This window comes from Prinia subflava, chromosome 2, assembly GCF_021018805.1.
Source record: "Prinia subflava isolate CZ2003 ecotype Zambia chromosome 2, Cam_Psub_1.2, whole genome shotgun sequence".
In the NCBI taxonomy this organism is placed as follows: Eukaryota; Metazoa; Chordata; class Aves; order Passeriformes; family Cisticolidae; genus Prinia; species Prinia subflava.
Genome location: NC_086248.1, coordinates 82,135,015 through 82,279,193, shown reverse-complemented (window position 1 = coordinate 82,279,193; position 144,179 = coordinate 82,135,015). Strand labels below are relative to the sequence as shown.

The 144,179-nt window shown below is 37.7% G+C and overlaps 1 protein-coding gene across 2 annotated transcripts; it reads left to right on the top strand.

Moving 5' to 3' along the window:
* Positions 1–54,856: 54,856 nt before the first annotated feature.
* On the top strand, positions 54,857–142,611 carry LRPPRC (leucine rich pentatricopeptide repeat containing). 2 transcript variants are annotated; one of them, XM_063390797.1, is made up of 38 exons: positions 54,857–55,617; positions 65,764–65,966; positions 68,185–68,307; positions 69,019–69,140; positions 69,231–69,289; positions 69,865–69,951; positions 70,442–70,568; positions 71,588–71,732; positions 72,524–72,666; positions 72,938–73,043; positions 73,124–73,231; positions 79,417–79,535; positions 80,133–80,226; positions 83,394–83,463; positions 86,504–86,531; positions 88,791–88,848; positions 89,991–90,097; positions 90,310–90,387; positions 90,717–90,770; positions 91,477–91,590; positions 92,798–92,928; positions 94,359–94,444; positions 96,088–96,292; positions 103,890–104,014; positions 104,647–104,753; positions 117,169–117,237; positions 117,488–117,578; positions 119,846–119,988; positions 120,098–120,179; positions 124,091–124,211; positions 127,880–127,968; positions 131,182–131,386; positions 133,365–133,504; positions 133,667–133,782; positions 136,572–136,646; positions 138,165–138,249; positions 140,675–140,817; positions 142,119–142,611. In XM_063390797.1, the coding sequence occupies exons 1-38, from the start codon at positions 54,905–54,907 to the stop codon at positions 142,173–142,175; spliced, it is 4,728 nt and encodes a 1,575-aa protein (XP_063246867.1). In that variant the 5' UTR covers positions 54,857–54,904; the 3' UTR covers positions 142,176–142,611. The 2 variants fall into 2 exon arrangements, with proteins under 2 accessions (XP_063246867.1, XP_063246866.1); XM_063390796.1 differs by having other exon boundaries at positions 65,761–65,966.
* Positions 142,612–144,179: the final 1,568 nt, after the last annotated feature.

Sequence of the window (144,179 nt, the reverse complement as noted above, 5' to 3'; positions counted from 1 at the left end):
ATCTGAAAAAACGTTTGCAAGTGGCTGAGCTAGCTTTTATTGGGTAGGAAAGTGGGAGGCAGTGAGGAGGCAGCAGTAGAAATTGCGGATTTTCCATGCTTTGGAAAAAAATCACATCAAATGTTCGTGTAAAAGCTGTTGGGTGACACAGTGCATAGTGCTGAGACAACATTGTTCTGCTTTCTAAACTGATTGACGAGCAGATTTGACATCTAGCAATGCCAGACATGGAACATGGTGAGCAACTCGGAAGCAAAAAAACCCCAATGGGGGCAGGGAAAGACAGAGTACTAGCTGCTTCAGATGGTCAGGATAAGGCTCTGACTCAGTCAGACACATCTCTGTTCCTCTCCCAGTGAGAGTCTGACAGGGAATGGCTCTGTGGTGTAAGCACCAGCCTTCCTTAGAGGTTACTAACGGTGCAAGCCTGCTAATGAAAGACCAGCATGTGCTGCAATTTTTGCTTGGAAAGTGAAGGGGCACGGGAAAGAAGAGGAAGAGGGGGCTTGTGGCAATCTGTGGGGCTTGTGGCAATGATCACATCAGCACAATGAGATGCACAGGGTGGCAGAATTGCTTGCAGGACTGTCCTGCACTGCGCTGCTGGAGTTGAGTAACCCTGAGACTTCCCCTGAGTGTGTTAATGCAAAGGTTCTCCCACTGAGGGCTTGGAAGCCAGGAGAGGGTGGGCAGCCATGGAGAAGAGCTGGGGACAAGGACTCTTAAGGAACTGCTGCCAAAAGACAGTGCAGTTGAAACCAATGCATGTAAAACTGCTTAATTATACAGTGCTTAATTATATATATTATACCTAAATGTAGAGAACAATGAGTAGGAGTAGCCCATATGAGTTGGTTGCCTGCAAAGTAAAAAATTCCCTAGGTACTGTAGTCGGGTAAGAGAATTTCATCTTAGATGTTTGTTTCTTTTTTTTTCTTTTTTTGGAAACCTGAAAAGCTTCTCTGGTGAATCTGCACAGCCATCAACTTGCTGAGGGTAATGCTACTAACTATGCTGCTGAGAGAAGTCCTCCCAAAAGACTAAAACCTGTGGGCTTTCTTTCTTTTCACATTACTGATTCATCACTTGCTCTCCTCCCTCAAGACTTAGAGTACGTCACGACCTGACTGGAGGAGCTGCCTGTCATACTTGCAGTTAATCAATGACCTACTTTATTATTGCAGTTAAAGCACAGGCTCAATGAGACACTTTCTGCATCGAGTGAAGATCTGATCAATAATGGACACGAAGGACATGGCAGGGAACAGCATTGTGGGAGAGTGAATAATTTTTACCAAATGTCATTTCATCGTACCTCGTCTTGCTAGTCCTGTCTATTTTAGGTGCAACAGGATGTCGTCATTCTTGTTATTCTAGCAAATACGGATTGTGGAAATATACTGAACACTGAACTAGGAGAATTTCAAACATATTAGCACATCAGAAGGAAACACAATAAATTTTATTTTCCTTCCATAACATTTAATTGTGTGCATCTTCTTTGAGATAATGGCAAGGACAATACAATTCAGCTGGCCTCAGAAACCTAAGAGGAAGAGTGAATTGAAAAAAAAAACTTTTTACTGGACTAACAAAGGGCAACCCTTTATATAAAGCTGTTTTGTAAAGCTGCTACCACTTTTGGAAACAGACCTATTCCTTTGTGTCTTCTGTACCACAAACTTGTAAGTTCGTTACAGAAGATACCACTTGTTACTTTTTAAGTGACTCTACAAAACTGCCAAGAATAGAAGAGAAATTAAGTCGGTTCTCTTTGTCTCATGTATCACCATAGGGATTACCATTATGTATCTATTATTTATACTATTCCTAGCATGTATGTATAAATATAAGAGAGAGATGGATGGATGGATGGATGGATGGATGGATGGATGGATGGATGGATGGATGGATGGATGGATGGATGGATGGATGGATGGATGGATGGATGGATGGATGGATGGATGGATAGAGAGAGAGAGATAGGGTGACATGCTTCTGAAACTTTATTTAGCCAGTAGACTCAGTGGAGTCTCACCAAAGACCACAACCACCCCTGCACAGGCACAGCTGAAGAATAATTTGACAGTCTCTGTTGTCACTGTCAGGACAAGGGTTGAAAATATCTTGAGTTTGAAATCTGGATGTTTCATAACTGAATAATGTCTTGGGTCTCAATTCATCTTACCTGGATTTAGGCAAATGTCTGAATTGATCCAAAGGGGAAGCAGTAACCCTCAAGTCTGCATAGGATTGGTCACAAGAGATGGACTGAGTCAGTGCAACTAAGAAGATGCACCACCTAAAATCATCTCTCTTTCTCCTAATATCCATATCTGGGCAGGGTAACATGCAGTCCTGTCACAGGTGACAGAAAAATACAGGTAATACCTAGAAAACAATGCATCAGAAGTTTTGTATATTAAGACAAATTCCAATACCTTGGGCTAAGATCCTAAATGAGCATCTCAGTTTCAAGTTCTTGCCAACAATGGGGCATTTTCAAAATAATATTTCACAAAGAATGTATTGGTATATAAGAAGGGTATGGTTTTAAAATGCCACGTTTTAAGTGATAACAGGAAAACATAAGAGTACAGTAGTGGAGTGGTTAAAAGGGGTTGCTAGTATGTTACAAGGATGACTGAGATTGTTCCAAAAGAGTGGTTCCTCCCAAAACTCTAAGCATGAAGTTGGGCTGAGGAGTTAAAACCAGAATAACTAGATGTTAGCTACATGGCTTCTGGTGGGACAGAAGTTGATGTATTTTAACTGTTGTAGCTCAAAGGGCTCCAAAGATCAGACAGGCCAAGGATGCTGATTATAATTCAATTTATAAGATAAGGCTATGCTGAAAGAAAGCCTATTTATTTAGTTGCAAACTGAATAATTAGATATGGAAATTAGTAGCCATGGGTCACATAACACCATCCTTTTGAGAATAACCTCATTGAAAGAGCTGATCTAAACTGAAAACCACAAGGAACTGCTCGACAGAACATAACACATTTAAGAAGCAAAATTATGTTGAAATGACCACATTCTGGGGAAATTAAAATCTCCTCCCACACTCTCTTTGTTCAGACTCTCATAAAATAAATCTCCCTAATTTTTGCTGGACATTTAAGATAGTTGAACTTCCACATTGCTAACCCTTCTTCTGTTGCTGCTGCACAGAGCACATCTACTGATGGTCTGCTTCATTCACCCTAAGTACACAAAGACTTGCAGGAATATACGGTTCCTTCCAGAGAAAGCAAACTTATTAGTTGGTTCCTTAGTTAAGAGCAACCTAGTGGCCCCTTTTGCCCCCATTTTCACCTATCTTCAAACAACTGTCCTGTTCTGTGAATGAGGTGTTTTGCACTGAAATCATGCAACTACCAAAAAGGGATGTCTTGTTTCCTGTTCCTATTTCCTGCCTCAGTATGACACAGACCCTGCAACCCCCAAGCACCTCTGAAGCCTTTCAGTCTGGTGCTGGTGTCCCTGAGTCTCAGCCTCCTCCCTCTTGCTTTCTAAATGATTCCCACCCCTACAAGCAAGAGATGGACATATGCCTGAAAAGTCCTGTATTAGCCAAATACCAAACCTTTACATTTCTAACAGCCCCTAATGTGCTGAATATCCTCAGCACTCACTGGAAATTGAAGTCCCTCTGCATTTCTACATCCAGCACCTATGAGCACCACAGGGAACCCAGATCCATGCCTCAGTGTACCCATGGGGAGGAGGGAGGAATGGAACTGTTTTCTGCACTGCTGGTGGCTGGGGAGGGCATTGCTGAGCTTCCTCAGAGCCAGATTGCTTTCCCTGTACCAAAAGCCTCCATGGCCAGCTCAGAATAGGGATTATGCAGCAGTGGAGAAAATGTTCCATCAGAGTGAGGAGTATGAAATGCTGCTGGGACTGAGGTTCACATGCTCAGGTATCTCACAGCACTTGCCAGTGCTTTTCTGAACCACGGCAGGCAGAATCTCACACCAGATACATAGCCACAACTGACCTAGCTCAAGCTAAAAACCTGTCAAAAATTTAGGAAAGACATCACCTTTTCTTGGTGCTTATCTCAGATTCTGCATGAGCCAAGGGCTGAATCTCCACCCTGAGGATTCACTTCCATTTTCCATAGCAGTGATGTTAATCCAAATGGTTACTTGGATTCACACAAAGCTGCTGAGTTACTCTGTTGTAATGTTAAGCAAAAAGATCTGCTGGAAATGCACCAGTAAAAATTACAACAAAGGACAATTAAGTTCTTTTTTCTCTTATTCACACAAAGAACAAATTAAAAGGTGAGTTGCTGATTGAGGCACCACTCCAGCTGGGATGAGAATAATTTGGGGTTGGTAGCTGTAACAGCTTCTAAACGAAAATCATTTGCTGTCAGTAGTGCAGCTGTAACTGATTTTCATCTGCACTTTTATTAAAGCAATTACAAAACAACGTAGTCTCTGGCATGTGGAAGTGTCCAAAGCTGCAACAGGAATTAAAAATGTAATAAGGTAAGGTACCTAGGGTATGGATAAAATGTCCCAGGATTAGAAATGTTAAGGGCTTGTCTTAGGGATGACTGGCTGTGTGTAACAGTGGGCACAGTGGCCTGCCACAAAGCCCTCCCTGCACTCGAGTCACTTCAGAGCCTGGGAGCCAGCTCTGCCTCATGCCCACGTCTTCCCAGCACTGCCAACACTTTTACAGAAGTGCCAGAAATAGGACTGCTGCAGCCATTTCCCAGTGATGTATCTCACCAAAAAGAGTAGGGTTGTGATAAGGGAAATCTTTTGCTGTTGACAGGATTTAGTGATTCAAAACTAGAGCTAACATTTGAGCTGAGACTCCCAGTGTCTCAGAAACGCTGAAAAATCTGATTACAGCTGAGGTGAAATGGGAAAAGATTTTCAATAGCCTTGCAGATGTCAGGAATGTTTTGTTGATCAGAAAGAGCTATTTCAAGCCATCCACAATTCCATAAAGGATAGTAACTTATAAGGAGGAAGAATAGGTGATAAGGAAGGCATAAATGAGTTGTCACTCAGGAAGTTTCTGTTGTGAGTAAACATTTCTGGAGGGATCTTTGCTTCTAATAAACTGAAGATCTTGGAATATCCTTCCACTATTTCATAAAATGTGCATTCACTTATTTATAGTGTAACAGAAGCACAGAATGGTTTGGGTTGGAAGGGACCTTAAAGATCACCTTTTACCAATGCCCCTGTCATGGGCAGGGACACCTATTAGACCAGGCTGCTCAGAGTTCCATCCAGCTTTAAACACTTCCAGGTATGGGGCATCCACAGCCTCTCTGTGCAGGATGTCTCAGTGCCTCACCACCCTCACAGTAAAAATTTCTTCCTAAAGATAGAATATCTAATCTAAACCTTCCCTCTGTCAGTTTAAAGCCATTCCCTCTTGTCCTATGATCACCTGCCTGTGTAAAAAGCCCCTCTCTGCATCTCTTGTAGCCCCCTTTAAGTGCTTTAAGGTCTTCGTGGAGCCTTCTCTCCTCCAGGCTGAACAAACCCAGGTATCTCAGCCTGTCTTCATAGAAGAGGTGCTCCAATATTGAGAAATATTGCTGTGCTGTAGAGTACTTATTTGTACAAGCATCCTACTTGCACTGTGTAAAGTCTTCAGCTAAACACATTGGTTTTTGCAGAGCGTTTAAAATACTTCAATGTTAGTGAGTCTGAAATTAAGACCATTAGGTGTCAGTTATATCCTGTGCTCTTTCTCTACATATTTTAGTCGTGTAATATCCATGTAAAAGAATAAAAGCAACTGGCATTGCTTTCCTTAAGACAAGTAAGTCCTCTTTCCAGCAGCTCTCAATCTGGCCCTGCAGCTTTGGCTGTCTGCCAGACAAGTTAGTGCTGGTATCATGTAGGCTAATGTAACTCCTGAATCACTCAACTATATTTAGATGCTTGTCTCAGAATTGCCTCCAAACATTTAAATAGACCTCACAAAGATGCTTTTCAGGTTTTGTGGGGTTTTGTTTTTCAAATCAGGAACATGTTTTAATTTGGCTTTTTAAATTTCTTCAGTAAAATATAATTAATATTCATAGTTATTCAAAAACTTAATTCTAAATAATGTTTTCCTAGCATGGTGTGCACCCAGCAATGTAGATGTTCAAGTTCCTGGGTACAGAAGCAACATGCAGAGCCACTGGTTCTGGCAGTCCCCAGCAGAAACACGCACAGCAAAAACTGTGCAACTCAGCATTGTATAACCCCAAACACAATGGCTGTGGAGGTATTGTCTCTTTTGGGCACATGTCCAGAGCTACTCATTAGGAAAGGGACTTCAGACTGGAGGGAAATCAAAGGCACCCCTGTTATCTTCTCTCTATCCTTCCCTCCCTGAAGGTGCAGGATGTGTGGGAAGTAGGAAGAGCCCAGCAAAGCAGGTTTGCAGTCAGGTCTCACCACCCTTTTCGGTGACCCCACACTTGGTGTTTGGGCTGCCTTTCTGAGTAGTTGATGGTATGGTTTGTTATGATGAGCTATAACTGTAGGCAAGTCAGCCGTGATGAGTGGATCCCTGGCAGAAATGTGTCACTTCACTTTTAGGTGGCAGTCAGGTCCAGTGACACATCTGTGACAAGCAGAGATTGAAACTTGATTGGCACAACCCACTCACTGCTGGGAAACTGTAGGTTCACAGAAAGTCCAAAAGACTCACACAAAACATCAGGGAAAGGATATGAATCCAAGGCATTTCTTAGTCTCTGGGAAGGAAATCCCATTTCTGAGCTGAACCCCACACAAGTGATTTTTCTTTAAAGGATATTGAAAGAAAGCTGTCCAAGAGAGGCTAAGCTCATGGATGTTTTGCAGTTCATTATACGCTGTAAATATTGGTATCTGATTGTCACTGTATAGAGACTCCTCTGCTGCAGAGCTTCAGAAACTGAAAGCAAAGGCTACAACTGGTGTGTTTGAGAAACACCACAGAGAAGAATTGGGTAAGCAACCAGTCGAACAAGATTTATGAGAATACATATGAATGCTTCAGTTGTAAACAGCTGAGACAAACAACCCCACAGCTTAATTAGTGACAGGGATGTGCAGTCCTTGCCACCACACTGAAGCAAATGATCTGTTTGTGTGAGAAGCAGAAAGTTTGGAGTGAGTCGGAGACAGTGTTGACCTCCTCACACTCCATACATCACTCGGGGTGGTAACAGCTGACTCCACTCATGTTTTGTCTTCTTACAATGGATGCTTAATATTCACTCAGTAACTATGGCAGCTAAGTTTGGTTTATTCTATATAATTAACGAGTTTGTTCCAGAAATACATACTGTAGCATCCTTTAAATTTTTCTCTGAAGCATCTGATATTGGCCAGGGTCAGATACTAGGTTATTTTGGACCAGCTTGGAAATTCTTCCTTGTTTTATTAAACAAAGTCATTTTTCTTGCATATGGCAAATAGCCACATTTGAAGCTTAGAAAACAGTATGTTAGCAGCATCTACTCCAAAAGAATCTGAACAAGCTGGAACATATAATGCTACATATACATACAGATGTGTATGTACATAAATATATAACTATGTATATAAATATATATATATATCTCAATATGTACAGATATATATCTACAGGAAACACTGTCTAATATACTGCATGACATCCCTAAGGAAAAGCATAGCAATTGACTAGTGTTGAACTCACCCCACAGCAGCAGAAGTAAGGGAGATTTTGACAAACTGCTACAAAAACAGGGTTCCCTTTGGTAGCTCCCATGCACAGCATCTGCCCTGCATCAGGCCTCAGCTGAGAGTGTGCAGCACTCCACAGAGCAGCACTCCTAAGTGAGTGCCTTGGAGCTGAGAAGGACTGAATTTGCACCAGAAGACTGAAGTGTTCACTGATAGCCAGAAGACACAGAAAGTTTGCAATGAAAGGCATCCAGTGGAAGACACAGCTAGAGAAGCAAGGAATTGCTGAGCCCGAAAGGACAAAACTAAGCCCAGAGCTGTCTGAGAAACAGATATCTCACATCTGGTGATGTCCAACAGTGCAGCACCTGGGCTTTCTGGGTAGTGACAAGGTCTCAGTGACGTGGCATGTTCAGGGAAGGGGAGGTGAAATGGGTTTTTCAGGATAAAGCATTGGGATTGACAGTGACCAGAGCATTCAGACACCTTGTGTGAAAACAGCCAGAACTCCAAAGACAATCACAGTCATTGGCTGACTCTGTTTAGCTCTATTAATTCCTTAATTACATATTTCACTATCTTCCTCCTTTCAGGAATGAAGGGCATTTGCTATAGTTGAATGTAAACTTGCACCTAATTTTGAAAACAGATTTTACCAAAAAGCGTTAATTTCAGTTGGGATCTGAATTTTACTTCTGATCACTTCAGCATTTAAAAGTATTTATTTGCAAGAAAGTCCTTCACAATTGGGAATGTTTACCTGTGCATCTAAATTTAAAACCAAAGCTGATCTGAACCCGTAGTCTATGTATACACCACACAATTACACTTGCAGAGAGATGTACACTTTCATTTCCCCATGTGGCCTGTGCCCAAGACTACAGCAAAATGTTTTCCACATGCCAGAACTGAATTGTCAGCTTTAACAGTAATTTCACCGGCAAAATCATCACATTGGCCAATGTCATTCATGGTTACTTTCTACTTTGACATTCAATCTCAGATTGAAGTTGATTACCTCTAGCTTTGTTCACAAAGAGAGAAAAAAAAAACCCCAACACTCTTAGGTAATGCTGCAATCTGAATGCTCGCTGAAGTGCAGTCATTTTTTGTTCTCCCTGTAAAGTCCACCTCTTTCAGTACCATAAATATCCTTATAGCATGGTTTGAGATTATCTGTATCAGCCAAAGCCAATATTGAAATTAGCCTTTATTCAGTCAGTGTCAGGGGGCATCCAATTCTAATTTTAATACTCTTCCTCTTTATGCCACAGAGACAGCCAAAGGAGTTGAAAGAATGACCTAAAAATTCTTGTTTAAGAGGTGAGAAGGATTCCTGCTGAGCAGGAACTGGAGGGACAACTGTAGGTGTTGTTTGGTGACCTTTCACAAAGTCAGCAGTAGAAGGCATAGAATTGCACTGCTGATGATTGGAGACAGGCATATTACTCTAATTAAGCTGCACTGCTGGCAGTAACCCCAAGTTAAGAGGGCATAAAGTTGTAATTCCTGCAAAGCAAGGTAGAAATGAAACAAAAAATCCTTTATGATATACTTACCCTTTAAGAACAATTGCAATTAACTGAAGATGAGAGCAAGAGACCAGACATATTCTTTACATTTGAGTACATTTTCTCACACTATTTTTTCTACTGAACTTCATTCTCCTCTACTCATAAGCCAGGAAACAGTGTTCTCCTCATAGATCTTTCTCAGTATCAGTTTCCAGGTAGTGGCTCAGCCTATGAGCTATTATTCCACTCTGCACTGCCATTTGCTGTCCTTTTCTTGTAGATTAGTCAAAACACCTGCCCTAGCTGTTTGAATAACCCGACATTGGAAGACAGTGCTGTGTATACAGTATCAAGTACACCCTTTGGAGAGCACATTGAGAATGAACAACTCACTATCTCACTTGCAGAACATGATGCACAGGCCAGTTATTGTTGGTGAAGAGATCTCACTATTTTTCTTTTCAATGGCAAAGGGTTTTAAGGGAAGATTGAAAGAGATGAATGGTCCTTATAATCTGCAAAGTAGTGGCCTGTTCTCAGCAGAAGTGTGATATAAAAAGAAGTGCAAGTCACAAGTGGAAGAAGATGACAAAAGAAATAGGCAGCAGAAAATGCATGGAACATATCAGGACTGACTCATACAGCTTTCAAGTCTGTGTATTTCTTTGGAGGACAACTAGAAATCAACTTGCCTTATGGACAATTGGTGCACATAGCCTTGCTTTTTGGTTTTCTGCCACTCTGTAGGCATAAATTTCCTCCCTCATATGCAAGCCCCATAGAACAAGCTGGGAATGTGAGGGGAAGGAAAATGGTATTTTGTTACTTCCCTGATCTGCAGGAAGTTGGAATCAACCACTCCATCCTTGCGCTTCTCTATCCTTTAACCATATCGATGTCAGTGTTCTCCTCACCTTTGCAGTATTTCTTTGCTACTGAGAATGGAGTCCCTAGAGCACCCAGAGCTGACTAGATCCCATGTGCCAGAAACAGGGAAATTATAATCCTCTATTTTATAGCCTTTCAGGGACAACTTCTCATGAACTACATGCTGGAAAACTGGACAATTCAGATGCCTCTAAGATATCACATGGAGAGAGCGTGGGTGGAGTTTGGGACTTAGGTAGCCAAAAACAAAAACAGCTTTCAGGAGAGCGCTTAGACTAAACTTTTTAAAGCCTGGAAACTTTGACATCTGCAGAATGCAATGCTTAGTTATTCGGCCTCTGTTTACATCTCCTTCAGATCAAGCCATCTGCTCCACTTCAGCTGTTGTGTTTTGATGCCAACCTCTCTGTAAGCAGACTAGCATTGATTAGATTCCATCCAGTAGTGGAACTGCTTCTCTGAGAAAGCCTAGCTTAGTAGTGCCTGTCTTACTTCAGCTTGGACATGAGAATATTGCTTTCTCATCGGAATCAAACTGACATATCATACATCTACTAGTTGCCCACATCCATTCTTGCAAGTCCATTCATCCGCCAGAAATTCCTACAATGTTACTTCATGTTGCACTGCTGCAGAGTATGAAAGTAGAGGCATTCTGTACATGACTGGGTATGACAGATTTAGCAGTTGTTCACTTTCTTGCACCCTTCACTGGCAGCTATTATATTCTAAGCAAAAGGAACTGTTCAATATATTAAAAGTGGGTCATTTTTAGAGGCTGAGTTTGCTGAGATGCAAAGATTTACTTACACCTTCTTTTTTCTCTGCTTTTTTACTTTTTCTTCCTTTGCTTTTTCACTTTTTGTTATCCTTAAATCGAGGAATAATTTTAGGTAATATTTACCAAATGCATGGATAGTAGAGAAACCATTCAGTAAGCTACTAAATCATAGGCATGCAATGAAGTCTGAGGAGTGGGAAGAGAAAGGATAGAAAACCCAAAAAACCCTGAGACAAGTATAATAGGTATAGATCAGTGGGAGTGAAAATTTTGTCATTCTAAGACAGTAATGATGCCTTCAGAAAGTAATTTTTTAAGCTGAGGTTCTGAGTTTCTTACTGCATACCTAGAAACTGTTATTCTTTCATACAGTCAGAAATATTCTGCAATTGTTTCCCTGTCTGCCAGAGCAGAAGGAACAGCAAGTACTGGAAGACTAGAAGTGTGTCTAGCTTTATTTTCACATTTTATCTGCCTTCCTCCCTTACCCTTCATCCTCCATTTCATACTTTTTCCAACAATCATACTTTGTAGAAGGGGCTGTGCTTTCTAAGGACAGCATTTAGGACACTGTGAGCACACTAGTAACATCAGCAATCAATAATAATTCTACCACTGAATGGTCACTCAGCAAAATATATCCTGCAGCTCAGCCATAGTAGACCTAGGATCTTAATTCTGAAAATATTTTCACAAAGTTGTCTTAACATAAATCAGTCAGAAGGTCCATGTTGTGAAGTGCAGCATACACATATGGGCTTTTGGGATTAAGGCCCAGAAAGTAATGGAAATTCTTCATAGAAGGAGAAAGACAAAAGGATTTATTTGGGTGATTTCCTTCACAAAAAAACTCCAGGAATTATAATGTGTATTTTACGTTGTGATTGGAGTCTGGGCTTTTGTTATAAATTAAATGCAGTTCAAAATGCACTTCTCCATCTTCCAAAAGCTTGTTAGATGTACCAATCAAACTTCCTGTTCAACATACAATGGACAGTATCCACTTGTTCCCAAGTAACCACCACATTCTGAAAATACCATTTTTTATTATGTGGAGAGTGAAACCCATGGTATTAATTTGGGTATTTGTAGTAGTGCTCAGTGGTTCTCAGTGAGTAGAGAACTCAGACCTTCATCATCCTGGGTGGTAATCCCTTCTTATGGATTCCCTCAGGGATCGTTGTTCAAGGAGAGGTCCCACATGCTGTCTTTGTTCTGGCTTCCCTCAACTGTTCTGTCACAGCTCATGCTAAATTATTATTTTTCAGCATGACACCATTTGCAGAAATATCCAATGTTGTCTAAGGAACCTTTATGTAAATTGGACTTTTCAAGCTCAGGGTATGCTAGGCAAAATTTGCCCCTGTTCACCTGCAGTGAAGAGTTTTGGCCATCTCTTGTTGCAATGTCACATGCAGACATAAAGCTCCTTTCACAGCAATTTGAGATCTCTGCAATTGCACCTATGGGAAGGCAACATTTTTGAGGGAGAGGTGATACACCTTATCAAATCAAGGAGACCAGGTTTTGGTCCCACAGGGTCTGATCCCAGAAGTCTCATATGGATATAACAAATTTTGTGCTAAGCATAGGCTAAGCTATATCAGTGCCACGTAACAGGGAGGGCACAGACAAATTTGTACATTTCTTGCAGATTGCTACAGCTTAAAAAACAATTTTAAAAATCTAATCATCTTTTTATGCATAAACCCCCAGATTTCACCTACTTGGAGGAGACATTTAGGAGTTACAAAACCCAAGATGTGTTGAACTGAATATGTGCCTATGATACTACCCATCTTTCAGTGTAAAACCTTTTTCCTAGTTCTGTATTACTCAGATTGTTTCACATCATTCATAGGTACACAGATGAGGTTTTGCTATGATGAATCAGCTACTCAAGGCAGAGTATAGTTTTGGCATAGCACAGCCAGATTCTTTGGTCCTGCAATGAGGATAATTTCATTTAAACTCCTACAACACTTGAATGAAATATAACAAGATTCTTGCCTGTGGTTTATAAAATGATTGCGAATGCAAATGATATTATCTGTTTCTTCCTACAGTTCATTGATATTCTCAGTTTTTTTCTACAGTTCATTGATATAGATCAGCAAGGTGTTCCTTGATGTTTTCTCCCAAACTATATAGAGACTGTCTGGAGAACTCCCTACAAAAAAATATTCCATTAAAACATTGTCAAGAAAAACTGCCTTCTCAGAGAGAAGGATTTTGAGGACAACCGTGGAAAGTCAGAAAAGGAAACAGCAGGAAAGACACCTATTTTCTGCAGACTGCCTCTGCTGATCATAGTCCAGAATTTCTTTGCAATGAAGCTTCCAGTCTGGGAGACTGAGTGGATTTGGAGAGGTCAGGACAGCAAGGGGAAGGTTTGAGGTGTATTTCTTGCCATGTTTATGATCAGAGGAGAAGTAATGACATTGGTTCAGGCCTTTTACCTCTAGATGCTGTATGATCTCTGACTTCTACACTTTGAAGAGACTCTAGTAGGGTGATGGAAAGGCAAGTTTTCCTCCTTAAGACTGGGGATAGATAGAAGTGTGCAGGGACTCCCTCTATTTGCAACTTCTGGAAAAATAAATCCTTCTCATTCTCACCCTTACTTTGTACTGACCTTCTCAATTCACATGTTAAGGCAGAGATCCAGAGCCTCCACCAACAGGAAAAGAGGCCTGTAAATCTCATGTACCCAGATCTGTGTAGCAGATTTCAGCGTGGTTCATGGTTTCTCAGGCAGATCAAAAAGTATAATTCTGGCTATTTTTAAAAAATATTCCCTGACTACAAGTCTATTGACAGAGCCTACAAAAAATTTTGCCTTTAAATGTCTGTGCTTACACATAAAGGAGGCATTTTGCCAAAATGAAAATGAAAATCATTGGCCAAATTAGCATTGTGTGATCTTAGCTTTACAATGACCCTAATGCTGTATAAACAAGATTACATAAGGGTTCAGAGGTATGTGAAGCAGTTCAGTAGTGCCATCTTGAGGGGAGCTCCTTGATGTTATATATAATTACAGATCTGAGATCATCAGCATTTGCCTGTGTTTTATTAGTTGGAAATAAGTCAATAAACTACCCCAGAAGGATGAGGTACAGTAGATTCAGAAATGCATTAAAACATGCCCTTATTAGCAGAAGAGAAGTCAAAGCCAGGACTAATGCATTTCTATTGCTGCAGAAAATTATAGTCTGGGAAATAGAATTGAAATGTTTTCCACATTTAGCTGTTTATTGCAAAGCCACTTAGTAATATGAATAAAGCCCTGCAAAACATTTACATTAATTTAGACCATAAATACCTTTGTGTCAGAAGGGAAGCAGTGGAAGAAAAGAGTTGATGCCAGAGTCTCACAGAATTCTGGTTTTTGTTTTTGTTTTGTTTTTAATCTTTATTTTCATCTGGAATGCAGATGAGGACCTGTTTATTCTAGTCCGACTTTCAGCAGAATTATAACCATACATCGGAAATCAGATTGATTAATTTATGAAGTGGCAAATGGTCAGAATTATAAAAGAGGATGCTTACAATTATGATCTGCTTTGTTTTCCATCCCTTCCTATCCTCCCCATCACATTGGTCTGGAAGTGCCATGCACCATCTGGTAGCATAAAATCAGTAAATGTCAAAAGTGGTTTTCATTTTTCAGATCTGTCAGCTGATGACAAGTACAGCAGTTTAGAGATCATGAAGATTTTTCTTTTACTTGGGAGGGCTCTGTTCTTATCCATAACTATTTTGCATTTCTTGACCAAAGTCAGAAATAGTATTAAATGATGGAATTTCTTCCCTCTCCCCCCATTTCCTTCTTTTAGCAAGAGCAGATTTCCACCACAAAAACAGTGCACCGCCTTTAAGAGCTTAGATGCTGCTGACTTGTTTGTGACTTGACATGCACAATCACCAGAGCTGGCATATGATTTATTGATTATCTATGAAAGGACAGACAGCTGTGAACTTTGATGCTTCTGTAAATATCACCATCACTCCAGTGTGAATGTGTGCAGTGTGTGATCTTACAGCCACACACAGTTCCTCTGGGACCTCTGTATGGAACTAAACACAGAAATTCAAGTCACCTCTTCACAAGACCCAAACACATTCATTTATTGCTGAGTTTACGAGGATCAAGGGTACTTAATACCTTTAGAAAGCTCTGACAAGTCCAAGACTGTCGTTGGAGGAAGCAGGAAGGCAGAAGGAAAGAAGACTGCTTCCCTTCAAGGAAAAATTAAAAGGAGAACTGAACATCCCCTTGAATGTAAGTGTACATGACTTCAGAACAATCTGATTTCCTGGTATATTAGTGTGACATTCATTTCACAAAAGAGGCTCTTTGAATAAAGAATAAAACCTGTGGTAAATGCCATCACATTGGACTGATAAGAAACCCTGCTGTGACATTTTGGAATCTTGTAATTCTTCAGCTGGCAGAGTACTCTGTCCCTGAATGATACCAAATGCAAGGATGTTTCACCCACGTTCTGGTGTTAAGTATGTAAAATGCTGACATTGAATAGTGTGGCCAGCAGGACCAGGGTAATGGTTGTCCCTCTGTACTCGGCACTAGTGAGGCCAAACCTCAAATTCTGTGTTTGTACTGGGCCTCCCCAGTACAAGAAACACACAGAGGTGCTGGAGTGAGACCAGAGAAGGGTGATGGAGCTGCTGAAGGGTTTGGAGCACAAGTCCTGTGAGGAGTGGCTGAAGAAGCTGGAGTTGTTTAGCCTGGAGAAAAGGAGGCTCAGGGGTGACTTTGTCATTCTCTCCTGAAAGGAGGCTGTGGGAGTCACTCTATTCTGCCAGGCAACCAGAGACGGGACAAGAGTCTCAAGACACAGTCTTAAGCTGTGCCAGGGGAGGTTCAGGTCACACATCAGGAGGAATTTCTTCACAGAAAGGGTCACCAAGCTTTGGAATGGACTGCCCAAGGCATGCAATGGTGGAGTCACCATCTCTGGAGGTGTTCAAGAAATGACTGCACATGGTACTTAGACTGCTATGGTCCAGTTGAGTGATAAGTCAAAGGTTGGACTCAACGATCTTAGAGGGCTTTTCCAATTGAAATCATTCTCTAATTCTGCAAGTAAATTATTAATCAGCTGAAAAATAACAAAGACAGAGAAAACAATTGTTCATAAATCTCCTTCAATAAATTCCTGAAAAAGTGCTGAAGAATACTTTTGCATGTATCCTTTTGAAGTGCAATTTGTTTGAAAGATATGCAGAAAATACATGTTTTTCCTTAAATGGGAACTATATATTGACTGTATAGACCCAGGGTATCAGTACATGCCTTCCTTCTTTTTTTTTTTTTTTTTTTTGGCTTCTTTCTCATGTCTTACATCCTTTTTGCTCCTCACCCTGACTTGTACTCTTAGGAATAAAATCAAATTCATAGCCTCTGAACTACAGCCATTTATGAAGGTGAGGGCCTGTCTTCTGGCTTAAATTATTTTATACCTTATTGTTAGTCATTCTAGTGTCTGAAATTAATTTTTCATATCAATATTACTAAAACAGTGTGAAACTGAAATTTAGGTGAAAGAAATAAAAATGCTAGTGCTTATTAGAAGTAGACAAAATTTTCATGGAGAAATATTTTCCCCATTTCCTGAATTTATTTATAAACCTAGTTTTCCTTACTCACTGTGAAAGGGACAGTGAAAAAGATCTAGGGCTATGTTTCCTTGGTATGTGATGCTCACATAGACGCAACCAGTAATTTTGAAATAAATTGGTCATAGCATTTTTGCTAGGTTTGAAGTAATACTTGACTCTTCTTTTTTTTCTGTGGAATTAAAAATAATTTCCATCAATACAAGATGAAGATAATTACCCAAATTATGGTGTAATGTTACTTTTTCACCTAGTCCTCACTATGACTAAAACTCTATCTAATCCTGCCCTGGGAAGAAGGTTTAAATATATACATACACACATATACATGAAAGGAGGAAACTTAAGGGAAGGCTGTCTTGAAAATATGCAAAAATTTACATTTTTTTACTTATACTTTCCATCAAAATTACCACAAAAGCCCAAAGTTTGGAAGGTGGAGAATGCACTGAATGCAAGAAAAACACTTTTAAGAAAAATACACAGTAGAAAGAAAGAGCTTTTCTTCCCTTAAGTGTTTTTATGGATATTCCTCACTGCACTTCCCATTACATGCTATCCATACAGACTGCTACAACATTGATATCGACAAAGTATTTATATCATCTTAGTTTCCTTCAGAATTTTCTTTCTGTTCTGTTCCCAAGTAACTGATTTGTAATTTGGCAGTTTCATTTAACTGTATTTCTTAACATCACCAGACAACTTAGTAAGTGAAATGCTTTTTCTAAAGTATAAAACACAAAGTCCCAGTTGCAAGGAGTTCCCTTGATGCTTCTTTTGCCATTTATTTTTAATTTGTAATGACCACCCTCAAAGGAATGGGGTGAAGGATGAACGTGCCAATGTGTTTCCCTGACCTCCAGTCCAACTGCCTGAAAACTGAGAACCATCTGCTTCACAGTGTTAGTTGCTCCTCTCAGAGCACTGTTTCCTAAAAGCAAATTCTGTGTTCACAGGTTTGCTGTTTCAAGCACAGTCTGTGTGTTATTCCATCAGTCAAATACAAATCTGAACAAAAATTAGGCTTGCACTCTATTCCTGGGAAAATCATTCTGCAGTAGTGAATAAATGTAGGGAAAGCTTTTCTCAGTGGATCTGTCCTACTGAATGGAAGGTCTGCACTCTTCTACAGGTTTCCTGTAGAACTTGAGGCATGGCCCTTGAAAAATCTCAGCCTTCTTTCAATTTTTATTTTTAACTATCAGGACTTTTCAACCTCCCAAAAATACCAACCCACAACAGATTGTCATTTCATCTTACTCATATATTTATGCTTCCATCAGAAATTCATATATGTGGTGGTGATAGCTATTTTGTTGGTACTTAAGCATGACTTCCTCTTGCAGTGAAAAAGCTATTTCCACTAGAAATGATCCTGTTCCAGCAAATTTACTGTGCCAGTATGGTGCTTTGCGGCCATTCAGAAAAGTTGCTGAACAATGGGAGAAGGAAGGGAGAAAACTCAAGAACAAGAAAATACCGAGAGCGTATTTTAAAAGTACAGCACGATAAAACTCAGTTTTTCATGGTGAAATACAAAGATTTTGAATAACTCAGAAAATTCCTTAGGATTTTGTTTATATCTGACTATATTTGCAAGAGATAAAGTTCAAGCTTTCTTTTACCAAACGGCAAGATACAAACAGGCATCGTGGTTCACTGCAGGGAACAGTCTACGAGGCTGTACATAATTCTGAACAATAAAATTACACACATGTTTAAATGAAGACTTAATTAGACATAATGTTTTAACTGTCTCCATGAAATACTGTATTTGATTTGCGATTGCATTTTAACATCAGTTATTTCTGACTCTACATACATTAAAGCTTTATTCATTCATGACTGGTTGCAAACAATAATCTGATAAACATCAGCTTTAACCCCTTGCATGACAGCCTAAGAAAATAAGACCCCGATCTTGACTAAGGTCTTAGTAAGCTATAATAAGACAAAATGATACAAGTTTCTCCTGTAATTTCTGTCAGAGGTCATCAATCTGTATTCAACAAAACCATTATTGATATTTGATGCTGATGAGTTCTAGTTCACTGGCTGAAAAAACCATATGACACATTAAGCCCATTCTTTTTCTTATGTGAGACCCATAATTAATAGGACCAAATTATTCTCCACAGATAATTAATTCTCATATAATTCCCCAGGGTGACTGACATTTCATGTAAATACTTCTTTGGATAGGAGGATGCAAAGAAAAAGGGCTTAACTGCTGAACACAGAGAGCTGCAACAACACACGTTTCCCTATTGTGTCCTCCCCCACTCCCTTTGCAAATGGCTGGAGAAACAGTCTGTAATTTAAAAAGGGGATTGACAATGCTGAAAGAACCAGAAGGACCAAAAGCCAAGATTACAGCAGTTTTGAAAGCATATCACAGAGTGCAATTTCTGTGTAACCCTCCTGTGGTGATAACATCTCAACACAGTCTTTTGCTGTTTCTAAGCAAGATGGTGGAGCCAACTTTGTACAGTACAGCAGTGCTATCAAAGTGTGCAATCCTGTTCTGTCTTCCTCTTCTTTGGAGGAAGCTCTTTCCTGAGTTGACTCAGGACCCCATCCGCCAAACCCGTAGAAAGTTTCAAAACCCACTTAAAATCCATAATCCATAATAATCAGGTAAAACAGCCCAATGCAGGAGCAAAGGAGCTCCAGAGGTTGCCAGAAACACGGCCAATGTGATGAGAAGAGGACAAGGGCTTTCCCTACTGGCAGCCATGACCCGGCTGCAGAGCTCACCTCCTGTGAGCTCTGTCCACAAAGCTGAACACTCACAGAACACCCTGACAACCTCATTTCCCAGCCAAAGAGAAAGAAAAGGAGGGCAAGGAGGACAAAAAGCACTCACATGTTTTCTTGTCCCATCTATCTTCAGAAGCAGATTGCAGCACTTTGCACATCCTCACAGAGCAGGCAGCTTGCAATTAGGCAGCTGCTTTTTCCACACAACAGCTTGAAGTTGGAATTCTAAAAACTTCAGGAACATACTCTGTGAGGAAATTTGTATTGGCTACTCTCGCAGTGGGAGAGAAAGATACTTTGCCTGGTCTCCTACTTACCTGGGGACAGCCAACTTGCAGACTCACATTTCTTTAACCACAGGACCTGCAACGAAGCCAGCACATAAAAGCTGAGTATCCAAACCCATTTTGTCTGATGGAACAATGCTGACTGATGACATCAGGCAGTTTGTGTGCCTGCATGTCTATCTCTATTTCTTATTACTTTTTAAATCACTTCCAGTGACATTTGGACTAGGGACAGAGGTCTCAGGGATGTAAAGTTCCTCTGGCTATCAAGAAGAGACAGTGTAGGTATTGACCAAAGGAAGGGCTGGAGCTAACTGACTGTTTGGGTGAGGCCATGTGAAAGCTCAACCTCAACACACAAGTGTAAAATTAAGGGTTCTTTGGTTCCACTGACTCCCACAGAATCATCATGAGTATAAGACTTGATAGAGGCTGACTATATAAGGCTGACTGCAATATCAGTCATCTTTTCAGCTCTGGAGACCAAGTAGTTTAGTTCCCTGATCATGGGAAAACAGGAAAACAAAGTAATACATGATAATATTTTGCATGTTTGCAGACATATTCTTTCTTGTCCCATAAGATACACAAAGAAAATGCTTCACAGATAAAATACAAAAGCTTTATCTCAATAGCGTATTTGTAGGGATCCCAGGATTCATGCAACATTATAGCAAAATCCATGTGTAAATCACAGCTTTTCTGATAATTCTACTTGCTATTTAACATGAAGATTTTTGGGGAAGAATGATAGATTTAGCACCATGATACTCAATACAGGGCTTTTCAGTTTTAACAGGTTTTACAGTAAGTTTTACTTTCTACCTTTTGGAAACTATTTAAATAACAATGTGAAGGTATGGGAATAAAAATATAAAAATACAACAGATCTGTTAGGTCACCAAATCCATCTATGTGCCAGACCAGAACAGTTCTCTGTGACAAATTCACCCAGCTGAGTTTAGCAGGCTTCGTCAACCAGCACTTTCCTTTAGATTATAATTTTTTCAGACCGTATGTTGTGTGCTCCATTTCATTAATTCAACCATATTTTTTCCTCTTCCTTTTAAATAAAGATTGCAGCACTCACATGTCAAGCTGAAGAAGACATTATTCTAACAGTAACATCTAACATCTGTTTTTGGCAGGCACTATGGGCAGTTGGCAGCAGCTCTGCGGTTCCCTCCTTATGTAAATGATCATGTGCTGGTGGCTGTCTAAGATAACATTGCTGGAAGACAAAGGAAGAAAAAGTCCTTTTCCCTTTACTTAATGCTTACTGGTAGCTAGAATATAAGGAGTTTTGCATGTTGAGCAGACAGCCTCATTTTCACTGTATGTGGGCCAGATCTGGCTTCAGGGGAACTGAAGAGAGCCCTGTGCAAGCAGGAACATTCACTAAAATATTTATCAAAGGAAAATTATTTTTAGGGTCTTATTTATGCACAGAGCTATTTACTGTAAAAAAAGGAATGCTAGGGAACACTGCCTGACACAGAAGCAGCTAAGAAATGATGATGTGCACCCTCCAGTCCACACAGCAGATATAAAAACCTTTCCAAGACTGGAATACATTTGTAAAAGGTAGGTTCATTGGGTGCAAGTGATTGTTCAGACCTTTTGAATATGCTTTTAAAAGACAGTAAATACAAAGTCCCACTTACTGGGAAAATCTGGCCTTTGCTGGGCATCACACAGAAAGTATGTTATGTGTAAGTCTCCTTCCCATTCTATGCATTGACCAATGTATGCAAGAAACCCAGGACAACTGGGGAAATTCTGCTCTATGTTGTACAAGAACACAATCCAGAGGGTCCTTTCTCCTTATCTGTATAGATCACTGACACACAGCTTGTGAAATCTCGGCGTTTTTAGCTCTTGCAGAGATACACTTCTCAAAGATATCACTTCTCTGAGGTGTTCTGGAGTTTCCCAAATTGCACCTACTCTCAGACTTTGCGACAATACTGCCCAGCCTTCATTCAAATACTAATAGTGGATCCAGTGAGAGCATGAGCAGATCTATGGGACTATCATGCCTGAATGGTGAAGTTGTCGATGAGACCTTCAGCTCCAAACAGCAGGTGTTGGCCTGAGAACAGTTTCATATGAATTGGCCCAAGGTGTTCTGAGGTGATACTTCCATGGTCCTGCCTTGCCCTCTGTCTTGCTGCATCCTACCACCTTGTATTTCTGTACCTGTACTGGTGGCTTTTCTAAACTGTGGCAGGTAGCTTACATGGCCAAACACTGATTCTACAAGTAACAAGGGCTCGCAAGTCAGAGCACAGCTCCATGCTAACATATTGCCATTTTAGCAGCTCACACTCGTCTCACAGCTGCATTTGTGCCCTGCTGATGCTGTTCACAAGTACTGAGGAGGTTCAGACTCTGCATAAATTAGGTCTGCACTGTCAGCTACAGGTGGTTTTACCCAGCTCTCAGAATACAGCTTTACCATCACAAAAAGTCCTCAGAGCTGTTAGAACCACGGCTATGGGTAGCCATGTTTAAGTGCTGCCATGCAGTTCAGCCAATCGTTTTAAACAAAATTAATTAACCTTGGTGTTTGGCATCTGAGTGACACAGAAATCACTATGAGAAGCCAGTTGTGATGCTGTGCGGCAGTAAGAGTTCCAAGAGCAAGAATTAACCATGGAATTTGAAGTAGTGGATGAAGATCAGTCTAGATTACGGCCTTCCTATGATGCTGCTCCTGGTAAAAAGCAAATCAAGATATTTCACAATTTGGCAAAGTTCATGCTTCACCATGTTAATACATGGAAATTTTTAGAAAGATAAATTTCATGTAGCTTTAGAGTTGAGGTCTGGGTTCTGTTTTGACCCAGTTCTAATCTTCAGGCTGATTTTCAACCCCAAGTACTCTACACAGGAGGACACAGTGTTTCTTTGGTTAAGTGGTCAAATTTAAGAGATATAGCTGCTGAGTATGCCCTGTTTCCTCAACCTGCACTGGTATGATAAGAATGCCCAGTGACTTGCAGCACTGGGCTTCAGCTTTCTGCAACAATTAGTTTGGCTCAGTAGTAAAATGCTGCTAATTTCTCCATTTTCTTCAGGGACATTAGGAAGCTGCTGCTGTGTGTGCATTGGAGAAGCCTAGACATTTCACTGGCAGCTTCTTCTGCATGTTTACACCGATTTTTCTATCTAAATGCCACCCTAAACTATGCAGGACAATGGTGGGGACATGCTATGCATACTGCTGTGAGAAAAGAGAAAAGAATGAACAGAAGCTGAACACTCAGGAAGCTGAATGGTGTGTGAAAACGAGAATGTGACCAAGTGACTTACCACTCCAATTGCCTTTCACCAAAATATGTGTTGTCAATTCCAGTGAGGTAGGGATGGTTAACATTACAAGAAGTCTAATCATGGATTTGTCCAATATTGTCTTTCCCAAGAAGTAACCTCAGATGCCTAAAAAGCATGGGTTTAGTAACAAAGACTTGAGGTTAGACTACCTCACCTTTATAAAATGATTTATATTCCAGATTTTAGGTATCCCTGCCACAGTGATTTTATTCTCAGGGAGCAAGTAACTTCTCAGTACTTGCAAAACGATGCCTACAAATTTGACCGAAGACTGCACTTTGCAGTGACTAAAATGACAGTACTAAAAGAATTTTATACATTTTATTGTATTTGAGATTTATACTGAATGTAAAACAATAACAATCACAAGCATGCCTCACAGGAAAATAAAACTCTACTTGGAAAAGTCATCACGAAAATAATCTCTTGCTCTCCAAGCTAATTCATGTCCTCTGAAAGCACAAAACCCAAAAACTTTAGATTTTTTAGTAAAGAGGTAAATTCCAGGCTGCACTAAAAATGATAACCCAAACATTTGTGTGCTTTATATTCAATTTAACAGGTCCAGAGGATCTATGAGAGTCTCACCAGAACTAGTCTAAAATCCATTAAATCTGTAACTTTTATTCATTCATAATTTTAAAACTATGAATTCTCCCTTCTGTGGAACTTTGCGCTTCTTCAGAAATTGAATTCTCCATTCATTATTTCAGCAGAGAAATTCCCACCAGCTCTAATTCACATCCAGAAATAACAAACTAGTTCTGAGTCTCTAAAATAGGAAGCCTTCTGAGTAATTTCTCATTAAATGTATTTGCATTTCTATCTTCAACTGGAATACCAGAGGAAAAAGCCTCAGGGACATTTGATCTGTCCTGGCTTGTTCCAAGAGAAGAGAAGATGTATATGAGCCTACAGCTTGCATATAAAATAGTCTGTAGACATTAAAGATGTTTAGAAAACGTGCTAAATTTCTGAAAAACTGAAATATAGAGACTCTGAGCATTGACCAGATATAGATATTTGGCAACAATCTAAAACAATTCCTTTGATATTAATCGAGTTTCTATTTATTATGCTACAAGTAACATCAGAACTTGGCCTAATTTCTGAAGTTGCTTCCAGTACTCACTGCAGAGGGAAAAATCTGTCATTAGAGTTCTGTTAAGTGAGTTCAATATCATTACATCACAACCTTAATAGCATGTCTCAATAATTTTCAAGATAGTGAACAACATGGGCACAAAAAAGAAACCTGAGCTTTCTTATGTAACTCTTCTACTGCCATTTTTCTTTTGTCATAAGGAGCTTCTTTTCCTCGGTGCACTACAAAAGAAACCTCTTTAGACAGCTTTTTGCTGACTTCTTCTTTTATCTGTAAATGCTTTCACTGACTAGTTCACATATCTATTTTTTTTCTCCAAGCAAAATAGTCTTCTATAGCCTCAATGAACCTGACAGTGAAAAGCACTAAAGTTGGACTACACAGGGTCATATCACAGCTTACTGAGAAACGTGGGGCCACCAAAAGGAGATGACTGCAGGCAGCAAGGGGGCCAGGATAGCTCCTGCTTCAGTCCTGCCTCAAGGTAGCATCTCATGAGTACCCACTTTCCATTTCAGTAATCCATCTTTGTATAATATACTTATTGTTTATGGCCAGCAAGTAAGGCAGGCAGCCCTCATCCCATTACTATTTTAGCTCCAGGGTGAGGCTTATTTTTCTTATCTACAAAGAGGCTATTAAGGAGTGGAATATATACACATAGTTCTCCTTAGGTTTATTGTGTTCAGCCTACTACCCTGTCAATCATGCCATTTTTGTTTTGTTATCACTTTTCTTAGTTTAGTGCCATAACCTCAGGCTCTGATCTCATCAGATCTCACAAACTAAATAGGGTCAGGCCAGGTCAGTATTCAGACAGGAACTTCCAAGTAAACTCAAATGTTTGCAGGAAGGAGGACTTTTCCACCCATGCTATATTTTTCAGCCTCAGTCAGTACCTGACATTACTGAACCAACACCAATGTTGACAGACTTCATGTCTGAAATGAAACTCATCTTGAGCACACTCTAAAACAACAACGTTTATTTCAGTGGGATCTTTCATTTTTCAGCTGCCCTACAAGTCTGTGGTTGCCTTCACTGCCTGTCTGCAGATCTTTCTGCCAATACTGTATTTTCCCTTCATTATAATGGTCACTGAGAGCTCCTAGCTCAGGCTTCCTTCTTCTCTAGGCCTACCACAACTCAGAATGCCACAGGGTCAGGTTCCAATAATTGACGACTGCCTCCCTCGCAGGACATTGGCATTTCACTGTATTGAGGAAACTTGTGCAACTCAGTGGGTTCTCCATAATGTTGTGGACAAGTCAGTTGCCATTTTGATGATTGAATTGAAACCTAAAGCCATTGTTGATAACTTGGAAAACATATACTAACTTTATCCACAAAAGTTATTACTGTCATGGGAGTCATGGGAATATTGAATAAAATATATTTAAATATGGATCATAAAGCCTGTGCTTCTGATACCATAATCTTATGCTAGTTATAGACATTACCCTCAGCTTGCCTTTTCAGAGGATAAATAGATGCATGAGAGGTGTATTTTTATATTTGAAATGTTGTTTTCACTATAGTTATAGGGCAAGAGGCAACATGATCTCATAACCACGATGGTAAAATGAGAATTGGGATATTTGGGTAATAACATCAAGATTTTGCCACAGTCGTCACTTTTATCTTGACCATATCACCATTTGAGACCGTGATTTCCATGTTTCAGAGCTTCAGTTACTCACAAATAGATAGTCATAAAGTTGGGGAAACAGACTCAGGGGCACATCAGTCTCATCCAACATCTTCACAACCTTCCTTTGGTTACCTTGAGACCATCACAAGACAAGATAGGTAGTGGCATAATCTGCCCATGGTTTTTATGTCACTCAGTGCCCCATCTACAAAATGAGGCTAAATATAACAGAAACATATACCTAGGAAAATTCTTCACATACCTTAAATAATCAATTCTATGTAAAGACATCATACATCCCTCACAGATAGATGTGATGTGTCCATGTGCTTATTAGCATCTTACTCTTTGGAAAGCGGTACTGACTTAAACTAAGAGAGTAGAGCCAAATTTGGAGAAAAGTCTTCTTAAATAGGTCTGAATTTGGATCACATGGGTTAAACAATTTGCCAGAGACTGCAAATAACTTTTAGAAAAGAAGCAGGAATGCATTAATTTCTTCTAAAGTTTGTTGTTTGTTTAATTTAGATTCTTTTTCTGGAGTACACAGTACAACCATGATGTTAAAATATTACATAAATTTAGAAATGTATGGAGTTATAAACAATGAATTGTGAGCCTATCATTTGAAAACAAAGGGGAAAAATAAACAAAGTACAAAAAGCTTTGCAAAATTTTTGCATTGACTCTATGCACCATGTGCCTTAAAGAAGTTGCCTGTGATTTGTTTCCTTATTTCACGTTTTCTCAGTATATAAATCCTCCTAGAGAGCTTATTGCTTGTTTACATCAAATTTTGACCCAGTAATGAAACTTCACAAAATGCCACAAACAGAAATAGTATCCAAAGGCGTGAAAAGAATGGCTCCATTGGAATTTCTATTTACTTTAAACAGTAAACATGTCAACATTCATCTGAAGTTACCAGTTTTTATCCATTAATAACCACTGACTGTTAAAATGTGTCCCAGATTCTGTTGGCTTCTGCACTACAAACATGCTGCCTTCTTTGTCAAGAACCACTTTTAGATAAGGGCATGTGGCAGATTACTGTTTCTACTGTTCCTTCCTCGCCATTATGAATCTCAGCATGTTGTCCTCATGCTTTACAGAATTTCACAAGATCCTCTATGTGATGCAAAATTTTCACTTTACATGGACTAAAGTACCCCACGACAATTCCCAAGGGACAAACCCTCATCAACTGACAACACTTAAATGTGAGATACAGAATGGAGAAAACTAATACAGCTCCCATCTTATTTTCACAGCTGGAGTCTTATGAATTTTTGACCCCAGCATGTTAGACATTAACAGGACTGATTTTTGATTCAGCATTTAAGCTTCACTTTGACTTTTTATTCCCACTGCCAGATGATTACTATCTCTGATCCCACGATGAAAGTTTACCAGTCACAAATCCCTATAATGTGTAACCTTTATACTGCCTTGATTTACATTAATCTGATCTACAAACAAATGGACACATCTGTTTCATTCTGACAAAGTTGATTTATGTTGACATGTTGACTTTTGTACTTTCCAATGCTGCATTCCCTTTATTAGGTTTCTGGCATTGTGTCAGCTAGACAGAACTGGCTTTCCTGCATTTTTTATCCAGCTGGGAGATATTCCAGTGCTTGTAAAAATTAGGATGCTGAACTCCTAAAATCAATGTATTTGTTACTCGTGTGGACAGTTAAATAAGGTTCTTTTTCACTTCCTGAGATTTCTATGCTTTGATTTCCTTCCCACTTCGGTTGATGTAAATCATTAACAATGCAGCTAAAATTATGTAAATTACAGTGGTGGAAAGGCAGAAATTTAGATGTAATTGATGCCTAATTATTTTAAAACATTTAGAGCTAACTTTGGTACCAAGAGGTACCAGAGTGCAAAAAATATCTCTGCACTGCATTTGCCAGGTCAGGACTCCCATCATCTGACAGAAAGCTGTGCTTTGTGTCCTGCTTCCAGCCCTTCAGCAAAAAGCAACATCTGAACCCAAGCTCTCACTGAGGAGATCATCCTCTGATAACAATCCCAGCTGAGTAGAGAAGGTCCATAACAGAACAGCAGAAATCTGTACTTGGACATCAGCAATGCAGCATCAGGACTGTGTGTCCAGGCCACCTACAATGGAAAAGGAGGGGCCAGAAATACCATATAGATACATGCATTTTCATATAAAACTGAGGTAAAGAACAGCTGAGAATACTTTAGTGGAACAAGGGCTTCAGGAAACCTTCTATTCCCAGTAGCTAAGTGAAATGCCTTTTTTCACAGTTCAGTGATAGAAAGAAGTACAGAGAAACTCAGGTGTCTGCACACTGTACTGATGGCATCAAAAGAAATATTTTCATTCTTAAGAACTTCTAAGAACTATACATGGAAAAGGCAGTATTTGTTTTTCAGGTATAACCAAACCAGATTTTAAAGGAGATTTTGTAATATCAGGGAAAGCCCTGTCTCAAGAGATCACAGAATCATAGAACAGTTTGGGTTGGAAAAGACCTTGAAGATCATGGAGTCCAACAGTTAACTCAGCACTGCCAAGCATCACTAAACCATGTCCCTCAGCACCACATTTACATATATTTTAAGTATGTCCAGGGAGTGCTTGACAATCCTTTCCACAAAGAAATCTTTCCTAATATCCAATCTAAACCCTCCCCTGGCACAGCTTGAGACCATTTCCTCTCATACCCTCACCTGGCAACACCCTCCTTGCAGGTAGTTGAAGAGAGCTATAGGGTCTCTCCTGAGCCTCCTTTTCTCCAGACTAAACTCCCCCAGCTCCCTCAGCTGCTCCTCATAAGACTTGTGTCCCAGACCCTCCACCAGTTCTGTTGCGCTTTTCTGAACCCTCTCCACCTCAATGCCTTTCTTGTAATGAGAGGCCCAAAACTGAACATTTGAGGTGCAGCCTCACCAATGCTGAGTACAGATGAATGGTCAATCACTCTCCTGAACCTTCTGGACCACACTATTGCTGATCCAAGCCAGGATGCCATTGGCCTTCTTGGCCACCTGGACACACTGGTTCATGTTCAACTGGCTGTTGACCAGCACGCCCAGGTCCTTTTCCATCAGCAGCTTTCCAAACACTGCCCCCAGGCTGCAGTGTTTCAAGGGGTTGTGACACTGGCAGGACCTGGCACTGAGCTCTGCTGAACCTCTTAGCATTGTCCTCAGCCCATCCATCCAGCCTGTTCTGGGTGCCCCAGCAGATCAACACTCCCACCCAGCTTGGTGTTGTCTCCAAAGTGACTGAGGTGGCACTTGATTACCTGGCCCAGATTGTTGAAAATATCAAACAGGACCTACCCCTACTCTGAGTCTTGGGTACCCCACTTGTGCTCAGCTGCCAGCTGGATGTAATTCCATTCACCCCACTCTCCGGTATGGCCATCCAGCCGGTTTTTCACCCAGCAAAGCGTGCACTTGTCCAAGCCATGAGCAGTCACTTTCTCCAGGAGGATGCTGTGAGGAATGGCTTTAATGGTGTCTAGACAGACAACATCCACAGCCTTTTCCTCATCCACTAAGCAGGTCACCTTGCCATAGACCAAGTTAGTCAGGCAGGACCTGCCTTTCATAAACTCATGTTGGCTAAATCCAGTTCCCTAGTTGTCCTGCACATGCTGGGTGATGGCACACAAGATGATCTGATCCATGACCTTTTCCAGCACTGAGGTCAGACTGACAAACCTGTATTTCCCTGGCTCTTCCTTCTCATCCTTCTCGTAGGTGTCATACTGGCTAATTTCTGGTCAACTGTGACCTCCTTGGTTAGCTGGGACTGCTGGGAAATGGTGGAGAGTGGCTTGGTCAGCACTTCCACCAGCTCCCTCAGTACCCGTGGGTGGATCCCACCTGGCTGCACAGATTTATGGGTGTCTAAGTGATGCAGCAGGTCCCTGACCATTTTGCCTTGGAATATGGGGTCTTCTTTCTTCTCCCCATGACTGCTTTCCAGCTCATGGGACTTGGTGCATGGAGAACAACTGGCCTTACTGTTAAAGACTTAGGCAAAGAAGGCAGTAAGTACCTCAGTCTTCCTCAACCTTTGTGGCAATGTTTCACCCCACATCCAATAAAGGATAGAGATTCTCCTTAGTCTTCCTTTTGTTGACAATGTATTTATAGAAATGTTTTTTATTGTCTTTCATGGCAGTAGTCAAATTAAGTTCTAGCTGGTCCTTGGCCATCACCAAGGCTGATGCAATCAGAGACTGAGCTCCAAGGCCTTGCCCAATATATGGGAATCTAGCCCACAGGACCAGATTAGAGCCAGGCAAAGTAACTTCCCTGAATCTCATTTTGTGTGAACACTGGATCCTTAGATCCATCCACTTTGCTCTTTAATCCAAATCCCATTATGTCCCACTAGCTCCTGACACAGGCAGTGGCAGCTCCTGACACGAGCAGAGGCTAAATGTATAACGTTGCTTTAGGGACATTGAAAATGTGGAATTTTGGTTCAGTAAGCAAATCAAGAACTCTATCAAAATAAATTTTTGGCTTGGATCAAATTGACATTTTAGGTTATGCAATAAGCAATTTTAGGTTATGCAACCATTTTTAATCTGGCAGCATAAGAATAATAGATGATGGAGACAGAATAGAGGAACGGAAAAAAGGTGAAAATAGTTTTGCATTCCCTTTTCTTTTTTTTTTTTTTCTTAGGACATACTGAAAAACTCTATGATTTGCACTCCAGCCTCTCCAGTATTCTCTCCATATTCAGGGATTTTTAATTTTTTCTTTCAAAATCTGGAGAATGAAGCAGCTTGGGGAAGAACACACAACAGAGGATTCAAAATTCCTCTACTAGGGTTGCCCAGTTGCACCCTGTAACTTCACAGACATTTCTTATTAGAAACTGGAAAAGAGACCAAAACAGGAAAGCACTGGGGCGACGCAAGGACAGGCACAAGTGGCTTTGATCCCGAGGCCAAGCGTGCCATCTAGTGTTGGATAGTGTTTGGCAAAGGGAAAGCGTCTGTTCATCTCTGCAAGGTTCTCAATATCCGTAACATATCTTTCATCACTTACTGGACAGGCTACCGATATTAAATAAAAGGCTCAATAATAATAATAGCAACAATTTTTACCCTCGTGATGTTTGGGCAGTACATGTGAATGATTTGTGAACACCTTTTATTTGAAAGCTGCTGATTAATATCTGGTGAGCACATCCAAAAAGCAATGAGACTTCTGCTGAAACAGAGCTGCACAACATTACAATAAAATACTTTGAATATACTGTGGCCTTTTTGATGATCACTTATTTCAGGAAACTGTGGGAACTGACAGCCCAGTGTGATGTGGAACAGGCTGTAACAACATACTTTTCCTGAAACTCCAGTAAGGAGGACAATGACCCAGTTACCACCCTCATTATGATTAAACCAAAAGTTAAAATGTTTTTCTTCTCAGCAGCTTTTGATTTCATTATTTGCCTAAAGGTTCTCTTGATTGCAAAAATGCATAGAATATTGTAAAGATGGGCAATTACAATATTTTTTGTTGAAAACTATTAGTTGTTTCTTTCAGTTCAATGTTCATAATCATTCAAGACAGAAGCTGAACTACACCATGTTTGTAGTGATCTTCTTGGATTTAAAGAAAACATGCCTCTATACAGCTAGGAGAGCACCCACACTAGCAACAGCCTAATTCTTCAGGAGTAGGCTGGAAGGTCCAAATCCCTCACTGAGTAGTATCCTTTTCCCAGCAGTGATCCAGTTTGGAGTTACTGCTTGTGGGGAGTCTGCACGCCAAGGTCAAGTAGGTAACTCATCGCGATTTGCAATTTCCTCCCAACAACTGTTTTTGAAGCATGTTACAGCAGGACAACTCCTGAAAGCAGAACATCTCCTGTAGGAAGCACTATTTCAGACTTCAATGTGTAGCAAAGATATAGGAGAAATATCATTTCCTTTCTCAATTGCAGCACCAATGATCACAGTAGTAATTCAAAGACCAAACCGAGGACTCATTTGCACTGAATATTAATGCAGGTGTAATAGATAAAAAAACTGGCAGGAGCAGTTTTCAGAACAATGCATCTGTCAGCCATGATCTTTGAAACAAATCCAAGTCTAACAGAGCAGCTTCTTTCCCTTTCTTGAAAAAGGGACTCAATATGATCAGCTACATCTTCTCAAAAGAAAACATTTGGACTCTTTGCTTTTACAGACTTTGATCCAACGTCAGAATGGCGCTGTTTTCAGTGGAGGCAAGATCTTAAATAAGATTGGGGCATTTAGCTGTCTTTGAAGCTAGGTGTTCCTTCTCGTCACAGGACTTACTTGACAGCCTGAAAACGAAAGCCTCTTTTCATGCCAAAAATAGAATAAATGCATCATTTTAGAAAACTGCTCACACAGCCCTGCCAGCTTGCCTTGACATTTTGGTGCAAGAATCACCTTGAGCTTCACAGAGGAGCTATTTCCCAGGTAGTTTGTCTCATCATCTCTGCCAAAAAGTCTAATGCAGGTGCTTAAATTATAGTAGTGGTGGGGAGCTGCTTCAGATGCAAGTGCCTGCTGGACAGAAAACAGGCAAGCGAATAATTTGTTAAATATCATCAGTCACTACTGGTTTATAACCAGATGCTGCACAGGTGAAACTCCACAGAAGTAAATGGAGTTCTGGAAGCAGAACACTTGACCTGAGGACTGATTTCATCAGTGAGGATAGTCTGGTATTGGTGACCTATCTACCTGCAAAAAACAGCTTTTAACCCAAAGAAACCAAAGAACTAAACCTGCTTACAACTTCAATTTTCACATGAAAATTTCAAACACTAAAATGATAAAATGTGCAGTTTTCATAATAAAATAGTGAGAATTAAATGGCCACTTTTATGTATGGATCCTTTAAGAGAACCCTTCTAGCAAAACAAGACACCTTTTCCTGTCAATATCCTGAAGTACCCTGTCTCCCTCCTGCTACATTTTGGTGAAAGAATACTTCATGTCATCTCCATTACTTTCATGCTTAATGGCATTGCAATGGAAGAAATGACACCTTACAGAATTAGGACCCAGACTAGCATCCCTTGGAGGCTGAGTTTCAGATCATTATTTCTGCTGACACTGTGCAGCTGTTGCAGAGGGTTTTTTTTTTCTAGGAGCAACTTCGGGTGTTTTGTTTTAGGTTTTTTTTTTTCTTTTTTTTTTCCTCCACAGAAATCTTTAGCGGGAAGAGGAAGGCACAGCTTGTTGGGTCAGTGATGTAACACCAGCTGACAGGTGGGTTTCAGGGAACTCTCAGGGGCCATGGCCTCTTTAGTGGTTTTACCACTCTAAACTCAATTACAGTGGAGTTTCACGCTCCACAGCAAACTCCAGTCCTTTTTTGATAAAAACTCTACAAAGTAAATAAGTCATGATGATGATATGGGTCTACCATTTAATATTCATTGAAGTACATATGTTTGAAAATTGGAAGCAGAGTTTAATCCATTTTCATATTTATATCAACATGCAGCTTTAAAAAGGGTATCTTTCATTTTCTCAGAGAATCTTGACAATTTCTGGTCTGACAAGATAAATAAAGATATAAAAAACTCTGAATTTAAGGAGAAGACCCAAGGAGATTTAAAATGCAAATCTTAAAATACATATCCTATGTCTACTCACTTTCAAGGGGGAGCACACCCCCCTTCTACATGACTTTCAGTTTGATTGAAATTATATAAAATACTTTCAAGGATCCATAATTCTTGATGATATATGCATAATTTGATCACTATCTATTTATTCCTTATTGTACGGCACACTGACAGTATAACAGGTAACACTTTATAAAGGGACTTTTACATTTATGATCAATTTCTCCTCTAATTTAAATATTAGCTTGATGTCACTTTTCTGTCTTTGACATAATTAAGTCACAGTAATATTCAGAATTTGGTTGTGCATAGCTATGACAGTTAAATCAAAACACACAAGAAGTAGTCTCTGTGAGAACCACAATGAAAACTGGCAAAATAAACAACACATTGCTCTTAAATAACTAAAAATTCCAATTTGCAAAACCTCACCTCATATAGCACTAAGTTTAATCATTGTTTTGTAACATCAGAGAGGTTTTCCTGCCCACATTTACAAAGCATCAGGGGAAACGAAAAGAAAGATGTAGTAAATTTTCCTTTGTCTTGGTGTTTTAATTGAGATGACTGAACGATAGATGAAGCTGGTGAAAAAAGAGTTAACCTAATGATGTCGTCTTTTATTTGAGTGAATGTTTAAGCATGGTGCTACGGCTGATGGCACCTTGTTTAATAATGCAGTACAGAGCTTCCTAAGGGGACAGGGCTTGATCTGAAAACTGAATATGGTGCACTCTAAATTCTCTTCCCTGAGGAAGGCTGACTAACTGATAAGTGCCATGAGCTAGCGCAGGGACTGATTCTGTCAAATCAAGCTCAAATGGAAGGCACAATGTAGACTCTTCTCAAGTCTTAGTGAAGTAATTTGAGCAGACATTTGTGACATTAGACAGTGCATCAACTATGGAATGCTGTAAAAGTTCACTGTCTTACTACAAGGTGGTCTTTAGATGACAGGATAAAGAAATCAGTGCAAATTTGTTAATGTAACAACTTGGAAAAGCATGCTAAAAATGTCACTCTATTGGGATATGTGATAAAATGTATAGGGAAGTGACTGCCAGTTGGGTTTCTTTGTGAATCCTTTATTGGAACTCATGTAAAAGGCATAAAAATAGGGAAAGGCAATAAGTACAAAATTTGTATTAGGTTTTATCAGCTATACATCTGTTCTTTGTGAGCTAAAAATTTTCGATTGACAACTGAAGCAAGAAAATCCATCATTCAACTGTTTTTTTCTCACTTTGGGATTATAAAGCCATCCAATTAAAACTTTCCCTATTGAAGTCCTTGAACATCTTTTCTAAACGGGAACTGAAAACAACAATCTTTAAAGTCAGGAAGAAAATTGTACAGGTTGAGAAGAAGCTAAAACCTGTTAATCAGACATAAATAATATGCTAGCATACAAGGGATAACTTTGAGCATATCAGCAAGAAAGACTGGAAACTAATGGAACTTCCTCAATAAATAGAATGGAAAATAGCAGGATGAAAAAGAATTTTTCACTACTAATTCACATTTTTCTAAGCTTGTTCTTTTCTTAAAGTAAATAATGGTTCCCAGTTATAAGAAATTAGTAAAATGTATGCCAGCTTTCCAGTGAAAAATTTGACCAATTGCTACCTGGGAAAATTGAAGATGAAATTAGTAAAGGAAAATCTGGTATATAAGGAGCTGATCTAAGAGGATATAATTGCAAATAATGCTGAAAATAAGCACTTCAAGTTTGAGAAATTTATTAGTGGGTATATTCCAGGATTTTAAATTTTAAACAAATTTTAATTTTAAAACAAGCTTTTTCAAAGGCTCTGTGACCTTTACAGAAAAATGCCAGTGTGCTGCTGGGGTGAGCTGACATTGCTCAGCTAAGAGTAGAGCAGTACATAGAGAAGCAACATTTCTCAGAGAAACAACTGGTGGCTGGAATAAAAAACCTGTGAAGAAATGGTTTATCAAACGACACAAGATGGTGCATTTGGAGACTAATAACAAATCTATGTTGCAAGGTGGGAATCCATCAGCTGGGCAAGGAGCAAGATGCCAGTGCAATGAGCGATGACAGAATGCGTTGTAGGTGGCAATCTGCTGACAGCGTGAGAAAGGCAAATGATACCAAACCAGAACCCAAGGAGAATTTTCTGTTGAAGATCCACTAATGTCAATGTACAACACAGCTGGAAAGACCCTTTAGGTGACACGTTACTAAGAAGTTTTATATCACTTAGCTCAGGAAGGAATTCCTCAAACCAGAATGTTTCTGCAAGAAGATGCTTTCTGATAGGATCATATGAGAAGAAAGTGACCTATTGTGGCTGATTACAGATAAAGTTTTCTTTTAAGAAATATAATAATTTCCATTTACTCACCATGACATCCAACCTGTATGGAGGCCAAGGAGCTGCTGCAGGAAGCTCCTGTGAAGCTTCTGGAAAGCAGCTTCTCATCTGAGCAGTGAAAACAAAAAGGCTGCTCCTCAGACAATGATTTTTGACAAGGTCAGGAGAAAGGTTATATGATGTGGTATGCATGGTCATGTTTAGTGTGGAGATCTAGAAGGTCCTCTGCTTACATTATCACGAGCTGCATGGAGCTCTCTAGTTCTGTTTCTACCACTGGTATGCTCAAAGGTACAAGTTAGGCCAATGTCTGAGAAGTGTCATCATCTCAAAGTGCTATACAAGTAAATATATTAATAACCTTGTACTAATGGACCATGGGGAGAATTTTCAAAGGCCTGTAGAACTTTACAGCCGGTGATGTTAATGGCATTAAATTTTAAAAATATTGAAAGAGGGATCCTCTTCAATAGACAACAGTCACCTTGTTCTTCAGCGATTAAGTAAAGATCCAAGCAGAATTCCAGTGCAGGTAACACTGACAACTATGAGCAACAAACTCACATTCAAGCTATAAATAGTGTAATTCTACATCTCTGGTACACAAAAATGTCCAGTTTTCACAGGACCTTAATGATTTCCATAGAATCACCAGGTAGTATGATTAGACCTTACTACAGGGCTCAAACACTGCTGCTTAGCTTTTACTTTATTGCCTTCCTCATTTTAGACCAACAACCCAGCGGAAATGAGTCCTGTCCAGCCAAAATGGAGGATATTCACCAGTAGCTTACTGAGGAAGATAAGAAAAAAAAAACAAACCAAAAACCACAAGGAGTTTTCTGGTGAAGTGGGGAAAAAAAAAGAAAATTTTGATCCTCTCCAATCAAGGGTGAAAAAAGACACTCTGATTTTTCGGAAATTGGGGTGGTCTCTCTGTGAAGCAATATGAGTCAGCCATTATTCCACATCGTGAAGTTCTGAGGCAGGATTCACTAGAACTGATATTATTCTTTCATGGGTAAAACCTATTCTGCAAGCCTCAATAGCATTACAGCATGGTCCCAATAAGAAAACAATGAAATAGTCCTTAGAGATCTAATATTTAATCTAGCAAGATTTCCTATCCGAAAAGCTGACAGAGCAACTAATTACATTCACACAGAGCTACATGTAAGAACACTGATAGAGAAAAGATTCAAATAAATCAGAATTGGTTGTACACTGACTTCTGCTTTATATTTTCTTTAACTCATTTCCTCACTTAATTCTGTTAATCCCTTGAGACACAGTATATCAGTGGTAATGCTCAACTCAAAAGTAAATTCTCAGTTTCAAGTCAAGCATTCTGACTTACATCTGCATTAAGTCCTGCAAAATGAACCGTAAATTCACCCTGTTTCCTGTGTCAGGATTTCCAAGATAGTTATATTTGTAAGAACTTACATGGTGTTGTGGTTTAAGTTCCATTGTTATTTAACTATTCTGTATCCTTCTGTTTCCCCAAATTAATAGTTTGGTCCCGAAGGTTGTTTCCACCCCCTGAGCTGTCAGTACCTAACCCAACTCCTTTTTCCTGAATGTTCTAAGTCAATCCTTCCCTTGGGCCAACCCCTGCCTAAACCCCTCTTGGAATTTCCCTAATCCATGATGCCCCATTGGTCCATGTTCCTCCCCTCTGAAGCTGCTTTCCAGAAGCTTCACAAGCTGTTGCAGAGTGTAGTCTGAGTTGTTTCTGTCACTGACCAGTCAGAAGAATAAGCCCTTCTGGATTACAAACAGAAGACCTCGCTCTCATTCCTTGTCCCCAGCCTGCACCGATCTAAAGGCCTTTGTGCCGTAGGGCAGGACGCTCTAAGCTGCGTCTCTTGTCGCCCGCTCGGGAGACGTGTCCCGCTCTTGGTCCCAGTGCCGTGGTGGCTGAGCTAGCTGAAAGACTCCAGCACAGCATCAATACAGCATTTGCTACCAGCTAGAGTCCCATTTGCAGTTTGATGTTATCATCCTACAGCCAAGTAATTTATTTAACTGACTTAGAAAAAAATTGTGAAGCATCTGAAATAAGGATTAACCATATAACAATATTGCAAATCATGAAACAACACTAATTACTAGATGATGAAATAAGCACATGATGGACAAGAACAATATATTTGTAAAGAACAGTTTCTCAAGTTTGAAGTAATTAATGAATAACTTACACGTGTCATTTTCCTTTGTTATTTTCTTCAGAGGAAGGCGTCCCATGGAGCACAAGCAGAACTCTAAAGATGCAAGTCTATAAAAACTAAGTGATGAAACCTGTATTTTTCTAAAACAAGGACATAAGGCAGTGTTTCTTTTATAAACAAGGTGTAAATTTTCCAGTCGTAGGTAACTATGCCTCAGTTACTTTCACTAAGAGTTGCCTTTGGCCCTGACTGGTTTTGATATCCATTCTTACACCTTCATGTCAGATCTTCTGGTACATAGAACTGCAGCAGCTTTGTCGTACTGTCAATAAACACCACCAAGACTTTCTTCCATAGCTAATTGAAGCAGAAGCCAAAAAAATCAAGATGGTTAGCTTCATTAAGTTATAGATATATCAATCCTATTTAAAGCCAAAGAAACTTTACAGTATCGTAAAGACCCAGCAGTTTTAGCTTGTACTGGTAGAGCAGAGTGTAGATCAAATATTGGATGCGCCTATGGGCTACTGACATAATGGAGTCCAGTGTGCAGTGCTAATTGCTTATTATTCATCAAGACTGCAAGATCTTTTAAAATTTCATGCAATGTCTCTTCATTGTCTTTTTATGACTTTTCCTGTTGCATGAGCAAAACTGAATTATCTGCAGCAATGGAGAGAATTTTTCTATACCTGTTTGTAATACCATGCTGAAAGCATAAGGATATTGACGTTTCAAAATATTTCCGCCATTTAAGATATTTTTAAATGCATGTCTAGAAAATCTGGAATGGATTTATCACAAAAACATAAAATGTTCATAATTTCTTTTAGAAAGTCATCTAAAAGTCATTTTCACATACAACTGTACATTACTACAAGTTGTAAAGATCACAGTATTGCACTACATTATGCAAAACATCTGATGATGTTCACAATAGCCCTTTCTTTCCAGATAATCTGATTTTCTTTACAATCATGAACATCCTTCTAGACTACTACTTATTTGCCGAAGACAAATAGTGCAGAAGTGATGACAGCATCACAAAACTTTTTCCTCACACTTTCACCAATTTGATAATGTATTGTTTGACAACGTAGCGTCATTTTCTTTCACTGAGAGAGAATGGAAGCATCCCAAAGCAATGTCAGCGGCTACCCTTGAGGCATTTGCTTTAATATCTCTATGCCTCAGTTTTCCTATTTTAAAAAAGGTTCATAATATTCATTCACACCAGCAGGGTGTTGTAAAGCTAAATTTATTATTGTTTGTTAGATGCTTTTAGAGCATCCAACTGGAAGAATGATAGATATGCAAAACAGAACCTATTGTAGCTATTATTCTCAGACAATTTCTGTTGAATTTATATAAAAAGAATACAGATTATTCCCAGACAATTATTCTCAAAAACTGTATGTTGAATTTGTATTAAATGGAATGCTATTTTTTTGAACAATATAAATAAACTTGACCATTACTCATAAAATTCTTCTTTTGCAAATAACCAATAATAAATTACATTGAAAATACATCAGATCACTCAGCTTCTGCTAAGATGCACTGAACATCTATGTCATGCAGACGTGAACACAGGCCCCCAGTCACCCTTGCCTCTTCTTGTCAGTAAACATGTACAAATCTTCCTAAGTGTGTGTTCGCTTCTGACGTGCAACTTTCAGGTAAGAAGAAATACAAGACATTGCTTATCAGTTTTTAATTCTGGTACTTGTCTGTGAATCCCGTCAAATTCATATTTTTAAATGATTTCAGACATTGTTTTCAGAGCATGAGCATAACTCATTCCCATCATGTCCAAACCAAGTAAAAACAGGCAAGATGTGCTCTGATATACAAATGCAGAAGTCAAACCAAGTCTGTGATTAAAACTGCAATCCATTAACTTTTCAACTTCAGTCACAAAACTCTGAATTTTCATTCCTGTGACCACAAATTTACTGCTGCAGTTCCTATAAGGCAGCTCAACCTCCTTCCATACCAAGAAGAATCCATCTCTCTCCTCAGCTGTTGACATTGAAATTACTGTGAATTAGCAAATACCTGAGTTCTGCTTTTTAATGCTTTCGCCATCCATCCTTACCACTTCTACTTCTGCACAGAATGGCTACAATTTGATCAAAATTGAAATTTCTTTTGAATGTTTTAGTTCCTTGTAGGCCAATGTGTAAGCGCGTCAGACAAACATACAACATAAAATATTACCAATACTCAGAGTAACACATGAGTTTCAGTAAGGTCTTGTATAGACCAGAGCTACTTGCTGTCATAACACACGAACCCAAGGAAATGGCCAGAACGAATATATACACTCCCAGTATTATGAGTAAAAGTTATTAACCAAAGGAAAGCATGTTACTCGGGACCAGAATAAGGAGTTGTTACATTTTCAAGAAATCTGAGTTTAGAAATATCTGAATAGCCTTATATTTATCAATAAACGTGATAATTAATATAAAAAAAAATTGGTGAACTGAAGAGAGATTTTTTACTGGTACACCATCATCTCACTCCCCACATCTCTGAAGACCTGGATCAGCTTTGTCCAAACCACAACTCTTTTGGGACCCTTCATATATTTTGTGAGCCAGAAATTCTGTCCTATAAAGCACCAAATCCTCTGGGAAGCAGCAATTACAGTGTGATCCAGGATTATCCCTTCCGTTCAAGCTCTTGCACTAAGCTCTCCCCCGGCTGGGTACAAGATGGCAAACACGTGTGTGTGGGCACACGTGCACAGATGTCCCTTCCCACTCTTCCCAACACATCTGTGTTCTGTGCAGGTGGCAGGAATGGGCAGGAGCCCACCTGTGCCAGAGACGCCCTCTCAGCTTGCAGATGAAAGATTAATCCCTGTCTTCATTTAAACAAGGGGGGAACCAATAAAGAACCAGAAGAAAGCTAAGAGAGAAACCGTATCTCTGTTCCCAGTCTTTTTTTATGTTTACATGGTGGGGACAGGCCATGTGGGCTGTGAAACCTTGAGATCTGACCCCAGGCTGTATTGGCTTGGCACCACACTACCTCATTTTCCCCAAGACCAAATGAAATGCCTAAAAATGTCAAGGCTTGCCAAAACATTTAGTTTTTTATCTTCACTCAGTTGTGTTCACATTTAGACCACTTCATTCTTCTGCCCTATCCCTCTGACTAGATTACATTCCTGTTAGTTGTGGGAGCTGGGATTATGCCTGAGCTGGGAACTGGAGGGAATACAGTAAAGCAGTCTAAAAGGGAAGGGGGGAATATTTCTGACACTCCTCCCAGTGAAAGCGAGCAGCAATTGACCAAACACGCTGTACATCCACACGCAGCACTTACACACTGGGTGAAAGGGTCAGCCCTTGATCTCCGTGTTGCCTTATTGCATTTCCCACAAGGCATTCCCTTTGTTGGCAGATTCCACCCTTCTCATCCATGAGGACTGTCATCTGGTCCCTCGGGCTATGCTCTTGACTACTTCAATTGATCCTCTAGTTGCCTTTACTTCTAGATGTGTTGTTATCACTATTGCTGAGATTTTATATGTGCAACTCACTATTATTGTTATTCTCAATCACAGCTTCTCAATTTTAAAAATACAAATAATTTTTTAAAAAGAGGATGTCCAAATTCCTCTAGCTTTTCTTTTGATTGTGTTTAATGTTTCTAAACATCAACATTCCTCTTTCTCTTCATTCCCCCCAAGTTAAACAGCTCTGAAAGACTTCCAACCTCACTGCCAACTATCGCAAAAAGAATAAATCAGGTAGCAACTGGTTTCAGCCAAAGCCTACAGTGATTCTTACTGGCATTGCAAAGCTTACTTGAATTCACAAGGGGCTTAAAAAGCACTGAGATGGCAGAGATTGTTGTGGCAGAAGCAACTGGAAAATGTCCTGAGATTGAAACACAGACATATTAACATCACCCTTGTGGACGCTAATGACTTGCACTTTAAAATGCCAGAGGCTCATACTGCCAGCTAAAACAAAGAAAAAACCACATTTTTAGTCTCTAAAGACTTTAGATCTTTCCAAACTCTGAGGGCAAATTCAGCCATAATGTATTTTTGGAGTAGAGCAGGGCAGCTCATGCATGCCACTGGGGGAATCATTGCCTGGAGTTGCTGTAGGCAGTGTAGTCGGTATAGCTAAATAAAACAGCAGCTGAAAACCTCTGAGAGGTTAAACCAGTAATGAAGCATTCTATAATGCAATGCAATCAAACCTAAACAGTCTGAAGGCATATCTTGCTGACGCTCACAGCCCTTGCCTTTCTCACTGGAATGCATTTAAGGAAACGACCACCAAACACAAGGATTTCTACAAGAGCTTTACAATTTAAATTGACACATAATTAGGAAATAATATTTAAATCTTTTGATGAAGTAGCAATGTCCTACTTATACACTTCTAGATGAGAAGTTCCTTGAAGAGTTTTCTAGAAATGGCAGATTGGAAACTTTCTGAAACTGTCAATATTTGAAGAGCTCTACTCCAAGAAATGGAAAGGTAACAGGAAAGAAAGAAAAACAGATGCTGACAACACGGAGGAGGCAACAAAAAGGCTTAGAAGCAAATATTTGGAATAAAAAGTAAAAACGCAAACTGGCTTGAGTGGGAAAATATCTGTAGGATAGGAAAAATACAGAAGCCAAAGTCATCTCCAGTAGAAATCTAATGATGACCAAAGCCCAAGGAACTTTAAATGGACTGGGAAAAGGTTTATCTCTTTTTTTTTTTTTGATACTCTTTAATATGTAAAAAAAAAAAAAAAAAAGAATTCCAAGTTGCTTACGTTAGAAATGTGAGCCACATGCACTTTCTTCTTCACAGATTCCATGGATGGCTAAACAAAGAGCAGGGTAAGATTTTTGTACTATATGGATTGCATTTAACCTGAATAACTGAGAAGGTAATTTATACTTTGCCTGACTGAAAATACATCTTCTGCTTAAGGATAAAAACTTCAAAGTAATGTTACATTGCTTTCTTGGTGACATACTGCTACCTGCAAAAATTAACCAAAACATCCCTTTTTAATTTTTTTTTTATAAAAAGCACAAGAATTAAAGTAAAAGGTTTTCTTTAATTTTCAAATTGCATTTTAAATAATTCTTATAATAGAATGAATCTGGAAAGAGAATGCTTTGGTAAAGTTGAGGGAAAAAGAGTTGTAAAAGAGGTGAAAATGCAAAAAGATTTCAAAGAAAAACTTCTGCACCCCAGAATTCTTTAGGCACATGTCTTTCCTCACATACCCCTCAGTAAAGATATGCCATAAGCACATTTAGGCCAATGGCTAACGTTGACAAACGAGTTGTTAAAAAGATAAAAGTAAATGTGAAATTGTGAAGTTTACAGGCAGAAATTAAAACTAAAACAAAACTCAGACAAAAGCAATTAAATTCCTCACAAAAATGAAGAAACAAAAGCAACACATATACACAAATAAAACCCAGAAGAAAACATTTAAATCCTGAAGGCTAATATTTGGAAAAAAATGTAAGAAATGAACTTGCCAAGACCCTCTGTGTAAGAGACACCCACCATTTTTTTGACTTATCTTGTGAATAGGCCAAACTTTTCCTATTGCAGTCCCAGTGCATTCCAGCGAACTACTACACATCTTCTAAATTCAGATTTTGATGTAAAAGTGTTGGAAGTGGGTTAATAGTGGTTGAGAATCCATTTGTTTTTGTAAAAATGTTTTCTAAAAGTTTGAGCTTGAATTTTGTCATGTATAAATAACCTTTATTAAAAAATCTGGGAAGTTGGAGAGATCAGATAATGAGAGTGAAATGTAAATGAACCTATATGAAAGTGTGTGCACTTAAGCTAAGAATGAGCAAATTATCAAAGATTCAAATGCAACTTGGGCAGAAAAAATGTGCAGTAGTACTGAATTGGAGCAACTGAACCAGTTCAGGCTAATATAATTGCTCATAAGCTTATCCATAAATCCTTGCACATCCTAAAATGCTGCTGGTGAAGTCCTTACATCAAAGTTTAACAGGAATTAGAAACTCAACTTTGGGCTGGGACTGTACAAATTTCTCTGTATATTTACATTTTTTGGGTGGGGGAATACGGAATGTAAATTTAGAGCACTGCATATATCACTGACTAAATCGTTGTGGAGCCTGCCTTAGTCTGTATCAGGCGTGTTTTCACTCCAGTTTAATTTTTACATACTTCAAAAAAATTCTTCCACTACAATGAAAGTTTAAACTTGTTGATGAATTACCTCAAGCTTACCTCCAGAACTGCATTCAATGCTGAAAGAAGCTAAGTAGGACTGTTACTGAAGATCATGCTGGGAAGCCAGGGAATATCTAATACAGGAAACTAGGGTATGGGTAGGTAACAGTTGTCACCAGGATCCTTCTCCTAGGTTCCACTCCCTAGCTAAATCAGGAAAATACGCTACTTGGGTTGACTTCAGTTAGAGCTGTAAAACACTGGAACATGACAGCAGCATTAGAACCAATTTAGCTGTACTCTACTAAATTTTTCACTTAAATAAGGCCTGATAATTCACTGCATCACATTTTAAAAAGTGAAAGTGTACTCACAGGTTAAAATAGCATCAATGCTAAAAAAAGACAGGCACCATCAGTCTCTCAGCTTCTCATTTCTGCACAGGCCTAGTCCTTGTGATCACCTTGTGCTGGCACAGAGGACAGACGCAAAGATGACCAGAGGATTGGAGCACCTCTCCTACACAGACAGGCTGAGAGAGTTTGGGTTGTTCAGCTTGTGGAAGAGAAGGCTCCAGGGAAACCCTCTAAAAGCCTACCCCCAAAGGGGGCCTACAAGCTGGAGAGGGACTTTCAAGAAGGGCCTGTAGTGATAGGACAGGGGGGAATTGCTTTAAACTGAAAGAGAGTAGGTTTAGATTAGAAATTATAAAGAAGTTCTTCACTGTGAGGCTGGTGAGCCACTGGAACAGGTTGCCCAGAGAAGCTGTAGATGCCTCATCCTTGGCAGTGTTCAAGGCTGGGTTTTACAGGGCTTTGAACAACTTGATCTAGTGGATGGGGAGTTGGCTCTTGATGGTTTTTGAGGTCCCTTCCAACACAAACTGTTCTATGATTTGGATGGTTGTGCGTTGTAAAGGGAGATAATCTGGATTAAACTAATCCAGACTGATACATCCGTGTGGTTCATCAAGAAACCATGAACACTTGTTGCCAGCTCAGAAGGATGGCATGGGTGAGGACTCAGAGACAAAATACAAGTTGAAGGGAATATTTTTAGTATATCCTTCTTGCTACTTATCTCAGAGTGTTTCTCAGCTCCCGGTGACAGATTGATTCCCCCACAGACATCACACTGTGCTCACACAAGTCTCACACTTTGACACATAATCCACTGAGTCAAAGAGAGCAACTACTTTTCAGGGTATAAAGATCAGGTTAAGCTTAATTACTTGAAAAATCAAAATTATATCAGATATGGGGACACCAAGAAATTCTGAACAGCTGAAGATTATAAAGTGCCTAAGCTTCAAACAGGCCTCAAGACAACATAGTGTGATTTTCACTGATGCTGCAAGCCTAGCACAGTGCATGCCGGAGAGACAGCTGTTCTCTTGGATGGAAGAGAAGTTTTCCAGGCATTCAGATGTAGCCAGAAGCTCCTTTGCGTAAAGCAGAAGAGAAGGAAGAATCCTTCAATCTCAGTTTGTCCTGCAAGTTTCTAAACCTACCCATGCCATTGAACAACTGGGGATTTTTGGTGTGTTTTTTTCCCTTGATAACATTTATTCAGCTAAAATAGGACAAATACATTGGAATAAGTTCTTACTGTGAAAGATGCAATATGCTCTTCCTTCTGAATATGAGCAGCTCTTACTGTTACTTTCCGAAGAACAGCAACAATCAAGAAAAGAACCCGAACAGCAACAAAGCTGTTCTTTACATTTCATTTTAAGCCAATATTCAGTGTACAAAATCAGATTTAGTGGAGCACGAAATTCTTGTCCGAGTCACTGATTTAGGAAAATAATCAAAAAGTGTTTCATGGCTTCATCAAAACATATATTTTCCAATAATAAGCAGAGGATTTTGCAGGGTGAATCCACATTTGAAAAATTTCTTTATGCACTGCTAAAAATACCATCTCTTTTGCATGCTTTTGATTAATGCCTTTAAAACATGAGTTTACAGAAATACACAAATACTTTTATGCCACAAAGTCATATATTTAAAATAATTAATTAGACAAATCAGGGAAAACTAAAACTGATTTTTTTTCACAGAAGTTATGTTTAAAATGTTAATAATTTCTTCTTCCTTCACAGAGATAATTTGTGCTGCACCTTAGATAGCCCAGTATATTCAACTGTTATTTTATCTTAATTTATCCAGACAGTGTCTGCCCCAAGGGAAATATTTGAACTTTCCAGCCTTCACACATTGCAGCAATGGGAAAATATTAGCAACACAACCCATGTTGCTGAAACAGGTTACTCTCTCCAGTTAAATGATACCCATTACAGTCATCCTGAGTTTTATGGGAAAAAAAGTTTGATAGAGTTTGCAGTATTTAATGGCAAATGTTAATTTTGAGTAGTATAAAAGCTAATTAGTTAGAAAAATACAAAGTACTTACAAACCACAAAGGAATTGAGGCTGTTTGTTAAGTGAATTTGGAATTCACCCTTGAATTTGACTATCATTAATTGAAATTCTATTTCAGTTGAGCTGAAATTTTGTCCCCAGCTGACTGAGTGCATACACAGGCCTAGCTAGAAAGATGTTTCATTACAAATGTGCACTTCTTGAGGGAAAAAACCCACTATATTTTGTTTTTATGGTACAACCTAAAAAAGCATAAAACCCATTCAACAGCCTAAAGCAACATCGAAAAGACCACTGAATACTGTTTACAGTGAGTTTATCTGTTTGTATTTTAAATTTTTTAAATTCTGGAGTTCAGAAGGAAACACCTTGCAAAAAAATAGGGGAAAAAAATCCAGGGAAACAAAATAAATTTTTTATACAACTAACTGACACTTGAATTCAAAGTTTTGTTTTCTAAGAAAATCTGTATTTGCACTGAAAAAAAAAAGATAAAACATAATTTTTTCTACTCTGTCTTCACAATTGGAAATATTACTCCTCAGTTAGAGCACATATAAACATTTGATTTGGCATTTGACTTAACCAGGGGGCAGAAATGTCCAATAGGGATGATGGAAAAATTAGCAAGAGAATAAAAAAAAAATCTCTCAAAGTAGATCAGCTGCCAAAAAAAATTAAAAACTTTCTCCAGCAGTAACTGATCTGTTTTAAGAGATTCTTGGTCTCTGTCCTTCAAAATGCTTGTTTATACCTCTCTAGATATTTCTGTCTTCTTGGTCACTCAGGGTTGTCAACCTACAACACAAGGGACTAGAAACAAACATAAATGGAAGTTTTCAACACAATGAAAGCTAATCTGATTATTGTTCATAAAGAGAACAATCCAAGTGCCATTTTAGACAGCCACCTCAAATCTGAAGGAGCTGAATGAAACTAAATTGTTACTCAGGTAAATGAGCCATACAAATAAGCAACATGCCATATCTGCCCCTGGTGTGTGTGTCAGTGAGGCAGACATGCAAGGTACACACAATCTGTATGTGATTTAACATTTCTTTTAATCTTAATGGATCAGATTTTGCACAGTATAAGTGGCCTTTGAATTCGTACATCCCGTATGATTAACTGCCCAAGTCCTAAACTACATCCAGGAACTATTAAGATAAATCAGGACATTTATGAGAAAATCTCAAATGCTTCAAACTAAAGCAGATGTCTAGAGTTTAGATGCTCTTTATTTCATCTGTCTTATATCCAGAATTATTAACTTTTTTTCATTGTTTGGGATAGGAAGAGATTTGACAGAGACTTGGCCAATGTGCCCAGCAATATGAAAACAGCATCAGAATTTTTATACAAAGTAAAACCTGAAAGCTTAATAATTTCTTTACTGTAATTTCCCAGTCCAGCTAGTAATCTGTATGATCTCCAAGTCATTCCACTTCTGTTTCCAACCAAAAGTCTAAGTATGCATCAAAATCTGAAAATGCTTTATTACATACTGGAGGTAAGGCAGCTGAAATTCAGTTTTTCTATCCCTGAAACTTGTTTTACTGTTTTCTCCAGCTATTTCCTCCCCAATACACATAGCAGCCAAACCCTGGGACATGATATGCTTTGTAGTACAGTATAACCCCAGTTTAACATGTAAAACAAAGGCAATGACCAAAGAAATACAGTGTGTGACACTTATGTGTATCTATATCTATATCTATATCTATATCTATATCTATATCTATATCTATATCTATATCTATATCTATATCTATATCTATATCTATATCTATATCTATATCTATCTATATGTCTATATTCTTACTTTGCTATTATTTAAATGCAGATTTAAGCTATTGAAGGGCTAGTAATTGGTTGCAGATTTATGACTGGTTTGCAGTAACAGTACAATATGCAAATCTCAGCGCTGTGTGATTCACTACAGCTCGAAGAATATACCTTCTGACAAAAGCAGCTACCTCAACTTCTCATTTTATGCAGCTTATAGAAAAATTTCAGATGTGACCCAGTTATGTCACAACCATTTTCATATTGTGATCCTCTGAAAAGTAACTATATAAAAAAAGCACCTTCTTACTCATCAGATCTACTCCCTGTAGATAGTCAGGATAAGATCTGCTGACTTGGTTACAAAAAGAAAGGCACTACTACTTATTAAAATTTCTACTAACCTTGCAAAACTAACATAGCTGAGGAGCCAAGGGAAATAAATTCTTTTGCATTTTCAGGGGAAATAATTATTTTACAGTGCAGTAAGGCTCTAAAAGAGCTCATCAAAGATTTTGAGTTGGATTAAACAAGAGCAAACACACAGTCTTGCCTGCAGAAATATTGTAACTAACAGACACATATAATAAGACAGAAATTTAGCATTTTGTTAGGGATTAGGTCATCATTGCCCATTGGAAAGAAATTGTTTTACATGAAAACCAAGAATTCTTTACATAGAAATCAACAGAACTCTGAAGAAGCAAATTTCCATTCAAATAGTCTATTTTTCACCTCTCCCCACTTCTCAGGTTTTCCTTCTTGCTTGTGATTTCAATAAGACACTTGGATAGTATTCTACAAATCCTAAAACATGGCTCTTTGATTTTTACTCACTACTGCTAGTTCCTGTTCCAGTTCCTTGGTTTGATTTTACCACACTGCCGAACTCTGAGCATAGCAAACCAATATGCCAAACCAATATTCCAACACCATCAAAGCTGTGCGGTCACATCTCCATAAAATCTGAGATTGCCTTAAACTTAAAAAAACTTTCAGCAGGGATAGGGGAACTTTGGGGGAAGAGTGGAAACAATCGACACTGCTTACTCTCATCTTGCTTCTGCGTGTGAACAGCAATCCCTTTCTGTCGTGGTCTAATCCCAGCTGCCAACTAAGCACCATACATTCAGCAGGTTGCTTTACCCCCAGCAGGATGGGGGAAGAGAACTGGGAGGGTAAATGTGAGCAAACTCATGGGCTGAGAACACGGCGTTTCACTGTGATGAAAACACAGAGAAATAAAACCCAAGAAAGGCAAGTGATGCAAATTAAAGCACTTGCTCACCACCATCCAACCAGCCAGTGGTCCTGCAGCCAGCCTTGCCCTGGTTTTAGTGCTGAGCATGATGCCATATGGTGTGGGATGTCCCTTTGGTCAGTGGGGTCAGCCCACTGTGCAGCCCCAACCTCCGTGCTGGCAGGGCAGTGCGAGGAGCAGGGAAGGCCTTGACTGGAAGTGTTGCTCATCAGTGCTGAACGCATCCCTGTATGTGCACTGCTTCCTGCACAAATCAAACCCCAGTCCCATACCAGTGAAAACTATCTCTGTCCCAGCCAAAACCAACACACTTTTCCATCCAGCAACCTTATCAATTACTCAGTTACTGAGTTCCACCTCAGATTTCTCCTTCCTTTCTGTCAAACTGCTCGGTGTCACATTTCCCCACATTTCTTCTGAACATGTATGCTTGTACCATCTCTACCTCACTTCTGTAGCTCTTGAATATCTCACTTCATTTTTATCCTCTCAAAATAAAACCTGACTAGTGCAAAAAGCTTGGTGGCCTCAGTCTTATTTGCAACTAGAGATTTTTCATAGAACACCTGGTTTGCTATAGGTAACACTGGCCACATTACAAGACCTGAAAGACACTGAAGTAATAAAAGCTGGAGGCACTTTGGCAACCTGGAAAATGTCCCAAACAAGGAAATCACATTATTGCTAGCATTATGCAACTCAAGCTCTAAAATCCACACATTTGTTTTAAAAATACCACTCTTTTAGCATATTTTTTCTCTAAATTCACCAGACATTCTCAGTTTATGTTTTTAATTTATTTTTTCTTTTTTTGCAAATGAAGCCAAAATACACATTTTCACAAGATCTGAGAAATACTTGGAATTCAACTGGAAAAAGTGAGAGTTTGAAATAACAAGTGTGTGAGTATCTTTAAGATGCTCCCACTTTGTCCTAGAACAAAATGGAAATGAGATATTAAAAGTGTACAAAAACCTCAGCAAGCATGAATTTCAATTAGATTTTCTTTGCTGTCACAAGAGTATCTGTATATTATCTAAATACAGAGCTATCTAAATCTATATATAAATATACCAAATATCACAGAGAACCACATTCGTCATCATCCTTTGATCTTGAGCTAGCTTGAGAGTCACCCCTTCCAGTCAGGACACTTTCAGTCAGGTTTAGTGAACAAGCCATAGGGAAAGGTCATATTCTCTCAAGAAATATTAAAGATGCATATTCTTCATACCAGAACCTCTTAAATAACACATTGTCTGAAATCTATCCTTACTCAGTCATCAAAAATAAACCCAACATTGATACTATCATTACATATAAGTATCTCACCCCCTTATCAATGACCTGCCTTGCCCCAGAAGCTCAGGTAAAGGCTGCAAATTATCCTCTCCATGGCAAACCTTCCTGATAGTCCATTTCTCAAGAGGAATGCAGCCACAAAATGAGCGCTGGGAACTGTGTTCCACTATGCTCCTTCTCCCCATTGTGCAACGTGGATCGTGCCCCACCTTGAATTAGGACCTTGGTGGGGAATGGATGTCATGCTTCACTGGTGACATCTGCACAGAGCTGCCTCTAGATGAGGCCATTTGAATCTAGGGAATGGGATACAACAAGCAAAAGTATCAGGAGGTTGGGAGCACAACATCCTCCCTACACATCACAGGATGCTTTGTCCTTAAAACACCCTGCCTTGAAACATCTGGAAAGGAGCTCCACCTCCCCAATAGGGAACTTGATGGCCCCACCAGACAGCTCAAGAACCAGTTGAGGACACATCTGCGACCCCTGAAGGACCCCAGAAATTCACCCACACCCACTGCACAGCCTACATCTGACTTTTTCAATGGCCAACCTCTCAGAAAACTCCTACATGAGACAAGTCAAACAGTCACAATCCCTGCTACCATCTACTGACACACAGCAGCCACATCCAAACTGCCTACAGTCCTAGGCCAGCACTGATTCTCTTCTGCATTCTTGTTTCCTTCACTTTGACACAACTTAGATCATTCACTCCAAAAGTTTTACACTGAGATTCTGGGGATGCATTTATAGCATAATTTTGACTTTGGATTTTCCAAGTTTCCAAACACAGCTGTGGTATAAGCTAGTATTTTTAGATGTTTTGTACATACAGGGTTTTATTATGAAGTATAGAACAGTGAATGAGGAAAACTCTAATTACCCATGTCATTATAACTCTTGGTTTGGAAATTTCTATATCACATTTCAACTACATGTTAAAAGTTAATAATAAGTATTTATGGTAAATTGTCAATGGAATTATTAGAAACCTTAGGAGAATGTATGAGTTCCGGTAGAGGTAGTATGCAGACAACTGCAAGAATTTGGCCAGAATGCTTGCTGTTAAATCCTCCCACTCTCCAGCACAGCATGGCCATCTCCAAACCACCCACTGGCAACAGTCCCAAGCTGATTGATGCTAATTCCTCAAAATGTGCCAGGCAATTGTCTGGCATAGGCTGAAACTACTGTAGAGAATAGGAATTCAATACCAGAGACATAGTTCCAGAGCCCAGGAACATAACCTGGCACTGTTTTAACTATTATCCACAGGGGTAATTATCTTAATGATGGGAATAAATTCCTTGAGCAGAGTGAATCAGGACAAGACTTTCAGAGTATGTGGTCTGTGGTATGTGTCTGCAGGGAAAAAACTTCTCAACAACTACTAGTGACACAGTGTGCTTTCTCTAGATTTTTGCCTAAAAAGGATAGTATTTTTTTTCCACGAATAACATACCTAATACACAACTCATTTTAATCCAAAGAGCTAAAACTCTCACCTAGACTCCATAAACATTACGTCTCAATTTACTGATTAAAGTTTTTCTAATTTTCGTATCTTGATAAATGTGATCTAGACCCTCTCATCCAGAGAACTTCAGGAAATATAATTTCCTAAGTCCTAAGTTTCAGCTAAATCACATTTTGAATTAATTTCCCAGGACCTCTTTTCCTTTTCACATCCACAAAGTAGTTGTCTTTACCTGTGAAGCAGAATCATGTCTATGACTTCTCAGTCAGCAGTGATAGAACTTCTCTGAGCAGCCTTTCATTTCAGATTCAGTTGTACACCAACTAGATTATCAAACAATGACTTTTCCTTTTTCTTCATCCTTTGGAGTTCTTGGTCAGTATCCATCCCAGTGTTCTCCTTCTAAAACACTTCTTAAAATGTTCTTTACTGACTCACCAGCAGTGAAGTCTCAGCAAACAGAACTTACTATTATGCTAACCAACGTTGCCTTATTTTTTTCTGTCTTCCAGTCTGTTGGTCATTAGGGTTTTCTGGTTTTTTTTCTCTCAGGGAATTTCTCTCTATTTCTTCCTCTGGAATTTTCTCCCATATGTTGCTGAGACAATAACCACCACTCTCTACTTAAGTGAGACACAAGAAGTTGCCAAGGGAAGGGCGCGGCCAGCTACTCTTAGCTGGGGGTGTTTCTCTTGGAGGGACAGAGATACTGCCAGGTTTGGGCTGGGAGGAAAGGGGCTGGGACAAGTGCTCTTGCTCTCTTGGCATTTGGAGGAGACACAGGCTGTGGTTGTGGTCGCTGCGGGGAGATATTGTCACCACTGCTGGGTTCCATCTCCCGCTACTTCTACTGGGAGTGAAGCTCTGCTTGTGGGAGTGGCCATTACACTGGGACCTTATTAACACCCTACCTCACTAAAAAAGGACCTTTTCACCATCTGCTCGGGTTCCTCAGGGGAAACCCCGGGACCCCACACCCTCTACCTCTCCAAAGAAGCCTCTCCTGTCTGTGGGTGGGAGCTGGGCTGCCGCTGCAGTCTCTCTGCCACTGCGCTGGGGTTTTTGATACACTGTAGCCATGCACCCCAGGGCGTGCTGGGACACTCCACGGCTCCTGCCACAGCTCTGAGTCTCTCGTACCCGGGGTGAGCCCGCCCTGCCATTCCGAGCTCCTGCTGCAGCCCATTTTTGCCATCCAGCCCATCCGCCATTGTCGCGTGAGGGGAATCCCCACCCGTGGCCCGGCTGGGCAGGAGGCAGCAGCGCCCCTGGCGGCTGCGCCCGGAACTGCACCAGGGGAACGGGCTCCAAGAGCGGCAAGAGACTCTTCACTGGCCTTGCTGTTCTTGTTTGTTGTGGCTGCCGCTGTTGTTTGCCTTGTTGTACATACACATACTAGCAAGGAACTGTTACTCCTTTTGCCATCTCTTTGACTGAAAGCCCCTTAATTTCAAAGTTATAATAATTCCAAGGGAAGGGGGTCATATTCTCCATTCCAAGAGAGGTTCCTGCCTTCCTTAGCAGACCTCAGTCTTTCAAACGTAGACATAGTCCTTTGCTGTATCATTTCTCGTCCTTATTGTAAACAACGTTGGTGTTTTTATATTGTTTCTCAAAAGTCAGCTCTCAGGGGCTCTACTCATCATCAAGGTTGGTGGGCACACACCTAACCCAGCCTAATAGTGAGCTTTAGGTCTGAATTGGGGTAAATCCTCATTAGGACTGTCAGGAAAATCCACAAACGCCAGACATTTATATCTGAAAAGGAAATAGAGGAGTCCTTCAACTTTATTCGAATAAAGGGAGAGAGTCCACTGGGGCAGATGCCCATTGGGTTTTCTCTCTTGAGGTTTCAGAGGGCACAGCCTTCTCTTATCCTAACTCCCAGCCACACACTTTACTTTACTTTCCCCATTGGCTGAGGTCCTAGGAAGGTACCGCCTTCCTGAACTGCCTCCCACCTATTTTCCCAATCAAACCTATTCTTTCACCCCAGAAATCAGAAGTTCAGCCTTATGCAGACCCTTGTTTGTTTAGGAACCAAGCTGTCTGGGCTCTGCAACAAACCCACTGTCCAAAGTTAGTAGAGACATTAAGAAAGACCCGTTTCAAAGACATTAACACCCACAGCTTCATCCAGAGTATTTGTAAAAACATTAGCATTCCTCTCAAGACTGAATTCTGTATTCCATGAAATGCTGTAACACTGATATAGCAGAAGCCATGATAAGCAGTATCATGGTAAATGTTGCAAATATTGTCTTACTAGCTGTAATTCATTCCTCAGTGAGAAGAGTTGAACATCCAGGACTTTGATAAATAAGGAAAATGAGTGCACATAACTTTAAAAAATGGAGCCTTTTGCAATTTGATGATGAGACGAGTCTTTCCAAGTAAAGCATAATTGGAAATGGCTGGTCATAGTCGATCTGCCTTTGGGGTAATTATTTCCAAGTTACAGCAAAAATAATGACATGAAAATATGCATTTAATATCTAAGTACCTTAGGTAATGTTTTATGTCATAGCAAGCAGGTTAACTTGGATGCTAAAACAAAGCATCAATTCAGGGGGCATTTTAGTAAACATATGCAAGCTCAAGCAGAGATTTACTACTGATATTTGATTTAGTAAAGTTCTTCCCTCTGCCTCTCACTCCCAGGCGATAATAAGATTTCGGTGGAAAGATAGCGACCAGCGGCTTTCCTGGCCCAACTGCCCATGACTTCCCAGAGGTGCACACTGGCCAGCGCTGAGGGGAAGTCACGCTTTATTCCCATTAATCGGCTGGAAGCGGCTGAGGGACTTCTTTTTTCTTTTTTTTTTTTTAATTTATTTATTTATTCTTTTTTCTTTTATGCGCACGCGCGCCACCCGCTACGCTTTCGGCAGGGTCTGGAACACCTCAGGGCAGCGAGGAAGCGGCGGTCACCGCCGGGCTGCAGGGAAGCGGTCCGTGGGCGGGCAGCCCGGGAGAGCCAGGCGGGCAGGGGCAGCGCGTCCCGCGGAGGGCACGGGAGCGCTCCCAGGAGAGCCCGCTGGGAACCGGCGCTTCCCAGCGCTTCCCGCCGCTTCCTCCCGCGCGCCCGCCTTCCGCCGGCGCCGCTCCCGGTTGGCTGCCGGGCGGCCCAACCCGGGCCTGCCTGGAACGGCCCATCGGCGGCACGGGGTGGGAACGGCAACGCGCTGGCGCCGGATCCGGCCCTTTCCGGAGCCGGGCCCAGCGCCTCCCCCCTGAGGGGAATGGTTCGCCCCCGTCACGTGGGGCTGGCGGCGGCGCAGCGCCGGCGCGCGGCTCACGTGCTGAGAGCGGTCATGGCCGCGCTGCTGAGCTCCGCCGGGCGCCTCCGGGCGCTGCGCCCGCGCCTCCCGCCGCTGCTCCCGCCGCTCCTCCGCCCGCCCGCCGCCCCCGCCCCTCCGCCCGGCCCCGCCAGGTGAGACCCCGCGCCGCCCCGCTGCCCGGTAGGGTTGGCGGGGCTGGCTGAGGCTGCGCTCCGCACGCCCAAGGGCACTGCCGGCCATGCCGCCGGGCCCTGCGGCGCCGCCCGCCGTGGCTGCCCCGGGGGCTCCGAGGCAGCGCTGACCCCGGGCCGGCCCAGCGCCGTCACCGCGTGTGCGCGGCCTCGGCGTGAGCGCAGGGCAAAGGCCGCGCCGGAGCCGCGCTGCCGTCAGCCTGGGCGACCTGGGCTGCCCGCGCTTTCCGGCGCGCTGGGCCGAGAGCAGAGCCCTGAGCCCCGGCGGACACGGCTGTGGGGGGACACAGCGTGTGGAGGGGGCGTCGAGCAAGAGGGGAAGACTAGAGGAGATAAGCAGTGATGGAGTGGAGTTACTGTCCCTGGAGGCGTTCAAGAAAGGACTGGACGTGGCACTCTGTTCTGGTTATAGCTGACAAGGTGGTGATCTGCCACAGATCGGATTCGATGATCTTGGAGGTGTTTTGCAACCTATATGAGTCCGTAATTCTGTGACTGACTCTGGGTACCTGCTCAGTTGGAATCTGGGCTTCCTCTTCGTGCCCTCAGGCTGTGCTGTGTCTCTTGTGAGGAGGCGTGGCTTAATTTCTTTGCCATGTTTTCTCTCCCTTCTGTCACGCAGGTAGGGTGGAAAACTCAGCCTGTCCTACCCTCGTGTGTCCATCCCGGCTGCGGTTTTGACAACACTTATATGTGGTTGATGCCCTGCAGGAAGCTTAGAGACACAAACCTTCATTAACACAACTACAGGCACATACAGATTTATGAGCTGATATAAGGGCCACCCAAGGTGTTCTGTCTCTTGTGTCGTGTTGTATCTCTGGTGCTTCCTCTAAGTCAATATAACTTCATTCCTGATAGAAAACCATAACACTTTCCTGCCATTCTAAATACATGAATATGTTCAGCAAAGGATTTGGGAGTTCCAGAGCTTGTTCAGAAGAGGGGATGGGAAAAGACAATCAGAAATGGAGAGCTCTTAGAGGGAAGTCTCACTGTCAAAATAAGGACATTGTTGCTAATTTCCCTGCTTCTAGTGCCTATTAGTCTTACTTTGGGGCTGTTTTATTGGTAGCCTGGGCAAAATCTTACCAAAAAAAAGTTTTCTGTGGTCTTTAATCATTGAAGTGTATTAGATGCCAACAAACGCTAAAGTTGGTGTGAAGGATGCCGTAGACCAGTTTGGGAAGGACCAGGAATCAGGAATATCTGATTTATAGTTGGCAACAGAACCACACATTTAGTTAGCTACAAATCATCAATAAACCTTTCTTCTTTCTAGTAACTAATTTTTGTTTTACTCAGCTGGAAGTTTAATTCCCTAAATTAATTTGTTGCAAGAAATAATATTCACCGAAATTCATGAGTGACGTGGTGAAGGACTAACTGCTGTTTTCACCCCAGAACTCCATTTCTAGAAAGAACTTCAGAAGTGCTTTATGTGATGATATTTTGATTTTTACAGCTGGGCTTTGATTTTTTTGTTGTTTCCCTCCCAATACTTTTTTTCTTACACCAAATCATATTTAATTTCAGATATAAATTTGATCATATGTCGGATAGTTCAGTGATCATGCTAAAAATAAAAACTTTTTTGAAACTTTTTGTACGTTCCTCCTGTCCAGTAATTTCCTTCCTAAGATGAGTTTTCACTTAAAATCTCTCTGTCACACTACTGTGTGTTTAGGCATCCTAGTGCACAAGTGATGATCTAGAGCCAAACTGTAAACCTTATACTTAATAGTTACAAACAGAAATTTTATGTGTTAAGCAGATGATCTAATTTATTTTTTTTACCTTAAGTGATTAGTTATTGCCAGGGGTTTTTTGGTTTTTTTTTTTTTTACTTAAGCCTTGATTTCTGGGACTGGACCTCCCTTGAACAGCTAGACTGGCGTATGGACAACATTTGGGGTTACTATACTTGTTCAGGTCTCAAGATTATTTTGAAAATGAAATGCAGTCTATTTGGAATAGTAGGGAAAGACACACCCGGTTTTAAGATTAAATAAATAAACAATCAGGAATAATCTAGCATTTTGCAAGAAAATTATGTGAATAACTGTGTTTCCATGTGCTGGATGTAGCCACTTGGCATTGAACATAATAAAGTCAGTTCAGAGGCAAGTGTGTGACTACCACTGCAGTAATAGTTACAGAAAAGTTGCAAATCTGTGAACTTCTTTAGAAGTATGAAAGAGCATCACGTCCAAGCTGAGGTTTTATCAAAGCATCATTATTGCTTTGATTTTTAACCTAGGCATCTTTGAAAAATGAGTTAGGATCGTAGATGCATCTCCTGATGGTTGAGAAGCATTTCGTAGCAGGTCAGATTTAAGACAAATTTACTCTTTCACTTGACCACCTCAGCTATGAAATGTGAAATATGTTGAGCTACATTTGTCACCCTCCTGCCATGCAGTTTTATTAAAGATAAACTATGACAGACCAATGCAACAAGCTTCAGATCTTCAAGAGCAGACTTCAGCAGTGCGCTGATTTATGTGGTACAAATAGTTTACTGGAATTTATGGAAGCTTCACTAGGGGAAGAAAATGCCTGAATTTGCTGTTAATATCTGACTGTCAAGAATGGTGTATTCTTGAATTGTCTCCACTGACAAACGTGTAGAGTAAATTTTTGAGTTAACATCAGGATATTTGGGGGGACTTTATTCTACATACTGTAGGTGATGATGTTATGGTTTGATGTTACAGCTTTCTGTTGTGGGAATTAGTGCTCAGAAAAAGGGTGTTGGCTCCATTCTTCTGATACCTTCCTGTTGCTGGCCACCTTGTCTGGCTCTAAATCAGGGAAGGAGAACTGATAGACTCCTAAAACATATAGATGGTGGAAGTATAGCTGAGGAGAAAAATCAAGAAGAATCAATACAATAGCAAAATGAAATCAAGCTAGCAAACCTGCTCCAGAGTGGGCTCTTCTCTCTGTAGGCCAAATGGTTCTGCCTTCACAAGCTTGCCTCTATGTTTTCAAAACTGTATTCAGCATAAATCCAAAAGACAGCCCTGGTCTTGCTACTTTGAAGAAAATTAACCCAGGCAAAACCAGCACAGAAGGAACTTGTAAGAACCCTTGCCTTTTGATCCATAGTGCTGTGTTTCAAGTGTGTTGGTAAGATGAGAGGGTGAATATCCTTTTGAAAAAGGTTTCAGATTGAGGGTGGAGGGGATGGATTTGATTAAGTCATAAATTAAAAACCCAAATGATTCACATCTTAGTGACTGGTGCATTTTAATTTTTTTTTCAGATTAGCTGCAAACGAGTTCTTTTTGGCTATTCACTATCATACTCAGCAATCCATTACCAATGGACCAAAGTGTAGAACTGAATGCTTAATTACATTAGCAGAATGATAGAAGGGTCTTCAAATGCTGAGGAGGTAGAGTAGACTTGCTTTTCATAATACTCTGTTATAATGAAGTTGCACAAGCTGCATTGTTGTAGTTGTTTAAAGTGTTTTAGTGATGGATATAAAATGCCTCCATACTTCCCAAGAAATGACAGTCTTAGAGGTGTTAAGGTTGGAAAAGATCTTTAAGATTATTGAGTCCAACTGTTGACTGACACTGACAAGCCAAGTCCCCAAGTACCTCATCGAGCTGGCTTTTGAACACTTCCAGGGAAGGTGACTGACAGTACCCTGGGCAGCCTCTTCCAGTCCTTGACACCCTTTTCTGTGACGAGTTTTCCCCCAAGATCCTAAGTGTAGTACAAAGCAAAGGTTTTCTCTTTTACTTCTTATGAATCACTTAGGCAATTTTTTAGATATTCTCCAAGAAACACAAGGCTTGTCAGTCTACAGAAAAAGACATGAATTTTTCTCTCTTATAAGATCCTGCTATATCTCAGTGGAACAACTATACAGTGGCCTGAACATTGTGGCCTTTTTGTATAGCTGGTCATGGCTAACAGCACAAATACTATTGTGTGAATCATGCTAGGATCTCAGATTATTTGTTAGTGTTATGTTTACTGAACTTAATGTTAGATCTGGAGTGCTTTTATGTACACTAATGAATTCTAACTCACTTAAGTTTGTCATTATTCTACTTCAAACATGACTTGATTTTGAGAACTATTCCATGCAGTTGTTGCCTATTTAGTTTAGAAAGAATAAAATATTCAATACTTTCTGTAGAAAAAGCATAGCAACTACCTTATTGTGGCTCTGATAAAGGGAGACAAATATCTAATCTTTATAATTAAACGTGGTTATCTTCATATATTTATACAAATATAAAAATAATATATGAATAAATATATAGCTGAATATAAATATAAATATTTTTTAAATGTTTGGAATTGGTTGAGTTTCACAGAAAGTAACCTTTCTCCTGCTGCACGGGAAAGCATGAACATCACCTACTTTTTGAGGTTTGGGGAAGATGGGATTTTTTTTACTCAGGCTGGTGTGTAAGATATGTTCCTACAGGAAGTTAGAGGCACTGCCTTAAGTCTGCTCTAGCAATGTGGAAGACAAAAGTATGAGGGTACAGCACTGGGATTCCTGCTTAAACCCTGGTAAAGAGAAGAGTTTTACTGCTTGACTTGGTATGAATTTCTCCATGCCCACTTCATCTCAGTGTAAGTTTTTCTGTGAGTTTATCTTCAGCTACTTTTCCAAAGTTGTAAGCTAAACTGGAGGTGGAGTTACCACTTGTTTTGGGGTTACAAATGCACAGTTAACCTTTCCTGTGTAGGTGAGGTCTGCAGTTGTAGAGACAAAGCTGAACGTGGTGTAAAGGCTCCAATATCTGAAGGCTGCTTCCAATCTTGTGATTGTGAGAGCTGGATGGAGATGGCTTCATTTGGCTCGATATATCCCTTTGAGCTTCTCCCAGTTCTGAAGCACAGTAGAGAGAAATGACACATTTTGGGGAAGAACCAGATTGCTCATTCAAACAGATCTGAAATTTACTGTGCAGCTTTATGTGCTTGCAAATAAAGTGTTTCACACAGAGAAAATCCTAAAATTTCATCTGAAGGTAATTGATGAAAATAAATTGGCACTCATTGCAGCTCTTGGGGAAGCATGTGTTTTGTTGTGTAGCATAGCATTTAAGTCTGAAAAAAAGTTAATTAAAATAATCGAAAAATATGGTTACATCATAAAACTGTGTAATCAAGCATCTAGTACTGAGGCAGGACCAGAAATATTGAGGTCATGCATGATAGATTCCCCCCTCTCCTAATCTTACTTTAGAACGACCCAAATGGGAAAGCTTGGCTGAAGTATCCTGTTCAAATATTTCATTACAATTAATATTACAACCATTAGCATTAGTTGTGTAATTCCTGATGGGTTAGGTTCAGTTGCTTCTGTGTTTGGAGAGTGGGATGGGATAGATGAGTCCTTTGGGTCTTTTATGCTTTTTTTTTCCTTAATAAACACATCATGATGAAGAGATTGTTATCTATATTTTAGCTATGTTCCTGATTTTAGGAATTGAGAATTTGAAATCTTTTTGCTGTGTGACATTTCATGCTTAGCAGTACCTCATTTTCAGTACCCTCTGGGCTGCTCTGGATAGCCAGTTGTACCCCATCTTAAATTTCTGTTTTTTTGTTTTTTTTTTTCCCCAAAACATAAAACCTCTTGTGGTCTGTATTGCAGCTATTATTGCACGTGGATTGTGCCAGTCATTTTCTAGTTGGGTGAGGAGATAGCTTCACTTACACTCCCCCAAAATATTCCCGGTGTTACAACAAACCACATTTTAATTTTCTATACGTGTTTAAAGTTTTTGTTTACACAACTACTGCACTCATATTTTGTAACTAGAAGTACATTGTATCTCCTTGTTTTGCAGGTTGTCAGGTAAAGTGGTGCCAGGAGCCTGTATATCAATCTGTATATTTTTACTAGGCTTCTGTTTTCCCCACAACTTTCATGGATTTTTCAGAGTAAATCCAAAGGACTGGAGTTTGAGTAAGATCTAGTAATTAGCCTTCAATATATCTTAATGTTTTCAGAAATTGAGTCATTCTTCCGTATTCTCGCCTACACCCCCATTTCCATGTTAAAATTAGTAATGTTAGTTAAGATTTACAGAGGGTGGTTGCAATTAACATTTCTTGAAAGCCAAAGTGTATGAGCTGTCATTTTTTCCCTGTGAAGAGGTAATTTTTAAAATCATCTTTAGTAAATTTGGCAACCTTTTTTACTGCCTTTTTAGGTCACCTCCTGACTGGAATGGTTAATGTGGCCTTCTTGATTTTTGTCCTGTCTTTTTTTCTCTTCTTCCTAATTTTGTGTTGTTTTTCAGCTTCTGAAAATTAAAGATTCCCGATGCATGGATAATGCCATGTTTTGTTAGCTTCTTTTTGTGTTTCATAGGGAGGTTGTGCTCTTGGTATAAACTTTCACTGTGTTGTCTACTGTGTTGTCCTGCCCTTTGCCTGATTGCCTGAAATCAAACCTAGTGCTGTGTCCCTTAATTTGTTAAGTTTGTATCTTTTTTGGGAGCTGACTTTCTGGTCTGCTAAATGTTTCATCTTATAAAATAGTGAGCTCTTTTTTGCTCTTTTTGTTGTTTTTTTGTTTGTTTGTTTGTTTTTTGTTTGCTTGTTTGTTTGTTTAAGTTTTGAATTTTTAGTTGATTTGTAGTGCTACATAGCAGATTCAAAACAGTAAATGCTGCAGCTATGTCCAGCTTTTGAAGCCTCAGTTATTTTTAACAAATTCTTGTTACGGGCTTGGCTTAACATTGTACAGCACCGTAGATAGTGCTAAAAGTATAATTCATTCAAATGCTGAAGGCCTACACATGGTGAGGTACACCTGAGTCTTACACCAAGCATATTTCAGATGGATGATGATAGTTTAGGTGGATGCCAGTGAAAGTTTGAGTTCCTCAGGTTGTTCTATAATCTCGTACTGTTTTCACCTGTCTGTTTTAAACTGAAACTTGTACTCCCCTATTGCCATTGCTTAAAATGTCTTTAATCAGTATAAACTAACAGCAGCACCAGTGCCATGTTTGGTACTCATGTTGGGGGGGATTGTGAATAGAAATGCTCAGTTCTGCTCACCTTTCAGGAGGTGAAGTTACTGTGTAAAAAGAACACTTTCCTGTAAGTGTATGGGTTTTACAGTGTGCAGCTGCAGCAATTGACACGCTACAATATTCTAAACTTATGTTATAAATAGCATCCTGCTAAATGCTAAGCAGGAGAGTTTAGTAGCAAATGAAACTTTAGAGTCTTCTCATGCTGTTAACCAGTTTATGTTGAGCATGCACATACTGTTTTTATATTTACACTTCATCTCATGGCACTGTGCAGGTACTTGAAAATATTTGTGACTTCTGACTCGTGGAGAATTTTACGAAGATGGCTTTCTTAAATCAGTGCTGGACTTAAGAACTGTCGATACCAATTTGTTTATGGTTAGAGGTGTGCTATATGTCATAAGATACTGTTCAATAATTTGAAAAATACTATAAAACATTAGCAGGTTTTTATAAGGAAAGGCATTTCAGTTCTAATCTGAAGCAGAGTTTTGTCCACTTCTGCTTTAATTGTTAATGGAAATTAAAGTATAAATTTCTGTGTTGCAGCCCTGTGTTTCTGCAGCTTCCAGAGCATTTTGTAACCTTTCTGGAAGTATTCTGAAAAGCTTTCAAGCAGCTCTTCTAATGAATATATAAGAGTGGGTGATGCCATTTTGGTTTTTTTATTTATATCTTCAAAAAAAAGAACTTGCAGTCATTAGAGTTTCATTCTTCTAGCTATCCACTGGCCAGCTCAAAGTTGAGTATTGCTATTTATGAGTTATTGAGGAGTTATTTAAGTTCTAGGCATCTCACTTGCTCGTTAAATCCTGGAGGAGTTAAAATTTAGTGTCTTACTGTTATTCTTACCTTGTGCTAGTGGATTTTTTTGCTAATTAGTCTAACAACTTCTGTTTCCAAAAGTACCCTGTGTGGTTATAGGAGGCAATAGAAGAAGAGGAAAAAGAGGGGAAAGAGTTGGGGAAAATGACCCCATGGGAATACTTTTAGTGAGACATGACATTACTAGTAGCAAAAAAAAAGTTTGATGTTAGTCTGACAAGGTGCTTACCATGAAAAGTAGTGTATCAGAGCTTTTCTCCTTTTTTTGTTTGTTTTTATTTCTAGTTTCTCTGATTTTAGGTACCTTTTCTTTCTCAGTTTCATTGGATTCCTGGTTAATTCTGGTGGGCTGTAGACACTGTGAGCTGTTTCCACTCTAACCTGATGGAACAGTAATTTTACTTTTTTGTAGAAGTGGTTGATTTGGCATTGTGCTTGGTTTGTGAGTGAAATAAACCCACGGAGGGATCTGAATAAAATGAGAACTAGCCCAAAGGGATTGGTGGGAACTTGCATCTATCAGGAAGTGGAACTGAGACCGAAGGAGGGGATCTGTCCTTTTTTGTCAGTCTTTCTCTGCTTCTTCAGTTCTTCTGCCTTATCCTTTCCATAGTGAAATACAGTGAATGCAGAGAGTTAGCTGGGCTCTGGAATATTCTTCAGGAGGAAACTTTAGACGACAGGGCAATTTAAAAATTGCGTTCTTGAGAAAGGTAATGCCAAATAGTAGTGGTGTTCTTCATTATTGAAAGATTTTTTTTAAATCACATATCATCTATTACACTGTTGTCATGGCTCCATTAGAAGAGATACTCTGCTTCAGTCTGCTTCTAGAATTTGTGGCCTGCTGAGTTACCAAATCAAGATTTCAAACAGCAAGCAATAAGTTGGTCTTTTGGGCTACTTTCTGCTCAAAAGAGGCAACCGGAACGTAAAACACCAGTCTGTATTTTGTACCCCAGTGATGATTACTCTGCCATTTTGCAGCTTGCTAAAACAAGCTGAAACAGGGAATTGCCACCAGCAAGCTTTTCTCCTCCACTGGACCTTTCTCCTTGGGCCTTAAACTATGATTGTTAGGTGAGAAACCAGCCAGCAGATAGACCTGGGAAAAAGCTTCAGGGGCAGGAAATGGTTCTGTGGAGAATGTCAGCACTTTTGGCCTGCCATTTCACAAAATATGGAGCCATTACTCTCTGGGACTCCTGGAGTACCTGTAACAGCAGGGAGTGCAAACTTGGGGTTTTGGCGTTTTTTTAAACTAGTCTAAAAAGCTTACAAAAATTTAGCTGAAGAGTTGTCTGAAGAGTCAGAGATGAGGGAGGCCAATTTCAGAAGTTGCTGAATCTTGTTTTTGCCAGTTAGCAAATATTACTTTTTTAGTATAGGATTCTGGAGAAGGATCATCTGGTTTATTTTATGCAGTTGTAAACACAGTTGAGAAGAGAATTCCTGAAGTGCTTGTGTGTAATGATAATTTCACCTGCACAGGCTGTTCACAACCTTGATGTGGCGCATAGTCCATTTTTTTATTCTTATGTATATCAACTTGTTCTTAAAAAAAGAAAAACGTCAAGCTTTTTAAAAATTGCTTTGCTGGAAATAAGAACACTTTCTCATTATGCTTCGTGTTGTCATATTGTATTTTGAGAAAATAAATATTTAAACAAATCTGCTGTTGATATATGGTTTACAGAATGGATGGGTGCTTCATGCTGGTTACTGGCAGTTCTATAAAATGTGGAATGATCCTGTTGGTGTTTAGGCCATTGTTGTCCAACACACCAACCTCTGTGTTAGTTCTTGTGCATTTTAATTGACAAGGAAGGTATGATTTGCTGCCTTGATTTCCTGTGTTCTGGAAGATGTGTCTGTGACTGTTCTTGAGATTTTTCAAAACCTTGTGAAGGCTTTAGTGAGTAGCTGTAATGGTACGAATAGACTTTTATAGCACTTGGATGACTTAAAACTTATTATTTTTATGGGACTATTATGTGAAACATTTAATTCATGAGGTGAAAATCTCAGAGAAAGGTGTCACTGTGAGAAAATGTGTGCCTGACTTCTTAAGTAGAAAGACACTGAAATGAATTACTTACATTTGTTTATTTTTAAATGGAATGGTTTTGAGACTGTTCATCAGCAGGAAGAGCATTATCTTTCTGACACTATGTGACTAGTCTAGATGCAAAATGACTCACAGAATTGTGATCTTTATTTTTTGTTTGTTTGTTTGTTTCTGTTCAAGCAGAAACATTGTGAACCAAGTAAGATTCCTTACACTTGCACCTAAGGAGGAAGGAAGCGTTAAAGAAGAACCAGTTTCAGAAGTTCGAACTAGACCAACCTGGCAGTTTGACTGGGCATTGAATAAAGTGGATAACTCTGTCAGGAAAACTGGCCGTGTCCCTAAATCTCTTCTACTAAAAATCTTCCAGGAAGTAAGCAAAGCAGGTAAGTTGCTTGCAGTTAAATCAAAATAAAGCTAAATTTCAGACTGCTGTTTAACCAAGGAAATTAATTCATCAAGCCAAGGAAATGAATTAAGTATTCTGATATGTCTTTTGTCTTTGAGTGTTGTTAGATCTGGTGTTTATGTTGATGGACAGGCTTTAAATGCTTTAGAGATATTATTTTGCTTTGAATGCTCATGTCAGCTTTTTCAATTTTTTTATTTTCGTCTTTAAGAATTTTTAAGTCTTATATAAGTGTACTTCTAAGGTGTGTTATATTGCCTTGCTTATTGTTGATTTTTAATCTGGTAATGCACTTTCCTTACATAACTGTATTGTGCTCTCTGAGCAGGGATCATACCTGTCTCCTTTGCACAGTATATTTTTAAAGTGTCTGTAATGAACCGTGCTGCCCTTAAGATGTTACTTGTTTTAAAATGAAACTACAACAGGGAATTGTGGAGGTTTTACACAAGTTTCCATGTTCCCCGGTAGCTGTGGTCATTCATGACAAGAAAGCTTTATTTTTTTTTTTAATAAAATAAAGCCAAATAGCTGAGGCATTGTCCATTCTGACAGATTCAATATCTCTTGCCTGCAGACTGCATTAGTATTTTGCCAGCCATCTGCCACAATTGATGAGGTGTGGTACCAGTTAGGATGAGCCATGGAGATATTTAAAGAATATACTTGCTAAGTTCTACCGCCAATATTTATCAATGGCAACATGTATTGTTTTGCTTAAGTTTTAAACTTTGCTGTGTATTGCTCTGGACTGTAATGGCTTGTCTAGCTGGCATTGTGCTTTTAAAAGTTTTGCATTTTACTGTTAAAAGGCTGAACCTTCAATTCATGCGCTTTCTGTTGAATTTAGTTTTTTCTTTTTTGCTTGGGACATCCTTTCTGATTCTGACTGCTTTGTTGTTTTTTCAATGTAAACCTCTGATTTGCAGATGAGGTTGGTAAGAATTTTGTGTCTCTAAACTCTTTCCGGGTAGTTCTTCATGAACCTTGGCTAGTTCCACCGTTTCTAAGTCATACTAACAAAAATCTTAATTGCTTATGGGGTATTCCTTTGGTTTTGTAACTGTATGTGCTTTCAAGTAAAAGCATAGCACCTCACAAATGTTTTAGCTAAGGTGCTATTAGAATAAATGGCAAATATTCAGTCCTTGTTTATTAATTAATAATGAAACTAGTTTAATAAAAGTGTGGAAAGTTAGTGTTGATTTCTGCCTGTTTATATTGTTTTTCCATTTCTAATTATAACACAAAAAATACCTGAAAAAGATGTTTGAAGTAGGTCTCATGCATCTCTCTGTGCTCACACTGCCAAAAGTTTTTGATTTTCTTTTTCCTTTCAAGGTACTAAGTTACCAGTGATTGCAGCACTTGAATTATGAAACTGAAGATGTGTTGGCATTTTCATTGCATGTAGTAATTGCATGCAGGGATTTAAAAGCTGGTCAGTTAGGAATTGGTGATCATACTTGACAGCATGCTGCTTTCTAAAGAAGCTCTCATTTTTGTTTGAAATTGCTGGGTTTGCATCTAAAGATGGTGTAGAAAGAAAAATGTCTTCAGCTGATTGGGTCATCTGTGATAGATTTTGCAGTTCTGCCTTTGCCTCAGGAGTAGTAGTGAAGTGCAATAAATTAGCTTATAGTTAACTTTGTTGACATTGTGTGACTAGTACAGAAGTCAGAAAAGGCAGATAATCTTACAGTCTCCTTTATTATTCTCTAGATGAAAATGTTCTCATTTGTTATGTATTAAGTATAGGCAGAACTGGAAATGGAAGTCTACATGTGGAAATGTCTCTGACTACCAGTTGTGGCATTGTATTGCATTGGTATGAAATATTCTGACACTGTAGAAAGTTACCAGAAAGTTATGTCCCTGTTAGGGTGAGATGATGTCAGGATCTTGAGTTGGGAAGTTGAAAGTGTCAGATGAACTAAGTTTAGGAATTCTGTGTTGCCTTCTAACAATGTCTGCTCAGCTAAGCTCATTATTGTACTACATGGCATATTTCATTTTGGATCTTTTTAGGGTACAGGAGGCCGTTGTTTAATCATTTGGGTATCCTGTTCATTTAAAGTCTTCAGTCTTAGAGAAAATTCTATTTCATAGAAAATGTTTAAATATTTCAGTAGGTCAATCTCAAATCTTCTTTCTAACACTGAATGCATAAATACGTGTTTTTGTTCCACTTGCAGGGTGTCCAGGGAGTAACCAGACCTTGCTTTTGTTACAAAGTTGTGGCGCTGTCTTACCAGAGGTGTTGTCACCTGAAAGAACAGAACTGGCCCATATGATATGGGACAAGATGAAAGAACTTGGTACGTTGGGTCTGTTACTGCTTCTTGCAAGAACAACTCTGTGCTTTAGTTACTCTCCTAGGAATGAGAGACAATGTATTTCAATGGTGTTTAAATATTTAACCTGTTATAAGGTTAAATTCTTTAACCTTATAACAGGTTGTACTTACTACCGAATGAACAGTGGATTTTATTATTCAGGTGAGAGACCTGTTTCTAATTCTGGGGCTTATAGTGACATCTAGGGGTGTTAATCTAAAATTCTAAAATCTAAAGATTTTTTTTTAAGATGCTTAAATTGGATTTTTGCTTGATTTTCATTATTGAATTTACTTTCTGTTAGATGTTACCTTTATATCTGGTGGGCTGAGTATTCCTAGTGCTACCAGCTATTTTATCAGATGATATTTTTATTGTGAGTCATTTATGTATAGATAACGCATAGGTGAAAGCTTTTTGATAGTAACATTCCTGAATCTGTAAAATAAATGCAGCTGTAGAGACTGCAGAAAAGCATGCACATGAGCATTGCTGTCACTGTGCTCTTGTTATGTTTTAGCTTTTTATAAACACTGTTAAATAAATGTCTGATACTTCAAAGATAAATAAAAGGAAGCTGCTTCCTAAGTTCATACAGAGTAAAATTGACGTGAAATTAATTACCTGAGAAAACGATGAAACTATGCTGAATTCAGAGAATCTACATTGACTGTGGTCGAAACATTTCCTTAGGTGCTGTGTACGATACAAGCCATTACAATGCTTTGCTGAAAGTCTACCTTCAGAATGAGCACAAGTTTTCTCCAACAGAGTTCTTGGCCAGGATGGAGGAAGCTAATGTGCAGCCCAATCGAGTAGGTACCCTTTTACAGGATCTTCATTCTTGATAGTAGTCTCCACTTATAGAAAGGAGATAAATAACTTCCTCTTTTTGTTTTCTGTAGGTTACATACCAAAGGTTGATTGCTGCTTATTGCAATGAGGGTGACATTGAAGGAGCAAGGTATTCTTTTCCATTTATATTTAAAGGGATTTCCACAAAATCTGTTTCTCATATTCCCTACCACTGATGTTAAAATTGATTTCTGTGTGATTCATAGAAATGGAGCAGAGCAAAGAAGGGTTTTGTATATTTTAACCAAGCAATGAAGAGCAATTTCCTCGAGACTGCTGGAAGCAACACAAATGAAATAAAAATGAGTGATAGACCAGTGTGTTCAAATCAAGTTGCATTCACGTTGCTCAGAAAATAACTTGTTTTTCTCATTTCTGGAACCATCATGAAAAAGTGTGAGGTTATGAGGGCTTACTGCCTTTGTAAGAAAATGGCTACTGGGAAAGGCATTTGAGAATAAAGTGAGCTAAGGAGCAAATAGTAATAATTCTGGTTGTTTTTGTTACACAGGACTTGATGGGTATCATTCTAATGATTTTAGCAAGGTTAAGCTGTAACTGTGTGGTTGAGGGGCATAAGAAATAAGTGAAAGGAAGATTAAAATTAAAAAAAAAACCAAACAGCCCCACTATAGTGTCTGCATGTTCCAAAGTGACAAATAAAAATTGTTTTATATTTTGCAGTAAGATTCTTGGATTTATGAAGAGCAAAGATCTCCCCATCACTGAGACAGTATTCAGTAGCCTTGTGAAAGGACATGCAAGATCAGGGTAATGTTTAATACCTTTTATTCCTTTTGTTTACTGTTAGATTTACTTTGGCTAAATATAAAGCAATGCTATACAGAAAAAATTACATGCTGCAGAATAGTGTGATGGTTTTGAATAATAATGTGTAGAAGACTGTCTCTACATTTATGAAGCAAAAAAGCTATTTAACAAAGGGAGTAGATTTTTTCTTGTGTCTGAAAATCTTGTATTTCAAGATAAATTACTGTACTTTTGTAGTGTTTGAGAAGAAATTTGCTGCACTTAGTTCTGAACTTTATCATCTGTTAAAGTTGAAAGAGTATTTTAAGTAATACAATTATAGAAAGATTTGCACTTTCACCTTTCAGCATTTGCTTAGTTAAAATAAAATTCTATGAGCTTGTTGCAGTCTTTATTTCCAATTCTAATTGATTTAGTGAGGGAATGTAGAAGTCACAATAAACATCATTATGATGAAATCTACTGAGGGTCTTGCTTTGAATTCTTTTAGAGATATGAAGAGTGCAGAAAACATCCTTTCAGTGATGAGGATGGCTGGGGTCGAACCAGGTCCAGACACCTATTTATCACTGCTGAATATGTATGCTGAAAGGGGTGATGTTGATAGCATCAAAAAGGTACTGCAAATTTAAATGTAACTTGTTTGATCTTTCATTCAGTATAACTTCAGAATGCTTTCTGTCCAGGCAGGAGGAATAAGAAAGAATTTTGTGGGTTTCCTCCCACTTGGAAGTAATTAACAGGTTTTTTTATTGCAATTGAATAGCTGGTTAACTGAAAGCAATTTCATAATTTCTGAAAAATACTTGTCTTTTGATAGTGGCATTTCTCTCTGGGCAGATAGATTTGTCAGTGAGTGATTTAATAATTCAGGGTTTTTTGTTTTTAAGAGAGTAGATTTGGGATATACATGTATTTATATATGAAAATAAAAAGTAAACCCTGATTGTTCTGCTCCTATTGAGCCATCCTTTGGCCATTGAAACCACAGAATCTTTCCAGCAAAAATGAAATTGTTTTTTGAGAATTCATACAAACAACTTCGGTATTTTTACGATGAGGCTTTCTTACAGCCCTTTGTGTAGCTGGATTTTTTCGAGTTTCTCTCTTACTTTTTTTTTTAAATCAAAGAAATAGAAAGCAATGAGAAAAGATAAAAACGATTTTCTTGAGATGTATCAGGAGTTTAATCAGATGTACAGGACCAAATCAAGGAGGAGGGTATTGGAAGCAGAGTTTTCTTCTCTGACTTAAAGAAATAGTCATTAACCAACATTCTTCCAAACAGTGATAAAATGTTTGATTAGTCATTCTTCCCTTTACAAAGTAATTTCTTTTGAAAGTCATCTCACAATGAGAATACATTTGGTGTTTTCATGTATCATTAGATATTAGAAAGAAACGATATATTTTATCCCTTTTAGGTGTCCTTTTTTTTTTTTTTTTACAGTGTAAACATGTTTGAGTCCCTCTTAATACTTGCATATTTTTCCTCTCTACCATGTAAAATTGTCTAAATCTGTGGATTTTAAAAAAAGAAAAAAAAAGAGGTTTTTGTGTTTGTTTTGTTTTAAAAAGTATTCAGTTCTGAGTCACTTTGGAGTTGATTCAAGTTGAATTTATTTTGGTTTTACAGACTCTAGAGGAGGTTGAGAAGACTGAAGGGTACCTTAAGGACAGGATTTTGATGCAGGTGATTTTTAGCCTTGCCAAGGCTGGTTTTCCACAGCACATCGAGGATATTAGAGGACGCATAAGATTTGAAAGGGAATTAATTCCAGGTATGTTGCTAGAGCAGAGTGGGGAGAGAATACTTTCTTCCTTTTTTTCTTGTTTTGTTTTGGTTTTTGTTTGGGTGTTGTTGTTTTTCCTTCTTTCTCCAAAAATAGGTAATTTTGTAGTTTTCTATTGAATACTGAGGGAAAGGAATATTTTTGCCATAAATTTGTGGATTATTTTGTGTGTTTGTGTGTTTTAGAGTGTGTTTTATAAAATCTAAATATGAAACAGCTTTAATAATTTGCATTAAAAAATAATCTCTCATTTTTTTCAATTTCTAAAATTAAGCTTTTGTAAGAAAACAGCAAGTGTGGAGTCCTTTCTTCAAATACCACTGTTAATATTCCTGTCGAGAAAGCTCTTCATGACTGCCATAAAAAAGGGATACTAAATACTGAATACAGTTTTTTATTACTTACCTTTAAAGTCACTTCTGGATCCCAGTATGTTTAATCAGATTCATTACTGTTAATTATACTTCAGCCATTTTCTTCTCTTTTTTGTCATGTCTAGAAATGAGCTTCTCTTTTCCTTATCCTTCTGCCATGTTGCAGTGGTGATACTTCTGTAATTTTTGGCCTAATCTTCTTATGGGAAAAGTGAATTTCATTGAGAAATATAAATAATTCTGGAAAAGGTAATCTTAAATTCAGGTTGTGAATCTTGTGTAAAAGTATGTTAATGGTACTTGTAAGACATCTACTTTTCTAACTTTCACTACTTTTATTAACTTAAGGTGAAAAAGCTGTGTGCACTTTATTAATACTGTTATTCTCTGTTTTTCAATTGCTAGATGTAATGAACCTGTGTTTGACTCTGATAACTCACGGCTTTGAAGATATCAGCTTTAGCATTTTGAAGTCTTTAAATCATTTATCACGTGGAGATGTGGACCAAGGTAGCTTCTTCTTGCAACATTGTGTAAATAGAGATCTGGTAAGCAGAATAGTAAGACTTTTTTCTTAATCTAGTAATAACAGTATATTTATTTAGTTTAATGCAACTGTGAAGATTGAAAATGGTGAGTTGTTGCACTGTTCTTCAAGAGGAAAAGAAGAATTTTATTATTTTGTATTAACTTGAATAGTAAATTGAAATTCACAAAGGAATTCTGTTTGGCTTGTGTAATACCCATTTTCTAAACATTAGAAGAATCTGACACTCTTAACAATTTGAGAAATTAATTAACTTTTGAAATTGTTTGCAGCCTGTGAGCAAGCTGAAGCACTTCTGTGATGAATTAAAAGCAGAGAAGATGCACTCGGCACCGTTACCGTTTATCTTGCGTTGTGCTTTGGAGGCCAAAAAATCAGGTACTCTACTCATTTAGTTATTTTACCTGTGCTCTTTGGAGTACTTGGTCACTGTTTAATTATTTTGTGAATGTTTTCAGCCTTGGCCATTGATGTGATGAAGATGATGAAGGAGGATGGCTTGCCACTCAGACCTCACTATTGCTGGCCGCTGCTAGTTGCTTATGAGAAAGAGAATAACCTTAAAGGTGAGTCTGATGAGTGCTCCTGTGGCATTACTGCAGATCTGGGGCACAAGTCTTACTGCTGTGATATTCTTCTGAAATTAAATGAAGCCCTTGCTGTATGTCTGTCCCCATTTCAAACAATTCTTCCTTCAGAAAGATTTTTTTAAGACCTCCTTTCTTACTTGATTGTGATACAGTTCTACAAATTTCAAGTCTCGCTTGACACAGAAAGATGTGTTTAATTATCTTTTTAACTCTTCACATTCTTTCTGCATTCCAGTCTTCTTTATGCTGCTCATTACAATTTACAGTTTACTCTTGAAGAAACTGCAATCCATGTGAAGAATTTAAAAGTAAGGTTATGTTATTATAGTTCTCCTGGACTGCAAACCCAGTCCTTTATTCAAGCCAGCTTCTTATTATTTGCCTGATGAAGCAAACGTGAGTTTTGTTACAATCATAAAAACTGCAGGAGAACTTCCATTGCTGAATGTGTGAGCCTGACCTGACAGCATACTGATTGAAGGACAAAAATGCTCAATCTTTGGGATTCTTAAGTAGGTTTAAGCATTTAGCATACTTTCCCCTGTTACACATGGGGATGTCTACAGGATATGAATAAGAATTGAACAAATATTAAATTTTAGAGTACAGTATCTAATTCTTTGGTTTGCGTTATTGGTAATTCAGAAAGAATGGTATTGTAAAAAGATGCTTTTAACAGAAGTACTTCCCCCTTGGGGAAACAAAAAACTGTCTTTTTCATCTTATCTCACAGTATAATGTGCTTTAGAATGAGATGCAGAGTTGTTAGTGTGACACTGGGTGACAAACAAAATGCACAAACAAAAAAAAAGTGCTTTTAGCAGACTCTTCCATATCGCAATTTTATCTTAAATATACAGTCACATTCCAGTTTGGAAGAAATGCTGAAACAAGTATTCCCTAATTGTTTCTGGCTATAAAAATGTCTCAAGTCTTTTTCAAAAGCCTTTGTGAAAACAATATTCAGTTTTTATTAACTCCTTAGGCTCTGTTCCTTCTAGACTACTGCCCAAGTTTATCTTCTCTCAGGTTTTCAAATCCTTGAAAGTTCTATGATATTTTAAAAGTCTGGCAATGTTGTTTTAGTTGGGTCCTTTGTGACTTACTTGAAGTACAGTGTTGCCAAAAATAAGTAAATGGAAATCAGTGTCATACTTCCCTGTGTGGATGCTGCATACTGAAAAAAGCTGCTTTCTTTTACTCCATGAAAAATTTCACCTCACTAACACAATTCTGAGAGATGTTGGAAGTGTTTTTAGATTTAGACTTGGCTCCCAAAATTAAACCAGTATTTGAGTGTCAAGAGAAACTTAGGTTTTGATACTTCTTTTGGTCTTTGTCAAGATCAGAGGTTGCCTCAATTTGGACTCTCTACTGTAGAAGTGAGCTGTGCTTCTGGCAACTGTAGTTGCTGCTGGAAGTCACGTAAGCAGATTGAGAAGAGAGAACCAATGAAAGATCCCTCAATTCCAATATTTTTAGCCATTTTCCATAGAGCCTCTGTTTTTGTCTGCAGAGGCATTGCATACACATACTTCTTTCTTTATGGCTCTAAGATAATGCTGTGAACTTGCAAACTCGTTTCTGTAGCCTGGTACTCAGTATCCAACTTTGTATTGTCAAGTAGAAGCACTGTACATGCCTACACAAGTCAGTGATTTTGCAATTCTTGAAATAATTAGGTAAGAATATACCTGCTCTGTAGTGAAGAAGCAGTGTAAGTATTGTTGCTGAATTGTGAGACAAGTTGTCTTCTTCCCTTATGTGAGCTTGCATTCAATTTTTCTGAGTTAATAACAAAAAAAAAAAAATAGAATAAATTAGTTCCACTATCTAAAAACACAACCAGTACACTTGAAGAAAGGTAAATGGGGAGTGGAAAGCCTCATTTGCCCTGGAGTTGTTTTGTAGAAATAACAGAGCAAACAGTCATGCTGCAGTGAGAGCCTAAGGGTGACAGCAGATAGTGAATGAATAGGATGGTGCTTTCTAGGAGCAAAAGGTAATGTGAACATAAGTATAGACAGTATCACATCTCATACCAAAAATAAAGTCTTTAATTTCCCAACAAAGTAGTAATGCCCAGCCTGATGTGTGTAGTTTTGTGTCTCGGTATAGGTGAGGCTGGTAATGGAAGAGAACTTGGAGGAAAAGCTATTAAAAATGTGATAGGATGTAGGCTGGACTAAATAATCAGGATAAACAGAATAAAAGCAAAAAGCTATCTAGAACTGCAGGGACAGATGTCTGAATCAATACATATTGTGTGACTCAAACAATTAAATAACAAATAGCAGTGTTTAATTATGTGTTTCTCTAATGTTTATTACAGTGAAATCTGACACTGGATATCAAAGAAAATTCTGTAATTCCTGTATTACGAATTTGTGTTTGAAAGAAAAGTAGCAGTGAAGTGGTGGCTAGGAGGTATGAAACTAAATAAGGCCATTTTAAAATATACCTTAACCACTCTGAAATAGCAAACAGTTCTTTTCAGTCATTTTACACAGGCAAATCATTTCAGGTGGGGCATTGCCTCTATGTGCATCTGTTCCATGAGTTGATAAATACATATTTCCTTAGTATTTATTAGGCTTTTTGGAATGAAAGTGTTTGGAGGGTTTAAAAGATAAACGTGCAGTGGACCTGTTACTGGTACTGAGAGTTATTTTCTATCAGATTATGCACTAAAATTGGGAGGGCCTAGTGTAAATAAGCAGAAATGTTCAACTTAGGCATGTTCCTGAATATTTTATAGCTCCCCTTTGCCTTTGAATTGTCATGTTATTTTTAAAACCACCTTTTACAAGTGTGTATTTTGCTTTTGGGTTCTACTGTTGTTGAGCTATTGTATAACCTATTGTTACATACAGAACCAATGGTTAGTGGATGGTGTGACAGTTTTTACTTTGGAAAATAAGAGTCTGGATCCAGAGAGGAATAAGGGTGGTGATTTCACAAAGTTACTGCATGTTAAAAATCCTGCTTTATAGACAGACTTTTCTGGCAAAGAACATTCTGAGTGGATCTGAAATTACCAGTGCAGTAAAAATAAGTTAAATAATATGCTTTCCTGAATGTGACCTTACTTCTTGTGATGCCTTGAGAGGCTACCTAGAACAGAGGCTAGACAGTGATAAAGGAATAAAGTAGGTGTTTATTAAAAAGGCTTTCAAAGGATACACCTTGAGCAGTACAAGAGCCTGGCCGAGGCTCTGCCTAAGGTGGACGACAGGTCACACATTTTCACACTTTGGTAAGTTTTGGTCCATCGACGTATTGGGGTTAACTGTCCAATGACAGCCTGAGGTTATGAAGTCCATCCTCCCAGATTGCTCTGCTCAGTTCACTCTTGTTTGTACTTTCTGGGCCTGAACTGCAACGGTGTCCTTGGTTCTGGGGCTGGAAAAGATTGTTTTGTCTAACTAAACTGTGAAGAGAGCTTGCTAACACTTTATATGGAGTTCAGAGCTATATACCAATGCAGTACAGAATCTGGGAAATATGAAAGCTGAAACTTGAGGCATCATTTGAACTGGAGTTTTGTTTTTGTTTCCTCAGAAAACTGCTTAAAGCCAAATTTCATGTCCCTTGAACATGTAAAACTGTACATAAGTGCCTTAGAAATTCCTTCTGTTCTCATGGGACTGCTGTAGGGAGTAGGCATGACTTAACTGTGAGAACCTTAGGAAATGAATAGTAGACTGAAATGCAAGCCTCACTTTTCATTTTTTGAAAAACTGCTCTGCCATATAAATATTATGACCACCTCATAGTACATCTCTCCTATATTTGCTCTTCAGTATACTGATTTGAGGTTGGAATCTGTTCTGTTGTGGTGTTTGAGTGCTGTTTCCAGTATTGACAAAAAGAAGTTGTTTGACTTCTGTTTTGTTTCCTATTTCTACCTTCTTTCTACTCAGTTATTTGATTTTGTATACTCAGCTCCTGTGTACTTACATATGTCAGCCTAAGATATCAAAAAGCCTGTTCTTAATCAAGCAGGGAGATGACCAAAAGACTTTACTGGGGGTTTTAGTCATGCCTAGTCTTCTGGATCAGTGGTCTCCAGAGTGGGATGTGCAAGGCAATCCATTGGGTTGTGAGTGGGCTGTTAGCAAATAAATATTTTATCCTTTTTGGCTGTCTATTTTCGTGTATGTTTGGTAATGCCAACAGTATATCAGTACAGTTCTATACATGTGAATAATTTACACGTATATTTGGGGAAGTCTTCTCAAAGAAGTTCGTGAGACCAGTGTTTTGCATGAACATGACTGCACTCCTGTCCCTTTCTTTTTTAGTGTGTTTTTGGTTGGGAGAGAGAGAAGAGGTCAGTGCATTTTCCAGTGTGAAAAGCAGATAATTTATAAAAGTCCGCGTACATAATGCTCAAATCTTTTAACTGAAATGGAAATGTTTCATTGCTTAGTATCGTGAAAGATGTTTATTTGACTATAAAGTAGTTCTGCATTTGGTGAGGTAGAAAATGTATGCAGAGCTGTAGGACTCTGTGTTGGTTTCATTTATCTTCTGTCCCCCCAAAAATTGTACATCAGCCACCTTAAAAAAAAAAAAATGCTACACACATATTTGCATTTTAAGCTTGTGATTACTTAGGCTGTGCAGTTACTTTGGTGCAGTATGGTTGTGGTATCTGCACGTTGCTGTTGTGCTGGTGTTGTGTTTCTCACACCTGCTCGGGAAGTGTGCCCTGGTCTGCCTGCCAGGGCATGGGGGTGCTTAACAAGCCTGTTTTCTGCACTTTTCTGTGTACAGGCTTGAGCTCAAACCTCCTGAGTGCACACACCTAGTCACTCTGGGATCTAGTTCTTGGTCTTCAAACTTTTTACTGTTATCGTAATTTTTGGAAAGGTTTCAGCATAAGAGGACTTAATATATTTTCTGGGATGTTAAAAACATGAAATAGAAACTAGCTGTCAACATTTGAGAGGTATGAAGAAAGACTTAGTGTAATTAATTCTTTATTCATATTTTTGCAGATTCTGGTCCAAAAATCAGAGTTTTGTTTAAGGCAAACTCGAACAGATGATGCGACTTTAATCTAGTGTGACTTGCCTGCATGTATTTTCAAGTGCTCAAAGGGAATTCACATTTGATTATTTGCACCATAGTGCACTGCATAAAATATTCATGGAAGTGTCACTTTTCCATAGGTGGCACTCCAGGGCAAAGACAGGGACTTTGGACATTTTTAAAGTAATAAGTATGAAATGCAAGTTGAAAAAAACATATGCTGTTTGGTACTGGTGTCCTGCAGCAACTGACAAATCATTTTTACACCAGCAAAAAATGATTATACCTGTATTGGTTTTGACAGGGGTTCAGAATTTGGTAGCTAAGGTTGCTGTAAGAAGTTCCTGCAAATCAGGAGAGTGTGAGCAGTTAAAAAGAATGACATATACCCTGAAACTACTCTAGTTGCTGGATTCTTAATATTTGGTATCTGGTGTCTTCAAAGTGACTGTACAGAAGTTATATGCAGTCTTGTTGTGTGACATGATGCGAACCCTGTAAAAGTTACAGTGTAGCTTCACTGAGCTTGGGAGACTCCAGGCTTTTTCTGAACTTCCAGTTTGAAGCTGATGTGTTGTAGAGTAATCAATCAATCTGATTACAAACATGTTCCTACTTTAAAACAGGTCCAGAGAAAAGTCCTGAACACTTAATGCTAATCAGAGCTGGATACTGGGAACAAAACTAAGAATGTATGATGTATTGAAGAATGTGTTTGTATCTTGAGTTTATGTACTTTACATCAAATTTCAGATTTGTTTTTTATGCTCAATAATATGGACATTTTGATACATAGCTCTTTAAGGTGTTCTGCAAATATGACTAACTCATAGGTATGCTGTGTTAGAAAATAATTCTGTATAATAGCAATTTCCAAACCAAACTTTTAAGGGTTTTTATAGTATGGCACAGAATGTGAAGTTTTGTAAATCTATTTCAAGTTTCACAGTTAAGAATTCTGTTAATACCTCGAACAGAATTGCAGGATTTTTCCTGGCAATTTCAAGGAGGGGAATTGAAGAGACAGACCCTTTTTTGTAAAGCAGCATTTATTTTTACATGTTGATTCTCAGTTTTTAATTTTTCTGAAATTATGCTTAGCCTAATTATTTTTGCCTTGATAGGTATCTTTGAAGTCCTCAAATTGATGCACAAATTGGGGGTGGACCTTGATGCAGAAACATATACAGACTATGTTTTTAAAAACTTTGCTGATACTGAAACTGCCCATGCCCAGCTAAAGGTGAGTTTACATGTAACATTTGTAAAAATGACTATTACAAGGCTTCTTATATTATGTTCTCTGTGAAGGCTTTAGATCCCAGTAGTGCTCCAAAAGTGAACCTGGTATGATGAAGCCTATTTAGAGTATTTTTCAAGCAGTTGTTGCAGTGATGGTTTGTATATCATGTCTTCTTCCTGCTGCTTTTCATTTTCTTCTTCAGAGCTAACCAAAGTATTTTGCTCCAGACCTAGTAGCTTTTTGTTTCCTGAACTGGAAAAGTAAATGAATGAGTAATACTTTTTTTTTCCTCTGGGGACTGGAAGTACTACAGTCGGTTTTGGTGAATAGTTGCTTTTTTTAAACTAAAAATTCACTAAAGAATTGAGAATTGGAGACCAAATTTAAGTATCTCAATTGTTCTGCCTTTGTCTCTTGCAGTTGATTTCAATACAAAAAATTTTTGATCAGCAGCAACTCATTTGGCTGCCATATAGACTTCTGTAGAGCACCTTCTATGTTCTCAACAGCTGCCTTTGGGAAGGAGGTGTTTAAAACCAGGAGGTATCAGAAGGTCTTCTCTGTGTGAAGTTCCATGGTTGATTGCTTTTTCTCTAGGAAAATGGCTGCCTGTTTGAAAGTGTTGGGCTCTATGTAGCAGAAATAAGAAGTGAAGCACTGCGGGGCAGACTGGACAGAGTTCTTTCTATATGTGAGTATTTTTCATGTTGCTTCTTACTGTGTACTTGGTGATAGTGTGGATTGGTTATAGGCTAAGAGACTTACTTGTATTAATGTATGAGGTTTCAACATCTGTGGGGGACTTGAGCAAAGTGCCTGTCATGTGAGGTCTCCTCTGATGAATCGTCAGCTTGAAACTACCAATTCTGAACTATAAATCATAGTTTAATTCTCCTTTAGTCTTGACCCTGGCCATAAGATTCACATGCAGGTTATTTGCAAATAACAGCTTTACTGTGATAGTGACAGGAATGTGACACTCTTGTACTTGGAGCTTAAGCCAAGAGTTTGTTTTTCACAAGGCCTGTGAGGTGGTTGGTGGTGGGATCGCTTTTGTTTGTGGCATCAATGACTGCAGAAAGTGAGGAATGATACAGCTCTAGAAGTACTACAGAGTTCCTCATGAAAGAACCAGCTTCAAGGATCTGATGGTCACTGACATTAACCTGAGGGTGTTCTGCTGATCTCTTGGTCGTGGAAGTTGTGTGTAAATGTGATTGGTTAATTAGGCATTGAATTGTAGCATGTTTAAGAGTTTTCTCCAAAGATTGTTCTGATGCTCAGTGCTTGCAAATGTTAATTTGTGTCATTGACTGAATGTATGAAATGGGGTAATTTGCTTGCTTAAGTAGGAATATGTGATTCTCATCCAAATGTAAATAATTAGTTTTTATATTTCTAGTATACTGAGATATTAATGAAATATCTAGACTTGGGCTAAATCTGATGCAGAAAAATATCTTTGTAAACAACAGTTTTATTTGTCCAAGGCTCAGGGAAAAGCTTAAGCAGTTGCTTGCTGCAGTTGTCATTAACTGTTTTATTTAACAAATACAGAAATAAGTAGTCTATATACCATGAATCTGGTAAGCCGTTGTGTTGCAGATGAGAAAATTGAGTAATTACTAATCAGTGATTTGATTTTGGTATTGGAGAGTTATGAATTAGTGAATCTTCAAGATTCACCTTACATTTTGCCAGTATTTGGTTTGGGTTTATTACAAAAAAAACCCCAAAACCCATAAACCAAACCAATTGGTCCAAAAAAAAGGAAGTACCTTAAAAAAATTTTGAATTTTTTTTCAAAGGAATGCTGTTTATTAACAAGAATGAAATCTCTTCCAGAATGTGAAACAGTTTGTTTTTTTTTCCTCTGTGAAAATGCAGACCCCCTCCATTCATTGTGGTTAACTGAAACAGGCTGGTTTTAATCTGTTGTAAGACACAAATACAGGTGTGCCTGGTGTATGGTAAATGTATATATCAAAAGTACAACACAGGCAGGTAGGGTAAGTTGAATTCTGTCTTACTGTCACAAAATTAGTATCACAGAGTATATTATTTAGCCATTGTCTGTGAGTTTAAATCTTGTAGTGGTATTTCTGTTTACAAAGACCAGGGTTAATAATTCATGGAGACATATCAAATTTCTTTGAACTTGGGCTTTAAAGGAAGCTACTCCTTAAATAGTTTACCAAGCTGAAATGAATGCTAGTAAATCTAATTAGCACCTATGTGATGATAAGGCACAGATATTAAACAGCTGATTTTTTTTCTTCTTTTTTGGCTTGTCTCCTTTTGCGGTATTACAAAGAGGGAAAAATAGATGCAGTATGGAAAATAGTTTGAGATTGTCTCATCAGTGTAGTCAGAGGAGGCAAAGGTTGGTTATTAATGCTGGCTGCCATCTGGGTGTATTGATCCAGCTTCTTATGCCTTCTAATGTATAGATTTCGGCTACTGACAAGATGAAAACTCTGAAGCATCAGCTGAGGAATCTGGGCACATAAGGCAGTGTACATGAGAGCCGCTTTTTCCCTTTATCATGCCGTTCCATTCCACTTCATTGTCAGCCCCTTGATTTTCTCAGACTTGTTTGTTGCTAAGGAAACCAGGTTGCCGATTGTCAGCAGCAGCTGAGCATACTAACATGCTTTTCTGCTTGTCTTTTTATGAGCAAAAAGTTTAATATACTGCTGGAGACGAATTCGTATTGAGTGTCTTGAAACCAACTTTACCTGAGATTTTCAAACAAAAAGAAATGTTCCAGCATTTAAAACTGGAGTTAGACTAAGGGAGTGCTCTTAGCATGTTCTTGCCTTTGACTTCCCAGGTTCCTTTAGAGCTGGTGTTTTTATTTTGGTTATCTTCTACCATATTGCAGCCCTTGCCGAAAGGGCCCTGTGCAGTCAGGTTTTTGCAGTAGTTAATTCCATTGTGAAGCTGAAGTGAGATGATGATAACTTCATACAGGACATAAATGCACCCACTACTGTATTTTTTCTTTGCTGTTCTACGGTGCTGGAATGAGGGACAGCAATTCTACAGGAAGAAGGTAGAATGCTATGGAATATTTAGTCAAGAAATAATGTAAAGATGAGGACATGAAGCATAACTTTAAATGATCTCTCAGGGACATCTGATTTTAAGGGGTTTTGTAGTTTCCTTTGTGTTCAAATATTATTGTATGTAAAAACATGTAGAACTGTATATTTGTCTCTTTTTTTCCCCTAGGTTTAATGTATATAGAACTACTTTTTCTTTCTTGTCAGGGAATTTATACTAGCAGAAGCAAACACTTAAGAATTGATTTTTGCTTGGATTATTTAAATTTTATTTTTATTATTATTTAAGAACATAAACAGCAAAATTTTAAAACCTATTTTAAGGCAAGTGTTCAGTGTGAAAAAATTAGCAAACCATTTGCCTTCAGTCGATTTTTTTTTTGTTCCAGGACTTCTATTAATATGTCAGGTTTTCTTGATTAGTATTATTTGAGGTTTGTTTTGCTTTTTGGAATTGGTCTTGTACTTTTTACATATAAAGATGCTTTGTGCAATTAAAAATTTGTATAAAAAGGTAATTTATTATCTATTGACATTAAAGGCAATGTAGAGGGAAAACTTCTCACTTTCTGAATATTTGATTGCTTTTGAAATGGAACAGATTCAGAGCTGATAGAACCAGGATTGTTTCAAACATTTTGATATTTTAAATCTTGGTTTATAAATGTTTGTCAGCATTTAGTAAACTATCAAAATAGCTTTTCAAGTAATGGTCTGGTTATGTGACCTGCTGAGTTGTTGCAGTTCACAGATTTTTTGACAATGCCTTGAGAAACATTGCTTTCATTTACAGTGTCTTCAGCAAACACACCTGCCATTGATTGTCGTCTGTTTAGAAACAGCCTCATTTTGGGTTTTAAAAGGTAAGGTTCTTACATAAATACCTTTTTCCCCCCTATGTAACAATGTTACCCCTCTTTTTTGTCTTGTTGAGCGCAAGACAGTCCAGTCTTTTGCCCCCTGCTCCATGTTTTAAAAGTAGCATTCCACATCTAGCAGGAGATACTGTTGTTCCTCCCTACTTTCCTCATTTTCCTTGCCTCTGCTATATAAAAGCATACGCTTGAAACATTATATGTAGCAGATGAAAAAAGAATTTCATTATTCTTTGTTCTGTGCTATTTGCCAGTATATAAACTTAAGATTGTTAACATTTGGAGATTTATCTTTATTCACTTTTTTTATAAACAGCTATGCTACTGTGAAATTTCCCTAAAGATGATCACTATTAACCAGTAAAGTCATAGGGTGCTTGATGAAGATGAAATACCAGTAGGAGCCTGGCATATTCTGCTACATCTGCTAACTTTCTGTGCCCTCTGGCTGAATATGGCTCCTGAACACTCACATGTAACACCTAGCTCTGAGCAACATTGCCAGGACTTTATATTCACAGTCGTGGTTCTGTTCTGCAAGGAAGGTTCCTTGTGAGTTTGCAAGGTTGTCTTAAGCTTACACAAGTATATGTGGATTAGCAAGCACTTCCATCACACACTGCTTGCCCCAGTCAAACGTTTAGGAGTGGGAATGGTAGGGTTTTTTTCAGCATGCCTACACCACAGGGAACAAGAGAAGTCACCTAGTATTAGTCTGGACCAGGGTTTGAAGGCTGATTCTGTTATTTCCTGGAATTTTGTAACAAATGTGAATTAGAACTCTGAGTTGGATATTAGTAGAACATAACAGGTGAATATGACCAAAATAATTTCCTAGTAAATTTTATGTTCTGTCTAGCTGGTCCTGCTGTGTCATGGGAAAAGGAGGAGAAAAAGCAAACCAGTGTTGTAATTTTGGTTTGTTAGCTAAGCCCTAGCTGGCCTTGGCATCCAAGGGATAAGTGAAATAATGTTTTAGATCCAGTAGGAGTATACTGCTGTTCCTTTAAATAGTCAACTCCAGAATCATCTGTTTCAGACGTATTTATTAAAGTAACAGATTTTCTAAATACATTTTCTCTCTGTAAGTGTAGATAAATATCCAACTGAAGTAGGACTTTGACTAGAAAGCAAACCATGCAGATACTTACCACATACAACCAAGGCTAGCCTGAAATATCCCCGCCACTGAGGAACTGTGCAGGTGTGCAGAAATGTGATTTAAAGTATCTTTAAATGTCATCATCTTGCTAGCAAACCAGTTGCTAAAAATTATAGTCTGCTCAAGTGAAACAGTTGCTCTTCTCATAGTGGGAACAGTTCCTGCTGTTCGGATTACAACAGTTATTGGACATCTGAGCTAAAAACTCAGAATTCTGATGGAAATCAAGGTCAGGGTCTTTGGATGTGATATTTTTGGAGGATAGGGTGGTGGTTTTTATTTTTTACTTCAGCTTTCCTTGCCATTTTTAAGTGTGACATTAGTTTTGTTTATCTGTTGTGGTGGTTTTTTCTTTTTGCCTTTCTTGCTACCTGGTGTCAGACACTGTGTTCAAGGTTGCCTGTGCTCAGATTTTACCCTTACATTATTTCTGAAAGCATACCCACTCATGTTGCCTTTTCTGTTTTAAACTTAATGGCTAGAACAGCCTGAGCTTGAAACTCGAGGGTATGATAGGAGAGAAGAAAGAATATTTGTGGGTTTTGTAAAGACTACAGCAGAATTTTATTTCTAAATGCAGGTCTTGAGTGTTCAAATGAACAAAGTTCAGGATTGGAGTACAAAAGTACAGGGTAGGGCTGCCAGGGACGCATGAACAATGTCTGTGGCAGACTGGTTTATGGATTTCTGTTGAAACTGCTCTTCTCTAGTAACTGCTTCAAAGTATTCCCATTCTATTTGCCTGATGTACCATTACTATTTCAGAGTCAAGTACTTTAGGAAATTGATGCATTTGATATCTGCAGTTCATTGTCATCCTGTCAGTGGTGGAGTGAGTTCACCCAACAAAGCTTAACTAACCTCACAGATGGCATTTTCTTTTCCCTCTGTGTGGACCTGCATTTGACTCATTTTCAAATACAAGTGGCAGTTGCACAGAAAGAAAAGATGTTTTGTAGGCTTGAACTTCCAAAATAAAATCCTAAATTTCTGTGAATGTGTTCAAGCTTTTGTGCATCTGTTCACCCTGAGATCTTATTTTCCTCTAATGAGAATTACAGGAAGATAAAATTGGGTCGTAAGTTTTTGTTCTCTTACCCTTGCCTATGTTAATACTGTTTTATGGTTGTCGAAAAGTTACAGTTCTTGAAAAGTTACAGTTTCTAATGAGAATTATGAAGTTCTACGGATTACAGGAAAACATCAGGTTATTAATACTTGAGACAGCTGGTTTACATTAAGATATCAGGGGTTTTATACTTTATTGAACTGGTTGACATGACTATTCTGTTTTGTTTTCTACTTTTTAAAATCCTATGTGTTTCTCTCACTAAAATGGACATTATACCTTAAGAGATTTGATTACTTTCTTTTTTTGCATAGTATAAATACATTAATAGCTGCCTGTCGTTATCTTGGTATATTAAAAGTCTAATGCACAGGAGAGTTAGGGGTATTTTTCCTAGTAAATTCTATGTATCAAGTGTTTTCTGTGTAAAGTGCAGCTTGTTTGAGGGAAGCTTATTTTCTTGAAATGCTAAATAGAGAAGTATAAAACAAAAAAAATACCATTAGCATATGTTAAAAAATTGAACCAAGACTAAAACTAAAACACTTTCTAATCAAAAGTGATCTATTTGGAATGTCCCATTATTCAAAGTTTTTTAGCAGAAATTATGACTGTATAGTAAAAGTCCTTAAATTTTTCTGTACAAAATTAGTTTAAACAGTATGTGGCAATTTATTGTATTTTAATTTCATCTAAGTAAGACCCTTAGTGTTGATGTTCTGTGTTGTTTTAAAGAAAGCTGCAAGAGTAAAATCATTTTGTTGCTTTAATTTGTTATCCTTTGCTGCCCTCTTCAGCTCGGATGATGTACATCTGTGGAGCAAGGTAAGTGGAGATAAAACTGTAAATAAAATCAAGCTTCTCTAGGCATTGCATGTTTATAGTGCATTATTATAAATCTGAATTCTGAGACTGAAAATTGTAGACCTGATTAATTAGAGCAAGACTTCTGTCAGTGACAGATCGGACAAGTGTATCAAACTGAGTTTTCAAATTGGACAGTTAAGTGAAATTGTGGAAAAATCAAATGTGCTGTTACCATGTGATTTAGCTTATTCTAGTGCAATTTTTAGGTCAGTGTAGTTACAGCTGAAGGTGGTTGTAGCTTCTGGAACAAAGTCTGCCATGGTTGTGCCATCTCGCATCAATTCACTTTCCTGCCCTCCCTAAAATTTCTTACTGTCCTCACACTGCTGCTAATAAAATAGTAAGGCAGGCACAGTTTTTCAAAGTTACTGTTATATGACTTAAAGCATTGAAGTTAAAGCCAGATAAAAGAAATTAGCTGGAGGAACTCAAAGGGAAATTACTGATCATCTTGCCAACCCTATGCTAGGGCTGCATTAGGAAGACACTGCAATATGACTTGGTCATTACATTTTGCACAGCTTTAGAATAAAGGAGATGTTGGCAGATACTGTTTTGGATATGGTTTCAGAATTTGGGAAGGGATGCACTGTGCTTTTTGTTGTTCTTCAGTACTCTAACTGCTGATTAATAAAAGCACATTTTAGATTTCACAAAGAAATCATGGAATGAAATGGAAATTGAGATTTGGGAAGTCACTCATCAGTGATTTGCATAAAATCAGTGCAAGATTTTTTTGTGTTTTACTACCTTTTACTGTTATGTGATGATTCTGGTGAGAGGATGTTTTTGTCTGCTGCCTCTCTCCTTCCTTTTTTGCATTAGAAAAAAAAGAGAGAGCAGGGAAAGAAAAAAGGAGGTCTCTTATTGATCACATTATTAAAATAATTTTGGAGGACAGAGAGCTGAAGTCATGGTGGGTCTGCATGTGAAGTCATATCTAGAGTTAATTCTGCTCTTCATCACAATAGAAGACAAATTTTGCTATCTTCACTAAATTTAAGAGTAAATACATGCACTGAACTTCTAAAATAAGAAATGCTAACTTGGGAAATAGATAGACACCTAGAAACAGAAATAATATTACGCTTTTTTCTGTAACTTATCCCTTTTAGTATACTGATATTTGATTCAAAAGAGCTATTACTACTTCCTTGGATTTTATTGCAGTGTGTATTGATTTGTCATAGGAGGATAGGGCAAAAAGGACAGTAAAAAAGCTGTAGTTTAACTGTGAACAGTGTCCATGGTGTTGGTAGAAAAGTAATAGATAAGGTCAGTTGCATGTTTGGTATTTTCTGTCTTTATTTATCTATTTTCATCAACAGTTGAAGGTGAGAGTTCCTTTTCTTTTGTCATCACTTAAAACACAGCACTTTGGCAGTGAGAATGCATCTCCTTCTGATTTTGAGATTGCATTCTAGCATCATAGGAGATAAAACAAAAATTCCTGAAACACAATTTCAGTTTTTAACTGAAGATTTAATAAATAAAAATTATTTAATTCCCTTAACAGTCAAATTATTTTTAAAGTGATGTTGCTTTGGCTAAAGTATTTTTAGGTAAGATGTGGGGGCTTTCGGGTAAATGCTTTTCTTGCCGAGGCAGTAAAATCTATATATTTCTTTGGTTTGCATGATGGATCAAACAAGTGCTAAATATAGTTGAATGTAATTAATTTTTATGAACGCATGTTTGGTCATTCAAAATTGCATTTATTTACAGCAGCTTATTTACAACTAGCTGTCCTAGCTAGTTGTAAATAAGCTGCTTAATTCCAGCAGAGCACGATAAATGTTGATGCTTTATTATTTTTTTGTACTTGCTTCTTTCAGATATAAAAAACAAGAAGCTTTCTAGGACAATTTCAGCCTTTTGGTAAATTGGAGCATAATTGTAGCAGCTTCAGGAGTGACACGCTTTAAGCAGTGTCTTAGGATAGCTAACTTCCTGTGGAATGATATATAAACAGAATACTGCAGAGCTCTCTGTCTTAATGCTGTACCTCAGAAAGCATTTCTGTTTGCAATATTTTCTCAAGAAAACCCTATTATTGACCAAAAAACCCCTTTGTGTTTCTTAGGGAATGACTATGATGTGGTAAAGAATAATACTTTAACAGAGAGATGCTTTATTATTTTGAGAATTCAATTTCAGATACTGTTTGTCCTTGCTTGCTTCTTTTGGCTGCAATGTACGATTATTGTGTCTTCCCAGATAACAGAACAGTTGTACAAGGATGAACGTTATTGCCTGACGCCTCCAGGACCAACTGGTAGAGTTTCAATTTCTATGATTGTAACTTATCCACAAATCCGTTCTTCTGTGTAATGATGGGTTTGAGGGATTACGACAGTAAACACTGATTGCTTCTTTTTGAAAGTGAAATTTGAAAACATGTTGGGTAAAATCCTGATTCAAATAATCACAGCATATTCTGTGAGATCCACGAGATTTTTTTTTTTGGAATTATAAACAAATCTTGCTGATAATGATTTATTTTTCTAAATGTATAGATGAAAACAGAGATTTAGAAGGAATACAGTATCAGTGCTTAAATACTTAAAAAAAAAAAAAGACAACCGGTTTTCAACCTACTTTTACTTTTAGTAGTACAGGTACTGATTTTTGAGGCAAAGTGGTACTTAATATCCCAAATCTTCTACCTTGAATAAGTCTCCTTTTTTTGTTTAATATGTTTTTTCAAAAAAGGCTTGTTTTTTCCCCCTCCTTTCAGAGCCAGAGGGGCAAGGAGGTATGAGGACAGCTAACCTTTGGGAAGACAATACTTGATGCTCTTCCTGTTCTGGGAAGAGCTACAGGACCCCACACATTTTTGCACTGCATAGATAAGAAACTTAGCATAATTTGGTGAAATCTGTTCATCTTGACTTTCATTGGCTAATAGGCAGTTTTTTTGCAGTGTTACTTGCTCAAATGGTTCAAATAGTTTTGTATGCCGTTATATTAATATTACAATACTTAATGTAGCTTAGTAATGGAATATAATGTGTAAAATGTACAGAATAAATATGCAAAGTGTTAGAAATCTGTTTTTTCTTTTGAGCAATGACAAAATATTTGTGGCAACTATTTGGGGTAGCAGGCAGGAAAGGGGGGGAAGGCCTTGGGCAGTACCACTTCTGTCACACAGTAGTGGAAAAAAATAGATTGAAGTAAGATTCTGTACTGAAAAGCTGTCACTAGGTCTGAAAATAATTAATATTCCTTTCACTCACCAGTTAGATATGTGCTCCCAAACCACATAATCTCTATGCCTCAGTGATCATTGTTGCCATTTCAGAGCCTCTCATCAGGGTGACATCTCACACCAAAATGATTTCTTATAAATTAATCTTGATAACATGACAGTCTCGGTAATTTTAGTGGAATGCTTTCTCTTGTTTTTTTCCACAGAAGCTGTTGGCTATTTTCTTTATCACTTGATTGACAGCATGAGTGACTCAGAGGTACAGGCCAAGGAGGAGCGTTTGAGACAATACTTCCATCAGCTGAAGAAGATGGTACCATTTCATTTTTTGCTACATAATGCCTGTCCTGCCTGACATGTATCTATTAGGTTTGAAATTGCTGCTTTTAAGTACAACCAGACCACTTCTCAATGACATGCAAGAGCTGGAGACTTGAATTACGTCTGAGATAATTTCTGTTAGACAAATTTCACTTTGGTTGTGTTTCAAAACTCATAATTTTTTTTCCCCACCTCTTGGTACAGAATATAGTTATCCCTACAAGCCACTGCAACGGCATTTGCAGACTGCTGGACTCCTCTCAAGTTCCTGAATTAATTAAGGTCTGTGGTTCTATAGCAATTACTTTGAATCTAAAAAAAAAATCTCTGAATATATTCTCCTTTGCAAAATAAATATCTTCATGCCGTGATTATATGTAAGCCTTTTAACCTTTCTATGATTTTTGCACTGTTGTAGTTGGTTTCATTTCTAATGTGAAAGGGATACATTTAATAAGGGCTGTTTCAAGTCAGTGTAATAGTGCTGCAGAACACAGCTTTTTTTTCTATTGCTATTATATAATTACCTTGAACCTTTTTAGTATGATACGCTTACTTAGAGCTTGAACTTTGGGGGAGATCAGTGATATTTTTGTCTTACTGAATTTCAGGATGCAAGGTTACTGTGTCCTAAAAAATCCCTGCCTACAGACAACATTCCAGAAGTAAGTAAATTCACAGATAGCTCTGCTTGTTCTTACTGTAATAACACTCTTTGGCTGTGGCGTTTAGATGAAGTGTAATCACTAGCTTTCAGGTCATGGAAGTATATTAACGTTGTTTCAATCTACCATTTGAAGTTCAGAGGTTACTTTGCAGAGTAGGAGTAAAGGCTGGCCAGATTTTCACATAGACCTGATACTTGACCTTGGAGTTGGCTGAGGTTTTGTGCCTCAGTTTCCCTGTCTGGTAGGTATTTTTTTGAAAGTTCTAGTTAGTTAAGAGTAGTGGCTTGAGTTTGTAAATTACAGTGATCCACTTGAGTGGCAGGAACCGTATAAATCCATACTGCTTCTAATGGTCGAGTGTCAAGTCTTTCCATTTCTGATCTGAGGGCAAAGTGGAGAGGGAAGAAGAAACAGGCTTCTCTTCCCTACTTCCCTGAACACAAAGAACCGAGTGTGAGAGAAATAGTAATGTTGACCTTTGTAGATATGCAACTTAATGTTGGGGGTTTTTTTACTGTATTCTGACTCAAGTCTTCAATTAGTAGGTACTGTTTAAACAGATAAAAGCACCTTAAATGATTAAAAAATTTCTTTGAGTATGAAAGGAGAGGATTATTTTGTCTGTCTTTTATTAAAGTGATCCGACAAGTTGTTCAGGGAAGGTGTTTTTGCAATTGACATTCTTTCTGTTGCTCCCATTTAGAGTGCTAAATCTGACGTGTCTGCTTTGGAGAAGAAACTAGAAAAGCGAAAAGCTGAAAACGAGCCTATTACAGATGTCTTGAAACAACTCGTGCTTGCTCTTTGTGAAGAAGAGGTATCATAAGCAATGCAGAGATAATTGGAAACACATAGCTATATTTTTAAAGGGACATAAATGACTGTGTTATGGAAAGACATAGTTAAGCAAAGACAAGTGCAGTGCTTCAGGTTTCATGGTTTGATGCTTATAAATCAAACATAAGTGCAAAAAGCAATTAAATCAAAAGGTTAACTAATTTCAGCAACACCTTGAATGGCATGTTTTGGGGTTGCTGAAGTTTGTTTACAATAATCTGCAAAGTGAATGATAGTAACAGCTGTGATAGGTTTATCATACATGCCAAATGTCCTTTCAAGCCATGGCTCCGGTCTCTTATATCTAGATTGTCAAGCAACTGATACATGCACTAGTCATTTGCAATTCAAATATTACTAGGTTGTTAATGCAGGGATTGAAATTCCATTTTCCTGCAGGAGGAAAGCTCTTCTGAGATAAAGGGTCTCTTGCCTTCATTCGGCAGGCGTCCAGCTGTAGTTTACATTCATTTAGTGTGTGTCTGTAATTTGTGGGGTATCACCACACTTTTGTTCGGTTTCTTGTTCAGTGTGATCCTGCCTATAAAGCTGGATGTATAGGAGCAGTAACAGTTGTGCAGATGATAGCACAATATCCTGTGTTGCTACGAACACAGTGTAGAAAGAGTTGTATATCTCAGCTGTGTATCTCTACAGTTTTGCATATGAAGTAAGCCTAGATGCAAACACCGTTGCAAGTTCAAAGAGTCAAATGTATGAATAAGACTTTATAAAAAAATAAGCTTTCTATGGAATTATTAAGTAGTTTCTTATTCTTTAGAAAGCAGTTATGTTATGTGTTTGGCAGTGTACTGGGTGAAAATGGTTATGAATTCAAAATATATAAGAACTGTTTTAGAATATGCTAATCATGTTCATGGTCTTGGGATTAAAATAAAAGAAGTCTCTTACATTAAAAAATGCAAGAAATATAAATGCAAAGCAAGAAAATTTGTTTAGAAGTCTATTCTCAAATTAATGTAAAAGGTGTTTTACAAAAATAATGTCTGCAAAACAACTTTCACTCTTAAAATTTGCTAAAGCATTACAGCAGTGTGTTTTCGTATGTGATCCTACACTACTAAAAGCACTAAAGCAGTCATGTAACTGCACACTGCATGTATAAGATTCATAATGTCAGATTGACTTTTCCTCTAGTTCACATCTTTGCTTTGTTCCTTTTTTAGAATATGCAAAAAGCCCTTGAAGTGAAAGCCAAATACGAACCGGACATGGTTGTCGGTGGCTATGCAGCCTTAATAAATTTGTGCTGTCGACATGATAATGTAGAGGAGGCAATGAACCTGAAAGAAAAAGTGTAAGTACACCGGCACTGAAACATGTCACAGAGATTTATGCTGATACACAGACCTTGTTGAATTAAGTAGGTTGAGTATTAACCCCCTCATCCATTTTTAATTAGTTTTCCCCAACAATGTATGTGCATTTAAAACAGTCATGGGTGTGGTTTTTGGAAAAAAAAAATTGCTTTGTGTAATTTAACAGTAGAAGCAGACTTTGTGTGGTCAGTAATTTTTTTTTAATTTTTATTTTGAAAAAGGCAGATTGCTACATACGATGTGTTTTATTTTTGTTTTAAACATGCATAGTGTCTAAATTAAATTTTGGCTTAATTTACAGTTGAAGATAAGTACCTTTATTGCGTGTTACAAAGCAGCTAGAATGTGTTTAGAGTGCAGGACACCTATATTGTTTTTAGAATAGCAGTGTTTGAGTAGTGTTACTTTAAGACTGTCAACAAGCATTCTGTTTTAAATTTTTATATTCAGTTGTTTGTATCTTGGCTGTAAAAGTTAGCTCCCAGCTAAAACATGCCATGCGTGACTTAGCGCAGAACAAATTCTTACAATTGATCCTTCTATTTGCCCCTTTCCTTTTTTTCCTTGAAAGGCTCCTTTTGGTCTGATGCTACAGTGAACCAAAAACAAGTTATATGTATTTCAGGTTCTCTCTCACATACACTCACTAAGTACTGCCTTAGGTTTTACAATAGGCAGGCAGGTGCTCATTACACCCTGCTAGTGTTAGAAATGATCTGAAATGATTGAGCTATGAATATCAAGAATTTTGCTACTCTACAAATAAGGGTTGTTTATTGGCTTTGGCTGCACTTCTGCTCTCACACAGTCCCCAGAGTGAGCTTGCAGGAAGTGAAATTCAGTCTTCTGCTGGAGTTTCACTGCGGTAATGCATTTTTACTAATGTGCCTCAAGTGCAGCCTCATATTGCAAAGTGTTTCTTTGGATTGTTATACAAAGAAACAGCAGTGGAGGAATTAACTTTTAGTACTTCCAGAGAAAAGAAACAACACATAGCAGAAACTTAAGAATAGTAGCCTTAAACTTAGGTGAATAGTTTCAACCTCTCTGTGGAAGAGATTATAGCCCTGTTCCAGTTTTTTCCCTGTTCTGCGCTGTTTTCTTCCAAGGCTTCTGAAAAATACCCTATTTTATGCAGTAACTACCCAATAATTAATTAAACCACCTGACTCTTTCTCAGAAACATAACCTTTGGCTTTTGAGGGAGGAAAGGTGCATGGATCCTATTTTTAAATTGTGTTCTAATGATGCGTCTTTTCAATTCTATCAGATTTTTCCTTTAAGACTCACTATAATTTTTAGCTTTTAGTGCAGTTGTTGTGTTATGTACTTTTAAAAATAAATCTTTAAGCTCAAGCTATAAAATGTGAGCCTCTGTTGATAAAATTCTTAATGCTTTAATTTCCAGCTTCCCTAGGAATTCACCTGTTGCTCTTGACAGTGGAAAGTACGTAGCACTGATAGAAGTCTTAGAAAAGCATGGTAGACTAGAAGGTAATCCATTTGCTTTCGTTGTGTGTTTCTGCTATATAATAAAGGTATCTTGCCTCAAGAATAAAAATGTGAGTTGATATTAATGGTATATCATGTCCTGAAAAGTGCTTGAACATTTTGCATACAAATTTGCATGTGAATTCAACCAGAGATGCTTGGACAGTGCAGGCCATTAGTTTTAATGGATTGGCAAGCTTGTCATTTACATTTGCACAGCTCAGTGCTTTTTGCATTTCTGCAGCTAGTTTTTATTAGCATTGCTGTTTGGATTGAGTTTGAAGATCATGACTTATGGCACAAATTGCGTATGTGCCTAGACTAATGGCTTTGTTTTTGCTTAAGAAGGTCTGAAGGCTGAACATAAAACCTATAAAAATAACCTTCTCATAAGAGCCAAGTACTGCAAAAAAATAATTTAACTTTTCATAAAGTATATATTTTTCTGTTACTATTCTTTTTTGTATTTACTATTGAATTTTATATTCAATCTGTAAACTGCCTGGAAATTTTGGCTTTATAATGAGTGTTTTGCAAACTGCCTATTTCATATTTCTAAATGTTTGCATTAAGCTGTTAGCTCTTTCATTTTTTGTAATTTAGTCTAATATAGTTCTGTGGTTTACATGGTTCGGTTGATCTTGAAAAAGAACTCTAGACTGTCATTAGCTTTAAAAGGTGATTCTGAATATTGAATTCTCTGATTTTGTAGAGTAACAGCTACATTAATGCTAAAAAACATGGTCTAAGCCTAGACACAGAATGTAATTGTTTCATTTAAAACACCGTAAAATAAAACAAAAAAGCTAATATAGTTTTTTTTTCATGTAAGATCTTCTTTTGAAATTTGTCTTGGCCTCTTATTAAGCTTACTGTTAGAAAAATAATAAACAAAGCTGATGTTGTCCAAATCATAATAAATCAGATCATGTCCACCTCTACATTAAGCAGTTTGAAAATACGAGCTTGCTTTTAAGACCATAAATGTCCCTCAGAAAATAAAATAATTCAGAAATGTAGCCAAACGTAAAGTGGTCAAAACATTCTGTCAACATCCAATAATTAAGAACATTATAAAAATGCACTTATTCCATATACAAAAATGTTTGTTTCCGCCTTGCTAATGAAGCTTAATGAACCTAATGTTTTAACATGCAGTCTGTTAGAAGGCTTTCATTGGCTCTCCTTGGCTAATTAGTATCGACACAGCAAACAGGCCCTATCGGTATCAGACCATTAGTCTGGCTGTATATACAGTGTAAACATATCTTTATTATCTGGCCTCGTGACAAGCCATCTGCTGAAGAAACAATGGAGTGATTTAGCAGATGTTAGCATTGAACGATAAAAGCATCCATTTAGCAGAATCTTGCAGCTATAGGGCAGACTGTACAGGGTTATGTGGTGCAGAGTGGGCACACAGTTCCTATCTATAATTTGTAGTCAAAGTTGCAGCAAAATGATAAAACCATGCTATTGTGGATTTATAATTGTAGTCTCGTTTAGAAATGCAAGTAGTAATTAACTTGAAATCGGCATTATACACCAGAATTTACATTCCTGCTGGGTTTGAAATGCTGTTTTAATAGCAGTTTGTTTTCCCTACATGAAATTACCTAAGGGTCTTTTGTGTTGTTTCATTGTAGATGCTATTAACATTCTAAGGGAGATGAAAGAGAAGGATGTTCCTATCTCAGGCAGAACGGTCGCATCTTTTCTCCGCATTCTTAATGCCGCTGCCACGCGAGGTGAAGTTGAAAGAGTGAATCGATTACACGACACCATTGCAAACCTGGGCTTGGTGCAAACCACTGCCATTCATGCCCCTCTGATTACAGTTCACATTGAAAAGTAAGCTACGCTTGGGCTTCAGATGAAACCAGTTATATTTATTTGTGTTCTATGACCTGTGTACGCAACTCGCAGCTGCGCATACGTGTCTGGAAGTGCTCACGCACACGCAATTACTGAAGTGATCTTGGAGCAGTAATGAACAAATATGTTTTCTTAATTTAGGGAAATATCTTTTCATCATCTAGACATCATGTCATGATCTCTGGGAACAACAGCTGTGCTTTATGGGCACATCAGAGTTGAAGTGGCTATATGTTGGGATATGCTTATGAATTAGTTTGTTCTAAAGTCTGTTTGACAGGATAGCTATTCAGAGCATGATAGGTGCAGACTCAGCTCTTGTGGTTAAGTGGAACATGTTTTCACATCAAGACAGCAGTGTTTTGCTGTGCTTTCCAATATGTCTCAGGTGAGTTGCAGGGCAGTTAGTGAACAGTGAGGTATTTTTAATTCACATAAATCAAATAATTTGATATCATTGCTGGTAGGCTGCTGTATTGCTGAATTTAAAATGCAAAGAAAATTCTGTCTACTCTGTTACATTTGAGAGATTTTGCCTATATATACTTTTAATACCATTTATTAGAGAAAAGGAATTTTGTACAGGCATTCTGGTAGGAAGTACCTTTAATTCCATGTGCGTTATTCTTTTGCATATATTTTCATTATGAAGTGTAGGATATTTAAATTAACAAATGTATGAACTATATAACAACTTCTTACCAAAATTAAGACAAGAATCCCTTTTCGTTTATCGTATGCATTATTCTTTTGTGTGTCACTTATGTGGTTCCTGGATTTTCAACACTTGTAGCTAGAGTTTATGAATCAGTTTTTTGATATTTGGTTCATGTAAACAAAATGTTATTGGCATGAATATAACACCTGTGAAATAAGTGGGTTTTTCATAGTGTCGTGTAAGTCAGCCATGTAGAGTTTTTTAGTTCTTGTAGGTATTCTGGATATGCAAGGCCTGTATAATGTTTCTGTATTGAAAATTCGTGAAAAAGAGGTTCCTCTTGGTAGACATGTGTACATTCTCTTTTGAAAACAGTGTTTTAGTGAAGTGGTCAACAGTTAGGAATGTAGTGAACATCTTCTCAGTCAATGGCTCTGCCTTGGTTGCATCACAAGGCAGGCAGATGTTGATGAAAATAATTTAACTGCAATCATACGTAACTAATGTGTCGGAAAAATATCTGATCTGCTTTGCAGTGCACATAAGAGCAGCTGCATTTTACATAATTGCTTTATGCACATTGACGTGCAGGTTGTACCTGGTGCTGCTTGGGCTCTTTTCACTTGAGATATAGTGTATGATCATGTAGATAAAGGTGTGATCATGTGCAGATGAAAAAGGAGACAGTATTGAGTGTTATTTTAATTTGATTCCACTTTTTTTTGGATTATGAGTTTTTGAGAAAACTTTATAAAAAGTTGGACTTTTTTTATTAATAAAGGGACTTTTGATGAGATCAGATTCATGAAGGAGAAAGTAGCTCCAGACTGTAGAATTGTATGGCTAGAAGTCATTAGTCCTCACCTGTAGAGGTGCTAATATATTTCATATATATAAATAAAACACAAAATAAGCTAATTTCTTATGGATTTCTACCACCTTATGAGTGGAGAGAATGCATCTTCTCTGATGGTAGACAGAATTTGGGAGGTTTTTTCCTGCATAATCTGTTTAGGAGGAATAACTGCATTTTCACTGGGATGTTTGTTTTTGGCAAGGGGAAGCTGCTGTGGTTTGGGGTTTGTTTGTTTTTCTTGTTAAGAGTAAATGCTAAGAGTATTTTGGAAGTTACAAGTGACTGAAATAAGTGTTAATCATTCCTTTCAGTAGCAGTACTTACTATTTGCCATCCTACAGCTCAAGTATCATGCTGAAATGTTGTCATTTAGCTGCAGGTCATGCCTCTGAAATAAGCTCTGGGATATTTTAAAATTTTCTACAGTAGTGGTTGTATTAATGTTTTGTGTTCTTAATTTATTTCAAACTTTTTAATTGCTTGTAAAGTAATCTGTGGTTCATTTTTGAAGATTTCAACAATTATAGGTATAAACTGTTTTCATCTACCCTTTTCTTCCAGTCCTGAATATTCTTAAGTTCTTATTAAGTCATACTGCAAGTTAAAAGTTTTTAACAGAGCATAGAAAAGAAGAAAATGTTGATGATGGACAGCATAACTTTACAAAAGCCAGCATTATAGTAGAATGGACATTCTGCCATGAATATTCTGGAAAACATTTAACAGAATTAACTAGAGAAAGAACTCCTACTTACCTTTTGTTTTTTCTGAAGTAGAATAAGGGGAACTACCCCCCTGCACTGAATTGTCTGATTTTTATTTCTGACCTTGAACAGTTTCTCAAGATGGGAAAGTCACATTAAAAATTGAGACAGTCTACATGGTCTTGGTCTGTCATATAATGTGATAAACCTTCCTTGGATTGTGTGACAAGTCTGCAAGGATATAAAGAACTTGTACTTTCCCTTAAAATGTGTCTTAGTTTTGAACTGGTTCTTCCAGCTGCTGATAATTAGAACATCTTGTGTTACCTACATCATGTAAAAGTTATTAAGATTTTTAAGGATTGTAGTTTTGCCTGAAGTTCTCTACCAACTCACCTTTGAGAAAAGAAACAAAAAAAAAATCTTCAGGTTGGAAATTTACTATTTCCTGATATAAGAAGTGCTCTTAAGTGGAAGGAAGAAAATTTGCAGGTAAACGGTGGAAGCATTATGTTACAGACCATAGGAGTAAAATGTTTGGTCCTTTTAAGTCTGGGAACACAAGCAGTTAATATCTGTATCTTAAATGATAAAAAGGCTATAGTTGGATTGTTTTTCTTTAAAAATAGTTAGTGTATTTTAATACAGCATTGTCCAGTAGGGCATTGTGTGCTCATTTGTCAACAATCTCATATAAACTCATTTTGATTCCTTTCATATGTAGTAGACAGAGCATGAATACAGTGCCTTGACAATTTTCCTTCTGTTTTCATGGAGTTAAAATCACCTGTGATTCTGTTCTGTTTGAGATCATTCTGTAGCACTTACAAGTTATTTGACTTTTATATGCACTTTTAAAAATAAGCATCTTTGTAAATTAAGTGGTATTTTTAGTGGGGGACACATCTTTCTAGTGGGGACAGGTTTTTTCCCAATTTTTTTAGTGGCTTTATTTCGGATATTGTATTAAAACTCCTTATGTATTGCAATGAAATTAGGGATGTTTGGCTCTCTTACTCCATTATTGCAATTAGGAATTTAGCATCATCAGTTCCAAAGGACAAAAGTGTCTCATTTGCCCTATGGGGACAGGACAGTGATAAGATGATTTTTCGTCAAGGATCATTGGGTCGTAATTAAGTTACATTCATGGCTATTGCTTTTTGAAGGATGATTGGTAAATGACAGGCTTCATGTGCTTGCTATGGACAGTGTTCACTAGGGTTTTTTCTCCCTCTGTCAGAAAATCCTGTTGAGTCTGATAATGTAAATGTGGCATTTTATTCTGAACAAAAGAGCAGGGAAATGAGCTATCTTGTCTAATCATTCAGTTGTTTAACACCGACTTCCAGTTTAGACTCAATTGGCTGGAAAGCACTTGACATGTGAAGTTAGTGCTGTTCGGAACGCATGTTTGAGTAAATTTTAAAGTAAGTGACAGCTAAATTGTACCTAGGGAAATTACAAAGCCTTCAACACAGTTAATTTTTTGGGGAGGATTAGTTGTAATTGCAACACCAGTCTCCTTGAAGATTCCTTAGTACAGCAAATGAACAGAAGCACATTTAGCTCTTTCAAGAGCCCGTTCTCTTTTAAAAGAATAATTTTTGTAAAGCTGATTGTACCTTGCTGAATTGACTTCCCTCTACACTAACATCTGCTTCAGATTTGTAGAGAGAGATTTGTTTTACCAGGCTACCCTCCACCCCCACCCTAGAGAGTCCCTTTTTTCTTTCTACCTCTCTAGTGATTTCAGGTTTGAGAGCTTTACAATCAGTAAACCCCTTAGGTAAATTGCCACTTCACTAAAGCTTTATGCATAATGTTGCAGCACTTCATTCCAATTAAAATCAATATTTGGAGCCTTATTTTTATCAGGCAGACTCTCTGGTTGGAAAAGTTGTTTATTACAAGTAAAAGGGTTAGATTTAGTGCTGCATTCTTGAAGCAAGAGGGGAGTGGCTTGTTAAAAGTGAGGGGAACTGAAATATCCGGGCATGGTATAGCCAGTCCTGCTACAGACTGTGTCCTCCAAACCTTCCAAAAACTGAGTAATTTCTGCTCTTCAGGTAGCTTTGTGTGATTAAATTTGCCCACACAAATATTTTGGATGATTGGACCCATAATACCTTCATAGCCATTCTAAACAGAAACCAAAAGAATCAAGAAACTTGGTGTCTCAACCTGAACATCACTTTAGCTGGAAAATAAGGCCCAAGTAGGACTGACTCTTCTGGGCCAAGCAGAATGTACTCGTGGCTGAGGCTCCTTCTGTCATTCAAAAATAATAATATAGCATCCTTTTTAAAAGGGCACATTTCAAAGTGCCTGAAAAATACACCTAATCTTTAAGTGGAACAGGTCTTAGTCCTGAACAGATAATATTTCTGAGTGACTTAAAGCTGTAGTATCTGACCAACTCAAAATGAAGCATGGATCATCTATGTCCACACTTTAAATACTGTTTATTGCAAACTGATGCTGGAAATCCATTTTTTCCACCATGGCTATGAGTATATGGCTTTTTTTTTCCTTTTTGACTTGAACCATATTAATTAAATGGTAATTTTAGACAAGGCTTTTAATGTCTTAGAGTAGTAAGTATCCTTTGAGAGGATAAAACCGTGTTTGACATGCATAACTTCTTACAGAAAGACTCCCAAATACTTTCACATGTACAGCTGTTTGTTAGTTTAAAATCATTGTCTAATAGCATTTTCTTAAAATGCAGAACTTCTTCTTTTATGCTGTTATTTTATTATAATCATTATAAGAAACACATTAAAATGTTACCTCCACTTGAAATTTGAAGTTTACAGTGAGTTCCTTATTTTCATTTTCTAAAAGGTCTGTAAAAGCTGCTTACAAAAGTGGCTGCTGGTACATACTTGGAGTTAACTGCAGTTTGTGACAGTTAAAAAATACTGCAGATTGTAAAATTATAGAAGGTCAAGTACAAGCATAAGCTCGCTCACTTTTTCTTTGCAGTAGTGGTACCAACAACTCCTTTGTGTAGTCTGGACTTCTCTATGTTTTATTGTTCTGTATTTGTCTTTGCCAGTTGTAGGATTTTTGTTTTATAAACCCCTTTCTCTAGTAAACCATTGATGACTCGTTGATTGATTGTCTGCAACTGAACAAATAAATCTGATTTCAGTAGATTCAAACCAACTGTAACTGTGTGTCAGTGTGTAAGGTACAGAACTCCTCAAACGCAGGCTCCCTCAGCCCTTTTGAGCAGCAAGTCCCAGTAACAAGTACAATATTTCCATTTGTTTTTGTCTCAGGTCTTAGCTGACTTTTTTTTCTCTGCGTGTGCACTATTAATGCCTTCAGAAGTATACATGTAGGGACTAGAAAACTGTTAATGCTGCTGCTTGAATGACATTCCAATTATTCATTCATTTATTGATAGCTTTGACCTAAAAACAGTCACTTTAATCCTTTAGGAATACAGCCGAGACAGTTCTATAGCTGTTTGAGCATCAGTCTGAAAAGCTAGATTTATCACTGAAAACTTTAATTTGAATGTATAAATGTTGTTGTGCCTCCTTAGAAATTGAGTAGTTTTCTGTGAAACTGTTTTTTTTTCTAGATGTTAACTGAACTTGCATCTAAAGCAGGAGAAAAATACTGATTATATAAATCTTTATATCTGACTATGGTAACTACCGTAGTATTTCGCTTTTATGACAGTAATCTAGCCTGCAACATCTACTTGCAGTTTTGAAATTAACCTGTAATTTAGTCTTCACCCCAAATGACAAAAATTCAAATGACTCCATGGGGTGCCAGAAGATGCACTGTAAACAGGGCTCAGTAAGGGGGATAAGGTAGAAATCCATCATCTTAGGTTCTTTTAAAAAATGCCACTATTACTGTATAAAATTAATTCTTTTTCTGTGTTTTACTGTTGAAAATTTTAAAAATATTAGCCTAGATAATGATAGTAGTACATAGTAGTTTAGATAGTTCATTCTTTGAAAAAGCAAAATCTGTGCTGCACAAAAAAATGCAATGTGAGGAGAGGACATCTGAATTGGGCTTGTTTTAATAGCAATATCTTGATTTGTTAAGGTTTTCTTGATGGAAAATAAGGTTATTACAGGAGTATTAAATCATTTCAAGTTAGCCTTTCAGCTGCTGATGTTAAGTGATCTTTAAAAAAAAATTGTTTCCTTTGGTAACTTACATCACTCTTATCAAATAAGGCTCTTGAAATGTAAAATGCAGTCTTACTGACTGTGTGGCTACTTGCATTTTGTGTGTGTGGTCTTGGTTTATTTCAGCTTAAACCTTATCCTTCAAAGAATAACTTCACATATTGTTTTACCAGTGTTTCTCTGGTTGCCCTTGGTTGTTTCTGGTGGTTTTGCTTTGTTTGGTTTGGTTTTGTTTCAAGACTGGCTTGTAATCCTTTGGAAAAAAAGGTCTGGAGCAGATGATTAAGTGCAGTTACTTACAGAGTATGGAAGGTTATTTTGTATTTGCTGTTACTGTGATTGTTTTTATGACTTTCCAGTTTTGCCTTCTAATTATGTATACTTCTCAATGTGTTAATAGTGCATGCGTAGGGAAAAATTCAGCGAAGGATTGAGGTACCAAAAATGGAAATATTCTGTGTGTTACTTCTACTTGCTGCTCAAGGGCTCCTGACTAAATGCATTTAATGCCATCTTGCACACTCACTCACTACTACTACATGGATTTACACTAGTGCCATGTCTCTATGACAGGGATAGGCCAGCATAAAACACGTTTTGGTACCATACTATACTGTTGAATTAACTGCAAAATTTGTATTTTTTAAAGTAGAAAATATTTGTTGGATTCTAGTTTTCAGGAATGGACATCAATAGATGATTTATGGGCATTCTGTTAAGGTGTAAAACCAGTGCAAAGTAATCTAATGAGCTGTGGTTATCTTACTTATCTCTGGAGATCTATACTGAAACAAAATACCGTGGAATAATTGTGAGGAACTTAAAAATTGGAAATGCCTAAGGTGATACAGTGTACATGGTATTAATTACAAATGAGAAAAATAAAGCTGTTCAACACTTAAGTGATTTTTCCATGGACTTTGGTTTTTGTCCTATGCTAGGACATAGCAAAACTTAAGAGTATTGCTCAGAAGTTGAGTGCATCTAATGCTGAGGAATATTCACACCTTTGGCTAATTTGTAGTGAACAGTGGTCATGGAAACAAAAATAATAAGAGCTGAGGGGGGAATAAACATTTGGATTATAGACTGCTAAATGAATTTTCTGTGAAATTTTCAAGATTAAAGTGGTTTCAGCATGCATTGCTCCTGCTCAAAGTGTTTTTATTCTTCTTTTGTTTCATTCCACAAGGGATGACATGCCTGCAGCTCTGGAAGCTTTAATCAGCTGTTACAAGAAGTATGGAAAAATACTTCAACTTCATAACATCTACTGTAAACTGGTAGAAAAAGGAGATGCTGATCTTCTACAGAAGGGTTAGTTGCATGTAATCAAATGCTGTCTGCTAATATGAAGTGTTTTCCGGGGGTTTTTCTTCCAGGATTTTTATATCACTTCTTTAAACTGAAAGGAAAAAGTTGTTTGTCTTTATAAGTGTTAACTTCAAAGCACTAATATGATGCCTGCATTCTTCAGATTGAAAAATTGAGTGTAATTTTAAACATAGAACAGCTCTGTTTGTATAATACATCATTGAGCTCTCCAAGATTAGTGCTAATACTTATTCTAGCTATGTATGTTATATTAAGAAACAAATTAATAGCAACACATCACAATAACAAAACAATACATCTGTTTTTCAAATAGCTGGGCAGTTAACAAACTATATATGCTCTCTTTCTATGAGCAGAGCATGCCAGTATAGTCTGTTCTGTTGAATGTAGTTCAAAATGTAGTGCAGATGAACAGAAAAACATTTTAAATATGCTCAACCACAAAGCTACAATAAATTGTGTCATGTGTTATAATCATTCTGTTTGTTTCAAAATTTATCCTCCTATAGCTTATCTTTTATGAGGCTTGGAATACTAGCATTAGGAATGTGTGACATAAATACTGAAGTACTTCAATAGATTGAGTAAATTAATGAGTTCTATTCTGTCTTTAGTTTCAGACTTTATAAGCAGCGAATATGGTGACATGATGGCTCTTTACGATCTCTTCTTCGCCTTCTTGGAAACAGGAAAATACAAAGAGGCCAAGAAGGTCATCGAGGTGGGATTTTAACTACAGTACTCTAATCGTGCAGCTATTTAGACTCTTAATTAGAAACATTTAAAGTTTTTAACCTTTAATTAGACTTGTTCTGATTCATATTAATGGAATGCAATCCCAGTAATAAAAAACCCTCGGCCAGCTTTATTTTGTATAATTACGGTTCAGAAGAGAGACGGTCGTCTTGTACATTGAAACTGTTTCCTCACTTTTTCAAATTTGCTCTTATATATCAAAATGATATTTGCATATTAAATATCGGATTGTGGAACAATTAAATTAAACTGGCATTCCTGGGTGTAAAGTTGCTAATCCTCTTTCCGAAGGAATTCTTTGTTCTTAAAAGCACTGGAATTTAATTTGCTGCAGACCATGCTCAGATTTATTTGTAATGCTTGTCTACAAGTTAATCAGCCAAACAAGCGCTGTCTGCTACTGTTTGGCATTTAATTTAGCATTTCTTCTCTCTCTTCCTTTTCCAGGGTAGTAAGCAGCTTATAGGAAGTGGTAGGTGACAAACTTGGTCTATTTAGGATTAGTATATTTTATCTAGACTTGATTGAAATTGTGCTTACTGAAATTGATAAGTCAAAGGGGCAGCTGCAGAGTCTGCCCAGATTGTGATTATTTTTTCTTCTTAACACAGTTGTATGTTTTTTAAATGCTGCATAAGTTTTCCACTTAATGTATGGGAGGAGGCATCTTGCAGAAAAAGTAATAACTTGTCCTCAGCATTTTTTTGTATGCACATGCACAACTCCAACCTAATTTTGGGGTGTTTTTCCTTCCTGAGACAAAGAATGCTTTTTCTCTTAGTTCCCCTTAGAGTATCTGAAATACCAGCTCTCCCTACTTGAATTGTCTAATGGAATTCTTGTATTTAAAAAATCTTAACTGAAGATCTGTTTGTTTGTCTGTGGTGGAACAATACTGTCCTGCTGTGGGGTGTGTGGATATTGCTAAACACAGTGTTGAAACATTGGTATTTTTGTTCTGAGAGGGTGTTTTGGAGCTCAAATCTTATAATACAGAAGAGCAGAAATATCACTATCTGACAGCAGATGACACTGAGGAGTTGAGTATTTTTTACAGTGATTAAAGCATATAGGAGGTAAGAGTATGAAATCTGAGATTTGGAAGTAAAATTAAAACTAAATGAACAAAACTGTTACGTCGTGATTTAGCAGCTCTTTCTTTGATATTGGCATTTAATTTCTCAGAATTTCTATTGGTATGTGAAGCTCAACAATTGTGAATAAGGTAATAAGCAAGTTATCAAATTGTTTGGGCTCTGAAACACTTGTCATTTTCTTAAAACGTGCCAGAGTTTCTCTGTAGGTATTCAGTATTTGGTGATTGATCATAAGTTCCTACTAACCACAGATGCTTAGGCATAAACCTGAACATCAAATATCTGGAGACTAAAGGGAAAATTTCCTGCCCTTTTATGCTAGTTAAAGTATTTTTATCTAACTTGCATGAGGTATAAATTAGAGCATTGTTTATGCTGTGGAGGAAGAGCTGGTTTAAATTATAAAATTTTTAGTAGTATAGGAATTTATCTAGGAATAGTATGCATGTATTTTACTAGTGGAAAAAGTGTCACAAAATCAATTACTGTATGGTGCATAATATTTTAAGTATGCTTTGTTATGTCACAATATGTTAAGTTACTTCAAAGAAAATGTTTCCAAAAGGGGAGGACAGAAACCATATAACTGATATTCTGCTGAAGAAGAAAATTGTTCATACTGTTTTAAAACATAAGCAAGTTCCTATTTGATTGTTGATTTTTTTGGGAAGTGAAAGCCTTAATCAGTTTACTGTGAAATGGTATATATGTATATATGTGTGTATATATATATGTAAAATGAGGTGTATGTGTCTTCTTTTCTCTAGTTGAGTGGATTTTGTGACTAAATTACTTCTCTTGAAGGTCATCTCAGATTATTTTTCTATCTTCTTTGCTTGTAAAATAATTCAGTGAAGGAGATCAGTTGGTGCTGCTTTCTCCTTTAGATGCTGTTGCACGTACCTTTAAGCATATACTTTATTCAGGTATTGCTGGTTATGATGGTCAATGAATTTTAGTAATATTTGTTTTGAAAAAATCTGTGGAATTAATAGAGTATCTAAAAGGATAGTAATAAAGCTGGAAAAAATACTCCTTAGATGCTAAGGAAATGACAGTGGAGGGTATGATTGCTTAAATGGGATTTTTACTCATTGGAAACCACTGCCTCTGCTTGCTCTTGCTATTTTTGGAAATTAAAGGTATGCTAGATGCTTATGTGAAACTTAGTGACAATTGCTGCTTTGAAAAACTTGGAACTCAAAGCCCCAGGAATGAAAAAAATAACTCTTAAATCTCAAATCTTTGGTAAAATGAGAATGGGTGACAATACTGGGAAAGGACAAAGGCTTGATTTGAGTGAGATTATAAAAATCAGGTCAGACTTGTGTATGTTACATTATCTGGCCACAAATGTGTTGTGAATGCATATATATGCAAGATCATGTTGTGGGATATAACAAGAAAGCTGAAAGCTCTGGGTCTTATCTGATTCATGGAATAAAAGCAAGACTAATCAGAGAAAGAGAGTGTGAGAGGAAACAAAAGGGAAATGCAAAAATGATGAGGCAAAGAATTTGTCTGCCCAATGCTAGAACAGCTAGACTGAAGCACGTGGTGATTTGGTAGTGGGAGTCTCTTGTGAGGCGATGCTGACTGGAAGAGAAGCTGTGTTGGTTAGACTGCAGGGGAAATGCTGTTTCAGAGGCATCCTGGGGTTTGTGTGAGAAGGTAACAGTTTGCACTGCTGTTGAACTGCTGTGTTAAGCACTTGAAAGTCTCGTTCTCAGAGATAATAGCTACAAATAAGGTAGCCTTGGCTGGTCTGTAAAGTGTAAGTTATTCTAGCTGGAGATTCCTTATCCCCAAAGATGTGCTGGTAGATGCTGTTCTTTACACTGAAAACGTGTTCTACCAATGGGTGCTGTAGTACATCACGACATGATTTAGTCTTAATTGCAGCTCAACTGATGAGCTAGCTTTTCTCTTGAGTCCTTCAAAAATGAACATGTCAAAACAAAGTTGGCACATCTCTCTTGCCCCATACCACAAGGTCACATACTAGCTTGCTTTCCCTTGGATTGGCACAGCAGGACTTCTATGTCATCAAATCTAGCTCTGGATACTTCGGATTTTTCCCTTACTTAGAAAGGCAGCTTAATTGCCTTTTGTCCTTGAATTTTGTTTTTCATAAAGAAAAAAGTAAGAAAATTAGGTCAGTATGTTTTGCCTTTAACTAAATTAAACTACTTTAATGCAGGCTAAAAGAAAGGATGGGAATTTTCAATAAACAGGATTAGGGGAAAAGGACCTTCTAAAAAATACTTGCTTTACCTATCCTCTAAAATGTTCTCCTATTTCGAAAATACTTAATCAGATCTCCTCTTGGAGAGGTCTTACATAATTATGTGAAGAGAATCTAGAATTGTTTGGTCTTATGTTCTTCTAAGTCTGGTATATATAATGTAAAAGAATGTTTTTTGAGCCTAGTCCCCCAGCTCTCTCAACTTTTTACCTGTTGCCTGTACTGGACAGTTAAAAGTCCCTTTTGTTTACTCAGCTGTTGATTGCTACTTTATTAAGCAGCTGCTTAAAGATTTGTACTAATGGGAAGGTCATCCAGAAGAGTATGAGTGAAAAAGGGAATGTTACACCACCTTGGAGGAATTTATTTATCCCCTTTTCACCTGTTACTCTGTTTTCATGCTGCATGGAGGTTTACAGGTTTCACTATTACAGTAGTTAGAATCTCGTTGATGTCTGCCATTTTTGTTGAATTTGATATTTTGGTGATCTCTGAATCTTTGCCCAAGACCTCATAACTTGCAGCTATTTTGCATTCGTGGTGGTGGAATATTTCTAGACCCAGCCTTTTTCCTTCCTTTACTCATGCTGAATGCAGCTGTTCAAGTACCCACTGAATCAGGGTGTGATGCAGCCCATGTCCACTCTTGGCTTTTTCTGAAAAGATTTCTATCTCATTCAGTACTGTAACAGGCCTGCAGCAGAGGGTCAAGCAAAGCCCATCTATAAATCTGCTTACTGAAAGTCTGAACGATGTTTTCCTGAAGCAGAAATGAACACTTCATTCCTGTGACTGAATAGGCAGAGTATTAAACTGATGTTAAACCATTTCTGCACTGTATCAATAAAATCAATGTAGCTTAAATGAAGTTTCATTGTACAGCAAAATACCTAAATAAACCAAGCCAAGCACCGTGTTCAGAAGGGTATCAGGTCACTTGCATTTTTAGATGGGAGCATATGGACTCCTCTGACAGGAAGCAGGAGTTGGGAGCAGTCCACTGTCTTCGTGTTGTTTGACAGATGCTTCTTGAAATATTTCTAGATAAAATCACATCAGTTGTTAAAATAACAGCTGTTAATTTACTCTTTCAGTGAAAGAGTAAAAGCTCTCATTTCTGCAGTGGATTTGGTTTTGCTGGAAATGAAGGCAAAGAGGATTGGAATACAGGGGAAAGATCTCAGAACTGTGTGGCAGAGTTTGTCGGTAGAAATTCAACCTGTGTATTTTTTTTTCCACTAGAGGAGCCTTCCTTAAAAATGGCCCTGGATAGTGCATGGCTTCAGAATTCTTTTAACCAGATTTTAGTCAAATGTGGTACTATTTTCATCTAATCTCATACTAAGTATCTTGTTTATATTGAATAATTAAATTGATCATACCATATCCCACATATCTCGAGACATTAGTGTGAAGAATTCAGGGACAAATGGTTGTGAGATAGTTTATTAAAATGTGTTTCATTGTGAAAAAATGTAATGAAAGGCATTTGCTGCTGAAATCTGGGACCTGACAAAAGAACTGGTTTGGGTGAGTTTAGTCTGCAGGAATATATCTATCAACAGATGTCAAGTTAATTTAGGAGGTAAATAGATTTAAGCAAAGACTTGTGACATCTATTGTCAGCAGACCTCAAGATACCAGTTGCTATTGGATTTAATCTGCCATAAAAACAATGAGAATATTTCTACATGATATTGAGAGATTACAACCTTCTTTCATCCAGATTGCTATTTTTAAGAGTCTGCATCATAAAATTGAGTCCTGCTGATTTTTTTTCTGGAGATGAACTACCAAGAGAAGATGCTTTCTTGATTGTGACAGCAGGGTTGGGGGAGCGAGGGGGGTGCATGGGTTATGTGTAATTTAGTGATGGTTATATCTGATGTCTGAGTTTATTTGCAAAGACTTATTTCTGGTCCTGTAGAGAAAGAGTGGAGGTAATTAAAACAAAATTTAAATGTTTGTAAACAAGATTGTATTAGATAATGGTGGTCTGAGATTTAGGAATAGTTCATAGGGGGTGTAATAGCTTTTATTAGAGTGACCGTATACAACTGAGATTGAGGGGAAAGAGCTTTTAAGCATGCAAACCCTATAATTACAAGAAAAGATTAATTTTTAAAATTATCAGTGTTGAGTCCTGTTAGTCCAATAAGATCATTACTTCTCCTTCTGAAGCTGGTCTCCAATGCAGTTAGTTATTAGTGAACTTGGATTTTCCTTCCATGCATCAATGTATGTGGTTAATTTAAAAAGGGGTGCTTACCAGTTCAGTGGACATTATTTAGAAATTCTTAAATATTCCTTTCTTACAGGGAAGGGCTATGTTTCAAGTAAGTAAACTTGGTAAAGGAGATGACTACTAAAAAAATTCCTTCCCGAAAGGAAGATGGTAATGTGTTCAGATGTGGGATTATGGCAGGATCTGTGCATCTTTTCTTAGCTCCAGGGACTTTGAGTTAGAAGGAAGGGATTTATAATGCTTTTTTTTTTTTTTTTTTTTTTCATTTGTCATACACTGTAAAACCACATTACAAGGCCAGCAGCAAACTTTTGCTCTGTTTTGAGTCTAGGACAACATTGAGGACTTCGTTTTAAGCCAGGTTTTTGTGTGTTTTTTCTCTCACCTTTTCTTCCAGTATGATTATTGTTGTAAATGTCTATTAATTTATTTTTGAATAATATTTCACTGCATAATTTATCTTGGAAATCTTACTGGTAAATGTAGAATATTTCAATAGTGATGAAATGTACATCAGTTTCAGTTGTCTTGAGTAATGATAAAGTTGTAAAACTCTATCCTACTTTTATTCTAGTATTTTTGGAAAATAATCAAGTTGCCTGACATTTTTCTCAGTGTTTGCCTAAAAAGGCAGCATATATTCCTCTTTGGAGTGAAATAAATAAAATCATGAGTATTTACTCAACAGATACCTGTGTTGGTAAAGTCAGTGAATTATTAAACTGACAGAAGCTTTGAAGCAAATACATACTCAGGAAGACAAAACCACAAACCAACAGTACAAACTTTCCCAGTGGAGTCTGTAAGCTTTGTATTTTCTTTCTGTGAACTACTGCTCCTTTTTACATCAAAATTGACCTAGTAGAAGTTGACTGGGTGCTACCTTGTGCGAATGTAGGACAAGCAGAAAGGAGAGCGTGAGCTTGAATTCTCCTCAGACTCAGGAGAATAGTTAGTGAGGATAGATGTGTAGACATGTGTCCCTTTGTCTTTCATTAAATATCTGGTACTGCAAATAAAATATCAAATACACTATAGCTGAGTAGGCTTTGAAGGCGTGACTTGCAGTGGAGCAACTCATAAGTTTCAATATTCCAGCACTGCATTAGAGTACAAGCCCTCATTATCAACATGGAAAGTAGACATATTGAAGGTACAGATATAATTGCTTTCAAGCTTACATACAGTTGTCCCTTGCCCAAAAAGTTAAATGAGCGTCCACATATTTTAGATGAGTTTCTCTTTAAAGAATTCACTATCAAGGGGGTTGTATTTTGTTTAGTTGTATTTATTTATGGGCAAAACTGCTTATAAAGAAGAAAAGAAATGACTCACTCTTCAGAGAGTTTGCAAGGTTTCCTTTGTTGAGAAAGATTAAAATGAGGGAGAGTATCTTTCCGTGCCATCACCAAATAAACCATTTTTGAAACCCTTGAGAACTAAACTTCTTTCAAAGTGGAAAATGAACTTGTAGAAAAAGTATTGGTTCCACTGCCAGCCATAAACAGCCGTAGCTGTAATGTCATCCTGGTAGTACAATGACTTAAAGAAAAGCTGAGCTAGAGGAGCACTAATGTGTTTTCTTAGACAGTTGATATGATTGCATCAGGAAAGATGCTTTTTGATGCACAGATTGGTTTTAGATCCCTCAGTCTCTAAAGCTGGATCTTTTGTGGGCTTCTGGACTATTGCATAAAAGTTTAGAGCCAATAATCAAAGCAGGGTTTTTTTCCTGTATATTCAGCAATGATACTTCACTTAGACTTTGCTATGAAGACTATAGTGGGAGAAATACAGCAAAGTGGTATACCTGCCTAGATATGAACTCAAGATGTAAGATTATTTTTAAAAATAATGTAAATGTGTTAATTGGTATTTTTAAAAGCTAATGCATTGTTATTTGAAAGTAAAGGAATGTTTAGCAGGAGAAAAAAGGTAATAGAAGTGTAAAATAGTTTTAATAATCTCGTTCAATAACTAGACTAGGCTGGCTACATGAGGTACAGAAATTTTATATATGCTTTTCTAACTTTCTGATTAAGAAGTACACCTATTGCTTAGGAGAAGTGAGGACTTCTGCCACAAGTTTTAACTTAGGGGAAGATTCAAGGAAAATATCCAGTGTTTATGTTGTAAACAGCTTTGTTCAAACAGCTTGCCTTGCAAAAATATCCCAGGCTTCATTAAAGTTGTATGGAATTTGTGAGATTTTCACAGAGATTTTTATGGAATCAGGGAAAAATCTGTCTTTAAATTAAGAACTCCCCATCAAGTGTTCTGTTTTCCCTGACACTTATGTTGGAGAGAGCTGTTAGGAATGACACACATCAGTTCTTATAGCTGTCTGCTCAAGGCTGTCTGCTTGGAGAAGTAAGGCATTTTCCTGCAAGACATTGCTTTGGCATCTAAATCTCAGTAACTGGTTCTGGTACTGGTAGCATAAGTCTGTTGTTGCTGCTGATGTAACTCTTCATGAAATGTTCTTCTTCCTTTAGCAGCATTAGCTGTCTCTTACTATTACTGGCTTTTTCAGCTGCAAAGAGAGGAATGAATGCAACTATCCTTCCAAAGAATACCATCAGGAAATGCAACATGGATGGCTTTTATAAAATTTGGCTGTTTCTTTCCATTATGTTTGAATTCGTGATTATAGTGGAACTGTTTCCCTAAGAAAAGACTGAACTTTTTGCAAAGAAAATACAGAAACTTTGAAGTAGACATAAATCACTTAAGGTGGTCAGGGTTAAACTTGAATCGTTAGAATTGATGTGTTATTCACAGTGAAGTTATGAAAGACTAGAGTAAGTTGACTGGTATATGTAAGAATTATTTTGCCAAACAACACACAGTAGTAATTTGTGAACGTGCAGTGTTGGAAGGTTAAAACAGAAGCTCTCCATCTCTTGTCACATACATGTCAACTGAAAAATGCTGCTGCTGGTTTTTAAGCAGTTATGCAACCTAAGCCAGCAAAAGTGGCACTGTTATGAGGCAGTTCTCAACTCTTAGTTTGCTGAAAGTCATCTTTTGAATGGGACACAGGGCTTCTGGTCTGTATGTTGTGTTTTGTGGCTTTTATCTGTAAGTTGTGTTTCAAGAGAAAAAGTTTGGTTTAGGCAAGTGGAGAGGAGTAAATAAGTATTTTCATATGAATTCTGTAATTTTTTTAAACTTTTTTGTTAGAAAAGCTTTTTTGAAAGTAAAAAACCAGTATGGCTCTCTTGGCTGTAGCAGTTAGAGAATACTAATGTAAACAGAATTTGAATATTTCCATTATTATTTAAAAATCTGGAAAAACATCTAGTAGATTCCTCTCTGACAGGTCAGTATTTTTCCAAACAGTATTTTTCCAAACAATCTGTTTTCTTTCAGCTGTAATAGGTAGAAATTAGCTCAAATAAAAATGTTAGTACAGAAAATCTGCTGATTGGACCCCTTCAATCACCTGTCTGAAGTGACTGGTTCTCAGAAGGAGAGCAAATCAAATGCTTTCAGCGTGTTAGGGCTGTTGCATTTACATGATTTTTGAGTGCTGCTTGACAAGAGTTCTTCCAAAGATGCAGCATGTTTTTCCCTTTGTGTTTAGTGTTCCTTACTGTGTGTGAAGGTGTAGAATCAGTGAGAAAATTGATGTGTGGGTGTAAGTGTGCCATAAATGAAATTGTCATAGAATCACTGAATATGCTGAGTTGGAGGGGGGCCTTCAGTATCATTGAGTCCCACTCCTGGTCCTGGATAGGACACCCCAAGAACCACATCATGTGTAAGTTTTGATCAAAACTGTGGACTGATTTCTATAAAAGATACAATGAGGTAGCTGAATTCTGCTTAGCCTAGAGAAGAAACAGGGAATTATTTTATATACAAGTCATTAAATACAAGTATGAAGTTGAGATAATAAAGAAAAATCAATTGTATATCGTCTTCTAATACAAAATTCAGAGTTTTCAAAGGAAGCTGGTAGAAGTTAGGCTGAAAACAATCAAAAGTGGAAGTATTTTGGTTGTTCTCTCCAGAAAGTGGTGGAGGCAACCCATTGCCAAAAGATCTTCTGAATGTGATAAATCTGAAGGGGTTTCAGAGGCAACCAGCAGAGCTCATGGAAGAGAAATAACTTACTAGAACCAGTAGCTGGAGAGTGGAAGAGCACTGAAGGGAATGTATTGCTGTGTTTTCTGACATTTTATTTTCTCCTGTAGTAAGTGTTACAGAGAGGATAACATGCTTTGATTTGGTACAATACAACTGTTTTATATTTCAAAATAACATTAAAGCCAGAAATCCGTGTTTGGTTTATATGCTGGATGAATTTCTTGAGACTCTCAATCCAAAAAAAAAAAAACAAGACAAAGTAACCATAAGATTTGATACAGATTTTTTTTTAAGTCCATTGAAACAAGCAAGATCAAAATTGTAAATGGGAATTTGGAAGAGTAATTATGGTTTTATACTTAATTTTTCTTTATTCCTTGCATTTTGTTATTATTTATTGCAGTCTGCTCTACTGTAGAAGCACTGCTTGCTGCTAAATGCAATGTTTAAAATTCCCTAAGATTGTAAGGGATAAGCTACAAATATGGACTATCAGGCAAGCCCTGGAGATTTAGTTAATCTGACCTAGATGTTCTTTTGATGATTGAGACCTGCAGTATGTGAAAACACTTCTCAATTTCAAAATGAAACACAAGGATATCTGTTGTATAACTCAGCTGTCCTTGTAGTGACAGACACATCAATCATTTCTGAACAGGAAAGGATTTACTATAAAAAGTTTCTAGCTTTCGAGCTGTTGAGTTCATTGGCATTCGGATCAGCAGTGATATTGGAAGTTGTAAGTGAATTCAGCATTTGAATTTTACCATGTCCTAAAGAGGATTAGCTACAAATGCAGGCAACATACTTCTTTCTTTTTCATTTTCAAGAGCCTGTTGTGTATCAAGAGCCTGTTGTGTAAGATGTTAATTCTTGACTTAGTTTTCCGCTTATTTTATATGGAACTGCTTGGTAGCTCTTAAAAAAGCACTGAACAGGTACCTATAAATATAAGTAACTGTGGGGAGGGGAAAAACCCCAAGCAAACAGAAAACAAATTGGAAAAAAAGCATGTTCCTGGAAAGCTGTGTTTATACATACCACTTTGAATATTGTGGGCAGCTACAATTTTTCTGTAACTTTCTGGGCCGAGACTATTCTAACAGTACAGCTAAACACACAGAGATGCTCCATGTTAAGGAGCTGTGGGATTAGCATCCTGGTTTTTTCAAGCCCTTGTGTTGACTTCATAGAACGGTTGGATGATTGGTAGGATTATATGGACATTTACTCTGCAGAACACTGTCTCCTGTATATTTAGCAAAACTTCAGAGTTTTCACTGAAATTTTGCATGCTGATTTTCTGGTGTATGCTGAATTATATCAGAAAGATGCAAGGGTAGAAATTCTGTGCCTGGAAAATACAGGAAAAGGAAATTATCTTTTTAAAAGAGAGAAGGGAAATTCACATTTCCTGTAATAATTGTTTCCACTGTTTTGCAATTGAAACTTAATATTTTTCACAGTATTTTGTTCAAACTGCCTCTTTCGTGCAAACTGGCATTCAAATTTTTAAAGTTGCACTTCACATTTAAATTGTAGAGATTTGTTACAATATTCAAATGTAAAAGCCTTCAAGAGTCAAAACACATGTTTGTCTGTAGGGGTGAACAGACATTTCCTTGGAATTACTTTAAACTAGATTAATGTGAATCTGGACATTTGAAATACAAAACACAGTCCACTCTGTAAATTATATTTGTGCTAAGACAAGATAGCCTAAAGCAAGGAAATCCAGGTATCTGTGGGAGGGAAGGCCAAGAGGTAAAAAATGATGGATGCTTTGCACACATTTTGCTGTAACCTTTTTTAGATATGGACATGAGTAGGGAGAACGTGGAAAGAATTTGACTTTTCCTATTTTAGAATTTACTATTCTTTATTTTAGAGTTTACTTAAGTTGAGGAACTGCTGTTCTGATTACGGCATGTGGTGCTGGGAAGGCACAGTGAGGTTTTCTACACCAGATGGAGTTTCAAGGATTGAAACTTTTTCTTTTAGCACATGTATAATGTAGCTGCACTCTGCTTGAAACAACAAAGGAATAAATAAGCAAAGGCTTACAACCTGGGAAGGTCACTTACAGAAAGAACTTTGGCTTGCTGACAATTACACATCAGTTCCTCTGTGTTCACACACTTAGGGGCAAGCCTTGAGTGTCTTAGCCTTGAGAGTAGGTCTTGAGGCTTCTGTTCTGGGGTAGGAGTTGCCCTACAGTTGCTATACCTGGCATCTGTAGGGTACATTGGCATCACTAAATGGTGATGGTGCACTTCAGAAGCATGGCTTTCTAACTGCTAAGTTGCAGTGGTGCTGAATACAAATATTTCATTGTGAAGACAGTTTGGAAACATTTGGTGTAATTCTTTACCGTGAGTAATACAAAGAATTATTATAGGTAGCAGCAATAATACACAATTAATGTGATGATAGAATTTATTAAACGTTTCAGTTCATCTGAAGTGTATTTTAAATGAACTCTCTCAGCAATGTTGAGCCGAAAAGGAGAATGTCTTGAATGAGATGACTGCAAGTTTTTTGTCTTATAAATGCAAATTAACATGATTATTTGTGAGATTGTAGTTTCATTTAAACAAACAAAAGCTATGAACTTTTGTTATGAATACCTGTATTATGTTTATTTCCCCTTAGAATGTTCTATGTGCAGTAATGTATTTCTTGTTGTGGAAATATTTTACAGACTCCTGGCTTAAGAGCACACTCTGGAAGATTGCAGTGGTTTGCAAAAAAGTGTATATTAGGTAAACAGGTATGTGACTCATATGATGTGTTCTATGGAACTGTCATTTTATTCTAAGAAAAATTCTTTTGAAGTATTTCCTCGCTTGATTTTTATGTTTGTGAAAGGACATGTGACAGGTTGATGAGGTGAACTTAATGCTGGTGTATACTTAAACAGAAATACTGTTTTAGCTGAATGCACACAGCATGTATGTGCACGTAAATAGAAAAATAATTGTTTGGCTGAGGTATAACTGTGTTCTTCCTTCTTTTTGAAGATGGAAGTTTTGGAACAGTTGGTAGAATTAACTCGAAATCTGTTTGAATGTGATAGAGATGAGATGTACTACCACCTGCTCACACTGTGTGGTAAGTGAGCTCGAGATCTTTTTCATGTTTGTGATCTGTTTTCCTTTGTGGTTGGAGAGGGCACATAACCCTGGAGAGAAGCTATGTCTTGGTACCCTGTTGGTCTGGGTACCATTTCTGTGGCATCTCATGGGGGAGGAGAGGTCAGGGGTTTAGTTTTTTTTTCATCTGGAGATCTGAACACTTGGTATAGTGTGTGTGTATATATTACATCCATACATATGTATGTTAAGTTAATTCTGTTTTGGCTTTCAATGTGCTTAGAGAAGAAAACCTGCTCATCCATTATCTTCATAACTGATAAAAATCAGGGGTCTCCTGTAACTGGATCTGGTTCTGAAAGGTGCATATATTTTTTTAATTTACTTATTTTTCACCAGCCACTACCTAACTTTTGCATCGTTTATAGCTGTGAAACAATTTTTAAAACTGAAAGTTAATTTCTGGGCTACACACTTAGTGTAGAATGTATCTATGAGGTTTTCATTCTTTTCTGTGTTTTTCAGTATATGTTGGGTTTGTTTTTCAGTGTATTATACTGTATTATAAAAGAATTAAAATTCTTGAGATTTATTTTAAAGTACTGAAAAAATACCTTGTGCTAAGATTGGATATGGAGCTCTCTTGGGTATGGAGCACTGAACAGTAAATTGGGACATAAAGCATTAAAGGGATTTCTGTGTACTTTGGTAATGTATGTACATATATCTATATATTATTGAGCCATGACAGGAGTTTGATATATCTGGAAAATCTGCTTGTGAGTTTGAAGTAATTTTAGGCTGTTCTCCGTGTACATTTTTGGTTGGGTAGGACTATTGAGGCAGGCCTTATCCCCACTGCACTTAGCTACAGCAGGAGAAGACCTGAGTATTTGCACAAAAAAAATGACCAGAGACCCCGTGAGAATTTTGCTGCTTTTCACTTCCCCAGTCCTTGGAAAGCTTCAAAGAAAACTGTAGCGTTACCTAATTCTGGCTTTACACATACTGGTTCACCATCAAAAATCAAACAGGCCTGAAAATCAATCTTGTCTCAACAGGGAGAGAACCTTCCTATTTCTCCACTCATCCTGTTCACCTCTGGCAGTGACTAGGTCTGACAGTGTGCCTGCTAGGAAGAGAATCTAAGAAGATACAATTCATCAAATTCTGTCATGCAAAATCTTCAGTCTTCTTTCAGAAGACAGAACCAATTCCATCTATTCAAAGAACTGGAAAACATTTGTGGGTTTCTGTCACCATGGAAGACAAAAGCCATGCAGAATCCTGCTTTCAACCATTTTAGATTAGCTATCAAAGCTGCCCCATGCACAACTACAGTAGGACAGTTATTATGTACCAAAACCATAACTTCAGATCTATTTTAGGCATATAAAAAAAGAACCTGCCATCTAGTCCAAACAGCAATCAAAAAGTTTGAAAGCAAGGTATTTGGTTATCACAGAATAGTTTATACTGGAGAAAACCTCAGGAGCTTAAGCCTAGGCTGTTTCTTGGAACTAGGATAGCTCCAAAGTCAGATCACATCACAGCCTTGTTTAGTAAAGGTTTGGGTGCCTCCAGCAACAGAGATCAAAGAGCCTTTCTGAACAACCTGATCCAGAATTTGATCATTCTCACATACTCCATGGCTTTCAAATGTCACCTTTCTCCCTTTGCTGTGCACATGTGAGGAGAGACTGACTCTTGAAGAGTCAGCAAAGAATTTACAAGATGTGCATGTATAGTAGGACTAAACCTGTTTTGAATAAAATGCCAAAACAGTTTATTGAGAAGGATGTTTCTGTTTTAGAGAGCTCATTTTTACCAGGGTGTAAAGTAATAGTGGCTGTGAATCAACCAGTGCTTCACAATTGGTGACTGCAAAGCTAGAATATGTAAAGGCACAGGAAACTACTTGCTGTAGGTAGTTCAATGGTAGTTAACTGTTTTCTTTCATGAAGCCCAGATTTCTATTTATTTGCAGTTATGTACAGTGATGCATATATAAATTTCAGTTAACAGTCTGGAATGGTAGAACTGATGATCTGGGGTGATCACTTTTGCACTACTTTTGAGCTGATTTCTCATCTGAAAATTCATATACTCCTTGAGGGTTTTTTTCTGGCATCCTCTATGTATTTAAAACTTCAAATTCATGATTGGATCAAACAGAACTTCATGATTAATTGATGAACAATTTTCCAAAGACCTCATTTGGATCACCTTAGATATGGATGTATATTCTAAGTGTGCTTTTATCTGAAGATTTTAATCTTGTTTCAGAGAACAGCAAAGACTGGGGAAAGGCTGAAGCTATTTGGACTAAAATTCAAGAAGAAAATATTGTTCCTCGTGAGAAAACACTAATTTTGCTTGCCAATATATTTGAGAAAAATGGTCAGGTTGTTCCATTTGAGGTACCTAAGGTAAGTGGAGTTCAACTTTCCTAGCTAACAACACTTATGAATGTATTTCTTATTAAAAAAACATTAACAGATAGCATTACAGTAATTTAAATGTTTGTTTCTTTTAAAGGGTAGGCCTGAAGATAGCAGAAGTGCTACTACTGGGGAAGAACTGGAAATATGGATGCTTTGCAAGAAAAATAAAGCAAAAGGTAAACTGAAATCCACTGTGGGTTTTTCCCCCCTTCCACGTTAATTTTAAAGTTTCAGTTAACTGCAGAGCTCTTCTGTGCAAACCCCCCAGTCTCTGCTAAAAACATAATTAATTTATTCATGGATGTTTGCCTTTGTACACAGATGAGCAGAGTGTATTTCAGTGCTGTTCCTTTGATTTAGTCTGTGTTTAATCATTGGAAATCCATTCCTATCCATCTCATCCCAAAGGAGAGTGACAGACGAAGAAATAGCTGTACTGGCCCTTACAAAATGGGGAGGAATCCCAGAATCCCAGAATGTGTCAGGTTGCAAGGGTAGATCATCTATCTGGTCCAGCCTTTTTGCTCAGGCAGTCTCATCCTTGAGCACATGGAACAGGATGCTTGAGGATCTCCAGTGATGAGACTCTGCTGGGCAGTCTGTCCAGTGTTCAGTCAGCAGCACAGCCATGCTTAGGTGGCACCTGCTGTGCGTCCATTTCTGCCCATTGCCTCTTGTCCTATTGCTCTGCACCACCGAGAAGAGCCTTGATCCCAATTAATTCATTTCTAGTATTTTCCAAGGTGCAGACTATTTGAATAGTCTTGCAATACTTACATTCTTCATTTATACTATAGTAAATAACTAGGAACCTCACTTGAAAGCAGTATAGAATATATAATTTATTTTTAAACCTAGAATAGGTTTAAAAATTAATTTTGGTGAATGAGAAAGATTTATAAATGCAAGACACCTAGTAATTTTCTTCTCTAAGTGTAATGGGTATATTTTATGGGTTGGACACAGATTTTTAAGCTCTGAGTTTTTAAAAGAAGAATGTATCAGTCATTCAGACATTAACTTACATTGTTAGTGAAATTACAGTCTAGAGTTATTCAGTGTAAATACTCAGTTGGTTTAGATTAGGAGTCTAAAGTTGAGTCTGGACATTCTGCATTCTGTATATGAAATTAAGAGTAGTGCATTATGGCAGGCATTCTGTTTTCAGGAACTTCTTCATCCTGGTAACTGTTGGGTATCGTAAGAAAATGAGAAATGCAGAAATAATTTCATTGAAAATCAGACGAAATCAAGGGGATGTGCTTCATGACATGTTCACTAGGAAAGAGTCCTGTGCATTTGCTATCATAAATGATCAACTGGAGAGCAGGAGGAAACGAAATAAATATCCCTTAGACATTGCAGGGAGACTGGTTTAAAACAAAATTAGTAAATACAACTTCTGTGATAGCATTGGATATTGAACTTAGCAATAAATCCCTTCTGCATATTCTTTTATTTAAAGGTGCAGTATTTGAGAGAAGGTGGTCTAGAGCATTTGGGAATGAAGGGGAAAAAAAGTTCCAACTATGTTGGAAAATCATTTATGTTCTTGGAAAACTTCTCTTGGCCTCAAAAAAACCTAAAAACACTAAGTTGTTGCCTTTTTTTATACAACAGTATCATGTAATTTTGGTGTGAATGTAATAGGGCAGCTTTTTGATGGGAAAAAGATTAACTCAATCTAGTTATGTAATTATTCAATGAACTTACCAAGTCTGACACGTTTTGATAATCTGTTCTCCAAAGTGAGAGAATTTGATTTATGCAAAGTCATATTTTCATCTTTGTCTTGATTCCTCCGTGTGAGAACTTGACTCTAGGGGATCATGTAACACATATCCCAAACAGTCACAATTGCTGAAACAGATTTGACTGTCTTGGGAACTGAGACTTTCTTGGCAAGTTGTCACTTTTCTAGCAAATCTTCCTACTTGAAATAGCTGGTATAACACAATATGATTTTGAAACCAAGAAATTTCTCTTTTGAATGCTAATATATTTTAATAATTTTAGATGCCATCTGAAGAAGTAATAAGCTGATAATACCTGATCAGGCATATGTCTGAATTCAAGATTGATTTAGTTATACTTCAAACGTGCTTCTTGCAGAGATGCAAAATGAAGTTAAGAAAAAAAATCTGAATAGGGTGATCATTCCAAGGTTAGGACTGACATACACAACAAAATTGATAGAAATACTTTAAATTCTTCATTGAACTTGTCATTATGAAAAAAAAAATTAAATTACATATAAATCCTTATAGAAGGAGATCTTACATGTTATGGACTGTGATAATTGATGGTAACATATGCTTGACATCACGACCACTAGTGGCAAGGTCCATTTCTGTACCCAACTGATGAAAATAATATTTAAACACAGGGTGAAATCTGAGTTCAGTCTGAAGACAGTAGAGCTTTTGTAGGAGTCTCTAAACATAAGGAATTTTTGGCCTTAAAATATTGGAATTCAAACAGAGGTTTATGAGCAGAAAGACCAAACCTATCACCAGTCAGCTACATTTTTTTATATCAGTAGTTGCATTTGTAGCAGTTATACCGGTTGGAGGGGTATTGTTCTTGTTGGATGTGGTTGCTGGTCTACTGGTACCTCAGATTTCAGAACAGTGGGAGAAAAAATGTCTTGCCACTGAATTTAAACTTGAACACTATGAATGCTGGTGATCAGCATCTGAGCAGGCAAGAGAGTTCATCACATTGCTTCAGGCCAAACTAACTTCAGACCTCTAAGTAAAAGTGGTGGAGGATTTCAGGACCTTTCTTATGTCGTCCTGTTGTTCCATTGCTCTTTTGGTTGGCAGTGCAATCGCTCTTGCAATGTCAGATTCTCATGTCAGACTCTCTTGTGTACATGAAACTCAAATGCACAGAAGTGAATTTAATTTTTACTAAGAGTCTGTTAGCCATTATTTCTGTTCATATATATATTTAACAAAGTTTCAAGCATACAAAGTAGATTGTGAATGGCCATGGCAATTCTAATGACTAACTCAGTGTAGGAGTCTGTGAGGTGTAAATAATTAATTTTATGCATAGCCATTTTTGTGCCTACATTTCAGGAGGTTTTTGTGTATACTTTTTGGCTGAAGAAGTTAAAGATGCAAACTGAAAGGCATAGCAACAGTTTTGATTTAAATTCCATAACACACTGTACTAAGTACAATTAGTGTGACGCTTCTTATGACATTAACATTCAAATGAGTTGACTTCATCTTTACTTTCAAAATAGAAGGAAAAAGCTTAATGCTTAGCTATGAAATTTGTGGTGATAGTCCAACTATTTCTGATAAGTTCTAAAGGTTATTGTGGCTATGATTTGAATTAGCAAAGGGATTATTTCATGAGTCATTAAAAGAAATGTGTAATCACTGTTTAGATGTAAAAGATCATTTGTGGTTCTTAACACAGCTTTCTAGTATATGTTAGAGCGTGGATGGCAGTTCTGGCTGCATGCTTATAGCTGCATAATCTTGTTTCAGAAAAATAAATGACTGAAAACTGTGCTTATCATTTTTTCCCCCTTTTTGGTAACATCTTTTCATACACTGACAGTTATTGTGAATGCATGAAATAAAACTGTTAATCAGTCAAACAAATGCAGTGTAGTTTACTTGCTAAATATCTGTATATTTGTAAATTGTATGTTTTGTATAAATCTTGTCGTAGCCAAATAATTTGATCTCCCCATATTGGAATCGCCTCCTATATTATTTGTTAAATGCTGTTATGATCGTGCACCAGACAGTGTAACTGTATACCCCAGAATTAGGTGTTGCTTTAAAAATTGTGAGTCTTCCCCTTCTAACCAGCTATCTTGGTATTGAAGCAACAGCCACATATAAAGGAAGAGCAGTAGCAAACTTTTTCTCCTGTAGAAGTGTGTGTTGATTGTTTGTATACAGGCAGTTGGGAGCAAGCTGTGATCCGCGGTTCTGGGCTTAAAGATGTAAGCAAAGGATACACAGAGTTAAGATGGACCTTTTTCGATGAATAGGTGGTTTCTTGCTGTGATCAACATTCTTGCAGTATGACATTTCCTTTTGGCTTTCTTACTCTTTTTTAGAGGCCTACAATATTTTCAAGAAAATGCAGAAGGACGAGTCTGATCATCGTTCCTGTGACATCCTGATAAAAGCATTGTTAGCACAGAATTGTCTTGATGAAGCCCTTGACGTGAAACGCATGTAAGGCTTTTCTTTGTTTGGGGGATTTTTATTCGCTCAGAGAGAGGGGTTAAATAATTTCTGGATCATTTTCAGGTGAGTCCTTATCTTTTAATGGGAAAACAGGTCATGACTAGTGATTAGGACCTGTGGTAAGAAATACACCAGCATTTCAGAGGGCGATATGCCACATTTTTAAAAAGCTACTAGAGTGACAGTGTGTATTGCTAATAACTCATTTCAAATAACTATCTGAACAAATGCACTTGGCATCAGAGCTGAAAGTCTACCCTTCTGGCAGTCTGCCTTTTCCTCTTTAGAGCAATATCCAAACAGACAAGATTCCTTCACTTAGCTGCCCGTGAGCCTTCCCCTGAATGCCTGTCCCTGCTGCTGTCTTACCCTGCCCACACTCCCTGGCAGCTGGCTGCCTGCCAAATGCAAAATGGTACGTTTGACTGCAATGCCAGTGGCTAGGAGATGACCATAAACCTTAGATCCAACTCTTACACTTCTGAAATAAATCCAACCTGCTGTCAGGAATTATTAGAAGGAAAGGAATCGAATTAACCTTTAGTGAGTTGTATGGTATGGCACTTGCTTTAATTATTGCCTGTAACGTGTGTTCTGGTCAGGTTATAGGCTTTAAAGTGTTGTGACTTGTCAATGTAGAGTTCAGAAGAACAAGAATTTAGGTTTAAGGATTTTAAGTCTTTCAATTTATTCAACCAAAACAAGACTGGTGGTTGTCATTAAGTGTGCTCACTGAATGAATACAGTGGATTTGAAAATGCTTGTAGGTGAATTACCTAATGCATAGAGTACTGTAAGAAAACCTAATAGTTTTTAGAGCCAGCTTAACTTTCTGATGTCCAGGAGCAGTCTACTGTAAGATGATGTTGATTATTTTAACGTTTTCTTTAAAAGTGTTTAGACTGAGAAATATTTTTCATTGAGAAAGTGTTTGAATTCTGCACTCACAGTGCTTTTTCAAATAGCTCTCAGCAACGGGGCTTTAATTAACTATTAACGTTAATAAGTAATGTTTATGCCTGCGGGATATATGGCTTATATCAAGGGAAAACAAAATCAGTTTATCAAATTAATCTCCCTGTAATGCAAGTAACTGATAAATCTTTGCATATAGAAGATGGAGGGGAGATGTTTTAGGGAGTACAAAGAACATTGATAAAATTAAGTCATTTTTTACAGAGAAAATACTCGAGTATCTAAAGATGTGTTGAAAGGTTCTGCAGGGAAGAAGCTTAAAACATTGCACTGAAGATTTGTACATGGATCTGCTTCCCTGCTCTACAGCTCAGACACACTTGTATGGAAGATGTGCAAAGTAGTGCATAATACCAGCAGTAATTTGCAGATTGGAAGAAAGAAGTTGGTGGCTTGTTCCTAGTATTTCAAGGATTCGGAGTTGTCGCTTTAGATAAGTGTTACAGTACGTAAATTCAAAAATTCAGGAAAAAAAATAATTTGAAGGACTGAAGAGGTCAGAGATGCTTTAAGCCTCTGAAGTTTAAGGTGTTTAGGAGTAAAGTAATAGGATTTTATAAGAGATTTTCTTCTTGGTCACTGGTCAAAGCCAACTGAGATCACAACCTCCATGCTTTTCCCAACTCTTCTACTCCATCTTGTAGCATAGAAATGCCAAATAATGACAATCTGAGGATCTTGTAACAGCTTATTGTTGCATAAGGACAGAAAGTGCCTCATATTGGTCGTGTTCATGGTGTATCTATGTAGCTTTTTTCTAGTAACAAAATGATGCTTATATTAAGCATTTTTAAAAGCTTCCAAGTAATTCACTGAAATAGAGAAAGTGATTGTGTGTGTGCCTGTTTTTGAGGAATAACAAATCTGTGTGTTTAGCACACATTTCTGGGTGCTTCAGAATTTTTCCAGCCTCATACTAAAAAGAGATCACTTCTGCAAAGCCTAAATGTTTGCAGTGGCCTGAAACTTGTGCAGCTTCTAATATTTTCATAAAATACAGGAAAGCTACCTTCATTTAGACACATATTACTCATTTTACTCTTTGAAGCTAAATTTGAAAGGTAAATAATATGTAGATAGTCTTTCTCTGCACATTAGCATAGGCAAAAAAATAACTCCTTTTTTCATAAGTTAAAAATGTCCAGTAACTTCCAGACGTCCCCCTGTTACCAGAACTGAAAAACTTCTGTGAGGAAGCAATGTGGGAGAAGTGAATAACAGTCCTACACCACCTTTGAAAGAAACAAACACCAGACATCCCAGAACATTACTGATCTGTTGGTCAACCCAAATGTAGTTGCTTTCACATTCTAGAACTGTTCTGAGGAATATTTACTGCATTTAGTCCAAGGAGTTTTAAATAGAAATTTAGGAGTATTGGAATGATGGATTAGTTCTGTAATAGTAGCTAACATCTATTTAATCACACTAAAGATTGGAAGATTGGAGAAAGTAAATCCTTTGTTATATGTAATTTACAGTCTCATGCATGAATTGTTGACTTAAGGGCTTTGACAGATGGGACAAAGGGAAAAAAAAGGCGGAACTGAGCAGTGGGTGCTTAGGCAGGGATTAAGGGGATTGGTTGGGAGAGTAAGAAAATCCTGAGTCCAGTGACTGCATTTGTGAGCCTGGAAGGCTGAAAGTGACTGAGAGGATAGTCATATTGTGTGCAATGTGAAGGATTTTCTTGGGATTGAGGAGAACAATTTAGCAATGACCCTGCTTACCTCCCAATCCGCTCAGCCCCTAAGTTCAAGTAGGTAGGCTGCTCAGTTGTTTGCCACAAGATGATCAGTGAGGTTTATCTTGATTGCTGATATGGTAAATGGCAATGCCCCCCTTTGCTCTGTAGAGATTTTGTAATCTAGAAATGAACATTTGTAAAGTTATCCTTATATATTGAAAATGGGGCTTGGCTATATGTCATTTAGGAGCAGGAACATTTTGTGTAGTATAAGACCAATGTGATTGCTGGTTAGTCTCTCTCTTGACTGATTTCCAGAGTGTTAGAAAAGCATTAGCAGGGTTACTAAAGTAAAGGCTGTCGTTGCTGTACATACATGAAGTTTTGTATTACAGGAGACAAGGAATTGATAAGCGAAATACAATTTTAATGTGGCTAAGGCAGCAAATGTAGGATGTTCACTTTAAAACCTGTATACATTTAGATGACAGAAATTTGAAAATTAATCAACCAAATGATATGGTGTTAGTTCATAATATGCTTTAGTTTATGTTTAAAATATACAGTGCTGAAAATAAATGTTTCATTTTTATTGCTGAAAGAATAGTTTTATATTTTATAATTATGGTGACTATTGAAAAAAGAAGAAAAAGTATCCAGCTTAGGATACAACAGAACAATGCAGGGCATGCAGTTATTTTAGTCATCTAATATGTCAGCATTCAAGAATCTGAACCGATTGTTTAAAAAAAATCTTGTACTTTGTTTCTTTTGTTGCTCACTTCCAACTTTGTCATCTGTCAGAATGCAAAAAAAAATTATCCTTCTATAACCATTGACAGGATAACACAAAAGCTGTCTCCAGGTCGATATTTTGCAGCAATATTTTTAACATACGAACAGTAGTTTTTATAATTTCACCTTGGTGCTCAACCATTTATTATCGTATCAGAAGCATGTCAGTAATTCCTTTCTAAATGTCTGCTTCTTTTAGTGCTGAGACCCACATCAAGGGCTTCACACTGAACAGTGCTGCCAGCAGCCTCCTCATCATATCGCAAGTTAGGCGGGATTATTTGAAAGGTATGTCACAATGCTTGACCTTTACGTCACATTAATGCCTCTGCAGATTTTTCTTGTAACGCCCTTCGAATACTTGGATAAAGGAGTCCATTTAGCAAATTACCTGCTTATCAAGAGCCTTTTGTGGTAGCTGAGAGACGTAAATTACTGTACATGCATTTATAATACAGCTTGAATATGAATGTACTTGTCATTTGACCACTTAGTCCAGTTTCCATTCCATTTAACACAAGATGGGTTTTCTTAAGATGAATCACAGCTCTTCAGACATGCAAAATTTGTGCTCCAGAACGAGAGAAAGTACAGGCTTTCAAGTGCGTTAAAATTCACAGCACAAGTCATTTTGCTTTGGAAATTAACATACTTTAGAGCATCTGAAACAATTCCCAGCAGTTGTTTCTTGCATATTGTGTTGGTTGTGTGAGATACCAGATGAGTTAAATTGACTGTTAAATGGGCATGATTGTGAACTAAATGATTATAATATTGATTTAAAAACTTAATCAAATACTTTTTAATAGTTCTCGATACCAACAGTAACAAAATGACTCTGTTTGGTTTTCTTTTTAATGTAACAACGATGATAGTGATAGAAAATGGTGGCTGAAGAGTATGTAAGGGTACCCAACAAGATGGGCATAAAGTTTACAGTTGTTTTGTTTTACTTCTCAGCACTGGTTGCTTTGCAGCCTAGAGATCAGCTCCACAGTGTTGCATCTTACTTATTTAGTTGGGCTCTAGAACTCCTGTGAGAGAGGAAAACTCTGCACACTGGTAGTTGTATATGCAGGGCAATGTCTCCATGCAAGTCTGAGTACAGTCTTGATATATATTTTTGTCAGTACCTTTAGGCATTAAAGCAACTATGTGCAAATTCAGTGTATTATTTGAGTTGAGTTTGTAAGGCCTACAAGAAAATCCATTTTTGGTTATGCCATCGTTACATTTTATTTCATTCCATCATGCGAAACTGTGCTAATAACCCATACCCATGTAACAGCAGCTACATTAAAATACTCAAAATGAGCATTTAGACACATCTTCTGACTTGTACTCTGTGTTTCCTGTGGCTGATAAACTTGTCTTGTTCCTCATTCAGTCTCCAGTTTCACGTCATTGGCAGGTGTCATCCACTGAAGTCTTTGTGGTGAATGCCATTGCTCCTTTGGCTCTTGGCAGATTTTTTTTGCAGCTTTCAAGGCCTTCACCTGACTTTCCTATCTGATTTTATTCTGATGAATCTTCTCTGTTTTCTTCTCCAATATGTCATGAATTTTAGCACTTCTTCCTGAATACTGCACATGAAAATTCTTCAGAACATCAGTGATGTTTCTATATCCTACCTGTCTATTGCACTAACTACATGGGGTTTTTTTAGCTAGCATACTAAATTCTCTGTCACATCAACTCTCTTCCTTGCTGGACTCTAAAGATCTTACTTTTTGCACAATGCAAAGTTTCTCAAGTCTATGGAATTACATTACTTTGCAAAATTGTATTTTCTTTTATCTTGTGCATCGAACAAACTTTATCTGACAATTTTTTTGAGTAGTCACACTTAATCCTTGTTTCTGTTTTAATTTGAGAGATACTACTTGTCTTTGTCTAAGTGAAGCCTTGAAAGTGCAAGCTACTAAGTATTTCAGACATACTGGTCATTTTCTAAGGCTTACAAATTACCCAAAACGTTTTTGGGCATGGTTTTTTTTGTAGTCTTTTGTTGATGAGCTCCATTTGACCTACATCCTGTGATGGCTTTCACTGGTGTTAAACCTGCTTGCTTTACCACTTACATACCTCATTTAGTTCAACATTCTTCGCTGTGTAATGTGGTACAGTTAAAAGGTTTTATGGAGGCCCCTAAGTATAGTCCTAAGAGCTCTGGCATCTTCAAGCAAGAACTTGGTAAAACCAGGTTGCTTTAAAGAGTCAGAGGTTGAGTTTCATGCAGAGGAAATTGGCAGAGTTTATAGAAGAGCATTTTGAAAGATGCTTGGCTGGTTTTCACAAGTATATAGTTACCTGTAGAATTATTCACTGTGCTACCAGTACCTAACTTGTTGCAGTAGTACTGCACACGTGCAGTTTTCAAGTCTTTCTCTGGCCTTGTTCTTGACAAGGCTGGCTGTACTCTGTGCTAGAGAGAGGTCCACATCTAGTTAGGAGAGAATTTGAACTTGGCATGTGTTCTGAGATTGCTTTTTAAATGTTGTGAATCTTGCCCCACCACCTGCCCCCCCTCCACGTATTGCTCCTTTTTTTCCCTAAAAAAAAGAAGAATGTGGGGCAGAAAAAAAATTTCCTGTGAAGGAAGGCTAAGCATACAGGATGTTTTTGCTTCCTGTCATGTAAAGGGTAATACTTGATTTCTGCAGTACCTGCATATTGAATTGGAATGGCAATGCTGTGGAGTTTCATGTGGGTGTATATTATGCTAGAAGTGTTATCCCTTGGTATTATAATTATCATCTGTGATTAATCCTGCCTATGCTGGTAAGGAATAAGAGATTTTTACCAGAGGGGCATGTCTTTCTGTGTATGTTTGCTCATGGATAATGTCAATTGACAAGAATTCTGCTTGGAGAAACGAGGGTGACTTCATCAGCTGTGGGTTTGTGGCAGATGGACAGGAGATTGACCTTGTGTGTTTCTAACATACGTAATTGCTATAATCTTAGGAGTTTCTGAGGTGAGGGTTGAGTTCTCCGTTTTTGTTCTTGCAAGGAGACTTGTGTCCCATAGTTCTATTTAAAAATTAGGGAAACACAGCTTTCATGCACACTTAAAAAGGGAAATCTCAGTATTATACTTTAGCAGTTTCTGTCATGAACTACATTTTTAAGCTATATTTATTCTTAAATGTACAACGTTTCTGAGTTTTAGTAAAGAAAATGGATTGCAGTTTGGAGAAGAAAAGAATCAGGACTTTAAAATCATAAGAAAGGATATTTATGACACACCTGCTTTTCCTTGATCTGGTTACAAATCTTGGAAGTAGCTTCATATTATGAGATATTACAGCCTTTCAACCTAAATTATTGTTGAAAGTTTTTGTGTTTATATGTTCAAGTTACAATTCACTATAAGGATTGAAGGGCTTAAAGAATTTTTTTTCTTTACATATTTTTAAAAGGGTAGGATTAATACCAGCAGCAGGGTGCTTTCTGAACTAAAGTCTGATTTGTGTTTCCCTCATTTCTTTACCATTGTTAGATGCCTTGGCTGTTCTAAAAGGAGTGCTTGACAGTGGCGTGTTGCCTACTAGACAAGCAGTTACTGCTCTCATTCAGGCCCTGGCAGAAAAAGGAGATGTAAAGAACCTGCAAGTACTTGAAAACATCCTGGGTGACATCACAAAATCACTTGGTTTTTCTGGCTCACTAATACCTAATGCAATTGCATTGGCTCATACTAAAAGGTAAGTATTTCTAGGACTATGTATTTAATTCTTTTCTGCAGAATGCTGGGAAATCTCTTGCATTATCCATTTCATTCTGTTCCCATTTTTGCAGTGTCCCAGATGTTAAAATTCTGGTTGAATATAGTGTGCAATTCTGTTCTGGTATTGTCTCCCAAACAAATTTGAGGTTGAAAATTAAATGAAATACAGGGATAATAACTGTGAAGCATTAAGGTCTTCTTTGGTGCTGTAATTTAGCTTTGATACCTTTGTTCCAATGTGCATGTAAAGTGTTTCCTTGGTGTTACATCAAAAGCCCTATGAAATCTGAAGGTAAAATGGAATTACCTCATCAAACTTAACCCCCAGAGATTTTTTTGGTGTGTTTTTGATTTTGTTGTTTTGTTTTGTTTGGAAACAAAAATCTACTACCCATTTCAGTGGTTAAAATGGCAATATATTCTTGAAATGTTATTGTCTTTACTTTCAAAATCTGAAAGTCAGACGTGTATCTGTGGACTGAGGTCTTTCCTTGGGATTTTTTTTGGTAAGAATTATAAAAGCTTAGCTGATGCTTTAGGCCACAGTTTAGTTATCATAATTATCCCCACACTATCAGTATCCTGTGATTCAGCTGTTTAATTCACAGTTGTGCTCTGTGCAGTTCTGGTTTAGTTGATAAGTTCTGGTTTAGTTGATACATCTGTTCTGTGCTGGTTTATCCTTTGGGTGAAGCTGCATGGGGAAGCACCTGGAGGAGAAAGGGCAAGGTCAGCTTCTCAAATATACATTGCAGGAACCAGTCTTCAGGAATCCTACATATTCTGTTCTTTTATTTCAAACTGGTTTTGTCAGGTGGCCCTCCTGTGCCTGACTTGGCAGGAAAGCTGTAGAACTCTGTAGTACACAACAGATCCCTGATTGCCTCAGGCATGCCAGGCCCCAGGGAGCACATCTGAGTGGTCCTTGGCACACAGTTCTAGTGCATGGACTTGGATGTAAATGAAATGCTTCAGATGGGAGAGACACTTCATTATTTGTGTTATAAGCTGCATATTTTCCTGTATTTCCATGTCATAGAAGTGTTGCAAGGTCAGAGCGTGTTCTTAAGATAGACATTGGTGACAAGAATAAGGAAATAAATTGTTGTATGCAGGTAGAGCATCAGCCTTTCCCGTACCAAAACTAATGATGTATGAAAAGAGTGAGCAGTGTAAATAATACACACCTTATATATTCTTATACCAATACAATGTTCATTTATTGGTAGATCCATGTTTCTGATCCAGTTTTCAAAGCATTTTTCCTAGCTTTCACATGTGCTGCATTTCTGCTTCACCTAAAAGCATTCACTGTGCTCAGTTTTCTTTTTCAATTTAGTTAGGTGGACTGGTAAGAGATGTTGTCATTTGAACTTTTTAGAATGCTGGAAGTAGAGTTTACACTTTGGTGAATACTTCTTGCATTATTTTATTAGCACTTACTATATTTAAGCCTTAAGATTAGAAGCATTTAGATGTAATGACCAAATCACATTTAGTATTGTCTTTTGTATCCAAAAAGGCAGGCATGGAAAAAATCAGGTAAATAATTAATTACATTGCATAAAAATACTTAAGCTGCATGCATTAATTATTCAGGCACCCGCTGTTAATGCTTAGAATTTTCCTTCTAAATTTGCAGGATGCATTTTCCTAAAGCAGCAAGCTGAACTCTTCTTTCTTAATGAGGAAGAGAATCCAAAATACCTAAACTTTGTACAGGTCAAAGGCCATTAAAAATTATTCATCAATTGATTTATTAATTGAGTCTCATTAATATTGTCTCACTTTTACAGTATCTGAGTGAATAAAATTGTTTTAGTCAATGTTATTTTCATCAACTATTACTGGTAAATACAAAATTGATGTAGAAAACAAAAACTTTATTGTAATTTCTTCTTTATGTGTAGAAATCTTGATTTCAAAAACTGAGTCAGTTCAATCTCTTTTTCTAGCAATGACCTTGATGCTGCTGTGAAATACCTTGAGCCTCTGCTTATCTCTGGTGCACAGAATCCTGATCAAGCTGTCAAAAGTATTTCCTATTTGTTAAGAAGGGTGTCTGAGGAAGGATTAGAACCAGCTTTGGAAAAATGTAAGTTAATTGCAATGATATTTAAATATTCTGACTCGACAGAGGTGTTATGAAAGAGCTATTACACATAAAACCTGCTCAGTCAGCATAAATCATGCCTGTGAAGTTTACAAAAGCAGCTTTTCAATGAAAGGTTTTCCTTATGTGCCCATCATTTTGCAGTTGGTGCAATGGCAGAACGACTGGCCGGTCAGTTTGGAATTTACAAACCTGTCACAGATCTTTTCCTGCAGTATATCAGTGCAGACAGAGTGGATGATGCCAGATCATTGATACAGGTAATGACATAACAAGAGGTACAGAAATGCTTAGAGCTCTTCAAAGGTTAACTGAAAAATTGGCAGAAAGAGGTGTTGTGCAGCATAGGCTGCTACTGGGATGCATTTGAATTACAGTGTGAGTAACAGTGCACACTTTAGACCAAACTGTGAGCTCGTGCACTAGTACTGAGAGTAGTAGTGTGTGCCAGAGACAGGGGCATTTTTTTGTCTTCCAATAACATGAAGAAAATAAAGAAAGTATTTGTATATTGCAAATATTTTTCTCCAAGTTCTCTGTTAGATGTCAGTTGTTTCTTGCAAACCATTTCCTTGCAACTTCTCACCTAATTTCTTAAGTGCTGTAAACATAATATCTTACAGCTGTACAGTGTGCAAAACAGAAGCAGGCAATGATTGCTTGTTATGGACTTCACTTGGTTGCTATAATATTGTATATAATGTATTCAAGGTTTATTAAGAGCTGAATTTGTTTTCTATTTGAGTGTCTCAGATGCATTAAACCCAAATGTTGATCTTTGGGTCACAGTCTCAGCCATGTTAGGAATTGAGACAGCTGCATTTGTGCCATTTTTGCAGAGCTAAAGACCAGCCAAGCAAGAGGTGGGATGAGCTGTGGGTGCTTGGAAACAGGCTCTGTCAGGGGGCTCATCCAAGCAGGTGACAGTCCAGCAGTCAGACTGATGTGTGCATAGGCTCCCGTCTCAAATCAAGGCCTCTTGTCATCTCCTGATAGTGTATGCTACTCATTTACCAGGTCCTAAGTATTTTAAACTGTTCAAGAAAAAGCTCTGCTTCATCCATGGTGTATTTTATGATATTTTGATAATACCAACAAAGCTGTTCTGTTACTTCTGCTACGGCGTGAGGTGTATTACTTGTAATTCCCTTACTTTGTGTGGTGCTTTGCCAGACTGGTCATCTGAATATTAAATGAAAAGCAGACTACAATTTTGCCATAAAACCCTCTTGCTGTATAGCTTGAAACATCAAAATGAAAAAAAAAATTCTCAAGCTATTTCACTCTTCCTGATTTGTTGATTGCTCTTCGATTGACAGGGAATGAGTAAATGAAAATTGGGTACTTTTTTTTGCTTTTGTAAGATAAGGGGTTTTTATTTTTAAGTAAAATCATAGTACTGCTAAAATTTTCCATAACATGGAAAAATATGGATATATTCCTGAAACCTGTTACAACAGCATCCAACTGTTAGAATTAAATTCATGGCTCTATAGCAAACTTGAAATAACATTGTATACATTGTATCTTAATGGACAATTTAAAAATACCTTGGTATAAATCGGTATTTACAGGTAAGCTTAAGTTGGAACTTTTGTGTGTGGGAGAAAAATGGGGGGGTTTATAGCTCAGGAAAAACTTTGAGCTGTGTTGAATATTTGTGACTGCTGTGTGGATCGAGTATTCCACTAACAGGAATCCACCAGCTGGAGGATAGGAATAATCATTCTCCACTGTTATATTTTGGAAAGTAAACAACAATCTAAATGAATTATTTTGCTTGTAATGTAAAATATTACTATATACATGGAGACTCCTTGATTTCAGAAATGCATCTAAGAGTGTATTTAGAAGTTTATGAAACAGCAGTGTCTGCTACTGTCTGGATGAAGAGTGCCATTAGTGATGAGAGTCAGAAGGGATTTGATATTTCAGCATGAAAGGGAGGATAATGTGGATAACATTTCTCAAACTAGACTCTTTCCTCTCAGAGCAGTTACTGGCTGGTGAGAGTAGGTGAGAATGTCTAGAACTGGTAATAAAATATTGCAAGTTTCTCTCATCAGTGCTTTGCCCCTATTTAGCACCATAAAGCCACTTCTTGTCTGTTTGCCTGAAGGAATGAACCTTCACGCCTTTTCACCTGGACCTTAAAGAGCTTGTAAACCATTTTACTTAGACAGAATACTCATCATGGCATAACCCAAAATTTCTCATTTGCATATGTCTTCCAATACTGGTTAAATACAGGAAATTCAAGGTTTGTGTTTCCATATGCACAGTATTCTCTTTTTCCTGTGCATTTTGGTACTGATATTGTGCAGCTGATAAAAAAACCACACTGTGTGTTGTTAACAGTTTAAGACTGACATCTTTGAGGAACATACAATAAATATTGTCTTGTATATTTTATTTTGTCCTTGTTTCTAAAGTAAGGTAGATTTTTGATTTTTATCTGGTCTGTCTCAAACTTTTTTAAGTTCAACTTCTCTCCCTTAAACCCTGTCTGTTGCAGTTAAAGCCTTTTATAAAATAGAGAGATTGAAATCAGTCCTTTGTATGCATAAGTGTAGGTAATTATACTTTAAAGAGAACTTGCTTTGTACATTTTAATTTTTATAAAGAAATGAGCAGTTATCTCCCTGACACCTTATTAAATGTATAATTAACCTTATGATCCCTAGCTCACTTGTGAATGCTTGGCAGTATAATTGGAGAGGAATAGTGTTTCTCTTTTTCATTCTTTTGCAGTCCTAAACCTCGTTTTTGTGGTATATGGAAGTATTAGTTTAATTCTTTCCCCTATTGTTTTAAACAAACTTTATACCTACCATTTTTAAAATGTTTACCAAAGAGGTGCATGAAATGAACTTGGTTTGTAGTTGTTTTTTTTTTGTTTTGTTTTCTTGTCAAACTAATATTCAATTATTTACCGTGTAAATAGTAGTATATTGTTTTAAGCATCTGTAGTTGGAAATTTTCACCTTAATAATTTTGTCTGTAAGTAACGTACTCATGTCTGCTACATTAATCATTTCTTTGTCTTCAGAGGTGGAATGCAATAGCTCAGGACAAGAGAACTATAGGGCGTTTTATGGCTAGATCAGCATCTAAACCTGGACAGGTACAGTATTTTTCTCACGTATACAGTTTTATATGTTGCAGAATACTATCTCATCCACCTTTCTTAAAAGTGTTTTGAACTTCACAGTTGACAGCTGTACTGGGTTTCTTGGGGAGGGGGGAGGTTAATTTGCAGAGCTGGTTATATTTAAACAGCTTACATTATGGAGCATGATGGAAAGGAGGGTGTACTTCATATTTTTCTATTGTTTCAGTTATTTCCTGCATTTTCCATGTTACACTGTATATCCTACAAACATTGTGCTTAGAATGTTTTACTGCATAGTATCACAAGCTGAAAGTCCTTATTTTATTGGCTACATTGTACGAATACAAATGCAAGTTAAAAGCTCAGCCTCTCTCTGATAAAATGCTCTGTGTTTACATTGAAAGACACATTTCATATTACTTGTTATGGTGGTTTGGACATGTATCTAGTCAGAGCATCTGTTTAGATTCCTGGCTTTGTGCTCATTCCCTGTAATTTGAAATGCTGTCCTTTATGTGCTTGCTCTAGTCCTATCCCTCCCTCCTCCTGTGGCCCCCTTGAAGAAAACAAAAAAGCTCAGAACAAATAAAGCACGAATCCAAAGGCCAACAAAAAAACTCCAACACAAACAAAAAAGCCTTAGCACGCACTAAAAAAATCAAACACCCCCCACCCCTCAAACCCAACATAAACAACAACAACCAAAAAAACACCTGAAATACACACCCAAGCAAAACCATATGGATTCCTCTTTCATAGAGGAACAACATCAGGAGACATCTGCTACACAAACAAAAATAAATATTTTTTCAAATGAGCGAAATGCACATTTATGTTTTGTGGAAATTGCCATTAAATATGAATAGATTTAAAATTCTACTGTTGAAGTGATGATGATAAATATGATGTGATAAACACTATTATTTGGTGTCTGTAAGAAAGAACTAAAAACGCTAAAGTTTCCCAGCTCATCAAATTGAAATTTTACTAACACATCAAAGTTGGTAGTGTGTGATAAAGGTGTTCTTAATTTCAGTAAACTGCTTTTCATTTAAAACCTGAGAATATTTAAAAATGCAGTCAGAGACTGAAGGAAGGAGATTCCAAATTAAAGCACATTAGTAAGGGATCTGACTCCTTTTAAGCATTGATCATAGCTACCATTGACCTCTAGGTGACTGAAGGATGCTGAGCGTTTTGAAGTTATCTTAAATTGGTTGAAATCATGCCATATTCTCATTGATACATTAATTGCCTACCTGAAAAAAAAAGGATACTAATGTTTAGGATTCTTGAGTATGGATTTTAGACCCTTATTGCATGAATTGTATTTTGTGCTTCATTTCTTTCACTGTTTCATATCTGGAAAATTTTGGAAATTATTCTAAATACTTTGAGTCACACAAACCATTCTTTCTTACCAGCACAGTTCATCTCAAAGTGCAATCACTGTTCTGAATTTGGTGACTTTCTTTTGTTCTTTAAGATTTCAAGGTCATGCTCTTTTTGTGTGTGCATTAAATCTCACAGGCAAAGGGGATTGAGACGCTTCTAGAACTGATCCCTGAGCACCTCGACCCAGTAGTGACGTACCGGCACCTCTTGAGATGTTATGGTAAGCGATTGTCCTTGGAGAGTGTTTCAGTAAGAACTCTGGAGACATACAGGAACATCATGCAAGCCCTGACTTGCTTTACAGTTCATAAAGAGGTGCAGAGGTTATCTTATTTCAGTCTGCTGGGTCTGTATGCTGTCCTAGCTGTCAGGATGGAAGAGCAACCAGCTAATACAAGCTGTGAATGCTTTACTTAGAACCTAAAGTAGGGGCTTTATGGAATAAGAAAGAATCCATCCTAACCTGTGGGAAAAATGCTGTAGAAATGAATGGCTTTTTAAATGAATTTAGCTTTTTTTCCCCCAAAGCGTATAGTAATATTAGTTCCTTTTATGTGTGTGTTTGTGTGTGTGTGTGTGTTTCAAAATCATAAGTGATTTGTTCTATCAGTGAAACGATCTTATTGTTATTAGTGTAAATTATTTATGCATTGTGTAATGTAGCCAAAGTTAATATTCCAGATGCCTTCATTTGAATTCACATAAGCAGTTGAAGTACTCATCAGTTCTCTTTATAGCTGAAGTCAGAGGTGAGCACCTCTAAAAAAGTCAAGTTGTTTAAGTATGTTTATTTGCAAGACTCTCTCTTGAAAAACCAACTGCTCCTATGGCAACACTCAGTTGTAAGCTTGCATCTCTGTGCTGCAGTCCTTTGCCTTGTGTGCTTTGATACTCCTCCAGTTGTATTACAGGGATAAGATACAGTGTTAAAGGAATACAAACTTACATATTTGAATCAAGTTGTGGAAGTCCTATGATGTGTTGTCTAACTTGAAAATTTGCTTGCTTAGTAACATTGCAAAGAGCAATCACTACCAAAAATTGTTTAGCCCTGTAACAGATAGGTTCAGGCTCACAGAAGGATAAGTTGTTTAACATGTTTTTATAAAACAGAAAATTGCCCTTACGTCACCAGCACTGTACTTGCTGCGTTTTGCTGTCATTGGTCCTCTGCTGCTTTTACCTCAGTAAAAATTCTGTAAGTGAACTAGGTTTTTCCCTGTCCTTCCTAACTGCATGATGGTCTAGCAGTTTCATGAAGAGATTGCAGAGAATCAATCACTTGCCTGACTATACCTGAAGCAGTGGTTGGGGTGTGTTTGAGCACGTGAAGCTGTACTCTGTATGAGCAGATGCTTCCTGTACTCTCTTCAGGCAGAGATGTACCTGGCTCCTGGCGGGTTCTAGAGGAAACTTTCAGTACAAGCATGAAGAGTTTTTAAAGCTGTTCCCACGTTATTCTGTGCAAGCATCTTACCTGTATGAGACATTGATCATTTCACTGTTAAAGGGATCACCAGCAAAACATTTAGCACAACTGAAAATGAGAAGGCTTAGATTGTGCTCTAGCCATGAGGGGTAGAAGTAAGATCTTGTAAATCAAAGTTGTTTTGTTCTGTTGTTTTAAAAATATTAAAGTTAATAAGCTTTCGAACGTGATTTCTTGTTTTGGGCCAAATACAACCTTGTATTAGCATAATTTTTGAGAGAACAAGTTGTTCTCCTTTCATTTATTCTCAGGCCATTATTACCTGTAATTAGAAAAGGCTATGAAATGTGGCAGAGTATTGTTATTACCACAATTGGTCACTGTTTCTAATCAACAAAAAAATGGGCAAACAAAATGATAATTGTTTGTTTTTAGGAAAGATATAGTAGAATATAGATCACAGCTGAAAGAAGTTTGATCATCTGTCAGGCATCCACGATGGAAAAAATACAAGGGCATTTACTCCTGTCCTTGTCCTGAGTTGAGATCCACTGCCAGGGCTAGCTTTCCTTCTGTCTGGTGAGATGCACCATCCTTGCTGTACACCTTTTAGAAAAAAGAAATACCTAAAATCACATTTGTGTGGTCCATTGAATGTGATCTAAGTATTAGCTCTTTTTGTTGGTGTTTCCCATAATAAATCTATTTTAAAATTGTAGAAAGTTAACGATTTCTATGCTTTCATTAAGCTGTCATTTCATGCAGTTTTTGCAGTAGCCTCCCACATTCAAAAAGGAGCTCAGCCATTTGCCAGATGTGAGTGGGAAGCTTTTTCTTACAAGGAAGGGACACAGGCTATCCATTTCTGCACAAAGCTCCTTTTTATAGTTCCTATGGCTGCAAAGATGATGTTTGCAAAGGTGAACAAGTAAAACCTGAGACAGCTCCCATACTGCAGGTGTTTGTGTTCTCCCTCCCAGGCAACAGAATGAATTTAACTGGACATGATGGCTTCCTGGATGTTTACAAGGTGCTAGGAACTGTTGTACTGCTTCTAGGACCCCGGGGACAGCAGTGGAACTGTCAAGGGTCGCTTCAGTTTCATCCCATGCTTCTCAAGCAAATGTCTGAGCAGCAGATGGTTAAGCATGAGTGAAAAGAGGTGGAAAGAGAAACAAGTAATCACTGAGATTCTTTGGGTTGTTTTTTTCCTCAGAATTGGATGGGGATGTTGCTTCTGTAAAGGCCACGTATGAGAAAACAAAAGCGAAGAATATAGAGCTGCACGAAATCTCTTTGAAATCTTTAGCAGCTTTCCTGAAGAAAGTAGGAGAGCCTGTCCCTTTCACTGAACCCCCTGTGAGTATTTCCTAATTAAGAAACAGATCTTCAGAGTTGTGTATGTTCAATATTCATAAAATAAATTGCATGAATAATTATATAGGGGCTAGGTTTCTGCAGGGACTGCTCAAAGGAGGTAGTGTATGAAGTCCTGGGTGTTGTGGGAGCTGTGGTAATCTTGTATTGGATTTGACTTAAGGAAATGAAACCTCTTGGGGCTTACAATATTTAAACTACCTCCTTCTTATCAGGCACTCATCTACAGGTGTACCTTTATGAAATATCCTTGGGGCATTTATCTAAGAAATTGCACTTGAAAAGGCTTGTAGAATGTGTGCTTCGGTAACAATTAATGGCTTCTAGTTTTCATTAATTAGTGTTTTGTGTCTAATATAAGTTGCTGTGCTAGTAGGATGGAATTTTAGAACTGTAGGAATTATTTTTCTATTGCAGCTTTGCTTTTAGCTGCCCTGCCAAGATACCTATGCAGCTCTGCAAATACATGTTACTTGAAGGTGACAAGCAGCATGATGTTAAATCTGTGAAGACTGCAAATAGTTTTCCATCATTCCCTTGACTAATAGTCTATTAGTACCATTTTTGCTAGGCAGATTTTGAAGACATTATATTTTCCATTCTCTAAGCAAACTTTTTATTGCTTTTGTCTTACCACTTTTTATATTCTAAAAAAATGTTCTGTAATTCTGTGAAACTGGCTATATACTGTTTCTCTACATTACTTCATGATAAATGTGGTTTTCTTTTCTAATTTGTAAAGAATTCGAGAAAATTTTGGCGCAAAATATTTGGTTTAGCTTTTCAGCAACTATGGTGGTTTTTCTCTGCAGCTTTACATAGTTTATAATCTGAACTTTTATTTGGATTGTAAATTTAAAACCTAGAAGTCTGTTTCATATATGTAACTGGTGAACATAGGAGTGTTTTTTCCAAGTCACTGGGATGATTCATTTTCTGATTTCCCTGTTCAATTTTTCTCTACTGCAGCTTGGTCTTTAAAAGCGTTTCAATTTTTTTGTCACAATTGCAGATTGAAGTTAAAAAGTATTTTCATTTAAAAAATGAAATTGATTATATTATTGCATTTAGTAATAGAAGCTTCATTATGCATTTTTGGCAAGGTTTTCCTTTTCCTTTTATTCACTCTCTCTGGTATTTCTCCTAATTATACAGACTTCAATACAGATCTAGTTTTGCATGACAGAGAATAATAGATTTTGTCAGGACGTAAGACTTTGTTCAGAATTAGTAACTTTTCAATTGAAACAAGGTTGAACTTGTTTATTCCACTCTGTTTATAGGAGACATTCAAGTTCTATGTGGAAAAATGGAAGAATAGAAGATCGGAAGCATCATGAACAAACAGTTTTATGGTTTAGTTGTTTATGAAATTGTTTAAATATTACATTCAATAAAAACTTTAAAAACTACGTTATGTGTAATTTTTAATTTAAATCTGTGATTAACATAATTTGCTGTAACTGCATTTGATGTAAACATTTATTAATAGAAATGCTGTTAAAAGTCCTAATGAAATATCAAGGTGCAGCCCACTGAGATATTTCCATTTTGGTGTATGATCTGCTGTAAACTCAACTGTTTCTTTGCCCCTGTTGATTTGCCAGATATGTGTATATCACAAAAGTTGCTAGAGGGGTACAGAACTGTAACTGAAGGAGACTGTCTGATTCTTGCTTTGGTCACTGTACTTCAGGGTGAAAATATAAGGGTGAAGAGCATCATCTTCAGGATTCAGCTGTATCTACACAGAAAATAAACACATTTTTTAAGTTTTCTCTTTATTGTACTTTGTTGTGTTAATCATCTCGGGAGGGTGTTGGATATTATATGTAAAGACAAAGTACTTTGGCCTTTTACACTAACCTTGTGTGTTGTAGTCGTATAGAATGAATATATATATTCATTCTCATAACTGTTAGTCCAGTCAATTTAACGAATACAAGAACTCCATATCCATGAAAACATGCCCTTTAAACAAAGCAGTGCCTGTTCTTTGCAGGGGTAGCAATTTTTACTTGCTGGGAGAGTGGTGGACATGCTTTATTTAAGGAATGTGGGAGCACTACTCTGAGACAATATTTTAGAGCCCAGAGTTGTGTGATCGTGAAAAGAAGACATGTCTAAGTTAGAAAGATTAAATATTAGGTAGAAAATACATCCATTATCTCTGTGCATAATGATGGAAACTCACAAATATGCACATTGGTATTGCAAATGGAATGCCTTGCCTGCTGAGTACTTCAAACTGGTTTTAAGGAAATGAAAGATTGTTTCTGTGCATTTCAGCTTTGTTTATTAATCTTTACATTTTAACCCATATCTTAACTTTATATTTCTTAGGTTTTCCCACATAGGCAAAATTAAAAATTCATGTGTATGCACAAGGTTTTGGCAAAATTTTGCAGGACTTGTATGGTCAAAGAAAGAAATTGGGACCTAATTTTTTTTTTTTACATTAGACTTCCAACTTAATTAATTATTAAATTAAAAAATACACAGAAAAATCCTGCTGTACTTTCAAAATGAGTCTTCACTGATCAGGAGTGGAAGAATGGTAAATTTTGTTTTCCAGGCAAGCTGGGTGAATGCAAGCAGTGTGTGCTTCCTGGATGGTGTGGTTTTGCAGTGACCTTCATCACTCCACAGGCATAGACTTGACAACATACAGCAGCTACGTGGCTCGAACCGTCTCGCACCCTTTGTTCCTGGCTTGTCAAGATGAGGCATTAACATTTGAAATTTCATTCATAGCCTAATGGTTTTGTGCCCTACATGAAAGCAAGCCTAGGCAGGACTCAGTTTATTTCATTTCACAAATGGAGATGGTTCTTTTTTCTAAAGCTGCAGCTACATTACATGTGTTTCAGTGTAATAGCAGCATAATTGAAGACTGTGTCAACTAGTTGGCAACCCTTTCTCTGGTGCCACAGCTCTTGTTTTTAGAGGTCATCTTGTGAATCTCTCCATTTCACAGCAGTAGCCGTGTTCCTGTAAGTGGAGTCACAGCTGAGCGTAACTTGAGGAAATGGACACGGACGCAGCTGGAGTGAGCTAGCACATGGATTAAGGAAGAGACTATTACTTGAAGCAAACACCAGGTCATCAGAGAGGAAGTTAGCAGATCTGTGGATCTTAATTCCCTTTTTAACCAGGAGGTGAAGTGTCATTTGCTGTGGATCAGGTACTGCACCTATCAGTAGTCTGTGTTGTGATAGCAAGGGATCATGTTTGCTGGCTGCTGCCCTCTGAGGCAGGGGAGCAGCACACAAGGCCACAGCCAGAATCAGGGCTGTGTTGCTGTGCCCACGGTGGGGTCTGACCATGCAGGATTGGTGCTAGTT

What these genes read in the sequence shown, in the direction of transcription:
- LRPPRC (XM_063390796.1), top strand. Translation starts at nt 54,905, where the DNA reads ATGACTTCCCAGAGGTGCACACTGGCCAGCGCTGAGGGGAAGTCACGC. An exon ending in GAAAGAGAATAACCTTAAAG is followed by an intron (nt 73,232 to 79,416) that starts GTGAGTCTGATG and finishes TTGCCTTGATAG; the next exon opens with GTATCTTTGAAGTCCTCAAA. An exon ending in CTACAGACAACATTCCAGAA is followed by an intron (nt 90,771 to 91,476) that starts GTAAGTAAATTC and finishes GCTCCCATTTAG; the next exon opens with AGTGCTAAATCTGACGTGTC.